Here is a 141,249-nt window from a genome sequence, read left to right as displayed (position 1 = left end):
CCAGGAGGAGACCCTGTCCCCCTCATCATGGCCCCTGTCAGACGTTTCTTGTCCCCAGGCCCTGCGCGGCTCCCATGAGTCGGTTGCCAGGCAACGGAGGCTGCATTAACATGCGCGGGAGAGAGGGAGCAGGGGATACCTCTTGCCCGTGGAGTGGTACGACAGCATCAGTGTGAGGCGACGGGTCCGCTGGCAGCGTCTCCCCCACCTTCCTCTCCGTCTGTCTCTCTCTTCCAGCCATCCAGCGCTGCCGCTCAGTTAGACGGCTCAGCCGCTGGGGCGGAGGAGCGGATATGTTGGGTCGCTGATTGCGTGGAGCATTCAGGGGCTTCCACCTCATCAGCCGAGGTAGTTCTTTTTTCTTTCTTTTTTTGAACATTGAAAAGACGGGAGAGCAGCAAAATGCGTCTCACTGCTGAGGAGTATGAAAGTTTGGCAGAGGAGATGAGCCTTTAATCGGGGTCAATAGGGTCTCGCCACAGAAGAAAAGGTCAAAATCTTGTTGAAGTCTGTTTTTTTTGGGGGGGGGGAGCAGATTTGATGAAAAGGCGAGGGAAATGCGCACATGAGACAGCTTTGTTACCATCCCGCCCCCATCTGCCCATCAACTGATTCCATTCTTCAACTTGACATCATCCCCTCCACGCAGACGAGCGGGAGAAGAAAGGAGCGAGGGGGAGAAGAAGCAGAGGTGGGGAGGCGAGCAAAACAGAGGCAGAGGTGCCAAGCGGAGGCGGCTCTCGCAAGGCTGCCGGGGAGAAAGTGAAGGCAGTCAGAACTTGGCTACGAGTGAGATGAAATTCAGGGAGGAGGCGCAGGAGCGCTGCGAGGTACCACACGCTGAACTGGAAACGCACCACCAGCAAGACGAGCCGACTGTCTCTGGATCTCGCGCGCCTCCACGGCTGAAGGATGAGAGGGGCCGACTTTTGCCTTAGTTGCCGGGGATGTGGGGGCACGAGCGACAGGCGTCCACCTCCAGCATGTCCAATGCTATATTACTCCTGATGCTCTGCAAGGTAGGTCGCAACCGCCTCCCTCACCTTCATGCTTAGCGCCAAAACAAGCGGGACCTGGTCGACCCTGGCGCCGGTGGGTGATGGTGGATGATTCCAGACCTTTTGGAGAGACACTTTTGTAGGCTTCAGTGAAAGATTTTTGCAATTGCGGTGGTTCGTTGTCCAGAAAATCCAGTCGGAGTTCCTCTGACATTGGTGACAAGTTTAAAAGCTTCTTATGTAACAGCGGGACGGTCTGAAATTAAAGGCTCGTTAAGCATTAATGGACTCATTTTCGGTGACAGAGTAAAATGACTTTAAGCTAATTGTATTTTTTGAAACGGTTTATTTATAGACAATCCTATATTTTTGTCTTCTAAATCCTCTGTAAGACCCCCCCCCCCCCTCCCTGTAATTCATCCCTCTCATTCACAGAACAATAAGATGTGGAAATGGGTCACAGCAACTATTGGCAGAGTCGCTCTTTCAGGTTCTCCGGCTTGATTTGAAAACTCCTCCTCTCCTTTTCTTCCCTTTTCTTTCTCTCCATACGTTTCGTTACGCCGCTCAAAACATGGTTGAGAGACGTCCTGATCCTGGTCACCGTGTCCACAGGCACACTCACTGTCACACACACTTGGCCCACACTGGGAAGAGGTTGGGAAGCGGCTCGCTTTAATTCCATTTTATAACAACGCCAAAAGCGACTCTGCCTGTCAGACCCTGTTAGCATCTGGACTCGTCTGACATGCTCAGGATCATTCAAGTGGCAAAAGGTTTTACTCTCTAGTGATCTGGTCCCTGGAACGTTAGCTTCCGTAAAGCATATCCGGATCCTCACGTCCCAGGTGTGGCGCTCCCCTTTCAGCACAATACAGAAAATAACTTCCTATCTGAGTCTCAGGATCAGTCGCTGAAGTTAAGACATTAAAGTGTCGGAATCGGTGAAAAGGAGTTCGTGAGTGACACCAGGAATCAATTGGGAGATAAAGGAGTCCTCAGTATCTTAGGACAGCACACAGTGGCTAATCAATAGCAGCCGGAAAGAACGAGCTGATAATCCTGCTATTTGACATAAATGAGCTCTGGTGTAAGCAGGAGTTCCTTTTAATCTGGGATTGCATGAACCTGGAAACCCGGCTCTCCATCCTGGATGTAAAGCAAACAGGGCTGTGATGATGTCAAATGGCATGGATGCCACATGACCCCCCCCCCCCCCCCCCCAACAGAAGACCGCCAAGTAAAAAAAAAACGCTCCCTCACCACTACTAGCACCAGCTCTCCTCATCAGTGTGTGTGTGTGTGTGGGGGGGGGGGGGGTCATTAAGTTAGTGAATACATGAATGTAAATGTGCTCAATTACAAGTCCTGCATTTAATATCCTGCTTAAGACGAAGATATATGTGACATTGTTAGACTGTTCATTATGATTCAAGAAGCATTTTATTGTTGCTGCTCCTCAAGGCGGAGCTGGGTTTAATTACTTTATATACATTTTATTATGTTCTTCATTTACAAGATAAATCTCACGCCGTGTGTATCTTGTGCAAAACAGTACACGAGCTGGTTTTTAAATACGCAAAAAGCATTTATGTGTTAGCCCTGCCAGACGTTAGCAGGGCGTAGAAGTTTGAATATTGGGGCACTAATAAAGGTGTCTGGGATGTCTGGTTGGGTGACGATGCGCGGAATGTCACATACGAACCTCGTTGGAACATCTTTTGAATTTAACGATATAAAAAACAAAGCAAAAAACGCCTGCGTGATTGATGGCAGATCTCCCGCAGTTGCTAAAATTTACCACAGTTCCCTCAGTCGACATTTACTGCAGCGCTGCCCTTGTGTTGAAGTCATTAAAATGACATCTCATTGTAACGTCCTCCCTCAGTTTCTCCGGATCTCCTTGAGATTCTCCCTCTCTGTCATCCGTCTGCACAGAACAACAGCTTTGGTGTAACGATTCCTGGAAACGGCTCCCAACGATTCTCCTGCTTCCGCAAAAACACAACACAAACAGAAAGAAAGCAGAGAAAACTGCCACAAATCTCCTTCAACACACGCACACATGCGTCCAGGGTTAAAGGGCCAGTTCACCCAACTACAACAACTTTATTGATATTTCTGTTGAACTCTCCACAAAATTAAACTCACACACACATTCTTGTACTAATGTATTTCTGAGGACTTTCATGGATGAGCCCCGACAGTAACTATCACAAAAATATTCCTAAATATAACCCTAATCCTAATCTCAATCTAAACCCAATTTCTAAGATTAACCTTAAAACGGAGTATGGATCTTCAAAGAGACCTAGGCAGTTGTGAGGCCAAGCAAAAATACAATACAATACATCTATAAGAACACACACAAATAAATAAAGCTGCAAAACTACTCAAGGGAGCTCACCCCAGAGCCCATAAACCTGACATCAGCAAGAACTGCATGAGAGCTGGTGCAGCTTCCCACAGATCTCGCCAAAATGCGAGCATAGCTCGAGGCTAGTAGATTAACAGTGGACATTTGGGCTGAATATAGGCTCTTTTGTTGTTTTGTGTTGAATCTGATTGTTATACTTCCCTTGATGGTTGTTTTGCCTCTGAGAAACTGCCCAGCTTTTATTCAAGTAGTGAAGTTTGGGATGTTTTTGATGCCTTGAGCGAATTCCCGTTTTTTGGATGAAAGAGTTCCTTTAGGCTCATGTCCTTTTTCTAATCATGTCCATTTCAAATCCACAAACCCAAAGTACGAAGCTCGCTCTGTTTTTGTCTGGTTAGAAGGGTTATTTTTGGTATCCATTAGCTTACAGACTTTCTGCTGCTAGTCAGTGTATAAGACCCACTGACCTGTAAAAAGGCGTGCATTTCTCCAGAGAGTTGTTTAGATGCCAAGTTGCACAAGCTGCTGCGCCTGCTGGAGGCAGGCGACTAGTTTTTAATCCCCCCCCCCCCCCCCCCCCCCCCCCCCACCCTGAGCGAAACAAATCAATAGATGCACACACTGTTGAGCAAAGTCTGGTGCCGGAGTTTCAGCTGTCTTTGCCGTGTTTTCCTCTTCTGAGCAGTGCGTCAATCAACCCATCAGAATGGGGGTTTTGAAGTGTAGCAGCAAATGTTCAGGCTTTAAATTTGACGAGTCCGCAAAAATGTCTTTTTGGCCCAAATGAACGTCGCATCAACTCAGTTTTTTCCGTAATTTAAAAGGAAAAAGCAATTAAAGCGCTTCATTTCTTCAAAGAGGGAGATGTTTTTCCTCTCCGAGTATGAGAAGGTGTTTATATTTTTGCCATGTGGAGGCGTGTAATTTAAATCAGCCGCCTGCTTTTGCTTTAATAAGAAAGACATCCACAGGTTTACGATCCAAACTCCAAGGAAGACTGGATTTAATTGGAGCTGTGGAGAAAAAGTCATTTAGATTTGATGGAAAATCAATCCCGTATGCGCAGATAAATCCTAGCCTCAAGCTAAAAGGTGTAACATGAAAGGAACAGGAGGAAGGTGGACTCGCGCTATAAAATATAGAAGGCTTTTCTTTCTATTGGAGGGACAGTTTGTCCAGAAATGGAGGGTTTGGGAGGTGGCGGCAGACGTGAAGCTCCGTCGATGCAGCGTGTTGATGTTTATGTTCAATTTGAACACCGTGGCGCCACTTTACAGCAGAGCTGTGAGGTTTGGCTGCAGCCCTCAATACGATAAAGGAATATCGACACAAACAGAAATGAAATCCATTCACATTTTGCAGCAACTGTTTAAAACACAAACGAGCAAAACAAATACCTGAAAAAAAAAGATAGAAAAAGCCAGCAAATTAACTGTGCTTCTCTCTCCCGCTCTTATCTGTTGGCTCCAGATCGGTTTGAGACGTAAAGTGCAGACTTTTCCTGGGAAAATGGTCAACACTCTCCACAGTGATGAGGAAAAGGGAAGCCAAGACAAGGAAAGCAAGGAGGAGAGCATCCTGGCCATGCTGGGCATCATTGGGACCATTCTCAACTTGCTGGTCATCATCTTTGTCTACATCTACACCACCTTGTGACTCTTATGCACCTGCAGGTTGATCGCAGCTCATTTGGACGTCTCCATGGGAACCGCGCTGGAAAAATCCAGCTTGACTGGCGGCGGACTGGAATCAAGCCTCTGGGATGGCCGCGAGGCGCCCACTCGGCATGGCTTCAGATGGCTGAGACCACCAGAAACTGGCGGGCCGCTCTCCTCTGCACAGGTGGACTCATCCAGGATACGCTTATGCTCGTAACCCCGACACGTGCACGGTGACGGACACTTGGGAAGCTGCGGCAGACCCGCGAAGGACTGCACAGAGTCGTTTTTCAGATGGAATTATCTCCTTTACAGACAGCGTACCTGCCACACGGGTATCTTATCAGCGTTTCCCGACGTTTCTTTGTCAGTGTACATATTTGTATCGGATTTAAAGGGACACATTCGAGTCGTTTTTTTTTAATATCGTATTTCTCAGTGTTTTTGGAGAAATAGCGCCAGGATGTGTTACAATTTACTAAAGTCTATACTGGGTGACATTTGTGCAGTTCACATATATTTGCTTTGGTAAATACTTTATAATTTAGTCTGACTAAAGTACTAAAATGCAGATTTTATGTTTTGGTTGTACTTTAGATTTACTGGTAAACCTCTACGGATCTTTGTTCATACTGTACATAATTAAGTCAAACCTTGTGCATAATGACAATATGCCTTAAACCTGAGCAAATGGATTGATAATGATTATTATTATTACTTTGTGAAGTATTTCAGTCGTTGTGCATAATGTTTGATGCTTTTGAGGAGAGCTCATGTGGTGGCCAGCACGCTTTTGTCTGAAACAAAGTGAAAACTCATTTGACAGCGTTTTCATTGAAACCACCCTCATCAGGTTTTTTAAATTCAGTTTTTTTAATCCCCGTCACGTTCTGTCCCTTATTTTTCTCTTTGACCGAACTGACACCGTTTCTCGCCTCGATGTCTTACATCTCATCTCTCGGGGAAAACGAGCATCTAGACAACATTTTACTTTACCCAGGACTGGAAACAGGGCATATTTTTTGTACTTGAGGGTAAGATGTATGTAAAAGAAAAGCAAGGTTAAAAAAACAAACAACAAAAAACATTCAGACTTTGAGCAGAATGTCTTCAAACTTTTGGATCAGAATCATGTGGGAGTTGAATTTATGAGTAACAATCCCATATTATCAACTCGCTAATCTTGAGCTTTTTTTTTGTAAAAACTTTAAAAACCTGATGCCGTGTCCATAATAAACTTCCGAGGTGCTTGTAGGTTGCATTTTGTATCTTTATTCAAACAAGAAGCGATATCAAATAGCATTTATCGCGCGTTGAGCTATTCCGACGGAGTTTGTGGAGCAATGACCTCATGATTTCAGAAAGTGCCTGATCAAAATGTCTCAGCCTCACCAGTTTGTGACAGCAAACCAGTTTGGGTATCTCTACAAGGCCCCACTAACACACAGCTGAACTACCCCGATCCACTCCACTGAATTCCCTCCGTCAGGTGAAGTGGGGATTAAAAACGCCTGTAAGCACACGGACAAATCTCACGAATGTATTCTTCTTACATGCTAATCCTCCCTGCTCATGTTGCTTTTGTTCCTATCTCAGCGTCTTCTCATCTTTATGTCATGCTTTGTTTTTGTGTGCTCAATCTATATTTAAAACCCTATTTTAATGGTGAAGGTGACAAGTGGAGTTTTTTTATTTTTCCGGCTTGCAGTTCACGAATAAACATATTGACAAGTTCCATGTGGGTGTGCAGGACTGCTAATCTTTATTGGCTTCGCCTGTTTTGCTCATCAAATTGTGTTTTGTGTCAGCATGGTGAATTATTGTGGGGAGAGAATAAGAGCAGGGACTGCTCTCTCCACTGTAGCGGAATCTGCAAATATCTATATTCTCCTCCTCTCGACAGCTGAGCGAGATTACACCAGAGCCCCGGAGAAGATGGATGAAGCAAGGAAACCTTTAGGAGTCCCAGCCATTGGATCCTCTGAGCCACATTTCTTAATATGACTGCAAATCAAACTGAAATATGTAGCGGACAAAGCTCAAAGCTGGCAGGACAAAGCAAACCAAATCACCCTAAACATATTTATTTCTGTATCCATCTTCCCCAGGATGGGATCTTTTGGGCCATGTGTGTGTCAAAATAATTTCCCGCTCTGTTGTGGCTGCTGTGCCACTGGTGCCGTGCTGGAATAATCCTGTTGGAGGAGGAAAAATGAGACTAAATCGAGCTTGCCTCCTTTTTTCCCTCTCGCTTAAATACAATAGATTAGGCAACGCAGCCTAAGAAACCTCAGCTGCGTGATTTCACACGCGCCCTAAAGCTTGCTGCAAGCTCCCGTTTTCACCTGGATCCAGGGCTCATCCCTCAAACCATTCCCTCTTTTGATGCTCCACAACTGAACAATGTGCAGGAGGTAGTAGATGGATGATTCAACCGTGCGGATGTTCCGTCTCGTCCTCGTCCTCCTAATGGTTTTCACAGAAAAGCTGCACGAGGCTATTAACGCCCCCCCCCCCACCACATCAACCACCGCCACTCCTGGCTGGCGATGTCAGGCCGCCGCTGTTGTTATTCAACGGCAATTCAACCTGTGGCAGCGGCGCATGTTAAAATTTAATGCTACGTTACAAAGAGCGGTTTCCAGGAGGACACAGACGAAAGTCACGGCAGCGGATCTGTTTCACGCTCGATCAAATATTAACGTAAAGACAATTCACATCCACTGGAAAATAGATCATCTGTTCCCATCTGTAGTTTTTTCCCTTTTCTTACAGAACAGTGCGTTGAGAGGAAGACTGAGAAAGTGGGCAGTAAGCTTTTATATCACCTAAACACAATACGTACAGATTAATGATCCTGGGTTGATCCAGCAATGCTTAAATTAGAAAATGAAAACCAGTTAAAATTCTTTAATCGCATGAATATTTGCTGACTTTGCTGTTTGAAAAAGAACCAACCAAAGCTGCTGCAATCTCTCAGGTAGTAAACACAGAATAGCCATTTAGCTTTTTCTCACTCATATAATCTACACTGTTTTCTCTTCCTGAGCACAAATGGGATCATCTTCAAGCAACCCTCCTCTTCATCAGGGGTCAGAAATCAGTCATTTGTCTTCAAATCCTTGAAGACAATTAAGGGGCAGGAAAACCTCTCGGTCCTGACCTGGGCAGGTTAAAGTTCTGTTGAGGTCACCGATGTCACGGCTTCAATGAGTCCCGGCTCAGTCGGAGATTTGAGAGGATTTTCCCAGGACACGTGTCCTGTATGGATTTCCTGTCACAAAGGTTGCACAGATCCAGCCTTTCTTCACGTCTATCCATGCGGAGAAATAAATCCTGTGATCAAAATCCAGGAAAAGGCGTGAAAGGCGGAACAAATCCTGATACAAATGTAAAACTTCAGTGTGAAAGCGTCAGCTTCAGCTGCGCAGATTAAACAATCTCTTTTTTCTGGCTTTTTGGGGAAATGTGTGGTTGTATTTTCTTGCATATCCTGATTTAAAGAGGATTTTGTGATTCCATCATAGTTCGTGAACATTGTTTTGTTTCCCCGAAAAACGCCCAGACGCACATATTAAAGTCGCTTCAGCTGCAGAGAGAGCGATGGATCGTCTTTGTCAAAGAAGATGGGATTAAAAGGAAAGACATTGAATCAGTAATTTCAGCCTGGAGGAGGTGGTGAGGAGCAGAAACTGGTGGTAGTTATGGACACGTCTGTCGCGGCGCTGAAAAAAAACACTTTAGAAGCTCAAGAGCAGCTTTACTGACACTCCAGCTGTTATCAAAGGACGGCATAGAAAAGCATTCAGGCTCTGAAACACAGCTCCGCTCAGCAAACCTGGCACCACCAAAACTAGCTGGAAAGCCCAGGGAATCCATCCATCCATCCATCCATCCATCATCCATCCATCCATCCATCCATCCATCATCCATCCATCCATCCATCCATCCATCCATCCATCCATCCATCCATCCATCCATCCATCATCCATCCATCCTCCATCCATCACCCATCCATCCATCCATCCATCCATCCATCCATCCATCATCCATCCATCCATCCTCCATCCATCCATCCATCATCCATCCATCCATCCATCCATCATCCATCATCCATCCATCATCCATCATGCATCCATCATCCATCCATCCATCCATCCATCATCCTCCATCCATCCATCCATCCATCCATCATCTCCATCCATCATCCTCCATCCATCCATCCATCCATCCTCATCCATCCATCCATCCATCCATCATCATCCATCCATCCATCTCCATCCATCCATCCATCCATCCATCCATCATCCATCCATCCATCCATCATCCATCCATCCATCCATCCATCCATCCATCATCCATCCATCCATCCATCATCCATCCATCCATCCATCCATCCATCCATCATCCATCCATCCATCCATCCATCAATCCATCCATCATCCATCCATCCATCCATCCATCCATCCATCCATCCATCCATCCATCCATCCATCCATCCATCCATCCATCATCCATCCATCATCCATCCATCCATCCATCCATCATCCATCCATCCATCCATCCATCCATCCATCATCCATCCATCCCATCCATCATCCATCCATCCATCCATCCATCCATCCATCCATCCATCCATCCATCATCCATCCATCCATCCATCCATCATCCATCCATCATCCATCATGCATCCATCATCCATCCACCCACCCACCCCCCATCCATCCATCTATCCATCCACCCACCCACCCACCCATCCATCCATCATCCATCCATCATCCATCCACCCACCCACCCAACCATCCATCATCCATCCATCCATCCATCCATCCACCCACCCACCCACCCACCCATCCATCCATCCATCCATCCATCCATCCATCCATCCATCCATCCATCCACCCACCCACCCATCCACCCATCCATCCACCCATCCATCCATCCATCCATCCATCCGAAGGTTCTATTGGATAACAGTTGTCTTGAGATGATGCTGGGGGACTCAGCTTCCAGTATCAGTCTGGGCTGGATGGCCAGCCGGGTGCATAAAAGGGAAAACTTCAGCCAAGGCATGACTGAAAACCTCTTTTGCCTCATTAGCATTTGCACTCCAACATTTAACAGCAAGAGCTGCTGGACAGAAACCGTAAGATGGATCTGATCTGCCGCGAAATCGATGCTCACTAACTAGCTCGGGCGTAGCTGATAAGCTCAGCAGAATGGGGTTTTCGCTCCTACTGTACTCCTCACTTTGAGCCCGATCTGTACCCGGAGGAGGGGAATGGATGGCTCCTCGGCCAAATGATTAAAGCCTGGCAGAAGTGAGGTTTAAGCAGGGGAAAAAAGAAAAAAAGTGCCGACCAGACGCAGACGTATGCAGGGAGCGTAACACCTCAGTGCACTTCAATCAGTCCGCTGCACATGCGGTGCACTGTTGGAATGCACATTCATTCATTCCCGCTGTCTGGTGCACCTAACCCGAGAATATCTGATGTTTTTATGAATTTTACATTGTCCTCACTCGTGTTAGAGTCACGACTTGTTATATCCCCAAACACAAGTTCTGAAAGTATGAGTAGTTGCTATTTCCTGATTCTGGAGAAGCTCTGGTCTGATGAGATTGAGGATGAAGAGATGTGGCTCAATTCAACTCAATTATTAGTATGATTTTAGATGAATGGTTTGGAATTTAAATAGACTAAGTGCTGCAAGAAAACACAGTTGGCATGACAAAATGATTTCAAACCACAGAAAATAAGAGCAGCACATGTTGCCAGGCCCATTTTGTTATAAGATAGCAAATTTCTTACCAGTACCCCAAGTTCTGCATATCTCATTCCTCATTTCCTTAATGCATCTGCAAAAACATGCAGGGTTTAATGACATAAAGAAGCAGAATATCGATCAGTTAGTTTTATCTTTAGGGTTTTCCAGACCTTGCAGCCCCAGAGAGGAACACCAGTCCAGTCCAGTCCAGCTCTGGCAGGCAGACACATTTTAATGGGGTCACAATCATCGCTGGCTCTGCCAGCTTGTTGGACCGGAGCACCTTCCTGTCTCAGGCTGGAATAAAAAGGTGCAGCTGCTTTGTTGAACATTAAATTGTGTTGTAAGGACAGACGTAGGATACAGAGGCAGACACAACAAGCATGCAGATGACTGCCAAGGAACAGACGAGATGTCTTCATTTAATCTGCCAGGGTCATTTAACGCCGCCAAAGATAGGTGGAGAGGGAATACTGTGCAAACACTGCCCTCTGTCGGTCAAACACGGGTGGTTCAAGGCATTTATCTGCACCGACAGATTCCAAGGACGTCTTTATTAAATATGTTTGCAATAATCCTTCAAGGTCTGTGCAGCTTAATCAATGCAGTGATAGAATCAATAGGCATAAGCAGCACAGAGTAGCTAATCAATGTGGCGGTATTGATTGTGTGCAAAGACAAACAATTTGCTGTATTGATTTGTACATTGTTTAGTATTTAAGCATGACGTGTCACTGCAGCATGATAAGCAATTAGGGTGATTCCACGCAGCAGTTGACCTCATCGAAATCAGTCAGCTGCTGACATCTGGCTGACACCGGAGTTAACAACAAACAGAAGAGAGCACAGAAGAGGAGACGCAATGCATTGTTGTTTGGTCTTCATTACATTAGGTGCCTAACCTCATTGATTCATGGCTTTACAAGTGTGACGCCGCTGCTGATCTGTATTCAGTCCGCTGCAAATGACGCTCACTCCACTTGGCGCTGACGTCGAGTCCATTGATATTCAGCTCGGTGGGTGTTGAGGTTGTACTCTCCTCAGAACATTAAAAAAATAAAAAGGAACAAAAACCCTCCCCAAGATGGGGGGGGGGGTGTTGAAAAATGATACACACGTGCTGCGCTGGCACCTGAGCATCGCTATTCATGATAGGTGGTAAACAACATTATCATTGACCCTTCCGTGAATACACAGCGCTGAAGAGAGCGCTCTTGCACGTCATTGCTGGGGATCAAGACACAACAAAAGGTAAACAAGGTTGTTTTTTATTCCACATGTGACACGACAAGAGCGAGACAGAGGAGAGTGTGATTACAGCCTGCACAAACACACTTCTGGGGAGGGGGGACTGGGCTTGGAAGTGGAGGGTTCTCGTTTCAAGCCCTGGTGCAGACAAAAGTGGATGGTGTTCTGCTAGTAGGGGAAGGTGCCAGAGCACTGCTGAAGTACCCTTGAGCAACGTACCAAACCCACAAATGTTCACATAGGGCCCTGTGATGAGCTGGCGACCCATCCAGGGCAGTGCACCCTCCCCATGAGCCCAAAAGGGAAAAAGTGGTTAAGATGAAAGATGATGTATAAGTTTTTCTGGAAATCATGACTGGCTCAAACAAAGCTAGGCTAAGCTAATGGGTTAGAACCGAGCCATCAAACATTCATTAGCCTGATTTACAGTTCAAATGGGTTGTAAATCAGCACTGTCTGTGAAACACCTGACCAGCTTCTGCCTGGACCTCAGGGCGACAGACATGCCCTTGTGGTCCTGCCATTTTCCCTTTTGAAATTTAGCTCAAACACAATTCCAGCTTGAAATAAAGAGTCAGCCCAGGAAAAATAACACTCCTGCACAACATCTACCCATTCATTCACCGGGACAAAATGTTCTTTTGATCGTGACGACGATGATCGATGGCGTTTTTGGGCCGCTGACATATGAATACATCTGTTTCGGCCATTTACCAAACCTTTGGGAGTCCATGAACATCGAGGTGTTTTGATTTTTTCTTTTGCTCTTTGACGTCTTAATCCCGAGCTCTTCACCCCACCAGTCGAGCCATTTATCGGTCTGCGATCTTTATCTCTTTCAACAGTCCTGTTTCAGCTTATTCAGCTGCTCCCCACGCCCGCTCGCAGCGTGATGTATGTTCGGCTTTACCAGCCTGGCTGGCGCCTGAGCGCGAGGAGACCCCTCTCCCTGTGGCCGTCTCCAGATGATGCTGGCTACTGCCGTGCACATAACGGCTTAACGAGGCCTCCAGCTGGTCGCCGGTCCATCTGTCCACGGCCAAAAACAACAGTAACACTGGAAGTGCTGCCTGGTGTCTGTTGTATTTATGCCTCAGCGTATGTTGTGACCTTGTTTGATGAGAAAGGGAAGTGATGATCATCATCCACTGCGTGTGAGGGTGCGAAAGGGTGCTGACCTTTTCATATCGCTCTCTTTTAATAGACACTGACAGCCTTGTAGAAATCACTTACCATTCGTCTGTGCTACTAAATTAGACCCTCCAGTAAAACTAAACAGCTATCAAATCACCCATTCACCCACCCACTCACTCACCCGTTAACGATCAGAAACGGGGCGTCCCACACAACCTTTCATGCTGACTTTGTGTGGAATTGGCTTTTCTGGGTTTTGCTTTCACACCAAAGTGTTCCAAGCATTAAAGTAGTAAAAAGTGCACCAAGCATCAAAGTCAAAGCGAACCTTATTGTTATTCAGACCTGCTTTATAAACAGTGGAATAAAAGGGCTATAACAATCATTCACCATCTGCGTTATGTGGCGGAGGCTTTTGTCCTCTGCTTGGAGGGCAAGCAAGTCCTTCTGATACGTAAACACGTTCGACGTGCTCTCAATTGTGCCAGTGAAATAATAAAGCGTTTTGGGCTTCACGCAACTGCTGTTTCTTAAAACGAGGGCTATTCAAGGCGTGAACGTTGTGCTTTTCTCTACAGGTTAGATGCTAAAGCTGAAAACAGGGTGGAGAAGAGTCAAAATCTGAAAAGGATCAACACCACAAAGTTTGTCTTTGGTCAATATTCCAGGCTCACTTGATTAGCATGCTAACCGAGTGGGCGATGAGGCCTTTAACATTTCATGAGTAACAAAACAATTTGCATGACTTTTGTGCACCAGTGAGGCGGAGTGAGGCGCACGGGCGGCGTTTCATGCACCACTGCCGCAAACATGAGAAGCGCATACTGGAAACAGGCCGACGAGGATGAAAGCGAGAAGACAAGCGGACGACACGCAGCCTCTGCCTATGTGTGCGCCTGACACGTCCCCACCCTGCCGCACGTTTTTGTTCTATTAAAGATGAAGAAAATGAGTCGGCCCCAGGAGAAGCTCAAAGCTTCCCCTCCTTCCCTGTGTTTTCACCACTGTGAGCAAAAACTGGAGTAATTGGTGGGGCTGGTGGAATCACATCTCCTCCCTCCCCCGCCACTCGCGCACGATGAGCGGCGGGTTGATGAAGATGCCCTCGGATTAATAAATTAGCCCACCAACTTGTACCAGAAAACATTTACATCTAGATGAGATTACAGCCCTGACACACAACCTCATTACCGGCCTCTGTGCCCCCCCAACCCCGTTTAGCTGTCAGCCGATCGCGTCACAGGCCCCTAACTCATTCAACCAGGCTGTGGCTGCAAGAACAATATGTGCTGGATCTGGTTGATTGATGCCATAAATCAGATGGAGGCAATGCAGAAGAGCTACCAGCAGCAGATTATGAAATCCCAGTTCAGCTGCAGCACTAAAGACACCCTGAGGTCCCAATAAAAATGATTCTTGATTAGGAGTGCACAGCCTCTGACGGCGTGTGTGAGAAGTCCCTGATCCCTCAAATCTAGCATGACATCATTTTTCAGAGAAGTTTTATGACATAGAAATAAAATACTATAAGTGCTCTAAGGGAAAGAGATGAATGGAATCTACTTACTGTCTTACTTTAGAACATATTAGCATGTTTGCTGTAGCGAAGACCAGATCTTAGGACCCAAGGAGAGACCAAAGAGGCACTTTAACTGTAGCAGAAGACAGAAAGACCAAGCAGAATCGTTAGGAATGCTGAACCAGAACCAGATTTACATCACAACTGTACCTGCTTTGAATGGGCGCAGACAGTGAGGAGAACCCAGATTTATCCAGGAGAGACAACGAGGGACAGGTGAGGCTGGACAGGTGGCAGAGATCAGGACAATCAGCAAGGAGAAAGACATGCAGAGGAAGGACAAAAGCAAAGGTGAAGGAAAGAGACATGTCACCAAACACTGCAGAGCAGGACGTATGAAGTTGGTTTTAATATATAATCCAAAAACAAAAATCCCAAGTGAAACAGGATGCAGACAGTAGGAGGGAGGTCACCGATCCAGAAGTACGGCTAGTTTGATGTGTCCTCTGTGTTTGCTACCTTCTCAGCGATTAAGTAAATCCGGCATTCCCAACAGCCGATCAATGATACAGGAATAATTTAAACATTGGGTCCCCTCCATGGGATCGTCAGAATGGACAATAACACTTGAGCTGAACTGTCGCTAAGCTTCAAATCCACTTGTAAATACACAAATGGAATACCACAAAACCTTTTGGAATCCACATGGACTTTGAAGAATCTTCCAGGCTGCAGTTGTCGGCACCGTCTCTGCTTTCCTGTTGGTGACAGATGCCGAGGAGGCCGCAGAACCGCTGGAGGTGCTGAAGCCAAGGGTCTTCTCCATTAAAAGGATGGCATTACGTTGCTGTCTTCCACTCATTAGTATTTTCCACCTTCCTCCCAACCTGCACGGGTTCAAATGCTGCAGATCCTGCCGCTCGGGGTTAAAGGGAACTGTGCAGACACACATGGAGGTGGAAACAACAGCTGGACAGGTGACTCTATGGGGAAATCTGTTAGAGAGGAAGCTTTGGAGGATAAGACCTCTGTTGATCCAGAAGCTCACATCAAACACATTTAGGTCACAGCTTGAATCCAAAGGTGTGTGTTTTGTTTTGTTTTAAAAGGAGAAGCATTAAATGCATATATTCCTGAATGACTTAATAGGAATTCCCACCCACATAAGCACATCTTGACGGGCTTTTCATATCTTTCCTTTTAAAGAATCACAACTCTAAAACGATTTCAGGTGGCAAAAATTGATGGGGATGGTTGACCCTTGTACAATTCCATGTCAAGGACACTGCACCGAGAGTGGTCATATCAGCACCTATCACATCTCACCTCTTCCAGGTGTTCAATAGACGCCTTGAGACGTAATGAAAACCCCATATATCACTCAGCACAAAGCCGTAACCTTCTGCTTCCCCCGCGCACCCTTGCAGGCAGCAATTCGGAAGTTGAAATCCAGAGAGGAGGAAGAGGAGCGGCCTTGGTAATGAGAAATCAAAGGGTAAGCAGGGGGCTGTGACAGCACAGCGGGACAGCGTGGACGCAGGTTGGCAGGTACACGTTAAAGCTGTGTGGAAACGGCCGCCCTTTACGGCGAGGGCGAGGCAGCGAGGATGGAGGAGCACTGTCCAGAACCTCATGGGTGCTTTTTGATTGACAGGCCGTGTTATAGGTCTTAAACTAGAGAGGATAAGTGTTACTCCATGGGATGAACTGGCTGTCGCTCTGGTGGACGCTGCCAGAAAAAGCCAGCATCAGGAAAAAAAAATCTATCAGTGTGTTTCTCGATAGTTAGAAACAGAACCATGAAGCTGGAACAGGCTCACTTCATTCTTTCTAGCAGAAGGTGAAGCACTTTAATGAACATGTATGCATATTTTGATCCTTTTCTTAGGTGATAACCCTGAAGAGAACAAGACAAATATACTATACTAATCCTGAGTAATATAAAAGTCTGAACTTCAGGGGATCTTCATGGAACGGCTACCTAATCGATGTGGAAGAGTTCCCTGATGACCGGGAGCCGTGTTGTCAGCTCCTGTTAGCATCCGCCAAAGCAAACAGTGCCTCGCCGAGGCATCAGGCCTGCGCCATGTACAATTTGGAGTCTTATTTAGATCTTATAAGCTCCTATGAGGTGCATTTGGGTCCTCAGCTGCAGTGATGATGACCATTCTCAGTGTTCCAGTAGGTTCCTTCTATCACAAGGAGTTCAAGGAATAGTTAAAAAACTAATCTTTGGTTACCAGTGTATATGCACATATAGAAATAGTTCAGGTGTCAGCAGGATACTGATGATAAGGACTCCTGACATCTGCAGTTTCTATGTCAGATCTTCGATAAAATGATCTTGAAGCGGTTTCATCTTCCCCACATAATCACACAAATTGATGCTAAAATGGATTTCGTGGGAAAAAAAAGAAAGGCGGACGACATTTACTGTGGGAGATTAGATCAGAGGTAGAAATGACCCATCGTCCTTGGCTGCCTGTTGATGCTCAGTGTGACCTTTAACCCGCCTCAGTAATGACACTGAATTCCACATTTCATTCCAGGCCAAGAGGGAAGCTTTTACCCATGATGTTAGCGGCCCGAGCCTTTCAGCTGTTCAGCTGGTAGAGAAAGAAGAGAGATCTAAGGTCAGTGACACCCCAAACACCTGAGCCAGCTCTGCTTCTCTGGGATGTCCAGTGTTTAATTCCTCATGCACACAAAGATCAGTCCTCCTGTCCTGCAAGCGTGTTTCAACAGTCCAGCCTGTGGACGTGAGTGCAGGTAAGGCACCTCAGCAGACGCTTGCTTCTTAAATTAATTTTGATCCACTTCCATTTGGATAGATCACCACAAAGGAACAAAGCAATCAGTGCCAAATAGTGTGCCACGAAAGACAAGAGGACACCTGAAAGTCAATTTTATTTATAGAGCTGGATGGTGCTGAGCTGAGCCTCAGGCTAAGATGAATATTCCAGGCAGAAATATCCTAAATTAATCAGGCGATCATGGAAGTCTTTTTTCTTTCTAAGCTGCAGTTGGTGAAAGCAATTGAGGAGAACCGCCAGGAAAATGACAACGTGTACCGTAAGTGAGTGTTGCTGTTCCCTCAGGGTAACGATGATCACATGCATTTAGAGTTTCACCCAATATTGATTCATGGGGAAAGAAGGTTGCGTGGAGACCTGTGTGGCGCCGGTGTGTTGTATACATTTGATGAGCCGTTCATTTATTTCCTGCCCTGGAGGAAAACTGTTCCTCGCCTTTAAGTCATTTTGAACAATTTGGTTTAGGCGGCTCGAGCAGGGAAACTTAACACCCACACAGGAATCAAGCAAAGCTATAACTCTCGTCTGTCGCTGTGTTGCTGAAGGTGGGTGGTTCCAGTTATGGGGGCAACATATATGAGTTGAAGGTAAATAATGAAGGTGTCTGTTCGCCATGAGGCAGGATGATTCTCTGTCTGCAGCTCACACGGAGAGATGTGAGGGGACGGTGCAGCATATGTCATCATGTCAACATCAAGATGTCGACAAATCTGATCCTCATTTGCACACTTTTGTTCAGGCCCTCTCTGCAAATGCTGCATGGGAAGAGGGTAAAAATGGAGACTAACACGGAACAAATGAGGTGTCTGGAACGGTAAAAGCTTTAAATTAAATGAATGAACACATTTCCATGGATGCGCTCAAAACCGCACATTAGACGGTGTAATGGAGGCAGTTTGTAGCCAGACAGTTTCTCATTGGCGTCTTTCTCTGACCTTTTTAGTTTATGTGATTTAAAGCAATTCCTGACAGCTGAAAATTCCACATTTTCAAACAAATCAAGCGTGTGTGTGGGTGAGTCTGTCACATGTTGCCCCCCCCAGCTGTCAAAGGCCATGATTATATAGCACCAGTGAGACCTTGATACTGCTGCCGCAGTAAAAGTAGCGTTTGATGCAATAAGAGCCGAAGGATGAGCAGTCAGGGGTCACATTGTGCTGCTATCTCCTCCAATCACACACACACACACACACACACACACACACACACCACACACACACACACACACACACACACACACACACACACACACACACTTGTAGAGCCACCTTTTTATGGCCCTTTCCATTCATTTTTCAGTTAACTTTAAAATCAAACCAAAACCTTACTGATTTTTACCAAATCTTAAACTTAATATTACAATGATATTAAGGAACGTAAGGATTTACTCTGCAGCTTTACTCCCCCCAACAAAGTTATCCCTTCCAAATCCCGAAGGAACCCCACATTGAAAACAAAAAGGCAAATAACAATTTTGTACCAGCACATTATCCAAAGACTACAAACATTGGACCACACTGTAAGATAAAGTTAGGTTACATAAACGCTACGGTATTCCTCTCAGGCATTGTGGATGTCGAGGATTACTTCAGGAACTCGGCGATGTAAAAGAGAGAAACTCTTTTCTTCTCATCAGTTTGAGATTGACAGTTTGGTCTTTTGATGTGACTGGTAATCTTCCCTGTGCTGGAAAGGTTGCCTCACAGCATGAAAGCGCAACAAAGCAGCCGTGGCACCCAAGGCCCTCGGCTCAAAGTGTCACCGAGCCTCATTTTCTCTCAGACAGACAGGAGCTTGCAGGATAACTGCAAGTGAATTGTTCAGCCAAATACCATAAAAATGCCGGAGCTGCATATTGAAAAGGTATTAAATGAGGCACAGACCTTTAGAGAGGGCTGAGTACTATAAAATGTTGATTTGATTCCATTCTAGTGTGGTTCAATAATTGCGCAATTTACTCTTTACCTCTTTTATTCAAACCCTGGCCTTTAAAGGGAAATTAGATTTACAGTTTCAGGAGGAAGGAGAACAGGCTGGCTATGCTGGCTAGGAAGGAGGATCATCTTTCTCTCTGGCCTCTAGTAGGATTGTTTCATTTGCTTTTATTTGTAGGAAATAAAGATTATGGCGCAGAGATTAGTTTCGATCAGAGCTCTCGTCACCAATGGGATTGCTCTAAGCCCGACTCTTCCATCATTCTCTCCTTGACCTTTTCCTGGACCTTCTTTCTGGTGCTCCTGTCAGCTGGTGTTTGCTAATTCCATCACAAGTGCCTTTTCTTGCTTCGTGTCAACCACAACGATGTCTGGTTTGCTTGAGGGCATAGCTGCCGGTCAATCTGGAGCTTCCTGTAGCCCATCTTTCCGATGTATTCACGGTCCTTTTTTTATCCTGAATTGTTGGTCTCATCTTCGTACATCACCAAGTGAGTGACTTTTCTCCAGGCAGTGCCAGTGTCTGCCTGTGTTGGTGTCTCTACATCAGTGGTGCCCATCTCCCCCTGAGGCCAGCTTGCTTTTGCAGCAGGGCTACATCTTGATGCCTCGGGTCTAATTTCCAACCACGCAGATGGCTTTTACGGATTTACCTCCTCCTCTACCGGTTTTCTTCTACTGTTGACCTCATTGCTTCAACATGATTGTTGTCACTAGTCTGTGACAGACCCAGGGCCATGCATGAGGTTTCCCTTTTCTGCCTCCTGGTTGGCCCACCACCTCAGTCTTGACCAACGTTCAGATAAACTTTACATGAGGTGACGTGACTTTACATCTGAAAATATATGCTTTTATCGCATGAGATGTTTACGAACACACCATTAAACAGCAATGGCAAAACATCAGATGAGACCAGGCATTAGGGAGATTGTTGGTATGTCAAAACTGTAAGATGAATGTGGTTTATTAGACACGGTTACAGGGATATGTATGCCATGAAGCCATTATTAGCTGTATGACTTGATTTATTCTGTGCAACGCTTCTTTCTTTATCCACTCAGTGTGTAGCTCGCTGTACCTGAGCAAACCAGGAGGTACCCAAGTTCAACCGTGTCCTTCTGTGGAAATGAAACATAATTTATGTATCTGCCCCATGACTCGGATCAACTCCAAACTTTAATGGATGCTCCCTTGGCTTATGATACCCCCCTTTCATTAATATCAGGAACATTTTTTTAAGTCCCCATACTCCAAAACAATCTGGTCTTTTAATGCATCCCACTACCCTAACCGCCACAACTAAACCCATCCCTAACCTAAAACTAATTATTGCCATTGTCCCAAAACAGTCCTATTGGAGTAGTGAGGATGAAAGATTAACATGTTGGAAGAGGTGAAAGTATTTACAATAGCAAAAATGATCCAAATGTGATGTGAATGCTGAATATCTCCCTTAATATTGCATGCACACATGTGAACAGAGAGAGAGAGAGAGAATGAGCAAAATGGTGACAGTGTGTTTAAACCACATCTGACTGGTAAATAACACTGGTTAAAATATCCAAATAGGCAATTTTGGACTGCGATATGGTTGAAATGCAGTAATTTACCTGCAGCAGATGTGCTCCAGCAGGTGCCTGAGGCAGCCTATTATGTTGCCTTTCTCCATCTGTATTGTTGGTTCATCGGAGTAAGCAGACTTGACCGAGTGGAAACCTTTAGGAAAAAAAGAAAATGGCACCTCAATGAAAGATCACCCCTGTAACACGTGAGCTGTCTGACCAGACAGAGATGGGCCGGAATACAATATGAAGTCGCAGGTGGCAAATAGGAGGAGGGAAAGCGATGTTGGGACTACATCTGTGCAGGTTACCCATGGTCAAACACACACATGAGGAATTTGAATGTATCCAGAGTATTAATTATAAATCACCTGTCTTGTTGGCTATGCATCAGTTGAGAAGAGGCAAACGAAGCAATACTGTACCTTGAGTGCACGGAAGTACGAAAGAAAAGCTTGTGCAGCACATGTGCAGTGCGAGAGCGCAGCCTTTTGTTTGTGTGTGGAAAGTGGAAGATCATGACTGCAATCATATCTCAGCCTAATAATGAACTCTTGTTTGGTTCTCTGTGTGTGTGTGTTTCTGCGGGAGGAATTGTGTGTGTGTGTGTGGTGTGTGTGTGTGTGTGGGGGGGGGGGGTGCTCTTGGGCATTTTCCCTTGTGGTGCTGTCTAAAAGAAAAAAATAAATCCCCCATTCCACGCAGGCTACGCTGCTCTTTGATTGATTATGCAGAGATTTTCCACAGCAGTAATGCAATTCATAGATTCTGACATGTGGCTGTCAGAGCCAAAACTGCACCAAAACCGAGATTAAGGGTATTTAGGATTAATAAAACATCCTGATGGATCTACAAATGCAGCCCGACATGCATTTAAGTATTCTACAGAAATTCATAAAAACCACACATGCAAAGCATGCCTATTTTGAGGAATAGGGGCCACGGTGACAGACCACATCAGTCACACCACAGGTATTCATAAACGTTGTGCAGGCTGACCCAGTAGGTGGCCTGACTTTATTCCAACTCATTACCGTCAACCTGTAATCCGGTAACCTGACAAGGCTCTCTTTGGTGCTTGTTAATGATCTGTTTCACAGGGATTAGAGCAGAGACCGGAGTCATTTTGATAACAAAGAGCCACAGGTCAGACTGCATCCTCGCATCGCTGGAATGGACGGAACGCAACAGTACACAAGCGCAGGAGTGGAAAGATGTCATGGGAGGCTATTACCCAAGAAACATGCAGACGGTAATTAGCTAACAACTTAAACAATTCGCAGATCTTCGACCGCATCATGAATCACCGAGTCTAATTTCTGGCTAATTTTGTCAAGGAAACCAGTAGAAGGTTTGCTGCCCCAATAAATCAAAGCATCAGTACAAAAATGGATTCACGCTGCTCCATTAACATAATCACAGAGTCACTAGGGGCAAATTGTTGCCCTGACTGGTTTAACAAAATATGACAGACGGAAAGGAAAGCAGAAGATTTTAGCATGAACGCCTCACAGGAGAGCCTTGTTTTTTTCCGGCTCTGACCTTAAATCGAGATTGGAGAAGTGTATCGCTTTCAGAACGCGAGAGGAAATTATTTGGATCTTTGTCATCTATTAAATATAGTGGGGGCAGCAGACAGAGAGGCTGATCTAATCTGCCCGTAAAAGCAGTCGTCATCCTCCGCCTGGCAGAGGCTCCGATTTGGTGTCAGTGTGAGGAACCTTCCCTTTATTCCGTGGTAAAACCCTGCTGACACATTTCCCTGTCTTGTGAGATTCCTGTTGACCAAAATTTGATAAATTGTACCCCTTCCGGGGTTGTCGAGGTTGCGCTTTTGTGACACAAGTACAAGAACACACGTGTGACTCAGTGACGCACTGGAACAAATGTGTGTATGGGCTCAGCCTTTCATAGCCACATTAAAGCGTATCAAGCCACTGATATTTATTACCGCGCTTCAGACGAGTTAATGAAGTCGTGGAAAGATTTCATCTCAGCGGCGGGCATGGAAAGAAATATCTGTATTATCTGTGCCAGCTCAGCAGAAAAGAAGGGGACAAGCGGAGGAAGTCGTAAACTGCTGATCGAGGAGATCTGCCTCGTCTTCTTGGGGGGGGGAAAGGTTAAATCCAACTATAAAACTACAACAGGGGGATCAAGAGCCGACGGCATGCTGGAACACATTTCTTGTGAAATGACAGAGATTGTTTTAAACGCTGTGAAATATGGGACGCGGACTAAATCGAATACAGCGCTGGAGTGGGAGCCGTCCGCAGCTACTTTATACGCATGGACACAGTTGGACTCAAGTGAGGGATGAATTTCAGCACCCCCAATAAAAGCCAGGTCGCAATAAGTGAATCACTCTTCACACTGTAAGTAGAGCTTGTTAATTGGCTCTGTGAGGAGTCTCTCCAGTGGGGAATGGCGACGCTGTTATCCTCCCAGACTGGTTATTTCAACAATGTGTCATTGGTTTTGGGTCAGGGACGCTCAGTGGCGAATCCTTGGGGTTGGGGTGGGGGACTCCGGAGCGCTTCCTGGCTTTGGTGTGCATGGATTCAATTAACCTGCCGAGATGATGCCGCCGCATTCTTTGTGTTTTATTTGCCAACGCATAAAATTCCCTTTGAAAGTGCGCTCCGCCGTTGCTCTAAAGAATCAGAGATAAGACGCAATGAATCGTATCACTTTCATACACCGCCGGCAAAATGCAAGGCTTTATAAACCTTGGAGAAAACAAAGGCAGGGCAGCTGCACCCCTATTTGTTTAGTAATAGGTGTTCAGGTCCTTGCATTACGGTGTACTTGTGTAATTAAGCCCAGTGCAATCCACTAATCCACCAGGAAAGAGGTTAATAGAGTTTATTAGGAAGTGCTCACATTATAGGAGCATTAGGATCCTTTTGTTGGTGCACATTTCAAAGAATATCAAGTTTTGACCTTGTCATTATGTGAGAGAATGCAATTATTTTTGAAAATGACATTTGCTTGGATGTGGACTGAGCACAGTCCCTGATTGATAGATTGTATTTTGCTTTTTACTGGTAGACCTTTAATATTCAGATAAAAGCAAGACTTCCATCAATGTCTATTTGTTCTGGAGATGGTAATAAATACCGCTGATGCTGATGGAACGATGTTTGCACCTTTAAAGTTGAAGAGGAGGAAGATCAAGCTGGAGCGGCACAGAGAGGGGAGAGAGGGGGGGGGAGAGAGAGGGAGAGAGAGAGGGAGAGAGAAGGGGGGGGGGTGGAGAGAATTGCACCTCCTTCGTTATATGTGACAATAATCCAGATCGGGCATCTCTCCTCTCCCTCTCTCTTCTCTCTCTCTCCGTCCTCTCACTCTCATCCCGACTCACATCACTTCATCTCTCCATCTGCCCGTGCTTCCGTTCGCTGCTCCTCTGTTACATCCATTCCTCCTCCTCGCTCTCCTCCTCCATCCTCAGCATGCTCCTTACATGAAAGACGCCAACTTGCAGGGAATTAATTAAACAGAAAAGGAGAAGAAAGCAAATGATCTGCCGAGGAATAAGAGGAGAAGCTTCACACGTTTGCATCTCCTGCTGAGTGCGTTGGCTTGACCGGAGCAGCATTATGGATCTGTCATTCATGGCTGCGCAGGTGAGACGTTTCTCCTCCTCTCTCCTTTGTCTCAACTTTAATCTGCCCGGTAAATTTATGGGCGTGGCCGAGCTACAAGTTATTTAACATGCACTGAATAATATTTGCTGCAGATTAATTTAACATGCTGCCATTGCGTTATTGTCTTTCCCAGCCTCCACTCAACTTGACAAATTAGATGTTATGTCCAAATCAACAGAGTGTTTTAAACCGCTTTAATATGAGAGTTGGATTTTGCCAACTGAGCCTCTATTTCTTCTGTTATAATAATAATAATAATAATAATAATAATAATAATAATAATAATAATAATAATAATAAAACAAGCCTCCTAATACACATTCTTGGACACTGTGAGCTGAGTGGGGGGGTGAGGGGTTGCAGTAAAAACAAAGCCAGTTATTCACTGCTGCTGTGCAAACTTTTGGGAGACTTGTAATCACTCCACTGGTGACGCTCCCCGAGGGCTTAATCTGCTGCTTCTAAAAACAGTGCGCAGCAGACGGGCTGAGCGACGCACTGAAGGAGGCTGACTGCTGGCAGCTTACTGACTGGCGGCGGAGGGCTACGTACTCTTGTGTGTGAGTGGGAGTCGTTGAATGTCACAAAGTTTTATGCTGCAGCTGCAGAGTCGGGGGCCTCACAGACAGGAAACAGCAGGTGCTTGGTCGTTCGTATAACCTGCTGCTGCTGCTGCTGCTGCTGCTGCTGCTGCTGCTGCTGCTGCTGCTGCTGCTGCTGCTGCTGCTGGGAGAGCTGAGGTGTCACTGCTGTAACTGCTATACTCTTCAAATTCTTACATCACAGAGAATTTAAACTGTTACTAGAGCTAAATAATCTTTGCAGTCCACACTGTTGTGTCTCTTAGGGGCAAACAGATGATCACACTTCAAATCCACCACTGTCTGCCCAGAGCATCCAAGTTTTTGGCATCGTCATGCCACTAACCAAAAATGTCAAAAAAAGACAGAAATAATCTTCCAGTGTGACAAAGGAGCCTTTTGATAAGAAAACAAAACCGGAAGGATCTAATAAAATCTAAAGAAACATTTGTGTGGACTGAGATACAAAGAACGTGCACCCAGCATGAGTCATACTACCCCCCCACTGATGCTGAACGGTCCACAGTAATTTAATGAGAATATGGATGAAGAAGATCCCATTGATTTAAAGATCAAAATATATAAAATAGGCCATTAAGACAAATGAGTATACCCCCCCCCCCCCCCCCCCGCAGCAGCAAACAGCTCTCTCCGACGGTTAATGGCCAATTTCTCTCATGTGCAAACGATGCCAGTGGCCCGAGTCGCTCTGCAATGATTGTTAATGGAGTCGGGTAAACATCTCTGCAGGTTCGAGAGCGGACTCCACAGTCTTCACCTGACTGCCAGCTTGGGAGAACATGCTTGCTGGTCCCTCGGCAGCAGCGGACGCTGGTCTTTATCGCTGCTCACTGAGCTCCCTCTTGCATGTGTGGCTAATTGTTGGCATTTAAATGGCTGATTTGAAACTTCGCTGGAGCGAAAGAGGCGGCACGCCGTCGTCCAGCCGGGGAGACGGAAGCAGCTGAGTGCTAATCAGAGCCCGTCCGAAAGCTCAATTCCAAAGCAAGAAATGGGATATCATTAGTTTGACGTGGGCTCAGTCCCGGCTGCACACTGCGAGGACATTTTAGCGTGCCGTGGCAGATGTGGGACCATATGAAAGGAGCCACTTCCATGTGTCGCAGACAGACTGAGACTCAGCCATTCTGGGCATTTTGCCCATCTAACGCTCGTTTCAGATGACAGATCTGCCAGAGACAGAGAGCCCCTGAAGGCTCTATCTCTCCTGTACATGGCAACCTGCTGCCCTCGCATTCTCACTTTAGCGCGTGCAAACTCCTCCAATTCCCCACGCGTGCTTCCTTTCTATTTCATTAATTGCATTTCAGAGCCATCAACCACACGAGACACACTAGGTCTTTTTCCATTCTCTCACGTCATACATTTTGTCTTCTCATGACAGGCCATCAGCTTCTCTCATCACTCAATTACTTATGCATCCAAGCCACGGCTCTGAGTCGTTTGGTCCTGACAGGGCTGTGCATCTCCTCTTCTGCCAGCAAGGACAGACGAGAGGGAACGGATGAGGATGGAGATGCGGCTGACAGCATGAACACAAACAGTTGTCTGTATTTACCCACAGCAGCAGCAGCAGCAGCTCTTGAGGGACTCGTCCGAGACAGTTGGAGGCAAATTAAAGGCAACAAGGCTACAATAATTAAAGCCGATGGCTTTAATGTGATGTTTTAAGGGAGTTAATTCATTACTGTTGGCAGCACACCCCACCCTACGCCATTTGCAAAAGGATCTTGGGGTCAAAGTTGAGGAAGGAATGAAGAGAGGCACCAGAAACTCCTGATAAGAAATGTGAGGATCCCATTTGGATTTTCCCGTTACAACCGTCTTCTGAAGCAATCCAGAGCGTCTCTGCTCTGCATACAAAAATGAAATTATGTAATCACATTATCTCATTGTGGATTCTTCATGCCAGACTTAAAACTAAAAAGCTCCTCACTCTCCATTGTGGGGGCGAATTGGAAGAATGTAATAACAGCTCCCGGGCTTGTTTATCCCCGACTTCATTTCCCCTGGTCCTTTATTTGTATTCTCAACAATCGGATTTATATTAAAGCCGATGTTTTTCAGTTGTTCACTTTTATGACCCAGTGTGTTCTAAAAAAGCCTGCGAAAGTAATCGCCTTATACCAATCAGACGACGCTGCGCGATTGAATGATCGATGACTCCAGTCGGCCTTTCCTGTCATCTATTTTCAGCGGGGAAGCAGGAAGTGAGGTCATCTCATTTTGCTGCAGTTGCACTTCGTTTAGCTTCCAGGCGAGATCTCATTGAAGATGTCACCATTGAGTTCGACCCCTTCCTGGTGACAAAAACAGACACAAAGTTTTAATTTGATAGTGATGCTTTATTATTTAGAGAGGGTTCTCACTGCGAGGGTGAAGCAGAGGTCAGGCTCTCTGTATCCCCCCGCCCCCCATCCTCCAGGTCCATCTGGGTCATGCTGGGAGATCGCAGCGAGCAGAAGTTGGAGTTAGAACAATGGAGCTCACTGCTAAGAGGTCAGTGTTGCTGAAGTTAAGACTCATTCAGAAAAAAAGTTTGCAACCTCCAATACAAATTAAGGACAGTCCCTGTCCCCACAGGTGGCTCTGCAGATCCCGGATCAGTTTCAAGCTTAAGTGAGAAAAATTATCACCCTCAGTGGGGGAAGCAGCGGCTCTGTGTTTTTGGCTTTGACATCTGTTGCTGGTGCCAAGCAGCCTTGTTGCCTAATTCAAGGTGGCCCCCCCGAGAACAGCGATTATACAAAATTAGCTGCAGCTCTACGGCACCTTAGTGAGGCGACGTGCATTGTTTATTTTAAAAGGGTGGGTGTTTTATCCGTCCTGTCTGAGGGACATCACATTTGATGGTGGTCCAAGGTGGCTCCCAGCTGAAGCCCCTCCATCACAGTCTCTAAAATCTTGCTTCCTATTAGAAGTTGATGGACACTTGCAATATTACCAGTTAGTAATCAGCACACTGTGTCAATATTGATATATAAGCTGCTTTGTTAGCTTAAAAATGACTAACAGCAGAGGCTGAATACATCTGTAATCTTACCAAGACTCCAAGTGAGGAAAACTGGTAACTGCTGACATCAGTTCCTCGGGCGCTTAGCGGGGCGTGGCGTGGCGTCCATCCCTTCGGTTCAGTCTGAGGGACAGCTGATTTTTCAAGGAGCGCCTCAGCAGTGACGGACAGCTCCGGAAAGGGCGAGGAAGCACATGACAAAAAGAATCACTCATACATGTTTAACATGAGAAGGTCAAAAGGCGCTATGACCTCACCGACATCCCGGCCGGCGTGTTTACCGAACGGTCCGGTGACACGTGGAGGAAGGATCAGCGCCTCGGTGATGGGACGAGATGTGACAGGAGCGTCTCGGTCAGGAAGTCCAGCTTTAGATTCTCTACAGCTGAAAAGACACATTAATGTGAAAGATACCAGGTTTGAACCTAAAGCAACCATCAAGCGAGTCCTGCCAGTGTGGAAATGAGAGCTCAGCAAAGGGTGCCGATCGATACCCGATAGGCTGAGACAAACACCAAACTGAGAGAAAACAACCTGCCCCCGTCGCATGCGAAACAAAACAATCACAATCAATTATTGCCAGGCAACCTGAGAATAATTAGGTTAAGTGCCGATCGATGAGAAAGGAGAGAACAACCCCCCACCCTGTCAATGTCAAATTCAGTGTTTACAACACTGTCCCAGCTTCTCGCCGTAACCACTTTTTGCATCGTCGACGGCGACGTCTGTGCACCTGAAATGATCGATTGCGTATTGAAGGAAGTCCCGGGGAGAACGAGAGGGAAACACTAATGGCCTGTGACAGAAGTATGAAGTAATAACATATTTCCCTGATAGACCTAACTGCACGATGCCAGCAGCCCCTTTGATATTCAGAAGCAATGAATTATGTATTCCCACATAAATAATCTATGTCCCCAACCCGTCCCCCCACAGTGCACGGCCCTGTTATCCCCTTGTTTCGACATGTTTCTGGATGCGGCCCTGCTATTTTGTGCCGACCGCAGACCAGGGCTCACAGACCAGCCATATTTAGCTTCAGCTCATGCGCAGAGATTTTAATATGAAAGGGGGGGACTTTTCTGGAAATTTGCGGCCGTGGACGTGGAGACGGGCAGGTGCCGATGACTCACCGTTGAAGCAGAGCTGAATTGTGGATGGAGCTTAATACCGCGGCAGCAGCACTTTATTGCCATAATTATGGAGTTTGGGTCTTGTGAGGGGGCTAGAATAACAGAATTATTTGAGTTTTTTCCTCATTTGAAGTCAATTAAAGTGGTTCCACTGGATGGTTTAGACAAGTCCTGTTAAAGAGTCCTTTTGTGGGGGTTTAGACATCATTGAAACCTATTTTTCTGTATATATTATTTATTAGCATTTAGGGAAGAGTTTATTTTCCAGCTCTGTGGTCTCAAACAATGTTCCTTGAATACCAACAACCGCTCTTCTCTTGATTTGATTTGGTTAAGTGCGCCTCGCTCCTTGAGACTGACCTTGTGTCTGTTCGTAGGAAATTGTCGGGATGCTAATGATGCTAAGCTTTTTTTTCTTTTTTAACTCGCTCTCCTTAGACAATCACGAACACAGATTCCACAGTGGGAAAATGCTGCTGCTTCCAATGTTCTAAGTGGCTCCGGCTGTATCTGTGTCTGACTGCATCCCTGCGGAACGGTGTTATCCCGGATTACGTGACTATATTCTGGTCTCATAGCCCATTGGTGTCGTCTGGCTCACTCTACAAATGCCCTTGTTCCAGTTTCCCCGTTGATGAACTCATCAAAACACAATTTACACCCCCACCCCACCCACCCTGCCCCCTGCATTAAACTGCAAAACATTCCAACCAGATGTTGATTTTTTCCCCCCGCATGATCACATTTCGAGCATCTATTTTGGTCACGCGGCGCCAAGGTCGGCTGTTCTTTTGACGCTCCGCTGAGAGCTGATTTCACTGTGACCTTTTTATTGTGGACGGATGCAGCTTTAATGACCAGATGACATATCGGGCTCTTACAGTACAGTCAGTTATATTACTTATGGAAATCATTCGGAATGCTGCTACACATGAGTGAAGTACACTAAGGTGGAGTTTTCTTAAAGCGCTGAATAATTGATGCTGCTCGCGAGCGGTCGTGGAAAAGAGAATCACAGCTACGATTCTTTTCTTTTCTCTTTGCTAGTTTGCTTTTAACCTTTGTTCACCCTGATCCTGTTGGCAGAAGAGCAACAGTTTATTTTTTATTTTATTTTTTTTTTAACCAAGCCCAGCATTTATTAATGAGTATTGAGCTTCTCTGCGTTTTGACCGGTACCAGCTGGAACTGTGGTGCAGATCACGCATCTGTTTGGGTTTACAGCTACTCTGTAGGCATCACACAGCCTCCACAGCATTGCCACTGTGTAGAATTATCCTTAACCTGCCACCACCTAAAAAATGGAAAAAAAAAACTGCTATAGCAGCGGAGGCTAACGATCTTTGCACACACCGTAATTGATTAGTTTAATTCCTGCCTCCTGACGTTGATTTATATGATATCTATTTATAGATGGCCGAGTGCAAGTGTATATTGAATCTATTCTAGGTTTGCAAATGAATAACTGGTATATATGGTGGTTCTTTTGTGGATATGAACCATAAATATAAGCGTGCTTGAAGGGAATCACAGACAGGGAGCAAACACAACCACTGCCGGGCTGTTAGTCTGACAGTGTTACAGTACTTGAAAAGGTTGTAACTAGGCCAACATGGCACTGGCGTGACAGGCTCATCACTCCCCCACCTCCACCCACGCCACCCCCACCTCCACCATCTCCTACAGGAGAATCACAAAGACAGAAAGCACTGATGCTAACCTGAAGACGAGCACCAGAAACCCGGGCAGCGGCACACAGATTTTCATTCTAGTTGATACGCTGAAGGCAGTTTTCCCACCACAGAAAAAAAAAATTACAGTTAATTACAGCCCCACTTGTTATGCAAAACCAGCTTTTGTATAAGTGAGAAACCTTTCTGGCTCCATCAGGACTGGTAGGATGGAAGCTGGAGGTGGCAGGTTGAGTTTAAAGACGTATAATCACATATAGCGAGAAAGAATCCTATTTTTTTTTTCCTAAGAAAGACTTAAGCTTTATTACCATGGCAACAACAAGGGGAAATCAACTGCACTTGCGCTTGGATGTCTTCGTGCATGCGGGGAAATCAAGTCTTCCACTCACAAAACACAGTCTAAACACAAAGTTTCCACTTTGTGTTTTAGACCCTTTTAGCCAAGAACACAACATGCTGTCAAAATGGGTTTGACAGCATGTTGTGGGGCTTGGGAACGTACGCAGGAGGGGTAATTAATCACATTTTTGTATGAGATTGACACTTTGTGGCGACGGCAAAGACATGATTACACAGGAGAGGGAAGGAGCAGGGGAAGTATAATTGAAAGGAGGCTTTTAGAAGCAAAATCCAGAAGAAAAACAGCAGCCAGGGGGACTCGGAGGAATTCAGTGGTGATTTATGTTGGACCGAAAGAGCAGTTGTTCAATAGGATCTACAACACTGGCTACAACACCCTGAAACTGGTCAAAGGAGAAACCTATTCTGTCACAACAACCTGTAACAGTTAGACACACCTCAAAAAACCTTGCATCAGGCCGCTGCGTGTGCACACGGAGGCCATCAGGACGTATGCCTGATATGCATGTTTCATGCTTGCAACACCGAGGCAAATTTGCTCCATCTGGCTCTGTCATTTTAAAATAACTTCTGCTACCATTCAGTCCAATTTCTCAGTGGAGTTATCCTACAGGATGACACAGGCTAGCCCGCCCGCGTCTGCCACGGGTTATAAATGTTAATATGAATATATCATGTGGCGTGAGATGATGCAGAAGACCTTTAGCTGTAGAATGTGCCATTACCGTGTTAATACAGAAGAAAGGTGCAGATATATGGACACACAGATTATACAAGAGGTTAAAAAGTGTTAAACACTCTGTGCAGGCTGTATAAGCTATAGAGTTTCAGCTAACATGAGGAACCCTAGTTTGGAAGCACAAATCTGGATGTGCCAACATGCAAATGTGGCAGTTGAAGCTCCTCCAAGCAGCCTGGTTTTCATTTATTTTTTTAAAATTGAGTTTATGTTTCTGGCTTGGTGGCTGAAATCATTGTATCATGATAAAATGTTTCCAGACGCGCTCTGCCCGCAGCACCATCTGACCGTTCACTCCGACCAGCTGGTCAGCTCCGGGAAAGGGTTAGCAACTTGTCCTCGGGGCCGCTCTTGGCTAATGTCAGAGGGAAAAAGAGATCCGTCAAAAGTCAAAAGCTGTTGTGCCCATGTCTTCACGGAGGCCCGTCATCAAGCTGTTGCTGTCGCCGGAGCAAAACGGGGGGAAGATGACTGTCCATTTACACGGACGCTCGGAGGTCAATGACTTACAGTTAGTTGGTCAGTGTTTCCCAATTGCTGACCTTTTAATGTCGAGGATTATTTTTTCCGCCATTCAAAAGCTAAATCCAGTGAAAGGGAACAAGTACATTTCCTCCATTCTGATCTTTTCATGCTTGCGTTTTGAGGAACTGACATTTGCCTTTGTGGGACAGAGGAGCGACTCTGCAGCTCTGAAACCGTTGCAGCCTTGGGAGCTGGAAAGAATGATGTCTGAGGCCGTTGATGACAAGGTTAGAGCAGACAGAGCTAAATTAATAAAAGCGGGGGTGCATTGAGAGCCTCATAACCGGAGGAATGACATGGTGGCTGGGCTGGGTGTGCTGACCTCCTGAGGGGGTGAGGTGATTGTCTTAATGCCCGCTCTCGACTCAGTTCATGCCCTCAGGTCTGCATCATTCAGTTCAAGTTTTCCACTGCAACTTAAATTTCTCTGCATTGGTTGTGAGTGTGCACGCTTGGACACAGCAGCACCTGGACATGGACAATGATCCACAACTTTCACAGCTTTACAGGAGGACAAATGTCCATTTTCTTATCATTAACTCACTTTGTTTTCCTAAATTGTAAGTTATGACAATACAACAAATGAAGACCAAAACTTTACAGCAATCATTTTTTTCAAAGCAAATAACCCCCTTTTATTACATTACCTTCCTTTAAACGATGGTGAATTAAAGTTGATAGTTGGACATTCGGGGATGATGTTTAATACTCACACTGAAGATTCAGGTTGGTACTGACGCTTCAGCAGCAACACTCCACAGAGAGGATTTTGTCCATGAAACATGAAGGAGGCAAAGTGTGACTTCTCTGGGCGCCCTTTAAATGAAATTGTCCGCAATGCAAAATAAATGAGCAGACAGCTTGATATATTTTGACATGTGTGCACAGAGCCCAATGTGCCCCCCCCCCCCCCCCCCTTCCAACCAGCGTCGCATATTTAGAGATTCAAATTGGTCTTTTTTGGTTTCAAGTACGTCAAACATCTGATTTCAAGACCCCGTAAATAATGTATGGAGTTAGAATTGATGATCTTGGATGATAAAATAATCTCTAAGACAGGTTATTCACATATTAATACATGTTTCTGTGTAAAACATTATTCTAAAAAGCCCGAGTAAATAATTTAAAGCACTCCGAAAAAGAAAAAAAAATATCACAGAAGTGAAATGATCTGCATCTAATTTGCAACTGAAACCATTCTTGTAGTGTTTTGGGGGCTTTTTAAATGTTTGGTATTTAAATTTAGCAGAATCTCGGGGCTGAATGCACCGGGGCAAGTTTATACCCCAAAGTCCAGCCAGATAGTTGAATTCAAAACGCCGAATGTGTCATTGATGAATAAAGCATGAGCAGAAATTCATCCCGCTGGCTTTCACCACCAGCGCCATCATGAAAGAGGAATATAGAATATTAAAAAATGGCAGGGGTCACTGTTTAATGTCTATAAAGTCTCTAGCTTAGCTCTTTTTGTGGTGCGATCACCAGGAAGATCAGTGTTTCTTTAAACTTCTTTGTTAGTTGTTAGTTTCAGGAACATTTTCATCACTTCTTCCCTGAGTGAGCATCAGTTTCTAAATGCAAACATACTTTATCTCCTTCTTTTCTCATATTTCTTCAAGAGCCTGCCATGACCCAAGTGATTTTATGTCCCAACAGCTTTATTCACCAGCAGATAATTTACACAAACATCACCGTGAGGTGCACAAAACCATAAATGAGGTGCGTTTATCGGTCACATCACACAGGGTGTTGAGCCACCATCACTTTGCTCCTTACTGTAAGCAGCTGAGTGGCAAGATTTATACAGGAGTGCTGCCGGCTGACTGAGATAAGGAAATCAATGAAGCAGCAGCTGTAAATCTGCGCAGCTTGTCGGAGGCAGACCTGAAACCGTAGGTCCTTTTGTGGGTGAACAAGCGTTTGTAAATCTCTGCTGCAGATTTATGGCATGATGGCTTGTGTATGTGCTTCAGATAAAATCTATTGTTAGCCTGGATGGAGCAGCTACTCTTATCTCCATGCTGCTCCCCTCAGATGCTGCCTGCTGTAATTTCCTGTTATTTATTTGTCTGGCCTGTGGCGCGTCGTGTCGCACAAGCAGCGGGTTATAGATAACACCCACTCCCAAAACACTGACATTTATTGCAGCTCCTCCGGGAGAGCCGAAGTGTGGCGCACAGCTGGAACAGAGGTCGGAAGAAAACCCAGGAAGTGTTGGATGTAACAGGGATCTGATCCAGAACAAGCTGGTAACGGGGCTCCTGAGGTGTGACTTCCTGTGCTAACCCCGCCCCCTTTTACTCACAAAGAGATGGACTCAATATCCTGCAGTTTGGTTGTCAAAATGTTTTAGATGAACAAACCAAACAACGATTCTTCGTTGGTGCTTTTGGGTTTCTTCAACATTGTCTCAGTTTAGTCAACAAAACTTATATTCACATTTTACAGCATTTTGCTGTTTGGTCACTTTTCAACAGTGAAAGTGAAACCAAGGGATGAATACTTGGCACCAGTATATTTGCAGTAAATTGTGGATAATCTTCCATCTGGATCGATGGTAGTGCTGCGCGTGTAAACGAGCGTTTTCATCCCGACCGCGCAGCAGCCCACACCTGTGGCGGCAGCGATTGGATTTTGAGGCAGCGAGCAGACCAACGAGCTCGTCAGCACAACAGCATCTGTGTGCAATTATGTCCGTGTGCATTAGGTAGCTGCTGGTTCAGCTTCTGTAGTGCACCTCTCAGGGCGCTCTGGGGGAGAAGCACAGGTGCGAACGGCTTCTTCCATCTCGCTCCAGGTTCTGGACCTTGGTGCTGGTCATGCAGGCGTTATGTCCTTTCCTGGAAAAAACGAGCAGCGTGTTATAAAAGAGGAATCTTACATATGTAGCGTAACACCTATCTATTCACCTTTTCTGAGTAGTTGCATAGTTTAATCATTTTGCAGCACTGATGTTGCCACACAAAAGGGTCCGATTTAGATTTGCATACACACACATAATTAAATAGTAATTACATAATGCAGTGTTCTCTGTAATGCGTGTGTGACTCAGAGCTCGTTGTTAGGGGAGGGGAGCTCACACCTGTCCAAACAGAGGCGTACCTGAAACACCAGAGACTGTTGTGACAGTTTGAAGCCAACGGCTTTGTTTTCATTGATGGGTCATGTGATATCGAGCGTAAAGCCCATTCCTCAAACAGCAGCCGTCCGCCTCCCCACTCGCCATCCTCTCGCATACGGCTGCAAAGTTCCCTCCTCCAGACGGACACGCTTATCGATCAGCTCGGTGAATGACCTTTTTATTATCCCCTGGAGAACAGAACTGACTTTTTCTTTCTGCTTTCAGGTATGCGTTGCCTTTGCTGTCGTCAGAAGAGTTTTTCGGGGTTTGGTTGTTGCTTTTCGAGGAGTCCTTTCTGGGAGTGACATCCCACGGGAAGCAATTATGGTTCACGATGGCTGTGATCACCCATGTTGGGTGGAACAGCTCTGGGAACAGCTTTGACTAATAAATCGAAGCCTTTTGGAGTGGAGCAGGTGGAGAGCATACAATGAACAGGGCTTCACTGCACCACCACACAGAGTCTTTCAGCATCTCAAATAGGTTTTTTAAGGATTTCAAACTCTACATTTCAAGTTTGTGACTTTGAACATGGAATCTGGAGCTTATTTAGTGCTGCTCAAAGAACTAACAGAAATCCACCTGAAAAATTTAGTGGTTACAGGCCTGTCGAGTAAACCAATGTCCTGTTTAGTTTGAATAATCCACAGCCTCACTCTGAACAACTTCTTTTATTCAGACCAGCCTACTTTCCACCCTGCACAACCCCTTCCTGTCCTCTCTCAAACGACTGTTTGCAACGCTGTCCTCCAAGGAAAAAGAAAATCAGAAAAAAATTGCTATAAATTATTCAATTTCCATGTAGGAACACATTACTTTTGCACAGCCTTCGCATTAAAAACCTGTCAATCAAAGCTGCTCAGGAGGAGAACGTCATCATCCTTCCTGGTCAGTGGCTACAACAGATCATTTACATTACGGAGAGCGTCACTACCTCCTCAGGGCGTGCTGGGCTGAGATGTACACAGACTGGGATAACTGTTGTGTTATTGCGAATGGCAGGAAAGGGATTGTGGGTACTTTCCTGTGCTGTAGGGTGGTATGAGGTTTTAAACGGTATTCTTTAAAGTTATGCAGAGATATATGCATTATGTTATGGCTTATATGCAGGTTGCTGCACTATGTATGTTGTTACATTTGGGGTCTTTTTTAAATTCTTGTCTTGTCAAATTACCTTTTCATGCAAATTGCTGTAAGGAAGTCCAGATGAATTATGCTCAGCTCCAAAATTTGGCCAACCTGGTTGATCGATATGTCAGAGAGATATTCTGGCTGAGGAACTAAATGATATGACTCCTGATTCAAGGACGTCTTCATGAGTAAGCTATTTTTCTTTTTCCGCCTCATCACTGCGATGCCATTGGACATGTAGGAATGCAGCGTTTGTTGACATTGTCAGTTGTGCTTCAACGTGAAATAAATTTGCTTGAATTTGTGTACATTTGGGCTAAATGAGGATTTTGGTTAGTTCAGTCAGACCAATGAGGTTCTAGCTGGTCACGATGAGGCTGAACCAGAAAAGTCAACGGTCCAGCTCAAAGCAAAGTACCTGACTCCTGAAATCCCTCACTTTGCTTTATAGCATTTGGTGCAAGTACAGGAAGGGGTGGGAGGGTGAAATGCATTAGAAAATATAAACTCTGGAGACAGCATCATAAAGTGTGAACCTCTGTACCTGTAGGTTTAATCTAAAGTTTCAGGGAACTATCTTATAAGTCTGGGTAATGCGATCACCTCCCCCTTCACCACGTTGCCAGGGGATATTTGTGTTCAGGACACTCAATTCTAACACGTTTACCAGAAAGCTTTTTGTCTGGGATGTGGTATTTATCCACTCCTCCACTTTAGTGCGGGAGAGATGAATGCGTGTGACTTCTAGGAAACTATGGAGTGGAATAGAAGTGATTAATCCACATATGTCAGCAGACATGGCTTCTGCAGAAGCATTGCTTAAGGCTGACCTTCTCTGACCACTTAAGTGCTCGCTTGTGTTCGGATGCTCCTTCCCCGCTTCTCTGTTTCACTCTGTTCCATTAGTGCCCGTCCACAGGGGAGCTGTGGGCTTGGCTGAGTGGAGCAAGTGTCTTCATGTCTGTAGTATCATCGTCCTTCCAGGCTAAAGATACTTCAGACATGCAACTGCAACACCTGCCTGCGTGCTGCAGACACGTTGGGTCATCCTCTTGGCCCAAAATAGGGAAACGGTGCAATTAAATATTTAGATTTGGGCTCAGCTTGAATATTTCCACACATGTTCCCAGCAGAGACTACTTTTTATTCAGCCAGCTTCTCCATTTATGCTAACAGCTTACTTCCGCAGACAATGAGTCACTTATACATAAAATATAATTATAAAGAATGCAGACAGAGTTGAGAGCTTCTGTTATCATCTAACCGAATGTTAGATTAAGATGGAATGCATGATAGGATTCTCAGCTTTGGGTTGTCAGCAGATCGCGGCGTTGTGGTTTAAAATTAGCATGTCAATCGAGGCCAAGATGCTACAGAGTGAAAGCCCTGCAACCTGAAGTGATAAGTCCTGGCTGCACCCTCAGCTCCTCCTCAGCTCATTCCCCAGCCTCACGCTGTCCCATCATTATCACATCAGAAACCCAGCAGGAGATAATTATTGTTGAAATATTACAAATGTTTTTATATCTGTAGGGGAAGCGAGCACAATTCTGATCAAATCATGGTTCTGTGTTTGATTCCACCCAGGGCCTTTTACCAAGTTCCCTTCATGTCCAAAACAAGCAACATGGAAAAGGCTCATATAACAAGGACCCTCATGCTGCTGATAGACCGGGTACAGGAGAAGGGAAAATGGGGGACCAGCTATAATAAGTCTTCCCTGGAACTCAAAACTGCTGTTGGGAATCGCAGATAATATCTGGAAACCAACCTTGTAACATGTTATGTAAGCGTTGTAGTTGGAATGAATGGGGGGGGGGGATACATTGAGATCCAGGTTGCTGGACTTCATGCATGCCTGTCTGCCCTCATCATGCTCATGTGAACAGCGGGCGCTCCACAGGATGTGTCATGTCATTATTCACCACCAGGGGCCAATGAATACAGAGCAGCACAATGCTTTCAAAACAGACTTTTCCCCCGTGCGAGGGAAGACCACAAGTGTTGTGTGTCCGTGTGTGTGTACGTGTGCGTGCGCCAGCGTGTCCGTGACATGTCTTTGTGCATTAGCCCATGTTTATGTGAAGCGGGGGGGGGGGGGGGGGGGTTATAAACAGGAGTGCGAGGCAGTGAAGGTGAGCAAATGAGCAAGCAAAAGCGAATTTCTGTGTATGCTTGAAACCAACAACATCCCTCCGAGGTATTTTTAGCGTTGTTTTTCGACATCTTCTGCGGGGCCTGTTTCTCATCCAGAGCAATATATGCTCCTCTCATGCACTTCCAAATTATATATACATACATCGCCATGGAGATGCACATTTGATGTACTAAAGCAAGCACGCGCACTACAGCGTTCAGTTGATTCCACCTTCACGGGACCTGGATTTCCCTAGTAATAAGTCACATGTCAAATATCCATTCTATGTTTATCAAGATGCGCCACACACACATACACACACATACATACACATATATCCCACTTGCTTTCTATGGTTTCCAGCTTCTTATTAATGATTTCATGCTGCATTTACTCTCGACTAATATGAACAAATCTTGTGCGCCACAGTCATGGCATCATTCTTCTTGAGGACTCGACTCACTGTACATGACTGTAAGGCAGCCTTGAATTAGCTTCTTTTATTACAAAAAACACTGTTAACCAGTTGGGAAAAATCTTACCCTGAGGTTTTTTTTTTGGACTATTAACAAAGTTAGACTTTGGTATTTGATGGTAGCTAGCCTTAAGACTTTCGGTCGCCTCAGCTGGTTTTGGCGGATCCAAGAGCATCAGCGTCATTAAAAGCATTGACGGCATTTTGTGGTTCACGACTTCGCACCATCCTGTCAAGAAGAGTTGTAAAAATTATGTTTATTGTTTACAAAGGGATCTGCAGTGGCCTGAAATGCTACTCTGCAGACATGGGTCTGATAACAGAATCACATGTGCTGGATGAGCATAAATCCATATTTTGTTGGAATTCTAACTAGTGAGTACTATCTAATTATCTAAATCGTTACTTCTCAGATCCCCATGATGACGGGGGCCTTCATGGACTCCTCCCCCAACGACGACTACAGCGGCGAGCATTCGCTCTTCAACTCCTCGGCCAGCGTCCACGCCGTCACCTCAGCGGCCTCCGCCCAGGGCCAGCAGGACGAGTCGCAGTCCATGTCCAGCGACGCCATCTGGCTCTGGATTGCCATCGTCGCCACTGTCGGGAACATAGTGGTCGTGGGCGTGGTCTATGCCTTCACTTTCTGATGAACCCGAGCAGCAACACACACACGTATCGACTCACACATCCTGCTTTTTCTGTGTCGTTGGACCCCCAGGTCAGGACACGATTTGTGAGACACATCGTCTCTCTGCATCTTTATCTCTTTCTCTTGGCTCTCATTTTGGGCTTGCAGACATTGTAATGCTACACACATAGACTATATTTACTGCTATATTTATACATAATAAGATATATATCTATAACAGGGGAACAGGGACTGCAGAGTTTGACAGAGTAGTTTGTGTACGACATCTCCTTAGTTTGAAACAGATACATCGAAGCGCTCACGAGTGAGAATTGAAGGAAGCTTTTTTTTCTATTTAAGTTTGTTTCCGTGTTTCCCCTCAGACAACACCTACAATTTGTAATGCGGAGATGGAAATAGAGATTCAGGTCAGGCCGTGCCGACTTCAGCATCACCCAGCTAAGCAATTTGGGATGGTGCCGTTTAATTATGTAGCTGAACAGGGACACCGAATTTTAAAACATCAAAAGTACTGGGATGCTGTTCGCATCAGGTCCTCCCAAACACCACAGCAAAGATGAATTATAATGGAATGAAAAAAGGCTGATGACTTAAATGAAGACACTTCATCTGCATATCTAATGACAATAAACTATTAGTAATTTGGATTATCCTTTACAGGTTTCTGCCCCACCCAGCGGACAAAGAGAGGAAGAAAAATGTGAAATGAGAGTCCTCTTTTCCGCTAACTCATATTTATTCAGGGATTTGAGCCCAATAATATTACAAATCTGTCTTGTTAACACGTTCAATGTTCAAATGTTCATGCACAGGGGATTACAATATTACTGTTTTACGTGTACCGTGCTCATGTAAAGAGAGATCCAGATAAATAATAGTCTAGTTGCTGTTATTCTTAATATAATGTACAGTACAGAAGGACTTTTCAAGGTCTGTTATTTTTAATAAATGGTCGATGTAGAAAATGTATACTTGTTGTAAACCACACACGATGCTCCTTTTGTAAAGACATGCTATTAAAATTTGTGTATTAATGGGTTTTGTGTCCACGTGTTGACAAATGAGCCATCTTTAGCCCCACATGCGCTGACCTAGGTACCAAATAAGGAATGATGTGCTAAGACCAACTGTAGATGTGTTTCCTCCGCCTGGCATCGAGCCGCTGACGGACGCCACCAGGTAAGATTGATGCAACGCCGGGACGGCGTCATCTGTCATTCTGACATGCTGTAGTTTAGTCGTGTTTAGGAACAGCGCCGGCACGCCCCTCCGTGGACCTCTGCACTCCCAGATCTTCAACTGTCTCTATGCTGGTTTCCACTGACAGTGCAGTTCTGCTGTTTTTGCTTATTTTGCATCCCGTTTACATCACACATACAGTAGATACGCAGACGCGCTTTATTTATATGGTGTCTCGCCCCAGTCTTCAAATTTTGCCTTTCTGGATGAGTCTAACTGGGTCCGCTGTGGCTTCTTTTGAGATGTTTGTTGCGCTTCAGCCTGAGTAGAGAGCGATCTTTAATTAATTATAAAGATCTCATCCATAATTCCACAAACAGATGCCACCACCTCACCTTAGCGACAGATTTGGTGAGAGGGAAACTGTGGGCTTTCCTTATCGCCGTTGACACAGGCACCTGGGGTGGACAAGAAGTTGAGCGGGATATGCCCTTCAAATGGCCTTCATGTTGCTCGGGTTGCCTTTCCACTTCATTCGATCGAGCAAGTCGGTTGTGAAAAACGCAGTTTCCCCAGGGACACACTGGGCTGCTGCTGACTTTTAGAGGCAAGGGAGGGTCAATGGCTCCTTCAGCCCCATCAGGATGAAACGCACAACTGCAGACACTCGGAAGGGACCTGCTTGAATGTGCAATAATTACAAAAATGCACAACGGTGGAACATGTAAAATAATGAACTACTGATCTCCACCAGGGCTTCTGCGAGTGTGATGTTGCTTAATAATGTTTAAAAAATAAAAAGCTAGACCTTTTGACTGACTTGTGTTAATAATAATGTATTATACATTATTATTATTATTACATATACGCATATATGCACCCCTATATTCCTAATTTAGCTTTGTGCAGGTACAGATACACATAAAAGCAGCACAGTCATAGATAATGAAAGAATATATAAACAAGCACATTATAAATTAATATAAATATTATGAATATTCACGTGTAATAACTATAACGGGAGGTTTTAAAAGTGTATTTAATGAAACTTACAAGTTATTTTTGCCTTCACTTTCATCAATTACGATGCCCTGAATGGATGCTAAAATGTTAGCATGATCGATGCACAGAGCTACTGACATGTGCTGAACAGCGTGAGCGAGCTCGCCCTCCTCATGGTGAAGTGGTTTCAACCCAGCATTTATCAACATGGATCAGCTGCTCGCGAAGCAGGCGGCAGACGTCAAACACCGCCTTCTCCTGGAAGAAGCGGCTCGTGGCTGCAGAAAACAATGGAAGATAATGAGATTCAAGCGGTGAATTTGGGATTCTGTTGTTATCAGCATTAACAAGGGTATCATGATGACAATGTTTGCTGCTCGGGGCCACTTTCCAAGAAAAAGCTTGCTCCCGTCGGCTCAACAGGCTCCACTCCAGCGCACGTGTGCCTGATTCGCAGAGGCACTGATATGGCGACAGCCATCAGAGCGTGGCACGAAATATGTCAAGCTTGCATCATCTGTAATCGACTCTGACAAGGAATTTGACAGGGAGCACACGATAAAAAGAGATTTTAACTCTGAGTTACCGACGGCTAAAAGTGACTAACAGATGGGAGCATGAAGAAACATGTTAGCTGGTGGCAACAACACCAGGAGAGTGATTTAAGCTTTTCATTTTCAAAATGAAAACATCCTCTAATTACTCTGCCGATAGCCTCACCTCACTTATGCCACCGCACACGAAGGCCTTTGGAGCACAATGTCATGTGATTCGACACAAAAATTCAGCCGTGTGGTTCCACTGAATTCATGCATCCTCAATGATAATCGGCATTTCTCCCTCTGAAATGAAGTGACAGCCGAAAGCTTTCCCGGTGATTTATTCCACTTTTCAATCCAACCCCATTTGTGTGAATTTGGGATGCGCTCACGTTTGAACAATGAGTGTGCGAGGGAAGGAGGAGTCCTGGGTGTAAACCTGTTGGCCCCTCTGCCCCCTGATGATGCAGCAGCCTGAAAAAGCTTCACTTCTGTCGCTCCGTGATGGAAACACAGCATCACCCATCAACCAAGGGGCAGGGGCGCCATTCTTTTGATGTAGTATCCCCGATGAGTGGAGGTGCATCTCTGTCTCTCTCGCTCTCTCTCTCTCTCTCACACACACACCTCTAAGATTCAGAACAGACAGCCCATCCGTCTCTGTCTGTCATCCTATATAGAAAACCTCCCTAGAAAGTAGGATGGTCAATCTATAAGAAAGCCGCCCCTTCTACAGGATGGATGCATCCCTGGACACCTGGAGCCACATCTCGTACACATGAACCATGTTCCCGTTTGTCTTGTTTTGTTATGTAGCCCATATTGCTACCTCACACCGGTGTAGCACAGATCTACAGCAGCATGCTGCAGTACAGAGGATCACCAGAAACACACTTTTTCCTCCAGGGGCCATAAATGTATTCTCCACAACTCTTCAGAGAGAAGAGGAGGGCTCCTGAGACCATTGCCATAGCTCTGTCAAAACACCGAACATGATTGGACATCAGCATGCGGTGCCGGTGGTCTGTCACCATGGAGACTGACACGTATCACTCTGGCCGCGTGACGCACCCACTGGCAGAGACGGAGCGCTTCCACGCTCGACAGTCCAGAATTACAGTGGAAACCACTCCTGAGGTTCATGCCGGACCCACTGAGCAGAGAGGACGTGGGACCCAGGATGGACGGATGGATGGACGGGCTGACAGGAGATGACAGACTGAGTGAAAAGAGCAAAAGTGCAGGAGAATGGAGAGGAGGGGGAGAAAGGTCGGGATCAAGGAGGAAAAATGAGGCCATTTCTCTGTGAGCTGATGAGCGTCTGACAGGTGTTCTGTCAGAGCTGAGTGTGATCGAAGTCGATCTCTCATCTACTCTGAAATATTGGCAAGTGTGTCGGGGAGACGCTGTCTCGTCCCTGCAAATCTTATATCCACGGCAACAAAACCATGTGAATCATGACCCCTGTCACTAATTTAGTTTTAGACTCAAAGTCTGGTTACCTTCCACACATGACAGATGGTGGATTTTGTTCTTTAAGATCAGTGATCTTTGATCTTTTTTTAATTTCACAGGGGACAGTACAATTTCATAAAACACATGATTTCACAGGTTAAAAAAGAAGCCAGAATAAGCCAGAAGGCTTTCATCTGCAGTCCCTGGCCATGATGCTACAAGCAATAAAGGTCACCGCTCATGTGCAAACAACGGCGCCAAGCGCTAAGCTATTCAGCGAATTACCTCTGATTTTAAGCCAGTTAGTTTATTATTATGTGTGTTTTGCAATATTGGCTCATTCGGTTATGGTACATCAACATACGTTGTACATACAAAGAATCCTCAATACATTTGAAAATAATTAGATGTTTTGCATTTTTGTGGTGGGTAGATCATTTTGACTTGGTCATTTTATAAGTAGCTCGCATGCTGAAAAAGTGTGGGCACCCCTGATCTACAGGTATCGCCGCCTTCAGAGCTGCATACTGACCTCCGACCCTGTTGAGCCACTCAACTTGACTCTACCGGCAGCTTACTTTACCTAATACAATGTATTTCTGTATGCATTTTCTATTATCTATGCCTATTCTCTCCTCTACCTGTCCTCCCCCTTCTCCTCTCTCTCTACCCAGCCAGCCATCAGCAGGAGGGCCCCCCTACATGAGCCTGGTCCTGCTCAAGGTCTCTTCCTGTCAAGGGGGAGTTTTTCCTTACCACTGTTGCTCGTTTGGAGTCAGGCCCAACCAGAGACCAACGATCACTGTCCAAGGGATGCAGCAGCTGCAACTATCACCACCCAATCTGGTGATAAATCCTACCGCCAACGAGGAGAAGGTGCAAGGAGCCCAATGAACGCACCAGGTCAATGTCCAGCGGGAACGGCAGCCACCAAGATGAGGAACCCCCGACCACCAGATGAATCCAGCTGTCACCTCCGCGCCCAAGGGCCTGGAAGCCAGCAAGCCAGCACCAAATCCTGCTGTGACACAAATCTTGAATGCTTTAACGACCCACAGGACATTGCCAGCCAGGGACCAAAACGCGATGCGGCACCCAGAAGGCCGACGGAAAGAACCACCCAGGAAAGGAGAGTCACTGCAAGAGCAAGGGAGGTCTCAGGACAAGCAACCGACACGCGAGTGGTGTGCAGGCAGGGCCTATTATAGCCTCCCCCAAAGACTTTTAGGCTAGACTGCCAACTAGAGGCACGTGTCTGGCCGAGCTGGGGGCAGGTACTGCTACACATTCTTTCATTTTGAACAACAGGACAAATGTCTGAGCAGCAACATTCCCCATAACATCCCATTACAGCTCAGCTTTTAATACCATTGTTCCCAACACAAGCTGGTTCTGTCCATAAATGCAAACTGGTCGTCCAAATCTTGCAAAAGGGCTATATTTTGTACCCAGCGAGTTCAGAACTGAAGAAGCCTTCTGGATAGAAGGCGAAACGTCTTCAAAAGAGAAGAAAAACAGTCCAGTTGACAAAGAAAACTACCTTGAATAGACAAGCAAAACACAACAATGGCTGGGATCAAAGCATATTGACTTTATTCAGAGTCAAAACATTAAAGAAATACCAAAGCCATTTCGAAAGACATACATGAAGACATCAAAGTCAAGATGGATGAAAGAATCTTGGCATGAAAGGCAAAGGTATAGTCAACAAAGTTCCCCTGCTCAATATACTAACAACTAACAACCGTGCAACATTGGCTGTTGAGCTGTCGTACAGAGCAGAAATGGGCGTCTCTTCCAATAAACGCAAACGTGAGGAATCCTTAAAATCAGGTGACTACACCATCAGAGAAGCCAAATCCATGTTTTTCATGCTGGTCTGATTCATTCATACAAAAGTTTAAAGCAGACTGGTTTTACCTCACAATCAGAGAACAGCACCAACGGTGCTGGAACGGTTTATTGCGGTTATAGAAGGGATGATTTCTTTCCAGTACACATTAAAACAGTCTCTAGAAGTGCCTTTTTTCACCTGAGGAACATTACAAGGATTAGAAAACTACTGACCCACCATGATGCTGAAAAGTTAGTCCAGCTTTTTACTTCCAGGTGGGATTTTTGTAATTCATTATTATCAGGGTGTCCAAACAACTCTTTAAGAAGCCTCCAGCTGATCAAAAATGCTGCAGCCAGAGTTCTGACAGGTATTGACAAAAGAGATCACATAACTCCTGCAATGGCGTCGCTTCATTGGCTGCCCGTTAAATTTAGAATAATTTTTAAAACCCTTCTTTTGATCTACAAGGTCCTCAGAGGCCTAGCTCCATCCTACCTGGAGGAGCTAGTGACACCTTACCAGCGCAATGGACCGCTCCGCTCTCAGAATGCTGGTCTACTGGTGGTCCCCAGAGTCTCTAGGGGTAGAATGGGGGGCCGAGCATTTAGCTACCAGGCCCCCCTGCTGTGGAACCAGCTCCCTGTCTAGGTACGGGAGGCTGACTCCATCTCTACTTTTAAATTAGGCTTAAAACCTACCTCTTTGAAAAAAGCTTATCAGTAATTATCACTAATTCAGCAGTTGTGTTGCCCTCTAAGAAATGCATGATTGAAAGAAGACACGGCCCGGTTTATCAATTATTTCTGATTAATATTCACGGTGTATGTGCAGAAACAAGCTGTAGTATATAGAAAATTCTCCTGATAGACTCAAGGACTCAGATGTTGAGGAGGGAAGATGACACAGACCACAAAGCTGCTGTTGAAGACACCATCTAAAAGTGGCCAAAATTATTTATTTTATATCTGATATCCCTCAACTATGACTGACCGAGTTTAGAGGAGAGTATCTGTCCTTAAAGGGCCATTACACCTAGAATAATTCACATTTCTCTCCTTCCAGCAGCTTTAGATAAACCCACAGCCATAAATCTCAGCAACCTTCGATTTCAGAAAGTTCTGCTTTGATCCACAACCGGCTACTGATCCGACATCGCTGAGGAATCATCTAAAGCAGAGGTGCTCATTACGTCGATCGCAATCTACCGGTCGATCGCGGCGTGACATTAAAAAAAAAGCGGCCCATCATTCATCCCGTCACTTGATTGACATACAGGGCAACCAGTCCGATGACAACTGAATTTTGACCTTTAAAATACATTTACAAGGGAAAACATGGTTACACACCTGACACAGCACCAATACAAGAAACATACTCACAACCAACTGCCAAAGGCAGCACAGAGCACACAACACCCACACAACACAATACAAGATTATAACATTGTGGCATATATATTTTTTGTTTTTACAACCATTTTGCCTATTTAATGTAAAAAAAAGTTTTAAAAAGCATTTTATATTTATCCAGCAGAGGGCGCTGTGTTTAGAGATGGAACGTTCGAGAGCAGCAGTTTGTTTTGAGTACAAATATATTAATGTGCAAATGCAATTCTGCAGGTTTTCAGCGTTTGGGGGGATAAATACAATTTACACAGGCATTGCAACTGAATAGATTATGTTTATAACAACCAGCATGATTATTATAAAGCGCACCAGAATTTCTTGTAAGGGCACCTGCAAAAAATAAAATATGGTTCAGTAACAAACTATTGAGACTATTTGGTTAAAATAAAATCTTCAATCATTCATGTGGGGTTACAGTATAGTTCAAAAGTGCTGAACTGCAGGTTGAAATGGTGAATTTTAAAACATTGCCTTGGAGAGGGAGTTGTGAGATCTGAGATAACTTGTGCTGCAGCATCGTCTCCTTCCTGCTTGTTGTACTGAATGGTTGTGACAATGTGGAAATACTCAGAGCCCTTGTTTGCATCCCCAGGGTGAACGTGGACCCCGTAGTGCGTCAGTGAATCAGACACGATATCCTGCAGAGAGACGTTGCCTTCAATCTGCTCATTTTTCACGTACTGGGCGTCACATAGAGCAAAAGCACAGAGAAATGCCAAGTTTCATAAAAAAAAAAAAACCTCCGCCAGATGATTCTGTGCATCTTGTGATTGCAGGGTCGTAGCAAAAAGGAAGCTGAGAGGACTATTTTTATTGCTTTTGTTGCATTTGAGTTGCACAATTTCTGCCTCTGCTAAAATGTGAACGGCATATTTTAGCTCCCGCTCTTGTCTTGTCCTTATAGCAGCATAAAAACCAGTGTCGAGTTTGACTTTCTGAGGGAGTGGTTGTATTTCCCACAGCCGCCGGTCTAGCTTGCATCAGTGCCATCATGCGAGCTGCAGTTAGCAGTTTAGAGAGGAGCCCGGGGGTTACAGGGTCACTGTGTGTCAGCGCCTGGAGCTGCTTTGATATAATCTTTTATGCCAGAGCTCACGCTGCCTCCGAAGGCCCTGATGGTGCAGAACAGCTGTGAAAACAATGTCTGAGTGCAGTTGTTTTGTCTCAGATCTGGGGGTTGTCGTGAAATGTGGAGACAAGGGGCAGGATCAGCCCCGCTGTCTGGGCAGAACCCTAAAGAGACGAACCCGAGAAGACAGGAAATGAGTATTTTGGAGTAAAAGCCTGGCCGCCCCCTCGTCCAGACATGTACACTACATCACACACCAGTCAGACATGGCTGACAGCAACAGACTAAGCTGTCATCTGTCCCCAACATCACTCGGAGGCCTTAAATGCTTTCAGATGTAGGGACGGGAAAACAACTATTTAACAAATAAGAGCGCTTTGAATCTCAACCTTTTCAACTCTAATGAAACAAACAGACACTCGAATTTGCAGTGATTTTTAATAGAAACCATTCAACAAAAGTTTGAAATAGCCACTCACAGACTTCTGGTGCCACCTCAAGACCGCAGGATTGTATTTGTGGCGCTCTTTCCACTGTAAAACTACATAAACGCAGCTGCTGCGTGTTCTCAAAATAAGGCCTGTTCTGTGTTTGGCCAGTATAAGACGAGACTGCTGTATTATTATTTTTGTGCTCGGTCAATAAATGAAAACTACAATACAACAGAGATAACTTAATTTTCTCTTTAAGTTCTCTTTAAGCTGCTTTTCCCTCCGCTTCTCCCGACTTCCGATGACAAAGCGTTGCAAACCTAGTGCTTTTAATGATTTCGTTGTGTGCTGGAGACGTTTCTTTTAACCACGAGTCTTCTAAAAAAAATTAAAAAAATAGGTTTTGCAGCATTTCCTTTGTCAACAAGAGGGATTACAAACCGCTTCATTACCTGCGCAACACATTTGCAACTTCAGCTATCATCAAAAGTGCAGTAAGTGCACTTTAATAGTACTTTGGAATGCCAGCATAGTCACATGTTCCCTAAAGTTGTGCTTCCTCTCTAATGACTTGTAGTGTTACCAGCTACCACTACGGTGGCTGTTTGTGAATGACTGGTAGTGATAATATGCAGTGAAATGAAAAGGACATGAGAGGTGTGCTGAGACCTGGAAGGATGGTGTCTGGATATTTGACACTCTTTTCAGGTAGTGACATTACACCAGGAAATGGAAGGGCACTATGTTGGTGAAATTCTGATCCGACCTTTAGGGGTTGCTTAGGTTCCCTTTTCAGCATTGCAGGAAACGTCTTGAGAACTGAACAGGAAGAGCAAAGACGCCCCCCCCAAAGTGAGTTACGACATTGCCCAGATGACTTTTTGTGATTTTGATCTTGTATTTCAATGGGGGGCAGATGAGGAAGCGAGCATCTATCCGTTTTGCAGCGGTAGGAAATCTGATTATACAGTATGGCATCATTCGATTAGCCGCGTGCTAACGGCTGCAGCCTGAATTCAGAACTGCTCAGGTTACATGGCTCGGGCCTCCTCTAAAACCACCATATATCGTTATATAACATTTAAGAAGAGTCAAAAAAGCAGAAATTCATCTGTGCATCATTTCATGAGCAGTCACATGAACGGTCATGCATTCGTCACATCATAATCACGCGAACATGACACCATAATGTACTTTTAGACACTAGCGACTTCTGCCTTTGGTGATTCTAACTGACTCTGGCCTCAGCCTTTGATGTATGTAAAGCCTTAATGTCTTCCAAACTGCTGTGCTGTTAACGTCGTAATTGTGTCTCCCAGATAAATGAAGCTCAGATAGGATAATAATGACCCGCCTGATGATTAAGCAGCAACATGCAGTCATTATGTCTATTAGAGCAACAGCCTAATAGACCTGCAGAATCTCTGACAGCGTTGTTTAAATGTTGGTTATTCTTTACACGTGTCGGCACTGACATCACCCAGGAAGACAAGAGTCATGCAGCAGGAAATTGGGAAATGATTCAAGAATCATGGCCGAGGCTTCCCTGAAAGGCTGACGTGTCTGGGACGATCAACTTATGAGGTTTGGGACAGAGAATGGATGTTCTCCCTGTTCCAATGTGGGTGTTCTCGAGGTACTCTGCCTTCCTCCCACAGATTCTGTCTCCAGGGAGGATTCCTGGCTCTCCCATGACTGCTGGGATAGACTCCAGCACCCCCCTCTGTGTAACTAAACAGGAATAAAAAGTGGATAACAGACAACTCATCGGTGAAATTCAGCATCTATCAACCTGAAATGTTATTCATTGGTAGATTTGGAGTAAACAGTGAAAATGTCAGCTCTCTGTTTGGTTTTCGGTGTTCTACTGTTGCTCAAAGCTAAATTACACCCTAAAGTGAATTTTGTCGGCACCAAAGTCTGGATTTGGACCTTGTAAAGGGCAGACTCCCTCATTTTGGTAGACCCACAGTCCGCCTCCTCCCATCCTCAGTGTTATCTCTGAATGATTTCCAAGTGGGATTTACATTTCGGCTGTAATTTCCAGGACTCGGGCCTCTATAGTATCATCTTTCCTACAATGACAGAAAGAGCCGCTAAAGGCAGAGATGGCTCCATCAAAAGACGCCTCTGCTTGATTGATTGACAGCTTCCACTGAATAGACGCTCAGGATTAAATGTACTAAAACATTTTTTTTTACACTTTTCAGAGCAATAAGGAAGTTGGCAGCTAACATTCATGTCAAACTGTGGTGATATTTCTAATTTACGTTGTAGCTTGAAGCTAAACTCGTTTTCATTTTATTAAATGTCTATAAGTCACAATGGACATTATTGAAGGTGTAATAAAGTGTAAATAGTGGTTATTCAAGGAATTACATTATTATTTAAAGGTCTAATTAACATCTATTGGTGAGTCTGGATACCTTTTGGAATTAAAATGATTTTAAGTGATGGATTTGTGTGTAGTGTGTTGAGTTTAATGTATTTGATCCTAAAAAAATGGACTGAAATTCCATGATTGACAGCTCAGTACCTGTTTGCCTGGTAATAATGTAGCTTTAGATTAATCAAGATCCTGCCTGATGATCCACTCAGTGTTCAATGGTCAATGTGCCGACATGTCAGTATATAATAACATGTTCCGTCATCCAGGTTTGAGCTTTTTAAAATGCTAGATTTGGCCTTTTGCCCGAGCACTGAATGAATTTTGCATTGAAATTTCATTGAAAAACGTTGCTTGAGGTGTCTGGACACGCTTGCATTCAAAGATCTCTTCTTTTCTAATGGAATACAAACCCGAGAAAAAGCCACTCCCTTGATCTTGATGAACACCCACAGAGACCATCTCAGGCAGGCAGAAGTAGGATGGAGAGAAGTGCAGACTGCAGGATGACGTTTTAGGTCACATCGCTGCCATTACTGTTTCCTTTAAGAGAGCAAGTCAGACGCGGACAGAGCGCAGTGAAGGGAGGGCACTGGAGGCGCTAAACAACCGACCGTCTCAACATTTCTCATCTGGATTTATTCAGGAGAAAATGACTCTTCAGCCCACAAGGTAAGCTGTGTTTGGTTCGGACGTCCGGGGACGGCTTTATTTTTTAAGAGGAAAATCAAAAAGGGTTGAAAAGTTATAAATTGGGATTGTTTGTTGATGTAAAACTATACACAGCACAACAAAATAGAACCAAGATAAACTCCAAAAGTTCTTTCTTCTTCTCAACTTTCCATGTCAGGTTTGGTGCTTTTGGATTTCTGCAAAATATGTTATTAATTTAGAAAATGTCAAACACATGGTCTCAGCGAGAACTCGGGTTACAGTTTTGTGGGCAGCCACTTTTCTTTTGTCGTTCCAGCAACAAAAGCAAAATGCTCTCTTACATTCAATCGAACAAATATTAAAAATCTACACTTGAACTGCCAGTTCAGGAGGTCCTTCAGAAGGTTCTTGGCCAATGTGATTATAAAGATGTTATCCAACCACCTCAGATCTGGGAAACCAGCCTGCAACTGCTATTGTTATTGCTGATGATAAACACTCCGTGACTTGGTGGTGCACAAGTGGACGGAGACGCAGAAAGATCTGCACTTTCTAAGGTTTAAAACCAAGACCCTTCCCAGGTTTGCTCTGCTTTAAGACGTTGTGGAGGTGCTCAGAGCGCTGCAGCTCAGTTAGCGCAGTAATTGCACAGTAAGTCAATAAATGTCAGCAGCTGGAAAATAATGAAATTTGCAAGTTTGACTGATGACGTGCTTTTCATGTAGAACTTGTGGCTATAATAAATAAATTGTCCTTTTAAAGTATTTTGACCAGTATATGTAAGAAAAGTTTGAAATAGACATTTACCTCATTGAGTTGCTGTTGTTTGAAGATCCCAAGGCTGTTTTTTTTTATCTATCTGCCTTGTGTCCCTCACAGCCTCCCCTACGTCAGCACCACGCCGCTGCATGGAGACCAGAACTACACCAATGGGACCGAGTGTCCAGAAACAGATGCCTGGAATTGGCTGTACACCAACCAGCCGGTGTACATCCTGATCATCACCGTCATGGGAGTCGTGCTAAACGTCTTTGTCCTGATGGTTTTCTGCCTGCACAAGAAGTCCTGCACCGTGGCCGAGATCTACCTGAGCAACCTGGCGGCCGCCGACCTGCTGCTGCTGTCTTGTCTGCCGTTCTGGGCTGTCAACATATGGAACGGCTTCGACTGGCCTTTCGGGCTCTTCCTGTGCAAAGCCGTCAACCTGGGCATCAAGATGAACGCCTACAGCAGCATCTACATCCTCACTCTGGTCAGCATAGACCGCTATGTGGCCCTGGTGCACACCATGTCCTACGGCCAGATGCGGAGGCCCAAATACGCCAAGTTGGGCTGTCTGCTGATGTGGGGGCTTGGGTTCCTCCTGTGTATCCCCACGATCATCTACAGGACGGTGGAACACTTCCCTGAGTACGGCATACACGCCTGCTTCCTGGATTACCAAAACCGCGCCTTAGAGCTGTTCTGCGACACCCTCCTGGTGGTGTTCTGCTTCTTTGTTCCTATTTCCATCATCTCGTTCTGCACCTATAAGATCATTCGTGGGCTGAAGGTGAAGACCATAGAGAGGCTCAATGCTGAGAAAACGGAGAAGAGGGCCACGACTCTGGTGCTGGCGGTCCTGCTGGCCTTCCTCATCTGCTGGGTGCCGTTCCACTTCGTTACCACGCTGGACGTGCTGATGCGAGCCGAAGTCCTGAGCGGCTGTCACCTCAACAACGTCCTCGAAATCGCCAACCAAATCTTCACCTACCTGGCCTTTTTTAACAGCGTCCTCAACCCCATCCTCTACGTCATCGTTGGGAAGAATTTCCGGAAAAAGGTCCGGGAAGTCTTCAGCCAGTGGAGCAGCAAGAAGGCTGTCAACTCCGAGTCGACGCGATCCAATCTCTCCTCCACCGTGAAGACAGTGGCCTGAAATGTGAACCGCAGTTCTTCTCAGGCCACTTCATTATCTAAGGATAATGTAATAGTAGTGTGTCTTCTAAGGGGACCAAAGATCCTGGCTTGAGTTCATCTCAGCTTGTTCTGGCCTGAAAGGGAAAAAAACAACATTTTGTTAAAGTGAACGTCATTAGCTGACGACCAAAAGGCAGGACCTTTCTGAATATTGATCTCTAGATTACATGTAAACACAGGTTTCATGCCGCTTCGCTCAGTTGTAAATAGTTGACTTGTAAATGAATGTCCAATAAAACTTGAGAGTTTTTCTGTTACATTTTTGTGATGCGTTTAAATGAGCCCAACCTTTTTTCCGGCTTGCTTGACTCAGTCTCTGAGTCAGAACCAGTAGTCTGTCAGAGATTTTCCAGCAGTGACACACAAACACACACACACATGTGCGCACACACACTTACACGCTTCTTTTTGTTGGCTGTGTGCTCTGGAGCTGTCGCAACACACCGCTGCTCTCCCCACGCTGCAGTGTTTAACGGGCCGGTGTTGATTCAGCGTGGGCTGCGGCCGCGGATACACCCTCAGTTTGTCTGCAGAATGAAGGCATGTTTGGCCAAACAGGAAACCTTCGTTGGGAGTCAGCCTTCGCCACCGTCGCTGGAGCTGGAAAATGCTGCGGAACAAAAACAGGCAGACGGAGTCGGGCTGCAGGGTAGAATTACTGCCAAAAATACACCGATTGAACAACTTTCTTTAATGTCAGTCTGGAATATGGTGACAGGAAGACGGAAGGAGTGTGTCCAGGCTTGAACCAGTAGCTTGGTCGGGTCTGGGGACCAGTAAACTACAGTGTTGGAACACTGCTGAGAGGAGAAATATGAGCCTCAGTTGCCAAGAACAACCACAAGGGCCGGGCAATGAACCATCAGAACATGTATAGAACCACATGTTTAGACCCAACTTGAAGCTCCTGCACGGTTGATCCCCAGCATCTGTGATGCTTCACGAGTGTGTCGTTTTCCACGGTGATGATTTTCTCTTTCCCACAAGGGTCTCTGCAGTGGTCTCACACCACAGCAGCATCCTTTTCCCCCCTCAGACATTGTTTGGATGGAACCAAAGCAACAAATTTCATTCTTTGGTTTTAAATGAAGATTCTGGCAAGATCCTCCTGTTTGTTTTCTTAATGAGAAGATTGCTCGTGTAGCCACAATAGAATAAATTCTCTGTATTTTTAGGGGCTTTTTTTTTTTTTTGGAGACAGACTTATTATGAAATAATAAAAACTCTACTAGGACTAACAATTCTAACCATTTATTCAGGACCAGGACCAAGGTTAAAGGGTTAAAGGTTCCCTCCCATTCTACTGGATTTTGTTAAAAATCCACACAGGAATCCCAACAGTAGTCCAAGAAACTGTTGGCAGAGACAATAACACAAGAATTTTGAACTTGTGTTTATAACTCTTATTAGAGCGAACCCTTTTAACATGGACATCTTGCACATTTCTGCATAATTTGTAACAAATTCCTCACAGCGAAACCGAGTTATTGTCTCCTCCTTGGTGACTTAAATGTTAGCGAGCAGTCAGGCAGCTGTTAGAAACACCTGAGCACATCTGGAAGTGAGAACCTTAACATAGAAGAAGGTGTGTTGAATTTCTACAGAACGGTTATTAAAAAAAATAACTCATAATGCTCATAATTAGAAAAACTCGAGTAAAGTAAATAAATAAACAGCAGTCTACCTGTGCTCCAAGACCCTCCCACAGCTCCTGGTGTATGCTCTGATTTTCACAACGTTAGCATAGCTTTGGCACCTCTATGATGTAGGGAAGGGATTTCACTGTCACGTACAAGAGGTTTGAGCCCACCTGGGTAACAGTTACCTGCTGCTACAGTCTGTATGCTAACATTAGCCTCTGGCTTTGCCTGTAGCTGATCTGCAACACCCTCTATGTATTTCAGGTCAAGTATCTGCTGAAAGCCGAATGTTTGGGTGTCTGGCAGCGGTGCAGAGTGGGATGATGTAAGAATGATGATCCCCATTCTTGAGGATCATCATCACACAGTCACTCCTCCGATGAGCTGTTGCAGACAGCTCACTGTTTACATCAGCTTTTAAATGCTGCTCAAAAAGTGGTGGTTAAAAAAAACCCACATACACCCTTGAAACTTTTAGCTTAAAGCTGTAAGCCAGCAGGGCGTGGCAAAAAAAGAGTCCTTACTGCAGAAAATTGTTTATTAACTACCATTCTATGCTTCTTTTACTGTATGATCCTCAACTTCCTGTATTCCGTCCTTTAAAATAAGCTAGGTGCTCTCAGATATAACTTACTTGACCTTTGACTCCATGTACTAGCAGGATTTTAGTTTGGTGGAGCTTTCCGATGTTCTCTTGCTTAGTTCCTACACACATAGTATGAGAATACTTCATACAGAAGTATTCTGTAGCTCCTCTAACGTTGGTTCTGACTCTGGGACTGTTCCTCAGAGAGTATTCAAGTTCGTCCCCGCTCTTACGTGGATGGATTTCCTCGCACGAAATATGATTCCTGTACGACAAGAAGCCAGAGAGCTGTAGGGAAAACGTCAATGCTTGTGTTGACCGTAAAACGGACGCGGAAACTCCGTTGTTTGCTTTTATAATAAAACTTCTCATGACATCAGATGAAAAGATATGTGGTCTGTGTGACCCTCTTTTGATGTTTACATGATTCACAACATTTACAGACAATTGCTCTGTTGAAGAATTACAGCTTATAACCCGTAGACAACCTTCTACATGAATGTGCACGATCTTTACGTAAGTCGCCGCCTCAAAAATGTTGTTTAGGTATAAAAGTTATTGGGTTGGTCTCACGTTAAGGATATTCCATCCGCTGATGAAAGTTGTTGACAGTTTTATCTGGTCAGCTCCACTTTGGTGCGTTGGCAGCTTCAGCTTATCTCTAAGACCCACACACACAACCCCCCCCCCCCCCCCCCCCCCCCCCCCCCACACACACACACACACACACACACACACACACACACATAAAATTCTGACTCTCTGATAAACAAAATGATGCATTGAAGTTCTCGGCCGGGGGTGTGGAAGAATGCAAGTCTGTATACAAGAAGGCCGGGAGTAGATCTCTCCCCTCACTCTCTGTATGTTCTTACCACAAGCTCAGTGTATACGCACACATACACACTCACACTCACACACACATGAGCTGGGTTCCAGATGCATCTTCTTGCCGCCACAGGAATCTTTCCCGGTGATCTTTGGTAAGAACTTTTTAACTTCTCTACTCAGCGGTTTGTTTCTTTTGGTTTCACCTTTATGGATCTGACGCCTAGACGGTTGTTTCTGTATTTGTTGGAATCTGTTGCTGACTGGTTCTTGGAGTTCTGGCTCCCTTTCACCCTCTGGTCTCCTCATGTGCATGCGTAAACGTGCGCATGGTTCTTCCAGGTGAATTCTTGAACGCGCCCGTCCGTTCCTTCGTTTGCTCCGGTCTTGCATGCGTGAAAGGCTGCACGTTGTCGCTCGCGACTCTTCCAGATTCACCATTACAGCTTTTCCGTCACACCCTGTGCACGTGGGCGGGCATGTGTAAACAGAATCCGGTGCCGAACTTCAAAGACAGGTAAACACAGGCTGCTGGCTTAAATTTCAGCTTCCGCATGAGTGAAACGCGCAGAAACCCGTGAGATGCAGGCATGAGGGTGAAAACGTGCACGCGGGAACTGTCTTTTTAAAACATTTTCAGTGTGCAGATGTTTAGTGATGAGTCACGTCTGGCTGTTCGCTTCTAGACATGGAGGTGGAGGAGTTTGCACCTCTGACCAGGCTGTGGCAGGAAAACATTTCCATCCCATCCAATTCCTCAGACCCTTCCCTCCATGAGGAGTGGGATCTGATCTATGCCATCATCCCCCCCTACATCTTCACCTTATGCCTGTTTGGGCTCCTCTTTAACGCCTTCGTGCTGCTGGTGTACCTGATCCACAAGGACCGACTGACCGTCGCCGAGATCTACCTGAGCAACCTGGCGCTGGCCGACTTTGTCCTGCTGTGCGGCCTTCCGTTCTGGGCCATGAATATCCTGAACCAGTACAACTGGCCTTACGGGGAAGCCCTGTGCAAACTGGTCAACTCGGCCATCGCGGTCAACTTCTACACCAGCAGCTACACGCTGGTCATGATAAGTGTGGACCGCTACCTGGCGCTGGTGAAGACCATGGAAGCCGCACGGCTGAGACGGACCCTCTACGCAAAGGTGATCTGCCTCCTGCTGTGGTTGTGGGGCCTCCTGCTGAGCACGCCCAACATGCTTCACAGAAAGGTCAAGTTCATCAAGGAGCTGAGGACGACGGCCTGCGTGCTGGACTACAGTCATGGAGACGCTTGGAAGCTGGCCCACCAGCTCCTGATGAACGTGGTGGGCTTCTTGGTGCCTTTTCTGGTCATTCTTTTCAGCAGCGTGAACATCCTCAGGTCTTTATCGGAGAGGAGAGAGAGCTCCGGCTTCCGTGACATCAACGACAGGAAGGCCACGGTGCTGGTGTATGCCGTCACGCTGGTGTTCTTGCTGTGCTGGGGTCCGTACCAGGTGGTCGTCTTCCTGGACATCCTCAGCGATGCGGAGGTGCTGGACGAGGCGAAGTGGTACCACGCTCTGAACATCGCCGCCCAGGTTTCAGTCTACCTGGCCTTCCTGAACAGCGCCCTGAACCCGCTGCTGTACGTCTTCTCCGGGCAGTACTTTCAGAGGAAAGTGCGAGACATCTGCAGGAGGACCCGGCACAGCCGCAGAGGTTCGGACATGACGACCTTTCAGCGCTCCGTCGTGTCGGCTTACATCAACAGAACGGAGCAAATAAAGACGGTGTTCATCCCCAATGAAATGGTAACCTGAGACTGTGTCATCATTGTATCCAGGAAATGAGACTCCTCACATTTAATGTGCAACAATTACGCTTTAATAAAGTTAAGCAGCACTATTGGAGGATGTCGGACATTCGATTCCTGGAGAAAATCTGATAATGGACGCAGATTTTAGGATTTCAGCTTCCATTAGGACACTCTGCTGATGTTTAATGTCCAAAAAAACACAGACGACAGCACCAAAAATCGTTCAAACTGTTTGTTTGGACTCGAGTCAGTGGAAGTTTTTATTCATAATACTAGTTTAGAACGCCAGACTACTGAGTCCATCAAAAAATGCAGTTGTGAACTCTAAGGACCAAATTTATGCATTTTGATAACTGCAGAGATGTAAAAATAAACCTTTTCTGTGACCCGTATGTTCTGAAAAATACACATTGTCTGTGAAACTGAACATCTGCTTTATTTAAGTGTATTTATTTTATTTTTTTCAGCTCTCCCCAATGCAGGAAACTAGGGTTAAATGGCTTTTACGTTATTACAAAATCAGATGGTAGCTCTTAATGCAGCTTAAAAGATTCATGGAAAACTCTGCATAAAATATTTGGCTAAATATTCTTTTTACTGCTTAAGAACGTGCAGTTTAGCTTAAATGCATTTAGTTTTCTGGTGTAAGTCACTGATGTGTCTTTATTTTGTTGTGCTTGATGCTCTAATGTGAAATCTAGCAGCATTTTTTAATCAAAGGTGATTTTTGCCACAAAAAAGAACATTTTTGCCATTTAATGTCATTAAAAATACTCTATTTTGCAGAGCTGAGACCTGTTTAATCTCAGGCTTTTGCAGAAGAGACATATATGACAAATATGCTTCAGAAGATCCATAAACAGAGTTATATCAGTGTTTATCAAAATTTAATGCACACAAAATGAGGGCATTTTCTGAATATGATACATCTAACATCTACTTTTACCGCAGAGATGTTCAAAGAAAGTGACAAATGCAAAAAAAAAAAAAAAGGGGGGGGGGAACTGTTTTGCTTGCATGCAAGGTCTTCAGCCTGTCTGAACCTGACGTCGTTTTGTGGGCAGAGCTTCGACCCTGCAGGGCCCTTAAACTTTCACGCTCATTCATCACGAAGCTGCCGCCAGCTCACTTCCATCAGCGTGATGCTTTACAGCATTTCTCACTTTTCTTTCTGATCTCGTGACTTTAATAAGCCAAGTCTCTTGTTCTGCTGTTGCACTTCTGGGCCTCTGTAAATGATGGATTGCATCCATTCACACATGCAGCCAACTGTTTCCAGGTGATCTGTGAATGACTGAACGACACTGATGCCACCTCCAGCTGTGACACGCCGCCTGTGCGTGAAGAGCCTCGACTCAGGAGTGTTCGCTAATTTAGAAATGCATCTGTGAGAGAAAAGACTGACTTTTTGCATATTTGGCCTTCCTCCACGGCGCCCTGAGCCTGCGACTTGTCTGGAAACTTCCTCAGGGACGTCATTGAGAAGAGGCATCACAAATTTTCTTATATGGTCACACCAAAGCGATGTTGCACCCTGTAACGTCAACAGACCTGAGGTCAAGCGCATGGAAGTGCTTGAGGGAGGATTCGCTGCTCTAAATTGTTGATTTTATGTTACTTGTGGTCCAACTTTCAAGGTTCTGAGACGGAAGCGATTTGTCAATAAGTTGCTGTAAAATTAGAAAATGACTTAAAATACAAAACAGTTAATTTTCTTTTTTCCTGTTTTCATCCATGTCAGTTCTTGTGTGTCATTGTTTTCTTTCTTAGTTAAGATTGTACACTGATTTAGCGAAGCTCCCCTTTTAGAACACTTCCTCTGTTAATTAGTGTTATTTATTCTCAGATGTTAATTTATTGCAGTTCATCCTCATCAGTCGTATTTGGATTGAAATATCTCTGAAAGAAATGGGGAAAAAAATGACAGTATTTATAGTGTTTGATCTTTACGAACCAGCAGAACAGCTCTGCTGTTGCTTCAGGTAACTGACGTCCGTATGTTCCCAATCATGCCGCAAGAGGGCGGTAGAATCCTTCTTATAATGTTATGGCTGATTTGTGTTTTAAATCTTGACCACATGACGCTCCCAGCGAGGCCAGTGGACCCGTTCCAGTGAAAATACCAAATGTGATGCTTTAAGTAACAATGTAAGTCTAAATTATATAGTAATGTTTTGTAAAAGACACCCTTCTCGAGGTGATAATATAGGTGACAGGCCTGACTTTGCTTTTCCCATAATTGAACGCCAATTGGACGTATGTATCTGTTTTACCTATTCTTTTATGTCATTATTAAAACATACCCATTGTCTTTCCAGTGCTACTATTTCTGCTGTTTGTTGTATGATGTTTTGACTCAAGGTCACCCTCAAGGTCACCCCCCCATCATCGGAGTCGACAGGGTTTAACCTGTGCTTCTGGATGCAGTTTGTCCCCAGTTGGCTCCCCCAGTGTCCAGAAAGTGAAGAATCCCCAGGCTGGAGACAGACCAGGAAAAGAGCCCAGCTGGCAAACATCTGGGGGCCACACATCTGTTATTGTTCCTGACCTGGCTCAGACTTCCCCATTGTGCCCACTATGTCACCGGAGGGGTGAAGGAAGCATGTTGAGGAACAGATGGTAGAAAGGCTGCTCACCAAAAGTAAATATAATAGCTACCAAAAGGCTTGGTTTACTGATAATAAAAAGAACCCCCCCCACCACCACCACCTGATTTTTATGCCCTTTGTTTACATTTACTGTAACACAGAGCTCTGACTGTGGTTCTTACAGTTTCTTCCTCCTGTGGGCAACAATAATCAGACCTTAACCTGCATCTGTATTGACAAACCAACCATAAAAACAGTCGATGGAGCATCGAAATTAAAAGCTGCTGTGTCACCAGCACCGGTAGTTTGCTCTATCACGTATTTAATGGCACTCGGTTGTCAGGGGCAACAAGGGGGTTACTGCCGCTGCCTTTTCCCTTTTCCCATAGTCGACTGAATGAGCCTGATTCTTTTTTAATGTGGCCGCCTCAGCGAAAGCACCTTTTATGGACGAGACACTGTCAACAACAGCCACAACGTGAGTACGGCTTCACATTTATTTAGAGCGGGTTTGAGCTTCTGCTTCTGTTTAGATGCAAAGTTATAAACTTTTAGAGCTTCAGCTAAGTCCGCAAACCTCCCACCAAGAGCATTTTTTTCTTAGATTCTGTCACACCTTCCCTTTGCCCCTTTTTCAAAAAGGCACGGGCACATCATCGCCACGCCAATGGAAAACTTGTCCCTGGAAGAAAGCTTTTTCGAGTGCTACGTGGATGACAACACATCCAGGAAGAGGGGATTTATGTTCTTCTACATATTCGTCATCGTCCTCACGGTCCCATCCAACGCCTTCGCCCTCCACGTGGCCTGGAAGCACATTAGGAAGAAGAACGAGCTTGGCGTGTACCTGTTCAACCTGGCGCTCAGCGACCTGAGCTTCGCCGCCGGCCTCTTGGTGTGGTTGGACTACCTGTGGAGCGGCGTGTGGGTGCACGGAGGCTTCGTCTGCATCCTCTCCATCAACATTCTCTTCACCAACTTTTACACCAGCGAGGCTCTGCTCTGCTGCATCGCCTTCGACCGCTACCTGGCAGTGGTTCATCCGTTCAAGTACATGGTCTGCAGGAAAATCACCACGGCAACAGCCGTCAGCGCTGCCATTTGGGTGGCGGTGGTCTGTTTCAACGCCACCACCATCACCTGGGACGACTCCTACCAAGAGGACGGCAGCCACTCGCTCTGCTTCGACATCGTCCTCCCCATGTCAGATCACCTGGCTCGGATCAGCTTGGCGCGCTTCTTTCTGGGCTTGATCGTCCCCGTTGTCCTGGTGATGTTTTCCACCTGGAGGATCTACAAGGCGGTGGGATCCAACCAGGCCACAGAGGAACAGGAACGCAAGCAGATCTTCAAGCTGCTGACAGTGGTCCTGCTATGCCTGTTGATCTGCTTCGGACCGACACACGTCATCATGCTCCTCCAGACACAAGTGGACGACTGCAGGAACGCAACATGGCTGCTTTATCTAAACAAGATCAGCGTCGCCATCTCCATCCTCAACCCTCTCGTGGACCCTTTCCTCTACTGCTTCATTACCAAATCGGGGAAAGCAAACATCAGTCAGCTCATTCTCTTCTGTAAAAAGAAAAGGACACGCAGAGTTAGCGTTGAGGTGTAGAACGTTAAGTTACACTGAGACACACGAGGCTCGGGTTTAGTCCAAAAGTCCATTTTTTTAGTATTACAGATGATGCCAGTACCTGGATTTTAGCTGGCTTCTGAAATGCAGTTCTAAGATAGCAAATTAGTTGGGTTTTTTGCACAAAAGGAGCCAAGCATTCAAAGATAAAACATTTCCATTCAATTTAAATACATAGAAATATGCTGACAGATCAGCATAAACATCAACTTTACAGAATTCAGAGGGAGTTGATTTGTCTCTCTGAACCACATCTCTGTTCTGCTATGCTTTTGTTTTTAAGAAATAAGTGTGTTTCCATTCAAGACAGTTTGACATCATTAAACAAATGAAACAACCCTTTATTACAATGCTCACACATGCAGTTGCTTTTATCTTCGCCTTCAATTAAAATGCAAAGCAATAAACGGTCTGTTTACTTTGTATGTATGCCTGAACCTTTATCAGCTGTGAGCCACAAGGCATCTGTAGCGCATTCTGTTGACCAAAATGGGTCAAGAAATAAGGAAATAGAAATGTGAGGACATTCATCGTAAAATGTGCTGTATATTGTAATTGGAGATTAAACTCATCTCACTGCTCACTCCTTATTTAACCTTCTCTTTCCCACTTTGACCCCAGACTAATTTTCCATGTGTGAAAATCCACCGCCGTTCATCCTTGCGACAGCCAGTTTAATCCTGATTTTCTTTTTCTAATTTGTTTGTTCAGATGTCTACATAGTAGTAATTAGGGAATGTGATGCCCAGAGTCAGCACGCTAACGTTAAATTAATGGTAGAGTTTATACCTGGAAGAAATGCAGTTAATACGGTTGTTTCTAATAGAATTGCATATTTAGTGGTGAGTGTTTGTCACAGGAAAATGTTGCAAGGAAAATGAGCGTAATCCAAGACTCCTATTGGGCAGGTGTGGATAAGAGCAACAATACACTGAGTCGGGCATGAACGAGCCCTCTGACCATCTTGAAAGCTCTAAATGAGCTTTATTGTCTTTATTTGCTTGCAGGGTAATCCTGGGGGATCCCCACCACCACCTGTAATTAATTGTATTGTTTGAGAGTCACGTTTTCAATAGCAAAGGCTGTTTATTGCACTCATCCATGTGCGTCCTTGTCCTGTTTCATTCTTCGCTCCATCCATCCATTAAAAAACATGTCTCTCATAACAATGAAAGACCTGCGTCAGCAAAACCGGGGAGGGAGCCATAAAGCGCACGTGGACAGCCATCCTTTCACTTCCCACCTCCTGCTGTCCTTGATGAGGGAACTGAAGGCCTTTTAGAATAGAGAGAGCACACTTGAACTTGTTTAATGTTGCGTCACACCGTCGGCGCTTCTACCTGCAACGTGCTTTGGCCGATTTTCAGCTGCGGCACGTGTCTGCGAGTCTGCCGCCGCTGAGGCGTGATGAACGGCCGTGGCTGTAACAGCGATCCCAGGGCAAAAAGGTAAACCTCGTAATCAAAGTCAAACCTACAGTGGAAGATCCGTCGGTATTTGTCGAACCACAGTCAACGTGCAGGGCTGTGGTCGCCATTGCTGGCTGTTGCTATGGGAATGAGTGATGTAGTATAGTATACTGTGCCCGAGCTGCCGGGTTAATTTGAACCAAATAAGACAGGTGCTAAAAATATCTGTGTGTGTAGGAACATTACATAATGTGTGACGTGGAATAAGATTATTTTAGGGGGTACTTTTAATGGAATTACATTTACATTCAATCAGCTGCTCCTCCTACACTTTCACTGTTGCCTGTATGAATGAGCCATTTTGAATAAACCAAGGAAAATAAAGCCTTTCAGGTCAGTATATTTTTGTCCAAGGGCATCAATTAGCATTCAGCTCTTTATTAATATTTTAAAAGTGCACAGTGTGTGTTGTGTTTGTACTTGTTGCCCGAAACTTTATTGATCTGCTGAAGCCTTACAGTCATCGGCTCCTACTTCTGTCTCCTCTATGATTTCCTTGTCTCCTTCTCTGGCACCTCCCCTCCTCCTCTAACTGTGCAACAGTACCGGTGTGATCTGCTCCTCTTCACTCTACAGGCTCACACACATACGTACACTGGACTGCTTTGGAATGTCGTGTTCTTTCGTCTCCTTTGCCTCGACCATCTCCGCTGCCTGGAGGATTTCTCCCTCTCCTGTGAGGGTGTTGACTGGGCTCCTCTGGGCTGTCTGACACTCCCTCCAATGTTTCCTCCTCTTCATCCTCCCTTGTCACACTTCGACCTTTCTCACTGCAACAGCATCTTAGAATCATGAAATCAGTGATGGGAGGGTGAGAACTTTGGTGTTGTGATGCAAAAATGGGTGTACAGTGTTGCTGAAGAAGTATAAAGGATGAAGGTTCTTTTGTTGGAGTTAGATTTTTGTTACTGTAGCATTTTGTTGTGTATGATAATGGTTGATGTTGTGTGTGCTGGATCGTCCTCTGCATCACAGAGAAGTCCACCAAAACAGCAAACACCCAGCATCCAATCAGACAGCATCCCCAGAGATGACAGGAAGGCTTAGCAATAGAAGCTGTTTATGGAACTTGGAGTTAAAAAACATTAAGAAATATGATAACACCATCACGAGTGAGAAACAATAAGATTCCCACCCTTTAGAATCTCCTCCTCCTTTCATTGTAACAGGTCATTACAGGTAGTTTTTGGTTTGACCTCTGACCTTTTCACAGACCTTTGACCTTTCCACAGACGGAATAACTCATCAATCAATAGTTGTGTGAAATCTCACTTTATTTTTTATTCTTTACTCATGATATAGGGAGTTGGGCTGAGCATTACTTTCCCTGCATTCACTGATGACACCGTGCCGCTTAATGAACATTCATCAGATCAGCATCCGCATTGGATGAGTAATTTCCTTTTTTTTTTGAATGAATAATGTATTTTTAAAAGCTTTCTGGCCATTTGTATGTTGATGTACTAGTAGGCCCTAAATACTCAATTCAAAATCTAAGTAGTCCTGTGGGGGACAGGGCTATCTTGTTTTAAAACGGGTCAGCAACCCCTGGCGCCCTTTCCACATTTGGAACACTTCAGCATAATTAGCAGTCTGTTGACAATAAGCACTATGCTCTATATATCTTTATCAGTGGAGTGGTCTGTTTTAGTGTTTTATGGAGGAGGCGCAACATTCGCTCTATTCCTAGCGTGACCCATAGGCTGGGGTAACTAATGGTAAAGGTCACTATCAGGCTGATCAGTGTCACACATGATAGGATGCATTTTTAATCCAGCCCAAAACCTCAAGGTAGTTTAATCTGATTTTATTTTGTATATTTGCTGGAGATGTGTTTGGTTACCTTAGTTTTAGCAAATTCCAAACTGGCCTTTCATGCTAAAATTATTGATTTATTAGAAATGCGTTTGAGATTGATTTAAAAATTAGTTATATTTTCGGTTTGTTCCTCAAGTCATATAAACTTTTCCCTTCGTGGTAGCAGTGATTAACACCCAGATAAGGATCTCACGCCAACACCTGTATGATCCAGCAGCTTCTTTATGTTTTCACTGTTGCAAGTGTGGCGTTGATTATCTTTCCGATTTTACCGGTGCTGCTCTGCTGCTTCCTGCCGAAGTGTCTAAAACATCTTGCACATGAGTCATCTTGTGAAAATAGGTGGGTTTTTTTCATTTCAGATTAAATTAATTCATGATCCATCAGAAACAGCAAGATGACGGGAAACACTCATCAGAGGGCTGTTGAGGTCACTTCCACCTTGAAACACACACACACACACACACACACACACACACACACACACTCTCTCTCTCTCTCTCTATTCGTTTTCTACATGAAATTTACAGCCCTGCCTTTACTGTCCTGCCTCACTGATTAATTTCCTTTGTGCCGTTGTCAGTTGGGCCCATTTCCTGGGATGATTTACACATTTTGACACATGGAACTCTAACCAAAGGCTTAATGAAGTAAAAGGATTTTGACATTGACTAATTATAGTTTTGAAAGTAGAGGATGAGACAGAGAGAAAGAAAGAGAAAAAACAAACAAACTCAAGTCTGTTCAGTGGATTTGTCATTTGGACTAAGGTCACTGTGGTGTGATTTTGTTATATTAACATTAAAGGACACCTTAACAGCATGCAGAGAAAGCCTGGAAAATCCTTGCAAACCATTCTCCCACCTTTGGAGAGACTCTGATGAGTGTTTTCAGTAGCAGCAGTTCTAACGCCAGATGGTCACTGCTAGAAAAACTCAAGTGGGAGAGAATTAATGATGCCAAGAACCCATTTAGTCATTTCAGGGCTTCCTGTCACAATGCCAAAATTAACCAACTACTAACACCCAACAAAGTTTTTATAGTAATTCCTTTGGTTTCCTATATGAAAATGATATTCTTGCTTTAATGATCCTCCAGTATACGCTGCAGGGCCCCCAGCAGAAGGTTAGGGTTAAGGTGAGGGTTGCCACTGAAAGAGTCACCACCTTTAAAAGTTCATATGTCATGTTTATTGTCTGGAAAAAAGGCACTCACTACATTTAAAGTGATCCAGTTAAATAAAACTGTCCTTAATAAACGATGATGATGGTTAAAGGACGAATAATAATCAGCGTGAGAGGGTTTGATGGAAGCAGATTTGGAACTGCATGCAACGCACGCAATTCACACATTTCAGACTTCTGTACAGTTCAGAGTTTGTATTGTCTGTTTGCAAAGCAAGAAGAACCTTTAAAATATTCTTTAAAAAACGAGAAAATGTATACAGTATTTAAAAAAATCATGACACAAATGTCTTTTGTTAATATTTTACAAATAAATTGAAATGTCCACTCAAGTGCTCCACCAGTGTAAAAAAGGGAATAAACACAGATGCAAACATGCTCCATGAGTACAAAAAAAAACTTAGCATCAAATGCATGATTTCAAAAGCCACTTTCAAAATCTGAAGACATTGGTGACACAGGTGGTTTCAACATTATTGACAATCTCATGGCCAAAGGTGGTCAAACGTGTGAGTCGGGTTGGTGTTGATTCACAGCAAATAAAAAAGGTACTAAAATATTTTTTTCCATGAACAAGACCGGAACCCTTTAAAAAAAAAAAAGAAATGAAAAAAAGAAGCTCATTTGAAGCCTTGATCTGGTCTGGTTGTGATTGGAATAACCATGCACGACAAGTAGTTTGTGTAGCTCTTTGTATAGTTTTTGCCTGCAGATGACATTTTCAAAGTCAGACGAAGTGGAGGAATAACTCTACATGTCAGCTGGTCAGACGCTCATACTGTCTATTAATCCAGCAGAAACACAGCCCCGCCCTCCTCTCATCAAACTTGGAAGTCCTTCTGTGACGGGTGCTAAAAATAGATGACAACGCACAGATCGATAATGTTTTAAATGATGGATGACATTAAACCACCTCTTGGAGAGTCCGGCCCATATCGCTGATGAATTAGATTCAACATCAGCGGACAGCTGTTGCCATGGCATCCTGTAGAAAGTCTGAACGTCGCTCATTCTGTAGCAACATCTGACATGAGTTATTTAGCTACAGACCCTGTATGTCTCCCCCATTCATACGTTTTTGGCAACGCATTTTCTTTTCCATGGCTTATGGCACAATGACTTGAATTTCCTCGGAGCAGATCCAACCGACGCATCGGAAACAGGAAGGCACATTTCTGGAGGGCCCCACGGCAATTCCGAGTGGGGCCGTCGCTCAGAGCAAACCCGCTCCAGTCACTTAAAGATGATCGGGTCGGCCTCAAAGTAGCAGAGGACCGGTGGAAGATGGCGGTGACGCGTCAGGACAAACTTCCAGTATTCTCATCACTCTCCCGGAGTCACATTTTTAGCAATCAAGTGTCCTGTGCAGATGGTGGAGTTGTGTTTCCACTGAACAGTTCAGGTCGGATCAGTGAGCAAGAGTATTTACGTATATATGCAGTTTCAAAGCAGGAACCGTACCAAAATAACTGATCCGTACTGTCCTTCTCTTTGGCACCATTCCACAAGGAAACCACGATGAGGAGATGGAAAAAATCAATCCGAGAGAGAAGTAATGATTCTCTGGACTCACCACAGTGAGGAGCATTAAATACTTGTTGTTTTTCAGGTTATAAAGTCGATGCGTGGCAGCATGTTTTTCGTCATTTAAGTTATTGATGAGTTACACTGCAACAAGGCTGCGACAAGGTCACTGCACTCATGAAGCCGAAGCAGATGTTACATCGAAACATTGGACGAATTTCACAAGATCTGGGCGCACAAGATCCACGGTAGCATGTTGTGCAGGTCTAAACTGGACTGCTTACTGGAAATAGGGCATACATCTGGACCAGAAACACCTGGGATGGGTTGTTTTTTTCATTTCGGGATGTCTCTCCTCTGTCTCTACCAGTTAATAGCTACTCTTTTTCAATATCTTTGGCCAGCGCTGGGGTCAGCCCATTCAGCTTGCTGCGGTCCCTCGAGTGCTGCGACAGATTCGTCAGGCTGGTGTTTCCCTCTTTCCTTTCTTCTTTCTCCTCATTTTCCTCCTCTTCCGCTCTCTGTTCCCCCAGCATGACGCTGCAGTTAATTCCTACGCTCGCCCGCCGGACGTCTTCGGGGATGTTCCTGCGCATTTCGCTGTTCTTGTTGCGTCTGGCCAGCTTGGTGAGGGAACCGAATCTCATGTTGAAGAGGTTGTCCTCTGAGGACGAGGCTGTCTGCGGGCTCTCCTCGCTCCCCGGGTGGTTGTACTGCTCGCAGGCGCCCTTCAGCTTCAGGTTGTTGAGCTTGGTGTCGATGCTCTCCTGGGAGGAGGTCTTGAAGCGGTTAGCGTCCAGGCTAGCAAACAGAGCCCGCTTCTCTGGGGAGAGCATATCCAGGGAGTGAGCTCGCTGCTCCAGGCCCAGCTGACGGCGTTCCATGCTGCGGATGGTCGCGGCTCGCTGGAGCTTGTCGAGGACTTCGACGCTCAGACGCCGCCGCGTTTCACGCAGCTCCGCCCGCACGTTGGCTTTCCATTCAGCTGCATGGGCTTTAAACTCTCCAACCTGCAATGAGAACAGCATGGGGGAATTAAAGGGAGTAAACTGGCAGGAACCTGCTTATAAACCTGGAAACATCTCCTCGTTGATAGTAACCAGGGTGAGGAGGTATAAAACCTGAAGAATACCGTCACACTTGTGTGCCCAGATTAAATGACAACAGCTCCAGCCACGTTTCTCCTCACGGGTTGTGATCTTCACCAGGCCATTCTGGCCATTGCCACCCACTCAACCATTGCTGATGGCATCATAAACCACTACATCATCAATAACCCACCCCCACCCCATCATTGTGGGGTTTTTTTTTAGATCAGACCAGCCCCCGCAGCTCTGACAGGTAATTTCAGATCTTTTCTCATGTCATGCGGCAGCGCACGCTTCCAAATGTTTGGATCTATTTCTTGAGTGGATGTGCTCTGTCTGCAGGAAGGATATTTTTCCCCCTCCACATGTCAGAAGCCAGGGTTAGAATATGAAACGCTACACTAAAGACACATTTAAATGCCTTTAACTGGGGGAAAATATGTCAAGCAACCTGCTTCAGAAGCTTACAATAAGATCAAAGCAACGGCAGAGGGACCTTTTATTGTGTGCCTCTCTGATTCAATACCGAGCGGTGTAATTAAATGAGGCCCACCTCCTCTTTGGTCTTTTTAGACAGCACTCGAAGCCAGTCTCCAATCATGCTGAGGACGGCTGCAAAGTACGCCAAACCCACCAGGATCCAGAACCACACCAGAGGCTTGTACCAGTTCATGTACTCGATCCTCCTGTTTCCCCCTGAAAGTGCAGGAGAGCCTTCATTCAGTCTGAGAAGAAGGAGGACAAAAGAATGGGATTTCGCCGGAGGAAGACTGCACCTGCCACATAGTCTCCGATGCCCACGGTGGTGAGCGTGATCACAACAAAGTAGATGGCCTCCAGGGCGGTCCAGCCCTCAATGTGTTTGAAGATGACAGCAGGAATGGTGACAAAGACGATGCAGCCGGCCAGGATGAAGAGGATGGTGGACGTGACTCTGATTTTAGTCTGGCTGATTTGCCTGTGTTTTTGCTGATTCAAGTAGAGAAACGGAATTACAGCAACAATAAAACAACGTAGTTGCGAGTTAAAGTGCACAATGCTGCTGAGTAAATGACTAAAACCAAACAAACTCACTCTGAAAATCTTCTCAACTCTCAGAATGCTCTTCACAAAGATGGTTCCCAGCTGGTCACCGATCCCCGCCAGCAGAAAGCCAAAGAGCGGGATGCCAAAAATGGCATAAAGAATGCAGAAGATCTTTCCGCCCTCCGTTCTTGGCGCTATGTTTCCATAACCTGTTGCAAGGAGATTAACAGAAAAGACTGTGAGGCTGGGGCGTGGGTGAGTGTGTGGGGGTGGGGGGGTTATTAGGTGTAAGATGAGAAGCAGAAGACAGTCAAGACTTTCTTATGCAACATAATCAATTGATTTGGTTATGTAATACTTCCTGCAGGAGTCTGCAGTACATAAGCTCAAAGAGCAACACTAATTAGGTTTCCTTCACAGCTAATTCTGTTAACTGGTGTCCTGGAGGTGTGGACAGAATGAATGAATCAGGGGACAGAGACTGATCGGGAATATAATAATCAAGGTCACAGTCAGTTACATCTGCATGTGAACTAAAAGAAAATAATAATATAATGTATTAATAACAACAGAACCCTAATAAACACACAGTAGTTAAGTAGAATAAAAGTAAACTCGTGGTGAGATAAGTGACGCAGGATTATCCGCCATCCCATCTCTAAAAATGTCACCTATGGTTGTGATGACGGTCCCGGCGAAGAAAAAGGCGCTGCCCACATCCCAGTAGCTGGAGTTGTAGTAGGAGTCTCTGCTGGGGCTAACTCCAGCGCTCATGGCGTCCATGGCGTGCTGGAAAGACCAAAACGTGTCAGTTACCGCCACGGACGGCAGCACTCAAGGTCAGCTGAGGGCACCGCAACAAACGCACGTGTCCGTGTGGATTTGGAGAGAGTGAGCGCGTCAGCCGACCCCCTGCCCCCACCTGTTTAAGGGGAGCTGTGTACGGGAGTGTGTTATGTGATTGTGCAACCCTCCTGAGACAACGCGTGAGGACGGCACAACACTCTCAGATCCACGTGAAGGGTCACGCAACCTGATAAATAGGAGGAAATTTCAGCATCGCTGTCTGTCACTATGTCTCTAGTCGGATGCATTGGGAGCTGCACGCTGGAGGCAGAGGTATGGATCACACGTGCGCAAACATCTGCCGGGACACGAGTGTAAATTATTCAGTGTTTGCGGTCTGTTTCAGAGTTCACACTGATTTACAGCTTTCTGGCCGTTTCATTTTCTCTCTTCTCTGTCCTGCAGCTTCCCTTTGTCTCAGCGTGCTGCTGTTGTGGGACGACATGAAGAAGAGCCGACCTTCCGACTCCACTGCATCGTTCCTCTCGCTGATCGGTTTCGGCGGGTAGCGGAGATTCCCCCCTATCGGCTATGAAACCTGCTGTTTGTCTTCCTCCGCGTTGCAGTAGGTTGAGTATTGGTCCCAGTGTCATTATTCTGGTGACCTTGCCTCCCGGTCATGGCCCCGTTCAAACCAAACTGTAAGTAAGTGAGCTCACGTGAGAGGTGGAACTAATGAAGTATTTACCAACTCCAGTGACACACATTCCAAAGGAGTGCAGAGCCTCCTCACGCATGGCTGCACATGCCTACTCACAAAAGAACATGTGATGACCTCAGCTCCACTGCAGCCCTGGTAATCAGTCCAGTACGGGTATCTAAAATTAGCCTTTTGTATTCATGTAATTTTATAAAGGTTTCAGCAGATGCTGAAACTTTGAAGGGGCCAGAATCAAAGTGGTAATTATAAAATAAACCCCAAATAACCCACTTTTGGAGTCTGGGGAGAGCTAAAAATAGCTCTCAAATGTTACTGAATACTTTATAAGATGGTCTATTTTTGTCTCTCCTCTTCCTCACAGCCAAGTTCACGCTGCATTATAAATGTGGAAAATCCTCCTTCCGCACATGCACAACGGAGGCACGAGGATAATGACTTTCATTTGCGCTGCGCCCCAGTAATTACAAAGTCTTCAGCGGTTTTTGTTTCTTCAGCTTTTCTCTCATTTTGACGGCCGCCGCAGCCCCGCAGGCACCGCTGCTTCTCGCTAATGGCTGTTTTCATTTTCTACACCACAGGTTCATTAGAGAATGGTGCAGATCTTCATCCACCCTGCGTGTCATTGTGACCCACAGCGGGCGACCCGGTGCTGATCCTGCCAGCGGGTGTGAGTCACACTCTCCCTTGGAGCTGAAGACGAGTGCCGAACCTTCACCGTGTATCCACCAGCATTTCAACTGTCACTGGACAAGTACTTAACTGCACTCAGATCAGGTCCAATAGGAAGCCTTGCTGTATCTTTAACTAAAGTTTTCCTTGTTGAAACTCACACAGGGAGGGCTGTATTAAAGGTGCAGTATGCTGCACTGCACCTCTGTAAGACACTTCCAAAGAATATGTAATGTCAATATATAAATAAATGATGTCAGTGATTCATCTTCACACAGCAGTAAAAATAGCCGCAGTTCATAATTATGTAACTGAGGCTCTAAAAAGTTTCTGCAACTCAACCTGAATTTAAATACAGGTAGCAAAGCTTTGTAAGCGGGTGACTCAACAATAAATTGGTCCTGACTGGTGTCGATAACGACGCAGATTCACATTGTGACAGCGTGAGTCACCCCAGTGAAGCTGAGAAAGTTCATTAGAGTCGCTGTTTTCGTGAGTGCACAGTGGGTAGATGGACAGGACACGCGAGGAGGTCACAACACACATACCTGCGTGGGCACGCCACTCCCCAAGGCTGCCATTTTTCTGTCAGTTCCTCTACCAAAGTGTGAGTCACCACTGCTCTGTTGCCAGAGAGGATCTTTGTGTGTGCGTTGGCACAGACAGACCAATAATGGAACCCATTAAAACCCATTAAAAGATCAAACAAACCTTGTAAGTCTTTCAGTCATTGTGAGGCATCAGAGCGCCATTTCTACAAATATATAAAAATGTTTGATATATATTTTAATATCAGTAATCTATCACTAAATAGGAAATCATCATCAAATCTGATTTAAAAAAATGAAATAGACTAATTCGATTCATAAATGTAAGCGTTGAAAACCAAACTTAAAAACACGGCACAGATCCGAACAACACTGTACGTCCCAATATTCAGGATTCCTTTTCATGTGCTGCGCTTGTGAATCTTGTGCAGTTGTATGGACAGATAAGCTGTCAGTGGCTGGTGCGACGCGCCGGCGTTGCCAACATCATTTCATGCTACTGAATCTGGATGTTTGTCTCAGTCGGTTTCGTCTGTGATTCAGCTGCTGCTGCAGCAGGAGGTCTGCGACTGTGCAATGAATAATTGATTCCCTCTGGACTTCAGTCACATCACATATTTTCCTTAGAAAATACTAGAAACTACTTATTGATTTCCACCCCCCCTCATTTTTTTCATTAGAAGGCTTGGGACTGAAGGGCTAAAGAGAAGACAATTCTCTTAGACAAAAGCTACAGAACAAAGGTGGGTGTGGAGAGGAACCACTGGACAGATACGCCTCCCATGTCAGATGGAACCGTTCTAGCAGAAAGTGGAGCACGGCAAATTGCTTGCCTTATGGGTTACTTGAAGTTGAGAGAAGCAGGGGGATTCTAGGGATGATGTGAATCATTTACTCGTCTCGTGCGACAGGACAGCGTAAGAAAAAGAGTGCATTTTTACAAATGGATGTTATTTTTGAACATGGGGTGTTGTCGTGCGCTGAAATCCTGCTGAAATCCTGTTGAGATACTGCTGAAATACTGCTTCAGTAGGGCTCAAAACGATGATGACGCTGATAATCTCTTAATAGAAAACAAATACGTGATTCCTCTATTCCTGCCTCTGCTTTCAAGAGCACTTCAACTTTGCTGGTAAAACATAGAAAAATCTGTAAATGGGACGCTCTTCATTGTATTTTAATGCCCACAGTTTGATTAAAACAGTTCTTTTCAAAGTCATTTGCAGCTGCCGCCAACATCTCTTCAGTTTTGACAGACAATCTTGACTCCAAATGTTTCGTGCTGGTGTAGCTGCAGGCTAGTTTCCTTATTTAAAATGTGTGGGAGTTGGTAAAGCTTCACTGTGGAATTTGATACAGCAGCACTGAATGTATTATTGAGAGTACTCCGATACGCATTTGTTATCAGATATTTGTTTATTTCACCCATTGAGCTGTTACATGTTGGGGAATCAGTTTGCTGAATGTCTCTTTTAATAAGCGAGCATAGCCAGTAAAGGTCAACCATTATTCTACATAAGGAGAAAAATGTTTATCACAAAGACAGTTATCTGCCCTTTTCTCCCAGATTTATGAATCACGTTATGTAACTTGGAAATCTGCGCTATAAGGTTTGCCAATGCGTTAGTGTCACTGGGAATTATGGGTATGTCTGCGGTGACCCTGAAGGTACCCTTCCTGCTAAAGGATGGAGCTCTTCCTGAGTCTGCTGCTGACATTTATTCATCAAGTGTCAACGACCAGGGGGGGAGAGAGCAGGGGGCGTATCATCCGATGGAGCTCTACTCATTATAAACCACGTTTTAATGATTAATCATCGCAGGAATCAGCGATGGCTTATGGATTATAATACTATAATTGCGCCCATTTCACCTGCTCATCAAGCAGTAATACAAGAGCATTTTATTAGGTAATAGTAATAAGTGAGAAGAGATTATAAGTTGTTTTTCTAACCTTTTGTTGCCAATCAGTTAAATAACGGTTAATACAACACCTGTCAGGCGGAGTGATACGGTCTGTAAAACGTCCCTCTCGTCTAATCAACATACTTGGCTGGAACTAACACACATTTGTGCAGAGGACATAAATAAAAAGTAGGGTTCGACTATGATGGTGCAGGATGAGCAGAGCAAAGGGAACCGAAGTGTAAGTTGCAGGAACTGTAGTGCATTACAGTGACCCCGACCAGTGAATAGAAACTGATGAGGAGAAAACACACAACCAGTATGAGAAAATGCGTATGAATATCCAGTTAGGGTCAGGGTTGGGGTTTTCCATGTGGCCTGAATTCAAAGTTCTGACCTGTTTAGACTGCTCCATGTGTGGGAACTACTGTAACTTTCTTAATGAGGTGACATTTAAAACCTGCTGTCATGTGAGAATCCTGGTTCCATTCAGTGATGAGGCTCATTTACTATTGGGGGACCTCTAAACTTCAGTCATTATTTTGAGGGAAATCAACAAAAAGTCTTGTAACACATCTAGTTTGACACTAAAAATCAATATATATCAAATGTATTCCTGTTATTTACTTTGCTGGACCGATCCAATCACGCGACCTTGTAACATATAGCTTTTCACATGTTAAGCTGAATGTGTGTCAGCAATGCGTGTTTAGAAATGTAAGACATGACGCTCACGTGACTTCCATTGTAACTTTTCAGACTGTTAACCCTGACATCACCTTCCCTTTTTTCCGTCTACTGCAGTTCTTTTCAAAATATGCAAATGTTTGTGTCAATGAATGTTTTCTGTCACGGAGGTCGAAGAGAACACTCGGCTTAAGAAATTTTATAGAACCGCGGCTATTATGCTAATGAATACAGAGGGTAAAGATTCCATTTGCTTAAAGGCTCTCTGTTCATGAAAGGACGCAGCGTTCACCTTTGCTGGAGATTATCTGTCGAGCAAATGAAACCAGGAACAAATTAGCCTGAGAGACACTAACGATCCCTGATAGCAATCATCATCTACTGCTGTTTTAAAGGTCAATGATCTGCCTCTCCTTTATCGGATCTCAATAAACCCTTAACATTTACATTTAATTTTCTCATCGCCAGATTACAAATTAATTTCTTGCCCAACAAACTCTGTGTTTATGCCGCTCACCTTGATTAGCACCTCCAGCTCATCGGGAGTGACGCAGGGGTGTTTCTTCAGGAACAGAGCCTTCTCGTGGGTGATCGTGGTCTTCTGGCTGCTCTCAAATTGCTGCTCCAGCGCGCTGAAGGCCAGACCTCCGCAAACCAGGTAGAGTAGGACCACGATGAACACGGCCAGCACCGTCTTCCACTTCATCACCGAGTGGAGCGCCGTGGCTGAGCCGTCGCAGTTGGTGTCCATGCTGGCCACCACGCTGGCAGAGCGGGAGGAGATGGACAACCGTGGCAGCGGGCAGTGACCGTTGGCCTTCAGGTCGCAGCCCATGGGGTTCTGCATGGTCACCAAGCTGGCCTGGACCAGGCTGGATTTTACCATGCCGGGCTGGGCCTTTTTGGGAGGTACCAAGTTGGTCTGGACTGCCACTGTAGGGGGGGAGAGGGAGAGGAAGTTCAGTGGACAAACATTGAGGTCACTGGTCTAATTTACACAACATGAAGTAACAGTACACAGAAGTGTCCTCGGTGGGTCTGACAACCTTTAATGATCCGCACGATGCATTAAAGGTGAATCAGAGAGGAGAGCATCGACTAATGTCTGTTGTTTAACCAGTGGAAGCAGAGCAGTGGCGAGGAGCAAATGTTAGCCAACTGACTCAATGACTAATGCGCAAAAGCCAGGAGGAATGAAAAATCTGGAGAAACATCCTGAATGAGAGGAAATAATCAGTCGGTTGCTTGAAATCTGTTCTGTCTAGAAAACACAAGATGTAATACTAGCTAGAGCTTCAATGTGTTGCTCTAAGTGACGGTGAAGAAAGATTCCATTTTTTCTACTGGAGATTTAACAACAGGTAAGTGGCTCTTTGGTTGGGGGCTTTATATAAATGCATGTGTGCAGCAGCAGGTCAACGAAGTGGTAGGAGAAAGCTGTCATTTTTAAATTCCCTTAATGTGTAAAAACATCATATGAGCTATTTTGAGCCGAGGGTTTCACCCCTGATGCCCCGGCCTCTCTCTGAGATTGGATGCTGTGCCTCGGAGCCATGGGTGGAGCCTGTTATCTGCAATGATGCAACCCAGGAAGGTAGGAATAAGAAATTGATTCACTTTAAGGGAAGCACTCTGTTGTCTAATGGGATACTTATGGGATATGCTAGGTAAAACGCGCACACTCAAACACACTCACGCCCAGCCCTGATGAGTCAAGGACATCCAGGAAGTGTCTCATCCTCTGGTGCAGAAATTACGAATCTTGTTATCCTTAATCCACGCGTGGCGAATCAATAACAGCAAAGTGGTGTCACCAGTTTTGGAAGGTTCAAAACTGCCACTGCAAATTTACAGGACATGCCTTCCAGGTCAATGTCTGTGGTTATTTTTAGATCATCAGAGGAAGTGTTGGAAAATTAGGACCGAGAGGTGAAGCGGGAGAAAGGCGACCCACCCTGGATCTCCATCCCATTAGATGGATTCCTGCACACATTAATGGTCTTACACCTCAACATGTGAGCAGTCACTTACATAAGATGTAGCTCTGATGCAGCGTCTCTTCTACATGTTGGAGAGTCAAAAACGACATGCAAAAGCGTCAGATTTCAGGCGCCGCTGAAGCTCTTTTTCAAGCCGTTGAAGTTGGTTCATATTGATTTTTGCAAATTAGATAAGGAAGAGCGATGGTTTTTATTTGATACTATCTGACACTCTGTTTCATGGGCCTCACTTTCTGTCGAGAGCAAGTCAGAAAGAAGAAGAGGACATGTTTACTGGCAGTCCATCAGAGGATGTTCCATCATTTAGCCTCACAGAACATGATGATAGTTCTGATTTGGAGCACTGCAGATTGTAAATTACTACAGTATCTCAGGATTTCTCTGTGCTTATCATGTGAACAGGATTATTTCCCCGTGAATAATTCCCCCACTGATGAACAAAATAAAAAAAAAAAAAAGAATCCTCACATAGTAAACAACAGTGTGGATTTTGAGTTGGCTCGGGTCAGCCTTCTGGCTCAGTTAGTCCCTGTGGTACGAGACAGGTTGTAGGCGTTTATATCACCAGCTGAGCCTCAAAATAGACTGAACATTGCAAAGCATCCGCTGACAACAGATTTCAAAATTAAACGTCATTTGAGAATGTTAAGATGTACCAGTAGATTTACTATTAACCGGAAACGACAGAATAAAGACTTAAAGACATTCCGACGTTTGGATGATGGTGCTTGTCTCTCCTTAGAAAGTTTATTTCCAAATCCAAAAAAACTAACTGATGAAATCGGACATCTTTCGAAACAGTTCTGGTGCTTTTATTTTATTGATCGTTTTCCGGTTCTATGCGGCTCATTTGCGTAACTTTTACTGGTGCAGCACTCCCGTACAGAGCTGGCAATTGGAAGATGAAGAATAAAAGAAATAACCTCAACCGCTTTCAACAAGCTCGGGCTCATTTTAACAGACCAGAAAATGCGAATAAAAACGATAAAAGGTGACCTGACTAAAACTGTACAAAAACACATCATAAAAACCCGAGTAACAACACAACATCGTAATTTTCCCCCAGTATTTTAAATGAGTTTGTTGGTCTTCATTGAAAATAAACACAAACGCATGTAACAAAAATGAAGTATTATCTACTAACCTTGATCCGGGTCCCAGTTAACTTGTTTCCGCGGGTTTTCTATTGGAAATTTCATTATTATTTTATGTTATTTTATTTTTTTGTTCAATCAAATCCTGGAGGAATCAGTTATGAGCGGTGGCAAAATTTTGCAATATCACGGTGATCTTTTCTCCCACATCTTCGGAGCATCATGAGTTCGTGAATGTGGGTGTAAACTGAGGAATAAACGCGTCCAAAAACCGCATTGTCTGTCCCCGCCGTGCCCCCTCCTTTTTTCCTCTCTCCTCGCTTGGACGTGCGGTGTTTCCCCTCACACACGGAGACTTATGAGCCCGTCAGCGAGCTGCGCCACAGCACACCTCATCTCTCACACAAACGCACGCACACACCCAAGTGTTGCGGTTCCGAAACGCAGCCAGAGTACGACCGAACTTTGCTGCGTTATGCATCCAGAAAATCCGGGGAAGGACGCGCTCCTCCCATAAATTCCCAAAACGCACCGCTGCACCTGCGATTCCTTCTAACTCCCCGAAATGAATCACGTCTTTGCAGCAGCTCCTCTGGTTCCCACGTAAAAATTAAATCAAATCATACTTACTGGTGGTTTTTCCCCCAAATACAGGTGTTATCCTATTCCCTCATCGTTTGGTAACCGGCGAGCAGGCACATGGCGCAGGGCGGTATAATCAGGGATGTACACCAAATCAGCAGCAGACTTGAGGCATTACATCATTCACATGTATGAGGAAGAGTGCATTATTTATGAAGAAGTTGTTGCCGGTACCAGCAGCTTTATCACCGGCGATAAAGCTCAGCTGAAGATGACCGTCACAGGCTGTCGCCGCAGCCACGATTTGGCTCCAATTTGTCTATTTTATTATTCTGCAGAGCAGATGGCTGCAGGCTGCTCGGTGCCTTTTGCTTTTCTGCTCCTGCAGCCATACGACATGGTTGCAAGTTTCAGGGGTTCAGGGGCTGTATGTTGGTTCAAAGTATGATATCATACTTTCCAGCATTTATTCATTCTCTTTAATGTTAATAAAAGGACCAGGATATATGTCAGCCAATACCTGCAACAATGGTTACGAACCATTTTAGTTTATTATACTGACTCTACTCAGAAATGGCTGTGCTTTATAGTCCAATGCAAAGGTGGAAACACTAAAAAAAAACAGGTTACTTATTAATTGCATTAGACGAGGTTTGAATGCATAAGCAAAAGTCCAAGAAACTCAAAGAAATATGGATGATTCAGCAGAAGGACAACCCCCCCCCCCCCCAAAAAAAAAACCCACTTTATTGACCTCACTGGACAGTAAAATTATACATATAAACATATTATATTATCGAAAATGTGAAGGTGTCAGCCAGTCAAAGAGAGAATATCAGGGCAATAAGGAAAACAATAACCTGTTACTACTCTAACAGGATAGATTAAATTTGTAGAAACTATTTCAACTAACTTATTACGGCCAAACTAGCAAATGATGTGGGGATCAAAAGGTCCAACAACTAAAGCAAGAACATTATGGGATCCATTTTGTGATGAGAGAAATGTTTACATTTGATTTAAAAATCAAATGTGCTGCGTGCTCTGTGCTCTTTCTGGATTCGTTTCCCATACATGTCAGTTTTCCCACATAATAATCGACCGAATCAGTGATATTTAGCTTAGTAAGTGGTGGACATGTTTCCAAATGTGAGCATGAAGTTTCCAATGTATGCAAGCTCTGATAAACAACGACATCATGTTTATATGTTGTATGTTTATGTTTAAGATGCTTGCTTTGTTCGGTGCTGCTGTTTCTTACACGATCTGCGAGAACATAATAAATTAAAAACAAGTGTGCTGGAAGGTTGGGGCGTGTTCTTCCTTACGCAAGTGCGTGATGACGTAGGCCAGCATAGCAACCAGCATGGCGACAGAGAAGCTTTGACTTCATATACCCATTTGCTTACAGCTTAGCATTAGTTTGGCGTTTCGTATGGTAAAATGTTTTCAGTCGAGTTTGATGCCGTGGCTGAATGCATCCGGGTTTCACCGACCCTTCTCTTGATTATAGTTGATTGAGAAATGGGATACGATAACATGGAGTCAAGACCAGGTGAGCTAATGCACTTAACGACGTAGCTGTTAGCATTAGCCAATACCACGGCGCTGGCTACTGCTAACAGCTACATCGCCAACAGCCCTTCGTTAGAAATCAAATAGTGCTTAAACCAAGCCCTATTTCTGGTAAATCCATCCTGATTGCTGCATCCGACTGGAGGGAACAGCAGGTCATTGAACGTATTGATGGATCAGATTAGCAGGATCCAGGATGGACTACCCTTTGCGATACTATAAAGAAGCGTTCATTTGTCTTTAAAATGGTCAAGAGCCGTATTTATTTATTCATAACACTCCGATCATGACCAATAGGCTTACTCGAGACCATTTGTGTTACCAATAGTTCTATTTTATATTTCGACAGCTGCTGACTGGTTGTAGATGATCGATACAAGTGACATAGAAGCCAGTCGCAATATTGTGTATATACTGTATATATATACATATTTAAATCAAAGCTCCTTTAATTGTTGAAAGGTCAAGTGACCATTTGCTCTTCAGACTTCTTTGATCTTATTTCTGCTCTGCGCTCCTATTTTAAATTATGAACCTCCGCTAGCTTAATATGGGTAATTTGGGTTTTACCAAATGTACAACTGTCAATCTACAACAATACAACTGGTCATAACTTTGAAATTTGTAAATATCCTTGATAATTATTGTGTTAATGATAAGCGGTCAATTGCATTAATTTAAAGGAGTGGTATTTCCTGGTTGATGCTCTTTCATTTATTGCAGGGAGTGTATCATCTGGACAGAGGTCCAGTTCTGCCGCGAGAGGACGGAACCTCAAAAGTAGCCGTAAGTATGAGAGATGCTCTTCTTGCAGCTGAAGAAGTAGTTTATTAGAAGAAACGTCTCTTCCATGGTGGTACGTTCACGTGGTAAAGTCTCCATGCATCGTTGTTATTTTAGCCTTTTGCCCTGGCTCGTCCAGCAAGATGGCGCAGTCCCTCCTGAAAGACCACATGGTGTCTCATTACAAAAAGATTTATTCAGCAAAAGGTAAGATATTTGCACTCAAAAGATATATTCTGTACAGCATTTACTGTATTTTATCTTAGTACATGTATGAAAGCATATTTTTTTCATAAGAATTACGTGCGATCATTTTTCTTGCCAGCTGCTGTTGATACCTCACTTCCCAAGAGCTTAATACACAGTGTGAAGTGTAAGTAACTCAGATCTGACTTTAAAAGTGCAGTTTTCAACCAGCAACAGTGGCAGTTTGTGTTGATGCAAATATTGGGGCATTCTTTCTTATGATTAAATGTACAATGCAGAGAAATAATGTGTGTAACTTCAATTACTGCCTGGTTTTACCATTTTTTCCTGAATCAGTATGGAACAAAATTTCTACTGTTTAAACAGCTCTTGTCCTTATGTTTTTGTTGTGGTTTCAGACAACGACCAAATTCGACGAAAGCAGTTAAATAAAGACGGTCGTCCGCAGTCGGCCCCCTCTGTCTCACCGAGGAGCAGCAGGGCATCCCTCTACACACCCCCAGTAAGGACAAGGCAGACGGAGTCATTGTTTGATGACGTCAGTAACGTATATTCATGTTGCGTGTTTTCAGAGTCCATTATATGTCCAGTCTGAAGACCGCCCCTACCTTTCCTCAAGGAACTCCCTCTATAGCTCAAACTTTGGCACCTCCTTTCATGCTAATGACATAGTTTACACGCATCATAAAGCTGGTTCGCAGAACTTGTTACATACTGGGGCATCGGACGCCAAGTACCAGAGATCAGGGCCCTACAAGGCCTCCCAGAACACTGATCGGAAGACCTACGGTGGAGACCTGCTCAAGAAACATTCTCAGCACTTTACTCAGGACAAACCTTTCACCCCGAAGACCCTGAAGTCAGATAAGAGTTCCTACTTGTCCAAGTATCGCTATTACAGAGCCCCTCTAAAGAAGCAATCTCTGGCAAAAGTGATGCATCAGGAGAAAGATAACGGAAGGTACGGACGAAATACCTCACTGGCAGTGACTGGTGTAACAGGCAGCAGCCGTAAATAATATAGAATTTAAACTTGTTCTGTCTGTACGCAGCACAAAAAGCAGGAAAGTATCAGATGCCCCATCTCAGGTGATTCTGATTTGTGCTCAAATGTGTCTCACTGGCTTTGGTCAGCAGCTTTAGTGATGATGAATATCTGTTTTTAAATGTGTTCTGCTTCTTAGGGATTGAGTCCAGAGCCGGAGTGGTGTGAGGATGAGTTCAGCAGCTCGTACTCCCCCGAAACCAGCCACCAGAGTCCAGCAAACAAGGGCGGGGGCCGTCTTTTATTTAACTCCCCGCCCAGGTAAAATACGCAAAATCAATTCATCTGTTACATTTAGTAGGTTTTTTTTATGAAGGATTTGTGGGTTTTCTTTAGGTCTTATCCCATTAACAAGGAATCTTCCATCCTTTCACGTATATTTGCAGAGTAAGTTCTTGTAGATTCAGCTGTTGTAGCGTGAAGTTATTGTGAGACATTTCTGCTCGTCTCATTTACAGGGAAGAAGAGATAATGTACCTCAAGTTAATTTCTGCTGTAACAGAAGATATCTTATCCAGGGGTCACATCTCTGACAGGTTTGGCTTTTGTTTTTTTCCCCTCTTGCTTCGATAAAAACGAGTCATTTTGGCTTTTTCTTTTCTAGGATCCTGACCCTGGTGATGCAGCGACATATCGACATGAATCGGCATCACCTTGAGGAAGTTAGTCTTTAACTTTGTGCAGAATTTTAACGTTGTTGTCCAGACCCGGTCAGCTCCTCCTCTGACGTCATGTTTCATTTTAGGATAAAATGCGCCACCTAATGGAGCTTCTGCGCAAAGAATTTCAAAGCCCAACAGACGTGTCCAGCTGCAGTGCAGGCCCCGAAAAAACGAAAACGGACTCTTTGAAGCATTCCATTCACATCTGGAATTGAGGGGGGAAGAACTTAAAGAAAAGGATGACCTGCTCTCTTATGTGTCCTTCAAAGACTCCTCTGATTCACCCAATCACACACCAGGAGGTCCTCTTGTGTCCACGCCAGCGTGCTCTCCCAAGGGAAATACCTCCCCATTTGTAATTAATGAAGATAAGCAAGAAAAAGACACTCTGGATTCTCAGTGCGGTGATAGTGTTGCCATTAACACAGAAAGTGACGAGGTGGACGCCCATCAGAGCGAAATGGTCTCAAAGGCAACAGACGAAATCAGCAGTGAAATCCCAGAATATAGTTCCAAAGTGTTGAACCAGGACGAAAGCATGGGCTGCTGTGATGAACAGACTGATGATTTGAGAGGTCTGGAGGGACAGTTCTCTGAATCCCTTCACGTGTCCAGTAACACGGCCGTTACTGAGCAACACTCAGAGGGTTCTTCCTCTGACGGTGAGTTCTGACTCAGGGTTTAGCTTTTCATTTACACCGAAAGGGTAAATAAGGAGTTGAATTTTCCAAAAGTATGATTTTATAATGTTTGCTTTATTCATTGTTTTTACTTTTCTGTAAATGCACAATAAAGGTTGTTTTTTTTTTTAATGATCACAATCATCTGTATTACCTAGTGTAAGCCCCCCAAATGCTATATGCAGTCAGCGTGATGAGTGATTTAGTTTCAGGTTGGATTTAACATGCCTTTAGCATGTAGCTTTTAGCGGTTGACCATCACCAGTGTCTCTGCAGCTGCAATAAAGTCTCTAACTTCGCTTGGGTTTCCTGTAGCTCTTTTGTATTTATTTATTTTTAAATCCAATCTTAAATCTTGACAGCTGTTGTAATGAGCTGCATTATTGCACAACATCGTGTGCTGTTTCCAGCTGTCGGCCCTTGAACAAGCTAACCAGATGAGCAGCAGGCAGCTGTCCAGTTTCTGGCATTTTCACCATTCGGCATTCCAGGTATGTGACGTCATGGGGGCCATAACATCCGCGTATCCTTCCGCCATAGTGGCCCTACAATATGTCGCGAAACATCTTTCTATTTACACTTAAAACCCCACCAACGTCGTGTAGAGTTAGCAAACGCTCACATACTGTTCTTGTTTGATTTATTTAGCCATCATTGAGGAGTATGTGCTGCAGCCGTAGGGCCGCGGATGTAGACTGAATCCACTTGTTGCTCTTCCAATCCCAGGAAGCGAAACACGTTTGGAACTTGAGTGAACTGTTGGAGCAGGAGGCGTGGAGTGCTGCCTCCCTTCCGACGCATAAACAAACTACAAAATCAGCTGATTCCTAGGGGGAAAGTGGCATACTTCCACCTCAGAGACGGATTCTCCCTGGGCCCAAACCATCTCGGACCGTTCGCCAAATTCATCTGGAGAGTTTGGGCCAAAACTGTTGACCGGCGACGTCAGCTCACCCCAGGGTGTCGTCTATTGCCTGGAGCGCAGCGAGCTAGCGGTAAAGCTACTTCAGTGCCTGCTGATTTCCCAGTTTGTTCCGTCAGGACCGTCCTAACAATTCACTTTTGAATTGCTGAGAAACTGCTCGGAACAAGTTCGTCTCACAGCGAAGTTAGCTGAGCCGCTAATTCGTCCGAACCTCAGCAGCGATTTATCCATGTTGTGATCGACTGCGTATGAAATCAAGTTGCTTATTTCAAGTATTTGGGGGGGGGGGGGGTTAGGCTATTCCCTGGAACTTAAGATATCCTACATATTATTTCTAATTATAATTTACTTTAGTCTTCATGGCTTTTTTTTTTTGGTAGTTCAACCGACTTTGGTGGGTTTTGCCAGTATGTGATTGTTGCCACTGGAAGAGAAAATATGTTAGCGAATTAGATGATTCTACAAGGCTAATTTAAGATCTTCACGTTTGAACAATCTTGCACCTGTTTTCGTTGTTGCACTTTTGTGGAGATCTGCCCCACATGTTTGCAGGGTTTACCCCCACCCACTGTTGAGCAGAGAGGTGGCACATTTTGACAGTTTGGACTGGTATCTTGACAACCTTGTCCTTTTGTCCTGTTTTGCAGAGCTCAGCGCCTGATGATGAGCCTCACCACTCAGAACAGAAGCTCGATCTTTAAGAGGCCATCCAGGAGAATCATTTCTCATGCATAAGTGACGACCTCCCCCTTGGAGACGTGAGAAATATGCCCCTGCCGTTTGGCTTAAAACTCAAAAGGACTCGGAGGTATACTGTTTCAAGCAAGAGCTGTCTTGTCACCCGGATTCAGCTGCTCAATGGGGAGTTTGTTGAGTTCACGCTGTCGGTGGAGAGCACCGGCCAGGAATGTTTGGAGGCGGTTGCACAGAGACTTGAATTAAGAGAGGTATGTATGTGTTTTCTGCCACAAGCTCCGATTGTGCACGCTCTGTTTATTTCTTTAACTCGCCACCTTGCACTTCCAATGGCCTTGGTCAGGTCATCCAATTCTCAACAATGATTTAGGTGTCTGTCAATAACTATTTTATCATATGGTTTAGTGGCATCCTCGTGCTGCTTGTGGCATGGCGTGAATATCTGACCTCTCATAGAGAGGCTCTGTTTATTTTCCAGATTTTTATTTATATTCAGGCGCCAGCTCTTGTATAGCGTGGCCAGTTTCGTCCAAGAAAAGTAGTTCTGAGTCAGAACTGAGCAATGTCCTGAGCATTAGGTCATAGCAACATAATATGTTAACCTCCAACTAAATAAAATGTAAGGCAGAGAACGGTTTTAAGGTTGTCTTTGTTGATGGTCAAGAAAAAAATGATTAATATTGATATTTGTTTTCAGAGCTATCACAGTCACAGTTGACCACAGTGCTTGTGATTGAACCACAACCACATGTAGGTGAATAGGTCAACTCAAAATCAATTGCTTATAATGTCATCATTTATGGAACCGCTAAAATGGCAAATTCTTTTAGATTGTGGTGTGCTAGTGGTCAATAAGTCCCTTTCAGCTCTAGCGATCCTCTATGGCAAGCCCAGAGGGATACGTTTTCTCACCAGATTTTAGTCTGTGATGATAACAGTCACAAGACTGCACAGAGAGAAGGAGCGAGATTTAGACGGAGTTGTAAAGGTTAAGTTAGTTCACAGAAAGCGAGACCAAGATCCATATGATTAACATGATTACGGAGATTCTGGTCTGAGGGTTGTTCACGCCGTCTGCACTTGTCTTTCAGATAACCTACTTCAGCCTTTGGTACTTCAATAAGCAGAACCAGCAGAGATGGATAGACCTGGAGAAGCCGCTGAAAAAGCAGCTGGACAAGTATGGACTGGAACCCACCGTGTATTTCGGAGTCGTGTTTTACGTTCCCAGCGTCGTCCAACTGCAGCAAGAGATCACAAGGTGATGTTCGATGGGCGACCTAAGCCTGAGCTGCAGACCTGTCTTGAGGAAACCTTTAACACTCTCAGTTGAAATTATTTTTTGGTGTGAATAATCTTAATCAAGTCCGAGTTTAGAGTAAAACTAAGGTGATGATGTATAAAGTATACAATCGCAGTGATGCACGTTGTCAGTGTTGTCTTCTGGTTTTATCCTTGGCAACATCTCTGTACTAGAAAAGAAATGTAACCCCGTTGTCTCTCTCTGCTCCTCGCCTCTCTGTCCTGCAGATATCAGTATTATCTCCAGCTGAAAAAGGATGTTCTGGAGGGGAGGATCTCATGCTCCCTCGAACAAGCTATTCGCTTAGCTAGCCTGGCAGTGCAAGGTACACTGAATTAGTTGTTTGGTTTGGTGTTTATGGTAGCGGTTGTGCAGTTATACATGGGTGTGTATATGGGTGTGCTCGAGACAAAGCAGGTGGAAACACAGTTTATTTGAATTTAAACTAAAATTACAATCCCAATAAAACCAACCTGGCCTTTTTGAGCTGGACAGGGTGTTTGTGTTCTCGTGTATGCATGTAATTCCCCCTGCATGCGCTTCAGCCCTGTCCTTTAACTCCTACCCAGGCAGAAGAATCTGAAACACTGCTGGCAAAGTTATATCAGGCGCTGCGATTTATTGGCCTGGGTTTCAGCATAGCAGAGCTGCTGAGATCATTTACTGTGGCAGCCATGTCCAGACAGCTGCCCGCCCTGCTGCATGCACCCCAAGACACTTTGCAAAACGTTTTCGTTTCCTTTTGCCGTTGATCGCACAGTTCCCCTGCAGATTTGTAACATTGATACAGTTGTTTTGTTCCCAGTTTGTCTCTTTGTTGAGATTATTTTGGAATAAAGAGCAGTTGCAGCTTCTAAGTGGCGCTGATGTCTGGGATGCCCGACATTGTTGCGAGTGTTGCCAGCAGGCGGGGTGAAGCTGGGACCAGTTTTGGAGCTCTAAATTGCCAGACACTGAAACAATTCCCTGTCAAAACAAAAAAGCCCTCTACTCTGCTAAAATTAGCCTTTTGCTATCACCAGAAGCTTATAGCTAAATGTCTGAAGCCACCCTTTAACTCCTGTGCCTACAACACAGACCATTTACCTTTTAAACCTCTTTTCATACATAGCTGACTTTGGAGACTTCAATCGGTACGATTCCCAGGACTTCCTTCAGAAATTTGTCCTCTTCCCTATAGTAAGTCTTTCATACTCAAACTTTAATCTCACTTTTGCTTTTTTGAGTTCATCCTGAGCATTGGTATCATTCTTTTCAGGACTGGATCCAGGATGAGCGAACCCGGGAAGAGGCCACTCAGAAAGTGGCACTTGTTTATCAGTCCTTCAGGTGAGCGGGTGCTCTCGGCGTCATCCTGTCATGAACGGCACATATGATGACTGCGTATCGACTGCATGTCAGTATACCTGCGGGGGACTGTTTTTTTAATGTATTTTTCTGCCTTTGTTCAGGGGTCTGCCAGCTCCAGAGGCAGAGATGCTCTACATGCAGGAGGTGGAAAAGATGGAAGGTTATGGACAGGAAAGCTTCCAAGCCAAGGTAAATTTGTGAAGGTCCAACCTGTCATCCTCAACAATCCAGACTGAGAACAATCAAAATGTGCACATAAACTGTACTGAAACATTGGCGCTACTGCATAGTTTTGTGCTGGGAATAGTTTTACCCACAAGAGTGTTGTCTTCATCCTCTAAACAGGACAGCACGGGCACAGACGTAACTCTGGGATCCTGCCTTGATGGCATCATCATCAAGCATAAAAATGGCAGACCGCTTGTTTTATTCAGGTACGACAGGAAAAATCTTTAGAGATTATCTCCTCGTAGTACCAGTTTATGCTCTCTGATAGTGTAGATTAGGTTTGTTGTAAAACCACCATGACTGAATTATCAGGTAGACAAATTAAGATTATGAGATGATTACGAGCTCTGTTTGTATGTGCTTGTGTTTTGTTTTTTTGTTTTTTAAATCCTGACCTATAAAAATATTTCCATAATCACTCTGAACACAGCTTCTTTGTGACCACACTGATATATCTTTTTCTTGATTGTGTGTAGGTGGAATGAAATTAACAACATGAGTCACAACAGGTCCTTCTTTGCTGTGGAGCTGACCAACAGGGAGGAGAGTGTTCAGTTCCAGACCGTAAGTCTCCGCTGCCAGGGCACTTTCTCTTTCAGTCCAACTTTAGCCATTATCGAATTGTGCTAAATTAAAACTGTGCCGTGGGACGTGTAAGTTATCCCGTCTCGACAACTCACCTCTGTTTGCGTGGGTGTGGCGCGACTGGGACAATCTGGGTATGCTGCATATATGTGTGGCTCATGGACTCGCATACCACTCACACAGGAATGCTTTAAGATGTCTGAGCCAGCTTCACCCCTTTTCTGATGATTTAACCACTTGTGATATTGTTTTCTTCTCTGTTTTGTCCAGGAAGACATGGAAACCTCCAAATATGTGTGTCGGATGTGTCTGGCTAGACTAAAGTTTTATAGGATTAACAAGAGTAGCCTGTAAGTGCCCGTGATTTTAACTTGTCTGGCCTGATTCCCTTCGCTCTTCTTCATCATCTCCTGTGAGTGTCTCCTCTTCAGCCTCACTTCTGCACTCCCGTCCTCATCTCTCTTCAGAGAGGACTGTGACCCCCTGCCTTCTGTGGTCTCCCAGAAGTCCCTTCTTACTCTATCTTTTCCTCGCTTTCCAATGCTCTCTCGTCCCTCTCTGCCTTCTAATAAGGGGTGAGCAACACTGTCAGCCACCACCTGAATACCAACACCGGTCCCTTTCTGAATGCCTGGCCCAGCAGCACATGGGTTATTTATGTCTGAAATGGGTTATAGGTCTAAGGGAATTATGTATGTTGTTAGTTTCTCTACTTGTTGGGGTGTGTCTGGAGCTTTGACATTGTGTATGCATTTAAACTTACTCCAAATAAGGCCTACCGTATATATAAATTTTAAAACAATCTGTGCTGAAATGGGGGGAAAGTGAGATTCTAATTTTGAAACGCTGAGCATGATCTGCACCTTTAGGGTGTGCTTTCATAACTTTTAAATGTCTCGCACAGAAAAACATGGTTGAGGTAAGGTAACTAATAAGCCTATGTCAATGTTTTATTGAGCTGAATTTCTTGTCATTAGCCAAACCCAGCCTGCAGTCATCAATCCGGTCAGGCGCAGATCCTCGACAAGAATATCTCTGGTACTGTTAAAGTTGCAACACATCTTATATTTAGCAGCCTGATCGGCAAATTTATATCTGGTTTCTTCATCCTTGTTGTTTAACAGCCAAAGCCTCAAGCCTACATGATGCCCCCTCCACAGCTGCACTACAACGGCCATTTCACAGAGCCGTACACGTCATCACAAGGTAACTCGCTGAGAGTGGATTTGTTTCTAATTAAGAATTTAAAATAGGATGTAATGTATTGTTTTGTTCCGTCAGACAACCTGTACATGAACAACCAGAATGGTTATTACTACCACTCCCAGACCAGCCTGGACTGCACTCCGCTCGAATACGGAACTGGGGGGCGTTTACGAAATGGCAGCGTGTACAGCGCTCACAGTACCAGCTCTCTAACCAACCCCCAGCACTACCTGCAGCCCTCCCCAATGTCCTCCAACCCCTCCATCACCAGCGATATCACCAGACCAGATTACGTCCCCTCACACCGCCACAGCGCGCTCATACCACCTTCCTATCGCGCCACCCCCGATTACGAGACAGTGATGCGGCAGAAAGCCCGGGGTCCAGGAGGGGGGATGGTTTTGTCTCAAGACCACCGGCAGAGCCATTCCATGAGGAACCTGAACATTGGAAACTCGTACGCTTACAGCAGACCAGACCCTCTGGTTTACAGCCAGCCTGAGATCAGAGGGGAGCACGGTGGGACGACCCAACGCCACCACTATCCTTTCCATCTGGGCTCTAGCTTCCACAGTCCCTCTCCATACCCCTACCCCACCGAGAGAAGGCCTGTAGTGGGCGCCGTCAGTGTCCCAGAGCTCACTAATGTCCAGTTGCAGCAGGCCCAGGAGTATCCAGCCCCCAACATCATGAGAACACAAGTGTACAGGCCTCCCCCCCCGTATCCATACGCCCACCCCCGACCTGCCAACAGCACCCCAGACCTGTCCCGTCACCTGTATGTCAGCAGCAGCAACCCAGACCTGGTCATCACCAGACGCGTGCACCACTCGGTCCAAACGTTCCAGGAGGACAGCCTGCCCGTCGCTCACTCCTTACAGGAGGTCTCCGAGCCTCTTTTCAGCGGGGCCCCTCAGAGACACCTCTACAACGCTCAGAAGCGTAACTCCATTGAGATCGCTGGGCTGGAATATAGCCTGGAGGGGATCAGGCTCAAAGAGAGGACTGTGTCTTCTTCTGCCGCCGAGTCGGCCACGCCCCCTCCCGTCCTGCACGGCGGTCGCTCCCAGGGCTCTCAGTTAAATGTGTTCCTGGAACATCCAAAGAAGGAGGAGATCAAGGAGAGCGTACAGTACGGCCACAAAAAATCTCTGTCTGATGCCACCATGCTAGTTCACAGCAGTGGCGAAGAGGAGGAGCTTGAAGACGAGGGCGGACGCCACACTCCACTGACCCAGGAAGCGGCGGCAGCATTGGGTCCGAACCAGCCGTCACAGCCGCATCGCAGCTTGACGCCTCTGACCGCTCTGGCGCCGCAGCAGCAGAATCAAATGGAACCGCCCCCTGCGTATCCCATAGGGTCGTCCCTCGACCCCTCCATAACCAGCTCCATCACCTACAAAGTTCACCCCATGATCCAAGGGGAGCCGCTGTACCTGCTGCCCGATTTACGCCAACCGAGGATCATACCGTCGGTTTCGGACGGAGACCTGAGCGGCCAGGCGAAGCAGAAGACTAAGAAAGACGTGAAGAAGCGGCCCGTGTCTGAGCTGCCTCCGGGGAAGAAAACCGTGGAAGGACTACCCCCTCCAGTGAGTTCTGATCTTTCTCCTTCATTTGTTACTCATCTGTTCCAGCTTCATGCTCTGTGGCTGCAGCAGTGCTCAGTAGGCAGAGGTTTGTTTTCCAGGCATTTGCACCTGTATGTCTTGTGGAGGTCATGTGACTCCACAAGGGTAGTTTCAGTGCTCAGTGACGGCCTCAGTGTAGGAATGTGGCAGGACTGCTTCGCGAGCCGGGTCGACGACATTGTAGATGACGTAGAGGCCACATAGTCCCTCCTCTGCTGTACACCAGCTCCACCACACTAGGAAACTACACACGGTCAACTTCTCTCCGTCTTTATTCTGCTGTCACACCAGGGCATGAAGAAAGGGCCGAGATCAGAGGCGAAGAAAATGGGCCCGCTGAAGATGGCCCATCTCAACGGCCTGTCGGTATCCAGGCAGCCGATGTACAGCGACACCAAGGACGAGCCGGAGAGAGCGTCTAACGACGAGCGGGTAGGACGCCAGCAACCCTCCTGTACTGGGAATAACTCCGTCCAACAACTTTTACAGCTGTTGGGTTTATGTAAAGTGCGATCGTTTCTTTAAATGGAGCTGCTTGTTGCGTTCAGGATTCATACCCTTGTGAGGACTTTAGCATTGTTGTCATTAATGCCTCACACCAACGATTTTTGTTAACGGGTTTATGCGATAATTGTGGAGATTAAAATGATAAATGGGGTAATCTCAGCATGTAGCAAAAATGTAGAAGATTTAAATGAATTGAACCTACCCTGAGCATGTCTAACTTTACAGTGGAGGGATATTTTAAATGTGTGCGTGGGTAGAAAATTGTGCAATAGATGATGGGATTTGGTAAACGCCTGCATGTGTGGTTACTCTTCAGTCCTGTCCTCCCCTGGTTTCATCAAAAATGTGGTACATCCTGCTGCAACACCTCGAAGTACAGTTACAGGAAACCACATCCCCTTAGGACAGAAATGAAAGCAAGAGCACAAGTACAAATAAACAGTTCTGAAGGCATTAGTCCTCATAACAAAGCACTTTCTGATGCTCTTGGTTGCCAAGTTATGCAATTTCTCTAATAGAAAAATGACTTCCGCTTGTTGCTCCATTGGTTTGTTGATTGCAGTGTAAGCTGCTGGAGCAGCACATGGAGCGGGGAGAGCTTCTGAAGGAATACGAGAGCATTCCCAGGAGGCATCCTGCAGGGGAATGCTACATCGCCCAGCAGCCGGAGAGCTCGGACAAAAACCGCTTCCACGACGTCCTTCCTTACGACAGCAGCCGCGTGGAGCTGGTTCCCACCAAAGAGAACAACACAGGTTACATCAACGCGTCCCACGTTAAAGTAAGGAGCAGCATTCCAGGGACGAGGTTGGGGGTTACACTCAAAAAAAAGCTCAACGGAAGCTGACGGCTTGTGTTCTGGCGTTAGCTAACGGCAGGTGGGCAGGAGTGGAACTACATCGCCTCGCAGGGGCCCTTGTCAAACACATGTCAGGACTTCTGGCAGATGGTGTGGGAACAGGGCGTCTCCATCATCGCCATGGTCACTGCTGAAGAGGTGTTTTGAGCGGGATATTCCTTTAGAGGATTCCTCATCCCAGGCGGGACCTTACCTTCTGAGTTCTCCTTTTCAGGAGCGTGGCCGGGAGAAGAGCTTCCGGTACTGGCCCAGACTGGGCTCGCGGCACAACACCGTGACCTACGGTCGATTCAAGATCACGACGCGCTTCCGCACAGAGTCGGGCTGCTACGCCACCACGGGGCTGAAGATCAAACACCTCCTGACGGGCCAGGAGAGGACAATCTGGCACCTGCAGTACACAGACTGGCCCGATCACGGCTGCCCAGACGATATCAAGGGCTTCCTCAGTGAGCTATTAGTCTCTAGTCACGATCAGATATTCACTCAAAGTTCTAATCATTCACCAAAGCTTTGGGCCCGTTTGTTTAATGACTTTGTTGTTGTCGTTGTCAGCCTATCTGGAGGAGATCCAGTCTGTGAGGAGACACACAAACAGCATCAGTGACCCAAAGAACACCAACCTGCCTGTGCTGGTCCACTGCAGCGCAGGAGTGGGCCGCACCGGCGTGGTCATCCTGTCCGAGATCCTCATCGCCTGCCTGGAGCACAATGAGGTGGGTTGCTCTCCGAATAAATAAGTGCCCCCACCACCCTGAGGGTGTAGACTCACTGGCGATGCCCTGTTGCAGACGCTGGACATCCCCAACGTCCTGTTGAAGCTCCGCGCTCAGAGGATGATGGTGGTCCAGACCTTCGCTCAGTACAGCTTCATCTACCATGTCCTCATCCACTATCTGCGCAACTCCAGACTCATTTGAGCCCGACAGAGCAGGAACAGAGACCGGAGGGTGAAGATTCTCGCCATCTTTGCCAGGTTCCATCTGCACTGTGGCCATAACGCCTGCCTGGAGTCAGTCCAGGATAAACCAGGCAAGGATGAAGCAGCTTTGCATGCCTTTACATGAAATTGGCCACACAAAATGGAGGATAAAGACTTGTGACCTGCCTCTAAACAGTATTATATATTTTTGTATGTGCATTGTTGCTCAACAAAGCCCAGCACTTTCACAGTACTTTAACGTACATCATGAACCGACACAACGCTGCATTTAAAAAAAATCTTTATATAGGATGTGTAAAAAAAAAAAAAAGCTTATTTTTTTTCTCCAGGTCAGTTTTAGAAACTGGGGTTGAATCATGAAGGAATGATCTCTAATCAAGAAATCAAACGCAAAGCTTTGATTCCAGAGTCCAACTGCAGTGTAAACTTTTATTTCATTGACTTGTTAAGGGAGTCAAAGCACCAGAGCATGTTTATATTTTCTCAAATAAATCACTGGATGGATGAAGTACAACCATTGCACAGGATGTAGGAATACACGAGAGGTTGACTCAAACTGGATCTTTTTTGTAGTCTTGATTGCTGTATTTCGTGCTATAAGATCATTTTGAGAAGTGCTTAAACAACTTGGCTTCTTTTGGATAATGAAGGTTGATAATGAAGGTTCTGACTTAAGTGTCATTTGTTGCTGGCATAATTGCAGTGACGTGTTCTTGCCATTCACTCGGGCGTAAAACCCGCATGAAGTAGAAACTGTAGTATTCAACTCTTGAAATTAGAGTCTGGACGTTGGGACATTTTTAGTGGTTGGGGGTGAGTAAGCTGCCTGCGGTGCAAAGATTGAGGAGCGACTCTGGTTACAGTCCTCCAACGCCAACACTTCCTGCTGTTACAGACCATCTGGTGCATTTACAGGAGCGTTTCCTGCTGCAGACAGGCAACGTTTAAATCCCTGGACAGAGGACGTTTACATGAATTGCCATTTTAATTGTGACCGGTTTTGCCGCATTCGTTGGCAAACTTGAGTTAAGATGCAGCTGAAGTCTTAACTTTATTGATTTTTAACTGGAGAGAAAAAAACGGCCGATGTATTATGTTTTTATGGTCTGGATGAAACGGCTGGATGGTTTTGGTTGTAGGATACCGTTTTGTGGCCGTCACCTCATCCATGTACAGGTTTGTTCAGTATGTACACAATGTAAAATTCAGCTTTTATGAATATTGGATATTGTACAAATGTATAAATTATCTATTGAATGGACAAATGATATTGGAAAAAATGTAGAAACTTCAAATAAAGAAATCTTTGGAAAGCGTCTCTTTTACGCCCCCTTGCGGTAGAATGTAAACCTACATATTAGTAGAAACAAAGGGTAGTTCAGTGAAATCTAAATTTATTAAATATCATTAAAAAGTGTCGGATATTCTAGCTGGCATTTCACCCTAAAAAATCCAGAACATTTCAGAGGTTCAGTTGAAATGAACATTTACACATCATTCCAGGAAACTAAAGTTCACATATTAAAACATATAGACATCAATGTGCTACTCACAGCATCTTAATGAAAGTAAAAATACAAACTGGTGCTAAATGAGGGTTGTTGTTTTTAAAAAGTTAGAGGAAGAAGGTTGTATTTAATATAAAACCTGGACACAGCAGGTAAGATCAGTCACACTCAATACTTGTACCGGCCTCTCTTCCCTCCATGTCTACCATGTCCTCCATAATTTCCATGTCCACCTTGGTTCCATCCACCTCCTCTCCATCTTCCTCCTCCTCCTCCTCTACCACGACCTTGACCTCCATGGCCTCCCCAGCCGCCTCCACCTCCCCCATCTTGTCTTTTTTGCCAGGGCGGCATCTCAGGAGGCGGCGCTGCTATCTCAGAGGGACGTCCTCCTCTGTCCGGAACAACTCCCATCAACACCTGTTGGTGCAACAGCAAAACCAGGTTGTAAAATTGAAAAACAAACCGACTGCAGCAGCTGAGTGGTACGCAGGGCAGCTCTCCCGTACCTTGTTCACAGCACAGACCGTCTTCTCCCTGCTGGAGCCGCTGCTGGTCTTCACTACGTTGCAGAGGTCTTCTCTGGCAGCCAGCAGCTTGGACATGTCCACAGCGGACTGCGGCCTCAGAGCGTGTCTCCTGGGCTGGTAAACCCTCGCCATGCTGTCCACCTTCACCTGCAAACGTTAGAAAAAAGCCCTTCCACAGTCTTGAGAGTGAACAAATGCTGAGCTACCTGCACGTTTATACGAAGTACCTTTGCTCTGTCAGACCAGCCAAAAGACTGAACTGTGACGTCCAGACGTTTGATCAGCATCCTGCGCCGACACTCGTACTCGGACGACAGAGCTGCGTTTATGCTGTCCAGTTTCTCCTGTAGGCGTCGATTATCTGTATTAAATCCTAAGATGTGTCTGTGAGCTAAAACAGGAGTTTCCCGTTCTTACCCACTGGTCACTGTCTGGTGATTTCTTTAGCACCGGCTTTCCGACAGAGCCGTCTGGAAGATCTTCAAGTATTTTCTCGACCTGCAACAAATGATCAGGATTCAGAACATCAGTGACATGAGGATGTAGACCACATGGTTTCAATGAAAGGTTAATATCTAGTATTTACTGACAGGTACTCTTCAAAGGGCACAATCACTACAGCCTGTCTTTTAGACCAGGTGAGTATTTCCACACTCTCACCCTGTCTTGGACTTGAGAGAACACTCCTGCTGTGTCCAGTCCTCTGGGCTCTGGGATATTCAGCATGGCACAGATTGACAGGAGCTCCTGACACATCGGACTTTCTTCCTGTCGGCTCTCTGCAATGTGTCTGCTCCTCACCATCCGTGCCGCCTGGAGCTCTGAGCTCAAAAACACTTAAGAAAAGAGTGGCTGTTGTAAATTCACGTCTTTCTGAGGGGAGTGGTTAAAAAGAGAAGGTCGACTGGAAACGTACAAATGAATTTGAGGTGGTCTTTTGTTTTTAACTCGCTGCCATTCAGAATCCCAGAAATGTCATTAGGACAGTGCAACTCCTTCAGGAAGCCACTCAACTCCGTCCGCAGCCCGTCCATGTCATCTTCACGGAGAAGAGAGACAAAATACATGTTGTGTTTCTTTAGTAAGTGCTTCATAAACACTTTAAACTTCTTTGCAAAAACAACTTTGGATCATCAAAGAAAATACATAAACGTTAAAAACTATGGAGATAGATTTCCGGTACACTATTTTTTTCTAAAGAAAAATATTTTCCTTGGAGTACGCGGGTAAACTTAGTTTTAAAAAGTAAAAACTGTACGTAACTGTCTTTTCTTCCCCTCTAACTTCCAACATGCGCTACTTTTTAAGAGTCAAGCGTGGCTGAATTAGTCTCACCTGGCCCAGAAGTAAGGTTCTCCTTCAGATCACACAGCGGCTTTAAGCTGGATGTGAGCCACCGGCAGAGATCCACATACTCGGGACAAGACAAACCTTCTGCCGCGGCTGCGAGCAGCGCCTTTTCGTCCAACAGGGGGCCATCATAGCTACGGACGACAGAAGAAAATTAATTCCAATATTTTGAAAGAAAGTCTTTATAAGCTATGCTGTGATGCCTGCAAATTAATCATGACAAAATTGGACTTGGGATTTAGCGTGAATGTACTTGCAAAACAATATTGCGGCACGCTAGGCATAAATTAGCTTACCCAAGCTGTTCCAGGGAGTCCAAAATATCACATTCCATGTCTGAATTAGCACAAAAGGTACGTGTATTTGTGTCCTTGGCACATCCCGAAGTTACGGGGACGAAAACCTAGAGAGGGAATGTCCATCCATTAGTGTTCTATGTTCAGTCAATGCGGCAGCACCACTGCGTCTCATGCGTTTATTGCTTTTCCGGTCCTCTCACGAATGTGCTCCGAAGAGAAACCTGACAGTTGCTAATGTTCCGCTGCAATGGTTCCGCCACACGGTGGAAAATCGATATATAAACGATGTTAAAAATCATCATTTTAATATTGTAGTGCTCAAGTATTGCTTATAAATCAATGAATGCATAGACACCAATTATTATCTTCTTTGCTAGTTTATGCTGGCTGAAAAAAAATATATACTGTATGTGTGTGTCTGTCTGTGTGTACACACACCTTTGTACAGCTCTTTTGTACAGAATTTTTCTAATGTTCAACAAATCAACTAAAAGAGGCAATAAAACCCACACAGCAAAAGATTAAAACTCACCATTTTATTATGATAATGTTATCTGATATGTCAAATTACAAGTGTATGATGTAACATAAAAACAGTTACAAACATATGTATGCATATTTACATTATATATTTATGAAAGTAACGAGCTACATCTGTATAAAGAAAATACAACTATGACATGAGTTATTGGGACTATAAATTTTACATCATATACTTGGTATTCTCGAAACTAAATGTGGAAAAAAAACAACAGAACTGTAAAGATGTTAAATTATAAAATGGAAACTAGGATGGACGTGAGGCACTTTTCTGAGGTTGTCGTGAAAGCCGATGGCACTACAAAAGTTCAAAACAAAAAAAGGATGCACGGGGAACAAAGTTATGCACAGAGTAGTGAAAGAAAGAAAACAGGCAGTGTTTACAGAATAGTTAAGAGTAGTACCATTTATACTGCAAGTTTCAAAACACAAATGTTTTCCACTATTCCGAACTAATCACGTAAATGTTACATCAAGCGCTGTAAGGTGGAGGAAAAAAATATATAAGCATACATACAGTATATCGTCAGTGCACCAAAGCGTCAGAGAATTGAAACAGAACCACTCAACTGCTGTGAAAAGTAATCTTTTTAAAACAATACACTGAAGAGAAATTGGCTTATATAGATTTCTCTTTTTAAATCTACACAATGTCAAGAATTTACACTTGTTTGCATTCCCAAAGATATGCACAAATTTCCAAGATTCAAAGAGGATAAAAGACTAGCAGCAAAGTGGTTAAAACTGAAGTCTTATATAATTGCAGGTCAAAAAGTGTGTGTGTGCGTATACGTATATATACACACACACGTATACCTGTGTGTGTATATATGTATATATATGTGTGTATATATGTGTATACATACACACATATATATATATTTATACATATACTTTCTTTTAAAGCAGACAGACACATGTTGCATATATAAAACAGTACATGACAGGAAGTTGCACTGTGCTGGTTAATGTAGAATGAGTTATTTAAGCATTTTCTACCCTTTTGTATAAATGCTCGTCCCACATTTTGCTTCTCAGCCAGCAAGTTTTAATCAGGTTCATCAACCCTCGGTTCAGCCTGCAAGAACGCAGGACAATCCAATTCCAAGAGGAGAAAATGACAACCAACCAAACATTTGGTTACACACCAACCCCACAAACACACACGCATGCGCAGGAAACTTAACGCACACACGGCACGCGCGCTACACACGTGGGCACACGAGAATGCTTGTGTAGTAACACTCGTGCACCCACACACGCATGCACAAGCGTCCACTTCAACCGCTCAGAGCAATCAGACGTTAAAAAAAAGACCTCACTCTCATGGTTCGATGCTGTTGGTGAATTAGGCTTTAACAGTCGTTCATAGCTAATTTTCTTTGACAATAGTAAAATTAGTGATTGTATCTAGCAGCTATATATTTATACATATGCGTGTATGAGCTTATATATGTATACATACACACACACTTGTGTATGTGTATATACGCACATATACGTGTGTGTATATATATAGATATGCAGACACATATATATGTACATACATGTATATATACACACATATATATTTAAAACTTTTAATGAGTGGACTGCCACTACTGTACCGTGTTAACACTACCGTCCTTCTACCGTACAAAACTAGAGAGAACTCTATTAGAAGCTGGATTCATGTCCATCACAAACGCCCTCTACTTTTCAATGTGAAATAATACTAAAGGATGACCTATGTACATAATGCTGTCAGTCCAAGCTACGGTATACACTGACAGCAATGATAAATACACCTCTATCTTTAACGGTTCAAAGATGGGGCTATCATCACAATTTAAATATAGCGTTCAGTATTTACAAGTGTCTGGAGTTTGGTACCAGGGCGTGTCGTGGACCTATAATAGCATTGAAGTCTTCTGCAGATGGTCTGCAGATTTCGACGGGTTCCTCCTGTTAGGAAGTTTGCATAGAGGGCAAAGAGAAGGTTGGCCGGGAAGGGGAATGGTTCTTCCAGTAACAATGTGGTTGAGCCTGGTTCTGGTCAGGAGCGACAGCAAGTGAGGGGAGACTCTTTCTGCTGTTAAAGATCGACATTTTAAAGTCTTGCAGCATTAAGTACAGTAATCATGGAGTTTGTTTGGTGTGTTAGTTCAGCGGGGGAGGGGGAGGGGGGGTCCCTGGATCTTACCTTTCCTCACTGACTAAACTAGAGGGAACAGTGTGTGCACTTAGCTTACACTCAGAGCTTCAACAGTGCATAGGAAGACCTATGCACACACACTTACACACGCGTAGCATCTGTGTTAGTTTAATTGCTAAGATACTCGGCGTCCCGCGAAGAATGCAGCCGATCCTTCGCCGCCTGGAAAATGGAAACACGGAGGGGTGGAATTGTGAGGAATAATGCAGTAGGACATTTACACAGGAGGGGAGAAAAGAAAAGACTAATGTGTGAGACAAACACGGACATTTGCAGAGGGTGCTGCAACCAAAGCTCGGAGAGTAGTGCTTCCAGGTGGGTTCTCCCCATCCCAAATAAGATGTTCAATTATGTTTAGAAAGGAATTTTAAGGTCTGAGGGCTTCTCTGTAGAAATCACCCAGTTTAAGTGCCTTGTTGTTTAACCGCTACCCCTTTACTCACCACAAAAAAACTTGCTGGTTGAGCAACATTTCAGAAATAATGACCCAAAAAAATGAGCAGAAGTAGAACAATGAAGAACCAAAGATACCAACATCTCTACTACAGCAGTAAAAACGGGACCAGGAATCGAATCCACTGAAGGGAATCAAACTATCATGCATTGGTTTCAATTGGCAATTTTTTTTTTTATGATCTGGAAAACTATTCTGGGGAACTGGTGGCGCGGTAAAGTCAGATTTACCATATTTTCCCTACAAATGAAATCAATCCCTTAACTTTGGAATGCAATCAAATGGTCTGAATCACCTCCTGAACGTGCTCATTTATCCAAGAAAAGTTCTACCAAGTACCTTCAGAGTGGAGCTGCAGCCTTATGGAGTATTTTTAACATCTGATGGGAAGGAATACAGAAAATCGGGCACCGTTTCTCAAATGTTCACATTAAACTATATACGGTGGTTAATGTACCGCAAAATGAGTGTTGCCTTTTCTTGAGGGGTGGGAGCATTTCTAGTGCAGCTTTCTCTGTCTAGTAATTATACTCTCAGCAAATATTTAAGCTATGAAGGAAAACCACTGTTACCCAACTGCAAATTTACAAGAAAAACAGAACAGATCCCTTTTAGCATACTCAAATAAGTATGGTTGTCTGAATACAGAATATTTGTGTCGTCTTTTCGGAGTTAAGTTGTCGCTTTGTACAAAAGAATTTTCCTTCATTGAGTCACACGTTAGTTCTGACGAGTGTGACCCGGCTGTGTCGGCAGATGAGCTTGAATGTGTGAGGTGTGTGTGTGTGTGTGTCTGTGTACAAGTGTGTAAAGTAACATCTCCAAGTCTGTTAATCTTGATGCCGCCTCCTCGTTTTGGATCGAGCTCCTGAACTTAGCTTGATGCTCAGAGCCCCCACAAATAAAGGTGTGTCCTCTATTTCCTGCTTGTCCACGACAAACACAAACTGAAATCTCCAAAAGCCCTCAGAGCTGGGGGTCAACAACACCTCGCCCCGTCTGAGAGGGAATGAAAAAAGGATGTCGGCTTTTAATTTTCCGCTTTTATCCACTTCCTGTGTTAGCTAGAGGGTGTCCAAGAGTCTGCGGCGGGGGGTCACCCCGCGGCCTTGTGCTTGCCCCCGCAGCATGGCAGGCCTCGCCGCAGTGGTGGCAGGCGCGCAGGGGCAGGTAGCAGCACATACAGGGCGCGATGAAGGACAGCGCCACCAGTGCAAGCCAGCGCAGGCAGAACTGCTCGTCGGATGTGTCACACGAGCAGGGGTCTGAGAAGTCCCCCTCGGAGTCAGACATGCAGTGGTACAGCATGCTCTCCGCGCACAGCATGCAGCTGACTTTGTAAATGCACTGCTTGATGGGGTCCGGGGCGTCCTGACACTGCCCTCGCCAGTTGTCTTCGTGGTTGAACATCTCCCGGCAGTAGATGCAACGCGATCGCTCGCCGTCCTCTCGCCGCCGCCGCCCTTCTTAGATTTCAGCAGAGGTGAGGGCTGAGTCTTGATAGCCGTGTCCTTGCCCAGACCCAGTCCCATACCTGGTCCAATACCCATTCCAGGGCCAGAGTGAGAGTCTCCGCCGGGACCGTCGGGGAAAAGGTATTCACACTTCTTACTGTCCAGCTTGGTGAAGGCGGTGGGGAAGTCGAGGTCGTCGCGGTCGGCCTCCTTCTTTAGCATGAGAGGGTGGCGGTAGTCTTCATAGCCCCGGATGAGCACGTCTTTGCGTGGATTGATGCGGACAATCTCCTCCTCGTCCATATGAAAACTGACGTGTCGGGTTGGTTTAAACGCCCCCTTTGAAATAAAAACAAATGGAGAGAAGGTCACTACTTGCGCAGCCAAACCCAATCTTTATTTCTGGTATTTTCAGAAGCTTTGAGACTGGCTAAATGCAGGCGCGACAGACCTGGGGAGGCAGGTAACGGCGGTTGCTGGAGGGGAAATCCTCAAAAGGTTGTGCACGGACGTAGCAGCCCCCAAATGGTTCAGTGGAGACAACATGGTTCAGGGGAGAGAAGGGCTCTTTCATGGGTGTACAGATGGTGGAGGGATCATCACACAGCTAAAGGGGTGGAAAAAAAACACACCATAAAACACTGCAGTCAACACAAAGCTAAACTGACACAACTTAAAAAATCCTTTCCATAAATTGTATAAAACGCCAGCTGAAAACTTCAGCAGCCCTCTTTTTTTACGTTTTTAAACTAGAGATCATTCATGTTTATGACCGTATGACTCAGGTTGTGTAGGCTGCGGTCAGGTCCACTTGTGACCACCAGGGGGCACATCACACCCACATTTGGCCGAACGGCTGCTGTGTGCTGATGACTCAAGGCCCCTTCTGTTCAAAACTCCAAGTTCCCAACAGCCTTGCATGTGTTTCCACAAACATCATAACTATAACATTGGCCTAAAAAGAGGTTTTATGTGAAAAGTAAAAAAAAGAAAAACCCTGAAAACTGTGAGCATTCCTTCAACTGCCCTTCAAACACAATAATTAGAAAGAAACTTCCTCTTCACACCAGCAAGATGGAGACCTCATTAAATAAAACTGTGGCATTCACTCGGAATTGTATTTCTATTTTAAATGCGAACGCACAAACAAATAAAAGTAATTCCTCAGCACTTGTCACAACAGCAGTGAAAGTGGTGTGTGTTCGTGATTCATGCGTGCAGAGGAGGCGATGAGAGATGGGGGAGGATAGTTAGTCCATCAAGAGCTGGTTCAGCACAACCTTCTGTACAACTTTAATGTTCTCTGCAGTGCAAAACACGCGCTCCTAACCAGAACCCAGAATCCTTATCCTGCTCAAACCGATCCATGAATGTGGAGTTGTTCCTGCACTCTGAAGCTCAGAACGGTGCCTTCAGGGGGTTTTTGCACACTTAATACTGCACAAGACACAAGAATATGGTCGTGCAGCTTTTTACCCACAAAACTGGCAACACATCCTGGCACAGATGAGAAATCCTGTCAATAAATCTACAAAGCAGCTCAACGCCCGTTTTATGCTCCTGCTTTGACTTTATAAATTTAAACTCTACTGAGTAGTTTTAAGACAGCATCTCTGATTTAATCACAGTTAGACAGTGACAGCTTTTAATTATTTGCCTCAAAACAATCTTATTGTTTTTAATACGCTTCCAAAGTTTTTTTGAGAGCATTTTGGTCAAAGTCCACTTTAACCACCAAGGATTCTCAGTCTGATGTTCTGAATGTACCAAACTGCTGAATTGTCCCACGCTGGGAGCTTTATGTTTTATTACTCCTCCTTCATTTGCATCGATATCTCCTTGGACTTCATACTCGAGCAGCCAAATGCCAAGTCAACACCAACCAATGCCAGACGTTTTCAGACCTTTCTGAGGCAGCAAAACTTGGCAATTAAAAAAAGGGGTCACAAGGATTAAAAATTAGTTTATATTCAACTGTAAAAGGCGTAACTTGACAACACTCAACAAAACTGCTCCAGTTCCTTATCGGATGCCTTCACAAATACGGTTCCAGCGCCTTCAGACCTCGTACATGCTGGCTCACCGTCCCTTCTTTTCCCACCAGCCCCCCTACCTGAGTGAAGCAGGGTAATTTCTCCTCTCCCCCTGCATGTGGAGGAGGCTGCTGGCTCTGGTTAGTCAGAGCTGTGTGTAAAGTAGCCCACGCCAGTGCTTTAACACACAGCGGAAATCTGTTTGCTCCCAGCTGCTGCTACAGTAATTACTGTCCTGTGGTTGCTAAGAGATGCTTCCTTTGACTTTGTTTTCCCCCCCTTGCTTTTTCTTCATCCCCACTTCTCCCCCTCATAATGCTGAAACGTGGTGCGCGTGTGTGACTTTGTTTTTTCTTTACCGCCAAACATACCGAGCGGCGTAACGCACATTCAGAGCAGCTGTGGGGGGAAAGAGAGAAGTTAAGGATGGTGGGAGAGAAAGAACAGGATAGGGAAAAATGACAGAGAGAGAGAGAGAGAAGAGAGGAGAGAGGAGAGAGAGAGAGAGAGAGAGAGAGAGAGAGAGAGAGCGAGAGAGAGGCCAAACAGTCTGCCAAGGGAATGTCATAAACCAGCTCCAGCTGGAGAAATGCAGCACAGAACTTAAAAAGCCAGATGACAGCTGTGTGTATGCGAGAGAACCAAAGAAAGGAGTGAGGGGTAGGGAGGGGGGGTGGGAGGTGAAATGGGAAACAGACTTGCCTTCCTTTTAAAGCACTTGCCTAAGCCCCACTATTCAAAGGCATGCGTGGGGGCCAATCTGGAGCTTAGCTGACCCCAGAGATGTGGATGTGTGAGAGGAGAGGAGAGGAGAGGAGAGGAGGGGAGGAGAGATGGAGACGGAGATGAGACCGGGGGAAACCTGGAACTTCGCCACTGATGGATGGATGTTCACCATAAAGACTGGCACACACATTGAAAACATACACAATGTGCAAGTTCCCAAAAAAAAACCCCAACTGTCAACAAAGCATCTGCCACAGTTTTAATTCCTCTTTCTTTTCATTTGAGAACATCAACGCCACCGAGGTTAACAACATCAGCTGCCTGCCACTGGTGCACTTCCTGATTTACACTTAAATGTATTTATATGTCTCAAAATAACAGTATTAATCATTCATATTGTTGCCACATGTGTAATGCTGTTGTGTTTGTGTGTTGTAAGACATTTAAAACAAAGATGGCAGAAAAGCAAAGCGGTTTTAACTTTAACAAAAGCCACTGTTTCAGGGAAGCCCTGATGACTAAACAAACTAGCTTTATGAGAAGTCAACAGCGAGATTCCAAGGTTATTACAGGCTTTTATTGATTGTTTCACTGCAGGGATTGTCATATTTAAATTCCATAGATTCTGCCCTGCCCACTTGTGTTTTTGTTTCACAACTTCCTTGTGTGATTTGAGTGTTAAAGACTTTAGAACTTTCAGACAAACCTAGCCAAGAAGGAGAGGCTAAGCTAAATGTCTGGTTAGCCATTTTGTCCCGGTTCTACTTTCTGTTGCAGTTTCAACTACTCTGTCATTCCCGTCATGCTTTCTGCACACAAGAACAGATACCAATCCATCATCGACGAGACCTTTAAACCAATTTCCTCAAAAAGGCCAATCCAGTCTGAAAGTCTCTTGTAAATGAGGGACATTATTAAAAGTCAGCTGCAAACAAAACCTCTGTGGATAAACTGATAAGAGAAAACTTCCTGCCAGACCTAAATTAGACACTCTGGCTTTTTTGTTTTGCTCCTGTGGCATCAAAATGATACACTTTGAGGAGTTGTATCTCGCTATGCTCCTGTAACTACTTTTTATAGATATTAATGTTACTAATGTTGCACATTTATGTTACTGACTGTTTCTGTGTGGGTGGATAGGTCATAAATGCTAGTAGACACACACACAGACACACACACACACAGGGGGGAGGGGGGGTTAAGAAGCAGAACCCAGGCTAACCTCAGAACTTGTGCTGGTATGTGCTAGCTTCTTTAGCTGCAGCACCCGCAACTGGTTCACTTGTCTTTGTCTGTAGCCCAGGTCTCCAACCGCAACATTGGGATGCCAAATCACCATGGTGACACCCACGGTGGCTCACTCACTGAACCTTGCGAACACCCCACTTCTACCCCCCCAGACCCTGTTGCCTAGCAACTGTAGTCCCATTGGATTTCCTGTATGTTCAGACTGATTCCTTAAAGAGGAACTTTTGCAACAGAAACAGGAAAGCAGCACTCCCATCTTCACCGCCCACGATCACGAATGAGTGTCATACATGTAAATCTCATTTATCTCAACCTGTCAACAAAGACGACCAGCAGATAAGAGGGGCAGAGTAGCCAAAACTCTCGATTTCACTTACTGCTTGTCCGTCTTCAGGAGTGTCGCCATCTCCAAATGATCGACAACCTAAAAGAGAAAGCAAACAACCCACAGATGAATAAATATACGGTGCCATTTGTTTTAAATAAAGGAAATGATCATCGTTTGAGCGATGATATTGTGACATGCATAATCACATAGTTTATTAAAACGGAATACCATAAAGGCTGGATTTCAGATTGTGATCAAGCGTCCCACAAATAAAAAGCCAGCAAGTCAGATAAGAGGCTGAGCCGTGTCAGACACAGGCTCTGTAACCTTCTACACAAGCAACACTTTGTTAACAATTGACTAAAGTGATAAGAAGAGCGAGGACCTCAATCTTAGCTGGTAAATGAGCTCATCATCTGCTCATACAGTCAGCATCTCCTTCAACTCACCTTGTCTCTACAGTAAGGAAATCTTACTGGCTGGTATGATTCGAATCAGACGGCAACTGCTGCCAGCTAATAAAAAAGCTCAATGTTTTGCCATGTTATTGCTCATCGCAAGATTCAAACATTAAACGTTCTTAATTAATAAATTAATAAAAGGTAAACTAGACTGCTGCATTTACAGGCAATCGTGAAAGAAGAGGAAATACAAATAACACAACAATCAAATGGACACAGACGTGCATTTTCGCTAACATAAAACTGGCTGTATTGTAAAGATGGAACGTTGTAACCTCGATTCCAAAGTCCACAATTAAGCACGGAAGCTCGAGTTAATGACTGAACACAACAAATCCTTAAGAGAGGGATAGTGATTCCATCAGTGCTTTCTTAGTCAGTTAAAAGCTTTGTTATCACTTGCTGGATGGTTCTATGATTAGCAGACAGTCAAAGATCTCCTTCCACTTTGTTGGACAGTAAAACGTAATAAAGTGACATTTTGCCCCAATCCCTTTTACTACTGTTAGAAAGGAGATAACAAAGCCACGTCTGATACCTGCTGTTGGAATAAAAGTACTAAAATGACACAAAACAAGCAGTCTTTTTTGCATGTGAATGCTCATATCTGGAATATTCCGGCACAAATCCCATTGTGTCGACCCCAGTCAGACATTCCTCTAGACTCCACCACTTCTACGAATGAAGCCCTCAAGAAGTGCAGGAAAAGAATGGTTCCGAGACAAAAAATATGATTACATTTTAAGAAGAGCAGAAACCTTTATGGTGGAAGAGGTCAGTGCTTCTCTCTTTTTAACTGGAACCTATTGGAGCACTGAAAGCTGCTTTGTGTCAGCTGGCCAGAGAAGTTTGTGAAATAAGCAGGCCAGAAAATTGTACCCTACACATGACTAAAGCATCACGTGCCATTTCCACGCCCAAAATATGCGTTTGAAACATTAGTCTACTTTTGGAGCATCAAAGATTTGTGTTTGTAATATTTTTTCCCCCCATTCTACAGAAACACAAGGTCTGAGGCTGATTAAAGGGCACATGTACTGTGCATATACATCCCAGAACCAAAAACTGTGAAAAAACTGATGTGATGGTGTGTATTTCTACTATCAAGTATCACCAAGGCCCTGTCTGAAGTGCCAAGCCATCAGATGGACAGACTCTTTGCAGTTATGTGTGCATATGACGTGCATAATGTTGCACGCTCTTCTAAAGAAAGGACTAGAAGTACTCAATGAGCCCGACTTAAACCCAGTGAGTCTTTCAGACTGTTCATCTATCTGATTCACATGCTTCTTCTGTGTGTGTACAGTTCTCCTCTGCAGAGACAAAGAGGCTTCCTGCAGCACGACTCTGGCAGTGCTGGGCTGTGAAGCTGCCTGAGCCATGTGCACAGCATTGCCATGGCAACAGAGAACTGCAAGACTGGCTGACACACACACACACACACACACACACACACACACACGGGCAAAACATATTCTCTCACTCCATCCGTCTCTTCTCTCGCCACACACATTCACACAGACATCCAGCAGAAGGATGCAACAGGAATACAGAAGAACCTGCCTGAGCTGAAGAGAAATTACACAACACTGAGAGAACACATGACAGAGAGAGAGAGACACACACAGAGAGAGAGAGAGAGAGAGGCAGGCAGGTAGGCATGGTGGAGACACACTTTGCCATCACCTGCTGTTGTACATTCACAGGAATGAGCTGCAGTATTTAGTAGTAGAGAGGAAATCTAGAGTACCTGGGTGTGCAGGGAGATCAGACTAAAGAACATTCAACCTCCATTCTTTAAATATGTTTTGCTTTAATCAATCAAGCGATGAAGAAATGAACAAAGCTGAACATTTAAAAAGGTAGAGATTAAATTGAAAACATGATTCCCGTCTCTGTCCTTAAATAAAAAGTAAAAAGCACTGCTGCACTTCAGGTCGTGAAACACATTCACTCGGTATGTTCAACAGTACTTTACAAACCAGACTTAAAGTCTCATCTTGCCATTAAGACACTTACTTGCAGTCCTCCTGCTCCATTCATAAGAGGATAAAACACTGGTGCTTTTCAGACTTAACTGTGTGACGATGTTAGGAGACGATCACCATTACCTCGACCCCAACGTAAACGTACGTAAAAACCTACCTTGGACAATGTCCTCGATGGCCCGACGCACCCCCCGATCAAAGGCACGAGCATCGGCGGGGCTCTGGAAGGTCAGCCCAAACTTCTTATCGTTGATCCTCCAGTGGTGAAAAATGGGGGTGACCTTGTTGTACACCACATCTTTTTGTAGGACGCACTCTAGCACCACCTTACAACACAGAGTTTTAATTACCACACAATTCATTCAAAAATTATGGTTCATTTCACATAACTGAGGAACGTTTTTAAATGACCTTTCTCTCAGAATGTTTTAAAATATGTCCTTTATTTAAACGACACCATGAAAAAAGGCAATGGTTGATGAATTTGCTTTACACACTTTGTTGCCAACGTAGAGCACCATCGTTTTGCTACATGTGAAAGAGCTCGGTATCCGTTCTCGTGTCACTGCCTCCCCGAGATCAAAAGGGGCAAAGGTTAAACGTGTGTGCTCACGCACAGCGTGAGGATGACAGAGCTGGTGTGAACAGGACTGGCTGGTACGGGGCTGATTGCGGAGGTGAGACTCCATGGAGCCAGGGCAGGTAAGGTGAGTGCAGAGCCATCCCAAAAGAAGAGGAAGTATCAACGTTACACAGCAGAGTAACACATACCCTTAGAAACCAACCTGTACTTGGCAGGATCTGCTCGTGACCTGAACATTTGGTTACATTTATTGCAGGACAGGCTAAAATCATTGACAATAAAGTCAGGAGGCTAGACCACTATTTAAATAGAGACGTGGTCTGCGAGCCAGTCATCAGCCAAGAACAGTGTCACATAACAGTGAGGAAGAAAGACAGAGACAGAAAAAGCAGGATGGGGGGGTGCAAGATGAGGAGTGACTAGTAGCTATATGGAGAGGCAGCTGAGTCATCACCGGGACACTTTGTGCTGCATCGCTGCACTTACACACAGATAAACCATACTTCTGTATTCAAATACACTTAAGGCTCAAAAAAAGGTTGGGATTCACAAAATACATTCACAGACACGACCAAATAGACTCCAGTGCCTTTTCTTGTTTTCAACATCTTATTTACACAATAGTCAATCATTTACTGGTGAAATTAAAGTCACCATTCTTCGAAGATTTGCATGTGTTTGTATGGTCATGAACAGATGCTTCCATGTTCTCCACACTGTTATTTTTCTCTCTACTTTCAGACACCTGTGTCATTGAGAAAAGCCAAACAGCCACTTCCTGCATGTGCAACCGTTTGAGCGAAGCAGAGAGACGAAATTTGAGAGGAAAACCTGAGGATGACGTCATCCAAGAGAAGGCACCACCTCTTGCTTCCGCATTAAAACCTCAAAGTCACGCATATTAATGAGCTTGGGTTCCTTACCAACTTATCTTTGAGCCTCTCGCCCTTGATGTGAAACTCAACAGTGGATGGGCTTGGACTGGGACTGGGGCTGGGGCTTGGACTGGGACTGTGGCTGCAGGGGCTGAGGTTGTTGCTGCTGCCTCCACTGTGGGTGCTGCTGCTGTCATCCACCCGACTGACCTTATAGATGGTGACACAGCTAAGGCCTCCGCCCCCCAGGGGCAGCCACCCACCGCTGGAGTCATCCCGAGTCATGACCACTGCTCTCACACGTGCATAACTGTCACTGTGGAACAGGAAGGAAGGAGAAAATTAGGACTAGGAAGGAAGCTGTGAGAGAAAGCTGCTTTTAGCAACCACGATCAGTCCTTAACTCGAATATTACTGACATCATAAGCTAAACAAGGATACATAAAATATCACCAAACATAATTAAGCTTTGCCACAGATTAAACTGGTATTACAGAAATAATAATGGATAAGGGAATAAATGGTGCTGTGACTGTATGCAAGCGTATTAACCAAATGCCCTTGAATCGAGGAATATCTTGTTGCAGGAGTGTGTAGAGAACAAATGAGACCATGCAGCCAACCTCAACACTATGAGCAGAGGTATAAAGGTAACAGTAGATTGTGTACATTACAGATAAGATAAAACATAATGTAGGTTAGGCATTAGAACTAAAAACGGCAGGATCTCAGGACTAATCACAACGGGCTGTGCTGGAAAGGGGGAAATCAAATGTTATTCTTAATAATGTTTTAATTCTCAACCACAAAGTAGCTATCACAACTGGACGTCTGGTCAGAATTAAATGTACGTGAATACATTTGTAGACTCAAGATATCACAAAAGCTCAGATTATACTTAGCAAGGTATTGGATTTACTGTATACTAACATTTGTCTGCTATAACAAACTGCTGGCCTAAATTTGAAAAGTCGAAGCCGGCTGATATGTGTTTACCCTCAGTCTGAGGTGACTGACCAAGGGGCCAAATTCAGGCTTCAGTTACTGCTGCTCCTCTGACACGTTCTAGTCAGTCCTGAAAATGCTGACCCAATATAAGGTCAAATAATGTTGCCGTTTTATTTGTACAACTTGAAAATACATAAACCTGATTTCCAGACATGAAACATAAACAAGGATCACTGTGTAAACATGGTAAAACCTAAATTGCCACCCAGTAAAATTTGTTGAAATGAAGGTATCACAATATTGGTTCCAGTAAATCAGTACAAAGTGTGGGCCACATTTTAATTTCTCCCTCCCTCCCTCCCTCCCTCCTCCTGCTGTGCTTTTCAGATGCTTCCCGATTAGATAGCAGAGGCTGAATCAAGCCACCGGAAATGACAAAGGTCAGTGTGTGCTGATGGCTACAATTTGCAGAACCTCCTGGTAACTTATTAAAGCCGAGCAAGGGTATTCTGAAAACAGAAAAAGAGTAAAACTTCCTGTGACACACGGCGGTAGACATCACAGTTCACATGATTGTGAACCTGTGATTGAGGAGAACCAGGCGATGACTACACCAGCAAAAGAACAAATACACCCTTTCCTTGGCAGAAACATCATCCAAAGGTTTGGTTTGTTTTCTGCACAATTGGAAAAGCTTGCAGCCTGCTCTATATATATTTATATATATAGCTGGATTATTACTATTAGGTTGTTTCTAAAGAAAATAAAATCACAAAACACATTAACACAACTTTTTTGTACAGATGACAACATACTCCCCTTCCCCTCTCGGCCGTGCATAACCACAGAAAAAATATGACGGTCTGCAAAGGAGTCTTGCTCGTGTACATGTCATTCTCACAACCCAGTCTGTACAGAAGCCCAAGTTTGTGAAAACTCCCACCATCCATTGACACTGTGGTGATACTGTGTCCTCCCATCAAAGGGCCAAAATGACAAACCATTGTCATTATCTGGCTGAGAAAAGTGATTCCAGAGGCTTAACCAACATGTGTGGCATCCAGTAACATTTGTTTTAGGTGATCCAACAGGACAGCATTAAGTATCTCGAGGGGCACATGACAAAGGGTGTCAAGAATCATCATCAAGCATCATTATTATAGGAGTATACTGTAAATAAAAGCCCAAACCCTTGAGCAACATCCAGGAGAGTGCATGAAAAACAAAATCGCGCTCGACCTTTCAACACCGTGGACAAGTACCCCCGCCACAGCAGGAAAACGTTCCTAACAGTGGAGCAGCACTGGACCCCTTGATGGCCCCAATAAAGGATGCGGGTGATGAGAGCAGGAGGGGCTGTCAATCAAGCAAGGGTCCCTCGGGTGAACAGAAGGCAGGCGGTGGTGTCACTCAGCCATGACCAGGGCACAATGACCAGGGTCTGACCCTTAACACCTACCATTGCACACATGCCAGCAGCCACGACACTCGGAGATGGGGGCCGGTCCCAGAGAGGAAGTTGAGGGGGCTTTATACCCACGGTACCAAAGCTAGCTTAAAACAATAGAGTCGGGAAACGCGCGACGATCAAATACTCACTTTTGAAACCAACTCAATTATAACCAAAACCATTTCAACCAAACAGATTTAAATGCTATGATCTTTTAATTGTGTATTTGGTATACAAACACATTTTCTGTGGTCGTGATGGTGAATCTTTAATATCTTAAAGGATATTTGAGCTTCACTTGTTTGAACAAATACACACAAATGGGTTAGCAGAGACAAAAGACCGGCCTCTACACCCCATGCTGGGAGCACACAGTTGACTGGGCACACAACTGGGAGCGGAAGCAGATCAGCTGGCCTGGGCCTGTGTGCGGGGGGGGGGGGGGGGGGCAGAGGGAGGGAGCGACTCCAGAAAGAAAGAAACCCCCATTTCAAATTATGTCAAGTTATTTTGCTGGATGACTGACTTTATTTCCGACCAAAAGGAGGGGTGGAAAAAAATCTGAGGGGGGGTTAAAATGAGGACAATGGGGGTACAAGTTGGAAACTATGGATGGGGAAACTAGGGTGCCATCAACCGCCCCTGCTCACATTTAAAGGTGGCTTTTTAGCTCCAAACAGGACATCCACTGGCTTGTGTTGCATTTATGAAGGGCTGAGGAACCCACTAAGGTGGTACAATCCTGAATTCACATGAGTTCCATAACTATTTAGATATTTCAGGATCTTTTCTTAAATTGGAGACCTGTGCTATGCCAAGAGGAGGTCCTCGTGTATTCATTCTCTTTAAATGATGCATTATATTAATGTGGTCCGAACAAACATCTGATAATTGAATTAAGAGAAGTGAACAGAAGAGAAGAGGAGAAAAGGAGAAGAGAAGCATGTGAAAACAGACGAGCATGGTTCTTGTGGCCGGCTGCTCCAGTGTGTGGTGGAGAAGGGGGATCCTGGGACAACCATTCCAAGCTGACAAAGTAGCCATTTGTTTACTGCTCCGGCTCATGGCTTACTGAGCTCCAGCATGCCATCATGCTTTGCCCCTTTCAGCCTTAGGCACACCACCCCAGAGAGGTGGAGCGAAGGCAAAGACACTGGTGTTGTCGGGTGGGTAATGAGGGAAGGACTAGAGGAAGGAGAGGAATGAGGAGAGGAATAAGGAGAGGAGAGGAGAAAGGATGTGGCCTGAGCCCTGGGGGCTCGCCAAGTCACCCTCCCTTTCAGCCAGTCCAGCTCCCCCTTCTACCCAACCTCTCACCGGCTGCCCGTCTCCACACAATGGCTGCCTCTCTGCTGAAATTTCACGTTATTGGATCCCAGGCCTGAAGTTTTGTCCTGTCACAATGTCTAGGCAGCGGAGCATGCTGCAGGGGAGACACACTCTGCAAGTTAAAAGCTGGAAAACCATTCCTCCTTTCATTAGCATCAAAAAGGGGAGAACTCCCCCTCCACACACACACACACACACACACACACACACACACACACACACACACACACACACACACACACACACACACACACACACACACACACACACACACACACACACACACACACCACACACACACACACACTTCTTTTTTCCAATCATTTGTTTTCTTCAGCATTTCTCCCGTGTATCAAACCAGAGGAAAGCTGTTTTTAATTTACTATCAAATGGAGAGAGTTTTATATTCATTTATTTGAGTTTTTAGAAATAGTTGAAGCATCACTGGAGGGGGAAAAAAGAACTAAAGCTGCACAGAAAACACCAAAGAGTACACTACTCACACCTCATTGAAGAAATTAACAGCTCACATTCTGGGATATAACATCTGATTCTGGAATGCAAACTAGCAGGCCAGTTTGCCACGATTCCAATCTGCATTTCAAAAATGAGACCAGCTACGCGGACACCACATTTAATGGGAACTGATAATAAAAATAACTGGAATGATGTGGAAAGAGTGCAGCGACCAGCATCACAAGCCTTGTGCATTATCTCCTGTAAAAACTGATGTGCTATAGAAAGAGAAGTGAAAGAGAAATTCGCCCCGTCTCCTTTCTGCACCTCGGGCTGGTGAGTCATCTTCCTCACAAGAACATTCAGCTTAGCTACAAACTGAGTCAGTAAAAAAAAAAAAAAAGAGAGAGAGAACAGAGAAAAAAAGCCAATCTTCTCTGCTTCTCGTCTTTTTCACAAAGACCACTTAATGACACAAATTAGCTCATCCCAGTCACTCCTGCATGCATGTGTCACAGGCAGGAATTACTGGATCATATTAGTCCAAATCAGACAGACCTAAACCAGCAAAGACATGCCAAACCGGTACTTTAACATGGATCTCAGAACCAATCCCTATATTACTGGATTAGGCCTGAAACCCAAAGGCTAACATTTGAGGTGCCACCGTTCCGGGACACAACAAATCAAAGGAACGCCACATGTGTATCGATGCCACAAAACGAGCCTCAAATGTCAATCAAATCCACATTTAGCAATTATCCTTGCTCAAACCACAAGCTTTGAGAATATTAAAACCTTGTGTTCACCATCATGAGAGCAGAAAGATAAAAAGGCAGACCGTAAATTTCAACCCTGGCTACGTCTCTGATGTTCTCTGGTGCAAGGGTAGTCCCCCGGGGACCCCAGTGCCTACTTTTTGGAAGCAATTTGGAAAGGATAAACTGCCAAACCATGATGACAGTCTGTGCATGTGAAGAGAAACAGTTATGACAAGTTTGAAACCATCACGACATTCCCTGTTCACAGGAATAACATCAGAAACCGACCTATTTGTCCATCTTAGAAGGAATCACAGTCAAAGAGCTTCCAGTTTTTCCTCAAAACGCCCTTCTTCAGATGCGGTGCAAGCACAAAGTCAGCTTTATTAAGAACCGTGGCTTCATGTCGTGCGGTGAGGAGGTCACGTTGATGCTACAGCAATAGAATACAGATACACGACAATATTCGTACCCAGATCTTTTCCAGATGAAGAGATCCAAGAGCTGCAGTCATTCAGTCAGAAAATGTTATTAGACTGCAAACACAAGACAACCAGTCACCACTCCAGGTTTCATTCTGTGGTTTAAGCTGGAGTGCGAGACGGCCAAATGGACCTAGGACGGCCCAGGCAAGTGAGCTGATGCTGTAACTAGCTTAGCAGTGTAAGTAGCTTAGCACTTGTCCCAGGACGTTAGCAGTTGGCTAAATCAACGTGAGATTATTTACTCTTAAACAGCGAAAGGTGAAGCCAACACTTTCAGGACGAGCTGTATGAATGTGTTCTACATGTTTGATTGAGCGTCTGACTTTACATTACATCACTGTCTCTGCAGTCGTGCAGGAAAGGAACATGGCAGCGCTCTGAAGTCCCATCCTCGATTCCTTTTTTTCCTGTGCGCACCACAACCGAAAACAACATCTACGATTCAGACGCTAATAGCTAGAAGCGCTTCTCAAAGGCACTGAGATAGCGTCTGGGAACATCAGAGGTCCGTTCTGACAAAGGAGTGCACACAAGGCCTGGTATGCGGATGTGCTGATGAAGACATAAAAACCAACAAGCATTTGTGACAATAACCACATGACTACAATACCACATTCATGTGATGCATAGCACGGGCTGGAGCGCTTTACATTGATCCTGTTTTTTTGAATTAGGTACAGTCTTACGGCACTGTTGGGTGGGTCCAAGATTCATAGTGTAGAACCCATTAAGATGGCTGTGATATAAACGCACAGTACAGAAGAGAAAAACCCACCGGAGCGATCCAGGGCACACCATTTTAGAGGGCTGGTGGTTCGCCGGATAACTTTTCCGCTAACTTTAGATCCAAACGAGGGAAGGGGAGCAACATCCATTGCTCGTATTTACAGCCAGTCATTTTGGAGTTACTTGGGAAGTGTGTGGTTAGCAAACAACACACCGTACACTGCTCATAGAAAAAAAACAGTCAGAAAACAGGCTTTGTCTGAGCACAAACAAACAGGACATTCCATTTGTCATTTAGCTGAAATGTGTCTAAATGAGCCAATATGACGAGCTTCTATGATGATAAAATGATAGTGAACGAAGTTAGCTCCCCTTGGCCAAAAATGATACAAGTTACGATACGATGCGAAGAAAAGTCGGAAAAGCGGCAAGCAGAAATTATGTCGTTTGGTGAACCGATCACCCCTGTCGGTGCATGGGACATGACAGCCCGCTGATGATGCACTACCCCCCCCCCCCCCAACTCCGTAGATGCAGAAGCATAAACTGGGATTAACAGGAGAAGAACTGTAGGGGAAACACTCACAAGGCAATAACAGCAGAGTGCTCGTGCGTCCCAAACACCCCAGGACACCCCCATCGCAAACTTCACTTCAGTTTTTGCATTTTGGTAGTGAAACACAAATGGGGTCTGGATCACATTTCAGCCTGATGACTTTACCCCCCCCACTCCATTTCTTCACTGATGCTAACACCTTTTTATCCACTGAAAACCAAAAAGGAATCACTGACTACTTTTAGACTTCAAAAAAAACCCAATCCCTGATGTTGTGATATGCAGTGGAAAGTGAAATCAGCATTAACCTTTGATACATTAATTTGGGATGAATTTACACATCAACATTAAATCACAGGGCCAGACGCGCATTTAGGCATAAACAAACTTAAGTGGCCTCATGCTATGGCTTCAAGAGACCTTTGACCAACGGACATTTAAAATAATAAAACAGCGGAGCTCTTAAACCCGAGCGACCGGCCTTCAACATCCACACCCTTATAGGAAGGATTGTGCAAGATTTTCCAAGTCTGGTTGTTTTAGAAACAGTTTCTCTTTTGAAATATAGTTGAATTGTAAGTCAGATATGTGTGCAATCATGCTTGCTCTTAAAATACACAAAGAGGAAATGAAAATAATAAAAAAGGGGAACTGACTCTATACAGAATTGAGGCCTTAAATCCAACCATGGGAATTGAATATGCAGTCCCTGTAAAAAGCCAGGTCAACAGTTGGAGGGATCCAAATGGGTCAAAAAGACAGATATTGTTCCTTTAATTGTGACAAATGTTGTTGTCCAGCAAACATATCCGCTCCTCATTTAACAACATTCTTAAAGTTCTTGGAAAATGAGGAGATGCAGTTGTCAAGTTGCATTTTCACCCATCCGAACTACTCACCAATTGTAGACTAGTTCCTGATGCTGATTCAGTAACACAGCTGCATTCACAAATGTCAAATACAAACCTTAACCCCTGAATAAGTGCTGAATGCGGTGTGTGAACGAACCCCCGTATCTCTGCAGGCCGGGGTCACAAGCCAACACTTCCCCATCAGAAAACAGAAGCAAAAGCTGAGCGCACTTTCAAAAGAGAACATTTGCAGTTCAGATGAGCTCGCTGCAGCATTCAGGGAGTTGATACTCAAGAGACAATAACTTCAAATAAAACTGTTGTTTAAAAAAAAGAAGAAAAAAGTACAGAAAATGATGCAGCTTAGAATAAGGGCCAACAGGATATAGCCAATTACCCAGGCCATAAAGAACAAGCCCCAACAGCTGAAGGAGCTGGCTGCCCTTTGTTGTTTTAGTACATGATGGGGGTTTTCGGGAGGGTGGGGGGGCGTCTGGAAAGCTCTGCAACACCAGTCCAAGCACAAACCAGCCTCAGGTGATAAGATCACAACACCCACATTGATAGATAAAAAGATGAGTTGTCAGGTTAACCATAGAAACAGGAATACGGGAGTTGAATAAGGGGAAACTTAAAGAAATTAGACCCTGACAACAAAGTTCTTGAAGGAAAACCTTACTGCTATAAACTTTACTGCAAGCAAAATGCATTGATGGATGGATGTTATAATAGATTAAAAGAACCCAACACTAATAAGTATTGTATTATATCATAAACACTTCTGGGAATGAATTGATTCCCCTTCTGTGACCGTAGATCAGGAAATGGGTAGTAGTCAGGGTAAAGTGATTATCCAAAATGGAGTTAACCCTTCAGAATTCACATTAGAATAAAGACACACACACAGAGAGTGAGAAAGTGCCTTTAAATAAACCCCTCAACAGAATAAAACAAGCACTGAAGTGAACCTCAGACAAAAGCTTCCCTTTGTTTTTAAAGGCTGAGGTTATTTTACATTTCAGGAAGTCAGTCCAGAGATCTGGGGCTTCCTTGACAATACAGCAGAACACTATGTCGCTCCTTTATCATGAACCGCATGAGAACCAAATAGGTGGCGGGATCATATCAATACTTCAAACACGTCATCCGTCACGGCCGAGCCACGTTGATCACGACTGGAGCCTGCGCAACACCGCCGATCGTTAAAGAGGATCTGAAAAGGTCCTTTAGATTATCCCAAAAAAGTCCCGGGGGAATTCAGAAATGGTTTCATTTCACCGTGTAGCGAAAGACGTGCTGTAGACACCAGAGCTCGGATATCAAACATGCTAGGTTAACCCACACATTACCAGGAAACCAGCTCCCTGCACCATTACAAACACCATTTCTCAGTAGAATTTGCTATCCATTTCCTTGTTGAGGATTAAAAAAAAAGAATGCTACATTAAAAGCAAGCACAGCACACCTGGGGGGGGACAACATCTCGGTATTAAAGCCATAATGTCGCGTGTCAATGACAATGTTAGTGGGTGAAAAGGGGCATATGAATTCCTCTGTGACAAATATGTTTTTCACAGGAGTTGTGGGGGGGTGTGGGGGGGAGTGGCTAAAACAGAACACGGCTAAATGATCTGGAATAAAAGAGAAATGGACACAAAAACGGGCGTTAATGCGGCGCATTGTACGGCAAATGCAGGAAATGTGATCATCGGTGCAATGCGAAACAGTGTGCAGCCCTGTGAATGGGCAGGCAGGTACTTTATGAATGGAGGGGGTCATGTGATCGCAGCACCTCCCAAAGCAGATATTTCTCACTGACTGTCAACACGCACACAAGAGATCAGCCCATTAAAACAATACCGCTTCCAAAGCCCCGAAATGGGCGCGACGCGCACAGAAACGGCTCATATCCGCGCAACACCAGCTCGATCTGCGGGTTTGCGTGATGCCGTCCGGTGTGCGTGATGCCCCTTTTTAAACGGTTTTTTTTTTATGAATGAAGGCTGTGATATGTAAATGAGAGTGATTGAGAAAAAAAAAAAGGCATGTTGAGGTTTTTCGATATCCACGTCGCCGCGATCGATCCCAAGCAGCTCGCGGCTGGAGAGAATCGGAGCTAATGCGAACACGGTCGGCGTTTTAATCGACGATTATGTTCTGAAATCATGGCGGACGACGCCAAGATTGAAGACACAAAGCTTTCGGATCATGTTTAGAGCAAACACGCATTTCAGAGCAGACTATGGAATTAGAAAAGTCCCGACCACAATTAAACTGCTTCGCTAATGTGTATTTCTTTTTTACCCGCAAGGGAACCCGCAATATCTCCTCAATAACCCATTTGTAACGTAGCATTTCTATAAAGTGGCCGTACGATTGTCCTGTTACACATTATAACCCTAAATGTCTATTGTGCACCCGCACAATAGACAATTTCAAATGCATTCTCGTTCATTTGTTTCATCAGAAAAGGAGAATATAGTAATAAACAGATTACCAAATGACTTCCGATGGTGTCCCTGAACAGACAAAGCTGTCCGTGAACTATTTTATTGTAGTAAAAGTAACACAGTGTGCGTCTACCTGGACTAAAAGCTTAGAATGTGTTACTAAATATTAATAAAGTATGGTGATGAAATACAACACTGCTCGGTTATAAATGTCAATGAGAGCTCGATGAGCACGAACTCGCATAACGTGTTGTGGGGGGGAAGTCGTGGATATATTAGCAGCAACCTTAATAAACATGGAAGAAATAAACATGGAACATTAAAATGCACTCACTCGTTGTTTGGATTTGTTGAATCTTCACTCATTTTTTTCCTCACGGAGATCCGAATCCTAGCAATAGCATCGACGACGCAGTGACGGCGGGATAAAATACCACATATATCACCATTTTCCTCAACATATAGAAAGCAGCCCCGTTTTGAATGGTGATTAAACGACGTCGGGTCGGCTCTGCCGAAATAAGCGTCCCTGGGCGACCCAAGAGCGGCGTTAGCTTAACGTTAGCTTCGCTGGCTGGAACTAACGTGAAACGAGGAGCGATGACAATCGTTGATTCATTTTATCCTCCCTGGAAGTAAAATCCCACCACAACAAATAGGCCGTCGGCATCATCGTCTTCGACAAACGCGGGTCCCCTCACGGCAAAAACGTTACAAGATCCCCCAAAGAGACGCAGGAATAGTTACACACGGCGGCGTTCGGTGGGTTATTTATGGTTGGCAGCCGAGCATCCATTCGCCAACTTTAGGTCCTGGACAACACTTGAAAAAGCGCCGTGGAGCGCCGCTCCGTCAACGTGTCCGAGGGCTCCGCAGTAAAGGCATCCAAAGCCGCGGAAACGGCGGAGCTGCTCTCGGCGTTAACACCCGCCGGTGGAACAAAACGATCTAGACGTGAAATTTCCTGGTGAAGTTATCAGACATCTGCTTTCTTCGAACTCCATTTTCAAGTCGGGAGGGGGGGGGATGAAACGTCGGAAAACTGGGCGGATGTGTCGACCCTCGCTTTGAGAAAATTAGATCCTTCCGCGAAGTAGTAAAAACACAACATTCTTGCTATAAAAGGGGATTGAATTGCGCTCGGCGTGGATCATATTGTGAACCGGTGGCGGACATTCTCTCAAACCTGTCACTTTGCGTCCTTGCAAACCAGAACTGAGCGCGATTCATTGCACGGTCGACCCAAACTAGTCCCTGCACTTCCCAAAAGAAGTTTCCCTTCAATCACGCAAGGATACGTGCGGGAAGCGTCCGTGTGATAGCACGCAAAGTCCTTAATAATGGGAAGGAGCTGGCACCAACCCGGCCAGAAACGATCTCTTTTCCTCATTAAGCGCCGTGCGTCGCGTTTTAAGCGTCTTTATATGAAACAGTTGCCTTTAATGTGTGCGTTAAATTAGACCTCATGATTTGTGGCTGAATCACGACAGTGTGCAAGTTCAGAGATTAATGAAAACGGACTGAGACTAAAACCCCTGCTGCTTATTTTGGTTTGCATGGTAGACTGATATGGTTTCATTAGCCGCCTGTGTGAGCCACGCTTCATCACCATTCAGCTGCCAGCAGGGGTCTTGAACTTGCCCACTTTATCTGGTTGAAGGGAACTAAACTAGTTTTTACTTAAACTCCCCCGGCAGCTGCAAAATGATTCCAAACCCACAGATCATTACTAATTTGTTCTTCTATGAATTTTATTTTCAGATGTGATAAAAGCCCTGCAAAGTGAATCAGCAGACGGTTGCGTAAGACTTAAACGCTATTGGATTTCTGCGCTGTGTGGAATAGCAAGAGATCAGGCTAAATGATTCTGCCTGGTTGTCATAGTGACAGCATGTTGTGTGAGAAGTTTCTTTGTATTTCTCTGGCTTTCATACAGCCTGTGCCACAGCTTTACATTGCACAGCGTATAAAACACCCTCTGTGTCGCCTATACTGTATAGCCTGAGTAGAGGACACTTGCATGTGTAGCATTTAGAAATTCTGTATATTTGATTTGATTAAACCCTCTGTCCAAGGTGTTTACTGTTTACTGTACTGACTAACTAGTCACTGGAGAGCAAAGGTTAATTGCCTCTCAGGTGTGCTGTCTTAGGCTCAATCCTGGATCTTAGCCTGATAGTTTATGTATATGTGCAGTACATGAGATTAAAAGAACACAAAAGCCTGGCTTCTTGATTGGAAACCGAGCACAATAAAGTGGAATTTCCCACTTGCATGCCTGTATTCTTCAGAGGATTTCAAGTTCAGGAAGTCAACATTCTTTCTCATCTCTCAAATGTGGACGCTCTAGAGCATTTCCTGTACTTTTTCACACGCAGTGATCACAACAAACTGTACTTAAACAAGGCAACAGGATGTTTGGCTGACAGAGGCATCCCTCGGCTTCTGTGCGCTCAGTGTCACCACACTTCTCCTTCAGACTGTAAACAGCATTCCTATAGCTCCACACGCAAAACCACATTTAGCGAAAGAATGCAGGAATAATATACAATTCATTCAAGGGTTTCTGTAACTGTCAGCAACTGCCCAATAAGGTGTTGCTTCCATTAAATAGCATTAACCAGCAACGTGAGCTGAGGTGCTTCCGCTGTGAAAAATGAAAATTCTGGATAATTCCGCAGGACATTGGACACATGTTTCCTATTGCACAAAACCCAACCTGAAAATATCGAATGAAGTTTTCATTCCCGGCCGTGGATGACGTGTGCAAACGTGAGAACACAGGTGATGTGGTCACCATCAGATAAGCTGCTGTCACAAAGAGAAGGCCTTTCTTTCTACAGCAACTTTGAAAAGGAATCTCCCCCTCTGTAGTTGCCGCCAGACAGCGAGCGGAGACCTCAGGGCTTCCAGCGAGGAAGGCCGGAGATGGCTGACAACAGCTCTCAGTAAATAACCTAATCCCAGGATCCTGTGTCCCATATTAACGCCCCCGGTTTTCCCCCAAATAAGCGAAACATGTTTAGATTTTGGCAGATATGTGACCTTGCAGATTCCCGGGTCGTCCCCTCCTTTCTTCGGTCAGAAAACAACGTCGGACATGGCAGCAAACAGGCCAGAGGGCGGGGCTTTGACAAGATGTGCTGATTTTTAAAGGCCTGGCAGCTGAACACACCTATGTTTAGTGTGGGCCTGGCCTCGGAAGCCTGCAACTCTTAACCACACTAATTGCAGGGTGCTGAGAAGAAAAGGTGTAGTGGCCAGAGGGGAAGGAAGTGTGTGGGCCTAAAGGCATGTTTGCCTCTTTGGTGTGTGCTGGCTCGCTCTCCCTAAGTGTGTGTGGATGAATATAACCAGTGTGCAACCGAAGACGCCAACATTTTACACTGCCCATCAAACTGCTCCTGAAAGATCTGATGTTTTTCAGTGAAGTCCAAGATCTTTCTCTTTGTTTTTAAGGTTGCGTTGTCCGAATGTGTAACTATATATACAGTCTATATATGGTATTAGACTTCTGGTCATGTGACCACGCACACAGACATTCAAAAACAGACAGGAAGGAAACTGTTAGAATTTTAACTGGATGTAAGAATCCAAAAATCATGCTTGTTTAGGATGTAAACGAGCCAAACAGTGTGGCGATTTCTATTTTATATCACATTATATCACTTTTTCTGCTGCATCTTGCAGCTTTTGAAAACAAATGCAAGTCTACCCATCAAGTTTATTAGCATCTATCTGTCTGTCTCTAGCTGTGCAGTCGAAAAAAATGGTTTCAACAAGTTAAATTCTCAGTGCTCGAGACTCTGTTACTTCCTATTGTTTGCATGTTGAGCGTGGGCTTGATTGAAACCTGATCTAGCCTGGAGAAGCTGTGTTTAGGGTTAGGTGGACAGGCCTTTGTTGTTGCCTGAGGGGTGTTTTTTTGGGCGGCTTCAGTCGACTTCCCTGTAATCATCATGCAGTCTCACAGGATAGAGGAGATTAATGAATATGTTGGGGGAGAGGAAGTCGCAGATGGCTATTTACCATTCTGCGAAAATACGGCACGAGAAGCACGTGACAAGGCGCAGGGTGTGTGCATGGGTGAAGGCAGGTGTCTGTTTTTGTGAAACATGCACTATAAGATGTGTAACCAGAGCAGTCAGCGCGTGCTGAACTTTGAGGGGTAGCCTAAATCATATGTTTTACACATTGTAAAGACAAAATTCTCCTCATTAGTGTTGCCTTTAAATCCTGTTTACCTATGCCAGACATGCTAAATTGCGAATAAGCCCACAGCAATAACTTTTTAGCTTAGCTTTGCCGTACTAGGAAAATCAAGAATACCTAAGCAACTGTATCATATGTGAATCTTTTTTTAACAGTTCACTTTTAATGCCCATTATGTGACTACATGAGCTGCTAGTCCTCTTCCCCCTAAAGCTATTCAGCTATTTGTTCTTGAGGACCATATATACCTTGTACCTGGTCCATAAAGAAACACAAGACCTTGTTAAATACAGTACCCCACAAAACACAGAACCATCAACTGCACAGCCCCATCCCTCCTTTTCCCCAATCTTGGCCTCCTTCACTTAATCCTCATGCTCATCTGGGAACCACCAGCTCCCTTCCACGAAGACACATTATGCCCAGATTATTTGATTGTTGTCAGATGTCAGAGCTTTCCTCTGCAAAAAGGGAAGAACCAGGTTGTGGGGTGCTTTGCCAACTGCTGGACACCTAGAAATAAAAAAAGGATGGGGGGGGGGGGGGGGGGGGGGGGGAGCAGGGAGCAGACACACACAAGTCAGGAAGTGACCCTGGCAATGCTAGATTACAAACAATGTGCTCTCTCTACTTCTGCAGTCCTTGCTGTGGAACATACCACTGCTGCCACAGCCACAGGGGTGGCGCGTGTGCAGGGAGGGAGGGTTTCAGCTCTCCCACTCTCCTTTATCCTGCATCCATTCAGCAAGCGGCGTAGGGAGTGGGTGGGACGGGTGGGTAGCCGGGCCAGAAAGGCACTTCACTGATGAAAAGTCACCACATGGAAATGGATGAGAAGTGGGCTGAGAAGGGGGGGGGGGGGGAGTGAGAGAAGGGTGGGAATTGGCATGCACTACCAGCAGACATGAACAGGGGGGACAGAGAGGAGAAGGGAGGGAGGAGGTGAAGGATGAAAGATGAGGAATAGGGGAGCGAGGGATAAGGAGAGCAACCTAGGAATACAAGAATGGGAGAAGGGAGCGTAACGGTGAGGGAGGAATGCCAGAGATTAATGGTCTGATTCAGGACTTCCCAAGCATGGAGTCCCGTGCCTGTCAGATAGCATGTAACCAACAGTCTTCTCCTCTGTCTGATGGAGGAATAGCGCATGTGGACGGGAAGCAGCACATTAACGCTGAATGAAGCTTTTGTTCTGCGGATGTTGCGCCTTTACATTTGACCAGGCTGGATGAAACCGTCTTCACTCCCACTCCTTGACTCACCAGTTCAGCCCTCCATCCCAACCTTCTGCAGCCTCAGTTTTACTCTCTCCACAACACACGGAACATTTTGTCATCTACAAGAACACAAATATGTATTTTCTTCATTCATGTGACACTTTAGTTATTGAGAAAATAACCAAAATCAGACCTGGGAGATGAAAAAAGAGACCTGGACCAACACACACATGCACACGCCAACACACACACTCATATTCCACCCCCATCTGCACTGTCACCGTGACTCACGGAGTGTTGCAGTACCGTATGAACTTCAAAAGGAGGCTGGCTGTACATTCACAGTGTATTCAGCCCTTGTGCTTTAAATAGCTCAACCTCCTCCAAAGAAGAGAGAGAGAAAAAATCAGGCATTAAAAATGTCTGAATCATACAAGAATTAAAAGCGGCAGAGAACTTCTTTGAAAAGAATGTAATGCTCAGCGGCAGCAGCATCGAGCAGACAATGCGAGTTTGTCTTGATTTATGCCTGTATGTGTGTTTGTGAGAGGGAGGTAGCACGGATTTATGTGGGTGAGCGCAGAATGTCAATGCGGTGATATAAGTTTACATAATTGGGGCTTGATTAAAAACACAGACCACTGAAAAATGCTGCATAATCTGTACAGGCACATGTGTGGCACGCACATGTCAGTCTTTGGTGTTGAGACCAAACCTGTTCCTGAGCTCTGTGTGAGTGTGTGTGTGTGTGTGTGTGCATTTGTGTGTGTTCTGGAATGTACCTGGCCTGATAGGCAGGCCGAGGAATGCTGAACACTATCTCTCACCCGGGGAGGCAGGGCTGGAATGCGGCCCTGTTCTTCTCTCTGCTGTGACCTGCAGGTTCACACTTCACACATCTCCAGGTTGGTTGCATTTCCAGTTTAGGGCTCGGTTCCACTCTTTCACACGCACCTGTGTGATGGCTGCAGGTGTGGAAGTGTCTTCCCGCGCGCCCACGTGTGCGCACGCACGCGCTGAATGCTTCAAAGTGCAAAAAATCTTTAGTTTCTACACTTTTCATTACTTCTTGCATTGTTATTGATTTGTCCACGTGTTCCAACCCAAGAGGAACCTGCCAGAGGTCCCCTGTCTTTCCACTCCAGCCCCTTAAAAATCTAAAGTCAGACTCTCTTGTAATTTGATTTTTTTTTTTTTTTTGCCACAGAAACCTTTAAATTAGGAGCAACCACAGTGCAGATTTGGCAGAACCAAACCGTTCCATGCATATTGCACCCATGTGCACTTTAATTTGGACTTTGTTGTTTTATGATGCAGCAACAACATGCCGCACCCCTCAGATTCAAGCAAACGCAGACGCAGACACATGCCTACATCTGACCAGGTCCTCCGTCAGCATTTTCTTCACTTCAGGCACATCTGAGCTGCCTCTGGAATGAGCTCACTACCTTACAGTCAGATCAGAGAGTTAATTAAAGAGCCACAGGAAGTTTGGGAGAAGTTGGTCTCAATGGTTTTCCTGTCTGCAGCCTCCCAGCGGCACTCACGCATGCTAGAAAACTGGGTCTCCTAATTGATCTTACGGCCCAGTTCCTGCATTAAGGGTGGACCTTTCACAGCTTGGACATTTCTGACTCTTATTCTGAAGTTCTGCTCTCTGAAGGGTCAAACACATGAAAACAGATTTGGATGGATTTGTCCATGAAACTGATCACATGCTCCCACTCCCTTTGACAAGAATTTACAGAAAAGACAACAATGGTGGCATTTTCAGGATTCCATTTTTTTTAAAATTCATTTTTCTTGAGAGGAACTCTAAAAAAAGAAAGAAATATTCCGCACAGTGCTGTCATTCAGTCCCAATTTACTGCATGGCAGTCTTAAGACTTGCACAGCCAACTGATTTTTCCATTGATTTCATTTGATCCCTTACACAGAGCCAGGATCTCTAAACTGCTCCCCAGATGGGATCTATCTATCTATCTATCTATCTATCTATCTATCTATCTATCTATCTATCTATCTATCTATCTATCTATCTATCTATCTATCTATCTATCTATCTATCTATCTATCTATCTATCTATCTATCTATCTGTCTATCTGTCTGTCTGTCTGTCTGTCTGTCTGTCTGTCTGTCTGTCTGTCTGTCTGTCTGTCTGTCTGTCTGTCTGTCTGTCTGTCCTGATTGTACACGTGTGTTACATGTATGTGAGCTGGTGTCTTGGTACATGTCACGGATTGTTTGTACATGTGAAACTGGAAGGACATCACGTGTGATGTGTAGGTGTGTGAATGAAGAATGAAGCTGCCGCGTTGCTAAGTGACCCCCGGGCACGTTCACTGGTCGCGTTTATACAGGCAAATGCTGCCACCTTGTGGCCAAAAGAAAGTATTGATCGTTGCTTTAAATGTGGCGTCTCGGAGCTCTCTCTCTCCCTCTCCCACCCTCTCTCCCTCCCTCTCTCTCCTTCTCTCTATCTTTCCATCTTTCCCACAGCTCGAACAGTGATTCAAGGATTCGAAAATATTCATTTGAATGAAATTATATAGAAAAATATAAATAAACAAATAACAATAAACTTAAAACCAAAATGATCATCGAGAACAGAGAACAAAAGGATCGCCCCAAGAAAATCAAACTGCAGTATAGCCCCACCTTGTGGTTGAAGTTAATAAAAATAAAATGGGAGTGACCAGATAAATGGATTTTATTATAAAAAGTAAATGTTATCAATTTACTCCAAGTACACAGATACAATTCTGCTGTGATCCTAATAATTGTTATTAAAAATTTTATTCCAACACATATTTACAACTTTCTCACAGGTAAAAGACATAATGTCATAATAAATACCCAAAGAGAAAGGCCACAGATTATGCATGGTGTAAAGTGCCTCCAAAAAAAGTAATTCAAATTAATTAAAAGCAATAATTAACAGTGATTAAAAATCATCCAAAATAGAAATCATTAATTCCTCTCAGTGAAATGAGATTAAGCACACTTCAATGATTTTAAACAATAACCTTTGTGAACGCACGTGTCACGCTCGTGCGTGAAGAATGTTGCCAGGGCAGATTTGTGCTGAGCGGCACCAAAGGTGCGGCTCTCCTTCTGTGCAGGTGTGCCGTGTTTTATCAGCAGGTTTACTCTGCAAATGCCTGTAAATGTTGTTCCTTTCACACAGATCATACAACTACACTGCATTCTCTCAGCGAAACAGAAACTTCAGAGCCATTTGTATATTATTAACAATACAAATAAGGTGTTTTTGACTTGAACATTAATGTTTGAAGGCTGCTGTGGGGATTTTATTCATGTGAGTTTGATGTACCTGACAGGTTTACTCAGGCTGGGTCACATGACCAGGAAGTAGCCCCTTTACCGTTCCAAAGGAGGCCATCTTCGTCTTACCTGGGCCTTGTTTATAGTCTGAACACAGCAGAAATGGATCCAGATGCACCACATCTCTCTCTTTTGATGTTCTGCGTTTAAGATGATGGACTGGAACGGTCTGGCAGTTCCAACCATCGCTGCAGAATCGGGGCTGGGAAGCAGACTTTGACTTGTTTTGCTGCCTTGATGAAAGAAGAGATTTACGTTGTAAACAAGACCGAAGGGAGAGGAACATGGACGGATGGCTTTATCAGAGGCAAACACGCGTTCTCCGACGGCGAGGAAAACTTTGGGATTGTCTTAGCCACGGCTGCACCCTCGTCCTCAGACATCAACCACACGTGTGTCTCCTCGAGGCGTCGCACGAGCTTTGATCACCGAGATGTGCTGGTGGCGTCAGCATGAAGGGATGAGTGTCATCGTCATTTAACACACCCTCTCTGAGAGATAAACAGCACACACACACACACACACAACACACACACACACACACACACACACACACACACACACACACACACACACACACACACACCACACACACACACACTTTATGACATGACATCTTGGCAATACATTTGCCCATTACTTTAATGCCTTTTATCAAAACTTTGCCCAATAACTGAAGCAACGCCCAACTTTTCCAACAGGTTCATGCAAGTTTGTTTGAGGAAGGCTGCCACTGGCTTTTCAGCCAAACTCCAAACTCTAGATTGGATCATTTTAACTTCCTTTTAATTAAGTTTTGGAGGAAAATATTGCATATGTTTCTGCCACTATACACTTAATTATCAGAGTTGTCAGTAATAAAAATTTAAAGCGCACGTGTACTTTAATTATTTAAGTGAATGTGTGATTAACAAAAATCATAATTTCATTGACACTCTATATATCATTCATGGTTGCAACGTTTATAGGAGGCATTCAGTACTTAATGTTTAAAAATAATTTCAAGGTCACCTGTATTTATCTAGTGGAGATGATGTACCACAGTAGTTAAGTATTGCCCTTTGATTCTTCTTAAGTTAAAAGTATACTATTAACAATAAAGTATTAATGATATTTGTACCAGCGATATAGTGACTCAGTTGCTCCACAAGAGGGCGCCACAGAGATTAGATTAAAGAGGCTGATCAGTATTGCATTCTGAAATTGCAAATTGTGAAAATTTCACATTTTTTAAAAGTGTAAATTAAGATTTCATATGGTTTTGTGATCAAAGAATTTTGCTTGCTGATGCATGTCTCATGAAATGGGGGGGCTCAGATTCAACTAAAACAGATCGAATTAAAACCTCCGAGCCACTGATCGACAGTCTGTTACAGTGTTAGATTGTTTTAACTATGTATTTCAGTGTATTTTAATATTATTAATTAGATTGTGACTAAAATGAAACTTTTCAGATTATTCCCCTTGGGGACTTACATCAAAGGTAATATATAAGTTACTGATATGATTATGGCGATAAGATGCTGAGACTATGTAGGCCACAGTCATATAAAGCACATGATCTCGGATTCTCTGCACTGGAAGTGTGCCGCTGCCTGCACAACAGGGACAAACCCAGCAGCTCCTGAAGAGCAGAGCTCCGAGTCGCTCGCCTCGCTCTCTGAAATTGGCATTTCACCTTCAGCTAGAGTCTGAGAGGGGAGGGGGGGGATTAGAGAGGGGGGCGGGTTCCATGCTATCAGAGGAAGTTCATCCTCTGATAAATACATAGCTACACATCCCACTGGACCCGCTGTCTGAGACGGCAGCCTAATGTGAGCAATCTGAGCTGCACCACTACAAGAGGGGGAGCCACGTGGAGCCCCCTGTTTTGTCCCCAGGTTGTGCGTTTGAGAGCTTTAGAGGATTTTAATGTGTCTCTCTGTACCTCACACTTTTCATTCGATGGGGCTCTCCAGACGCAACTTGGCGCTTCACAGAAGACATGCATAATCACGGCGGAGGGGAGGGGATGAAACAAAGAGGAGATGTGTAAAGCATCATATACATATGCTACTTTCTGCTGTGCCCCTTTCAGGTATTCTTATGGGTGTTTTGGTTTTAGGTTTGATTCTTTTTTTTCCTTCCTTCCTGTGTTGTTACACACAAAGGAAACAGACACAGCTCAGTACTTCAATGAGGCCCCAGCAATCCCAGACAGACCACGTTTCCACTGGAGCATGCTGTGCTGCTCTGCCCCGCGCTGCAGACAGACAGGAGCTGTCATGATGAAGAGGAGACCAAGGCTTCTCATTAAAAAAAACACCGCCGTTTCCTCTGCAGATTACAGTGCTCCGGGAAAACTACACAGGGAAGAAGGCACCGTCGCTGCAGCCGCGGCTGCAAGACGCGCTGCTACCTTATTGGAAGTGTCAAATAAAGCATACAGTCGGAGGAGCCTTAATGCAGAGGGCTCAGAAAAATGATTACAAAACATGTTTAATGGAAATGATTGGCAGCTTGTTGACAGATAACGCTCAGCGTTCTATTTATTCAGGGATGTTGAGGTCTTTGGGGACAGCTGTTTACTTACAGATGTGTTCCTGCACCTTAAACCTGGTCAAGGCCTTGAGACCAAATCCTTATGATGCATGCACAGGGCTTCCGTGCATGTGTCATGTTCATGCCTTCCTCTTCTTTCTGCCTCATCTCCTCTTCTCCACCTACTTTACTCAGCCGGGCATCAGCAGGGGGGTTCCCCCCATGTGAGCCTGGTCCTGCTCAAGGTTTCTTTCCGCCACTGTTGCTTGTAGGGGGGTCAGACTCTGGGTTTCTGGAAAGCTCCCAGTGACTACTCTGACTTTAACAGACAATAAAGATGATTTGACTTGAATTGAATGACACAAAGTGCTTCTCTCTGCAGCGTGGCCAACGTTTTGTTTAACAAATCACAAGGACAGTGCAACCAGATTGGCTTTGGGATTTCACTCCCATCTGGATTTTATTGCAGTGGTAATGCAGCACAATATGCAGCTAGTTCCCTTCCCTCCCGATAGGATCGGAAGTTATTTAAAAGGGTGTGAAAGTTGACAGTGTTAAAGAGTTTCTTTGTTCACGGGTTGGTCTTTTACAAACATGAACAGGTCAGAGGCGATGATAAATGAATGAGTGTGGGTTGGGATTGTACACATAAAAAATAAGCTGTATGTGATTATGCGGGGGCAGCCCTTGTGCGGTGGTGTCTGTGACACACTGATCTGAAATGGAGGGCGGTGCTTGACAGTAAAGGTGACACAATGGCTCACTGTTACAGCACAAATCACACATGGATGGCCACAAATAACAGGACGATGACGTATAGAAGGCATCAGAAGTTGTTTAATTACTTTTCCTTTTTCTAGATGAGATACAGCCTCTCTGATATTGTCTGTGATATTCTCAGCACACCTGTCAAAGGCTCGCGGAAGTGGAACAAGTGTAAACATGGTAATTACCGCAGCTCACGGCTGCAGTAACAGGAGCGGCCTCTGGATGGCAGTGTCAGGCTGCGCTAGCCGCCGCCGGCTTCAGCCCGCTCTCATTAGTGAGGTCTAGCAGGCCCCTCTGACATGTCTCATAAATGTCAACACCAATACAGCAGGGGACAGTGGGCCTGGATGTAAGCAACACAGACGCTCGCAAAGTCCACCCTGTCTGTCAAATCAATCACGGAGTTAAGCCACAAGCTGCGTGTTCACGCCTCACATGGAAACTACCTGCAAGTTTGCATTGGCCGCATTGGGGAAGCGGAAGGTGGATCCCTGTAGGCTCGTGAGGGATTATTTTAATCTCAAATGTAACATGCTCTTTTGGCGTGCAGGGGTGCGTCACTGTTCTTTAGAAACCTATTTATGGGTGTGTGTTTTTAAGTCACATGCTTGCCTTTCGTCGTTGAGGTCAGTAGCTCTTCCCCTTGATCCCCCACCCTCTCTTTCTTCTCCTCTTTCCCTTCCCATCCTCCTGCTCTTTTCCATTATCAAGCCGTGTGCGCCTCGTGCACCCTCTTCCATTCTCCTCCAATCTGGCCACAGGAGCAGGTGGACTGGAGATAAGTTGCGTCGTGCTTTGTTTTCGCTCTGACACTGTCATTAATCATTGCCCAAGCCACACTTCAACATATAATAATAAGGACTGGCTGCTGTGTGGGGGCTGCCGCCCAATTGCCTTTCATTGCATGAATGCCAAATTGGAGGTGAACGGCCATAGCCAGTCACTACTTCCCTGTCCCCAGACTGTCTCATCATTTAGGTATTTATCCATCTCAGCCTTGTTGGTGGAGCTTCTCCCTGCCCTCCCAGGAGGCCCAAGGTTGTTAGGGGGGAGGAACAGAATTGTTGCTTGGGCTTTTTTTTTTGGCTTTGATTCTGTGCCTATAAGTTAGGGATTAGAAGCAAATTTCCCACAGGGCAGCGGTGGATTTGCTGGTGTTTAACTGTTTAACCTTTCTCAGTCTTGTGTGGCTGAGGGGTGTGGGCGTCGGAGGGAGGGAGAGGAAGCAGGGTTTTGGAGGATGACTGGTCAACAGGCCCGGAGAGACCCACATGGGCTGAGACAGATCCAGGCCAGCATCGATAAGAGGGGCTCCAATTCATCATAGCTTGTCTGTGTGTGTGTGGGAGGATGGAGAGAGTCCATACAAAACATCATATCCTGCATGTGTGACACGCATCACTTGTGAATAAGCAGCTATGGTGAATACAGCAAACAGGCCATTGAGTTACTAATGAGATAAGAGCAGCAGCCACAGTCACAGAAACATATTAGGATCAAGTACAGATTCCGATTTAAATTAAACACAAGCACAACAAACCTATTAAATTTACCTTATTTACATGCTGTGTTGTAGGAACTCATGCCTCTGAACCATAACGACTTCCTCAACTGACTACATATGTATTTTTCAGAAGGTGAAAATAGGTATAAAGCAAAATTTTATGCAAATACAAACTTAATGAGTGCACGGCCAGACGGACCCCTCACCTTTACTCCTCCTCGGCCTTCTCAGAACGACCGCAGCTAACATCTGTTCACCTCACTGTCTTCTTCAACAGACTGCAAACTAAAAGCACGGATGCTGACAGGGTGACCCTTTTTGTTAAATTAGCCCGGTCAAATACACAGGAGGCTGATTACAGCAATGCTCCTCAGACCAGAGCACAACAACACCTCCTCTGGCCTTGAATAGAGATGGATGCAGACCCAGAGGAGCAGCATTATCTTGCCAGACACTAACCACAGACAACTGGTGGAAACTTTGGAATCTTAGCACATGTCTTCACCCCCCCCCCCCCCCCCTTCCTTGTTGCACGTCTTTTAGTAGAATGAGAAGATGTCAGCCTGGGCTATTTACCCACCAAGTAACTCACATGTAAATGGCATAATTGCATTTTTCTATTCATCAGTCCAGACCAGGTCTTCTCTGGTGCTGTAGAAATATACTGCACTATCATATTGATCTTTAATTAAAGAAGTTCTTAACCTTGGCTGGTCAGAGGACCCCCCCCCCCCCCACCCCCAGGGCAGTGAGTTAATTAATGTACTAATAGTCATAATATTTGTACTGTGCACGGGAGGTACATAAAAGATTATCTATTGTGTGGGCAGTTTATCAGGGCTATGATGCTGCTGCCCCGTGCTGTGCATATATCAATATTATGGGCAAAAAAAAAAAAAAATCTGCAATCTGGGAGAAGAGGAGCAAGAGTCGGTCTTTTTAATAACTCCCTCGGTTCCACAGCACTTTAGCAAGGCCCCGTTTCACCTCCTGGATTTCTGCTCTGATCGTAACAGTGGGCATCGATGGGATTTTACGGGCGCTAATGCTTTGCTGCCTTGACAACGCAGACCGGCCGTAAGCCTCCTAAAAGATCCACTTCTACCCCGGATGAGTCAGGGGTCCCCACTCCACCGTTCACCCCACGACGACTGACCCCTCCAGCAGAAAACCCCCTCCATAAAAAGATCCCGCCGAGGGAGAGGAGGACGGAAGGTGATGGCGGCGGTGGTGTGGCAGACACACGGTGATATCACTCTTTACGGCTTTATTGATTTCTTCTCAGGAGGCAACTATTAACATTGAGCTGCTGCTGCCGTGTTGTTCTCTGCAGGTAGGAACACACCCCTCACACCCCTGGCCCCGGTGGGGGGAGCACAGGGAAAGCGCATGCTTTTATAATTAAGGTCAGCTGGGATGCATTACAGCATTTGGAGGTGTTAAAACGGGCCTTCCTAAGAGAGTATGTTGGCATTGCCCGGCTCGTAAATTAGCCCCGCTCCCTGCAGATGATCTCGGGAATGGGGTGGGTACAGGGGTGGGAAGGAGCGGGATTAGTTAGGTGGGGTGGATGTAGACACAACGCTGGGATTTAATTGTGTGATGTTGTTATTGGTGCCCCCACCTGCCCCCAACATCGATTTTCCGTATGAGAAAAAGTAACCTGAAGTGACAGAGTAACATGTTGCAATTAAGCAAAAGAGGCAGACTGTACATAATAATGAATCTGGGAGGAATTGCTCCACATACAAGAGTGGGATTGGATCGTTGCAATCAGGAGATGGAAATGAAATCAAATGAGAACTGGACATTGAAGCCTCGGCCCTCCCACAAAAGTTAATGAACAGCCAAGAAAAAAAAAAAAGCTCTGCAGCGGGCAGGTACAGTCAACAGATGCCCTCAGAATAAGCAGAGGTGTGTGCGAGCTCTCCTTGGACCAACACTGGCTCCAACGAGGTGGGTAAAACAAAGCAGGGCCGTTCACATTCACAATGGAGACACTGTCGGAGAGAGCAGGGGAGGAGAGCCCAGAACAAACAGCACACAAGAGTTTCACAAACAACCTGTCATAAGGCATTCAGCAGGACAGGTTTGACTGGGACACCCGGCCCACACCCTGGGCCAAGGGTGAGGGATAGGTCATCCCACCTCAGCAGAATGACACGTGGAGAGGGGGGGGGGGGGGGGGGGGGTTAAAGGTGTGTCCAGGGGTTTCGCTTGGATTAATTATCATGTTACATTGCATTGTTTTCTTTTATAAACAACTTCCACTGTTAACCTCTCAGTTCATTTCTTGCCCGAGTGGTCAGTTCTTTATCTGGTGGATGAAACATCATGTGACAGACAGAGTCCACTTAGTCCAGAGTATAATCAATTGCCAAAATCACCAATTCCTATCGTCCGCTGGAAAATCAACTTTCAGAGAAGTGATAAACACCAGTGAGTGAGATATAATTGCTTCCTTACAGGAGGAGCAAATTTTTTGAAAAAGCTCATCTCATCAATAATTTTATCGACACATCCATTATTGTTATTTGGATTCTGTCATTGATTTCAACTTTGAGCTGATGAACCTGTGTGCTTTGACAGATTGTGGATTCCTGTATTCACTTTGGTCCTCCTGAGGCTAAGATAAGCCCTAAACATTGCAATAGAAAACCAGTAATTGGTCCCTGGACCAATGACCACTGAGTAGGGAGTCACCTTTGATTATTGCTTATTTTTTTTAGGATTTGTCCTAGAGAACTTGGCTGTCCTTAAAGCTAAGAGGAAGTGTTAGCTCAGCGGCATGATGTAGCACTTTTCCTCTCCCAGTTTTTTTTTAAAGAACACAATTAGCTTGGCGTGTTTCTAAAATGGAGTCCTCCAAGAAATCATCAAGCGTTAATTCTTCTTGAGAGTAATGGCTATGAGGATGATTACGCTGTATAATGAGGAACTAAGATTAGAGTTTCTAATTATTTTCCCTGATTATTGCATTTCTTGTTGCCTCCTTACCCCGTTGCCTATACCCTTTTGCTGGCTGCGTTTCTCCAGGAGAAGATCAACATACGCAGAACTCTGTTGTTGCCAGATCAAATCCGTTGTGCCTGTCATGCTAAAAGTCTGAAGTTTGGTCTCAAACTACTGCCGCTATTCACAGGTGATTTTTCCAATATTCATTTGACAGTCATGTTAAATTGTTCTCATAAAGCCTCACTTATCAACATCACCGGGAATACCACCGGGGCTTTTGTGGAATAAGGATAACCAGCTGTTAGACTGTAAAAAGATCATTTTTTTGCATACGTGTGGGATTTTACAGATGGCGTAAGTGTTGCTTTCTACTTTACAAGTGTACTCTTTGGTGTTCTCTCTTTTGTGACACTTTATTTCAAAGTATCTGTGGCTATATTCACCTGACTGCTCGAGGCTGCAGCAACAGCTCTGACTAAACATCAGTACACGTATAGTATATTGAATATTTCATCAAATTCATCAGAGCTCAGCGTCATCTCTCATAATGATGTCACGATTCTGACGCAGGGCAACATGAGTCCAACGGGAGTCAAATCTGGATCAAGCCCATCATTTTAGAAGGGCGGGACGGTCCTGGAAACAACCGTACAGTAGAGGACAAATGATAGCAAAGTCAGAATGAGACATAAAGGATTGACGGAAGCATAAAGGCTTAAAATCAGTGGGGAATTGCTGAGGATCAGTGTTTATAATATAAATATAATATAATAATATTGTATATACAACTGTAAAATACTCAGAAAAAGAACAGATTAAGGGAAGCGTCACTCATTAGAGTAGTGCTAGAGTCACTCGTACCAAACCAGTTTCATTAAGAAAATCACGCCTACTAAGTTTGTCCAGTCCTACTTTTCCCTCTCACACAAAGGGACACTTGGTCCTTCATTACACCCTGAACCGAGTCACCATGTGTTTTTGCTGAATTTCTGAGACAGGCCATTTTTCTACAGCAATTTACACTCCTACAACTATAGTGTTCTGGTGCAGATATGGTGTCAGCCCCTCCTCAGTGACCTCTGCCCTTTGTGAAGCGAGCAAAAGTGTGTTTCCTGATTAACGACTGGCTGAGGTACACGGCTCCACCGCCGGCACCTTGTCCTCTCAAACCGAGGTGACAGTCTCCTCGGCTCTTTATGGAAATTAACTGCAAAACAGAGCCAATTAGACCTGCGTTATTTAGAGCGACTCAGCTTTTCACCCTGAATTAAAGGAGGCCTGCATAAAACCTGTACGCGCTTGCAGCAAATTAATGTGAGTTTGGTGGCCTGCCAGCACGCCAGTCCATCTAAAATTAGGACAATAAAGCACATAGCCTGCGAATTATGGAGGTGATTAAAGCTCTACATCTGTGAGCACATTTAGACACTTTTAATTATAAGTTTGGAATTACGGGAAAGGGGGGAAGTGACGGCAATGCTTTGTTTTTGTAAAGTTTGCAAAAAGTTGAACAGAATTCAGTCATTTACTCTGGGCTTCTGCTTTTTTTTTTTTTTTTTTTTTTCAGGTTACAACTTAGTTCGAAGACAAAAATTTTCCCAGGTCCTGCAGCTTTTATTCCAAATGTGTAACAGGGAATTAAGAATTTGTATAATTTCTTTTCACTCCGCCGGCTAAAGATAGGGTGCTTAGCCTTATACACTGTCTTAATTTTCCCTTTCTTAGGTCACTGCAGAGAGCGAAGCATTAGAGTGAGGAGGAGGGTCCATACTCTATGTGCAAGAATACACTGTGGAAGTTGCAAAGGGCAGAGTCTCTAGGAAATCCACTCTTTCTTTGAAAAAAATGTCATGGGAGAGATAGGAGATTGGCACCACAAAGACCCCAAAATAGCATGGGCTGCTACGCGTTGTCAGACAAGATTTGGGCTGAGACATTGACTTTTGTTCTGCAAAGTATTGGCCCCTGAATGGGAGATGGGAGGTGTAAAAATTGTGATTTTTCCTTTTCCCTGCATGCCCAATGCAATGCATTACCCTTCCCTTAATGCACGTTGCAAGGATGGTGGCTTGTAATGTCACAATTATTTAAACTTTATAAAGGATACTTTGGATTGGCACAGATTTGAGTAAAATGGATGAAAAAAAAAATCATTAGCTTATGGTGGGTAGATCTAAAAACCTGCTCTCCCATAAACCCACCATTACCAATGTCTTCCTCTGACCTTCCCCATGACAACAAAGGCTTAGTATGTTTTTGCCCCTTTGGCTCATATAATAGGATTATGAATAATTTCTACAAATTTACAAAAACAAATCACATGGCATGGCTTAAAGTTTGCTAATAATTTCTCCCCAGTTGATAGATCAAAGCGGAGCATGAGGACTGCAGAGCCAGGCAGTAGATTGACCCTGGTCAGGCATTTTTAATGAAAGGGTTAATCTCCTCAGAGGTGACTATTCAGGAGCAAGCAGTGTGACCAAATGAAGAATTCAGGTCTGGGGTAAGATGGAGAATAGTAGTCTTGAGGGTGCTGTTGGGTGACAGCCTTGAGGTAGAACTGCGCGATGCTGCGTTTGAACCCACCAGCCCCATCGGTCCAAAATCCACCGCAAAAAGAAGAAAAAAGGTTAAG

General features: G+C 44.8%; 9 protein-coding genes and 4 long non-coding RNA genes across 20 annotated transcripts; 7 read left to right on the top strand and 6 right to left on the bottom strand.

Annotated features, from left to right (window-relative positions):
* Positions 1 to 148: 148 nt before the first annotated feature.
* Positions 149 to 6,770, top strand: LOC130540325 (protein TUNAR-like). Its single transcript, XM_057059389.1, has 2 exons — positions 149 to 1,019; positions 4,846 to 6,770. The coding sequence occupies exons 1-2, from the start codon at positions 948 to 950 to the stop codon at positions 5,029 to 5,031; spliced, it is 258 nt and encodes an 85-aa protein (XP_056915369.1). The 5' UTR covers positions 149 to 947; the 3' UTR covers positions 5,032 to 6,770.
* A 5,848-nt stretch (positions 6,771 to 12,618) lies between these two features.
* LOC130540326 (uncharacterized) lies at positions 12,619 to 14,995 on the bottom strand. The gene is made up of 3 exons (XR_008954416.1): positions 14,911 to 14,995; positions 14,749 to 14,833; positions 12,619 to 13,157 (listed from the first exon to the last, which is right to left on the bottom strand). It is a non-coding gene; the product is annotated as an uncharacterized LOC130540326 (long non-coding RNA).
* A 9,287-nt stretch (positions 14,996 to 24,282) lies between these two features.
* LOC130540000 (uncharacterized protein C14orf132) lies at positions 24,283 to 41,279 on the top strand. 2 transcript variants are annotated; one of them, XR_008954278.1, is made up of 3 exons: positions 24,283 to 24,638; positions 40,003 to 40,310; positions 40,902 to 41,279. XR_008954278.1 is itself a non-coding variant. In XM_057058819.1 (2 exons), exons 1-2 carry the CDS (start codon positions 24,612 to 24,614, stop codon positions 40,237 to 40,239), a joined length of 264 nt encoding a protein of 87 aa, XP_056914799.1. In that variant the 5' UTR covers positions 24,283 to 24,611; the 3' UTR covers positions 40,240 to 41,279. The 2 variants fall into 2 exon arrangements, 1 of the variants encoding a protein (XP_056914799.1); XM_057058819.1 differs by having other exon boundaries at positions 40,003 to 41,279.
* Positions 26,893 to 29,498, bottom strand: LOC130540003 (uncharacterized). The gene is made up of 2 exons (XR_008954281.1): positions 28,305 to 29,498; positions 26,893 to 27,561 (listed from the first exon to the last, which is right to left on the bottom strand). It is a non-coding gene; the product is annotated as an uncharacterized LOC130540003 (long non-coding RNA).
* Positions 41,280 to 49,152: 7,873 nt separating the features above from the next.
* LOC130540002 (uncharacterized) lies at positions 49,153 to 57,074 on the bottom strand. Of its 2 annotated transcripts, none has more exons than XR_008954279.1 (3): positions 54,557 to 57,058; positions 51,959 to 54,232; positions 49,153 to 50,890 (listed from the first exon to the last, which is right to left on the bottom strand). It is a non-coding gene; the product is annotated as an uncharacterized LOC130540002 (long non-coding RNA). The 2 variants fall into 2 exon arrangements; XR_008954280.1 differs by lacking the exon at positions 49,153 to 50,890 and having other exon boundaries at positions 52,224 to 54,232; positions 54,557 to 54,768; positions 55,843 to 57,074.
* A 67-nt stretch (positions 57,075 to 57,141) lies between these two features.
* Positions 57,142 to 59,424, top strand: LOC130539998 (B1 bradykinin receptor-like). Of its 3 annotated transcripts, XM_057058816.1 has the most exons (3): positions 57,142 to 57,367; positions 57,555 to 57,729; positions 57,899 to 59,424. In XM_057058816.1, exon 3 carries the CDS (start codon positions 57,901 to 57,903, stop codon positions 58,999 to 59,001), a length of 1,101 nt encoding a protein of 366 aa, XP_056914796.1. In that variant the 5' UTR covers positions 57,142 to 57,367; positions 57,555 to 57,729; positions 57,899 to 57,900; the 3' UTR covers positions 59,002 to 59,424. The 3 variants fall into 3 exon arrangements, with proteins under 3 accessions (XP_056914796.1, XP_056914795.1, XP_056914794.1); XM_057058815.1 differs by having other exon boundaries at positions 57,555 to 59,424; XM_057058814.1 differs by lacking the exon at positions 57,555 to 57,729 and having other exon boundaries at positions 57,144 to 57,367.
* A 236-nt stretch (positions 59,425 to 59,660) lies between these two features.
* Positions 59,661 to 63,807, top strand: LOC130539999 (psychosine receptor-like). 2 transcript variants are annotated; one of them, XM_057058817.1, is made up of 4 exons: positions 59,661 to 61,145; positions 61,359 to 61,638; positions 62,018 to 62,063; positions 62,228 to 63,807. In XM_057058817.1, the coding sequence occupies exons 2-4, from the start codon at positions 61,614 to 61,616 to the stop codon at positions 63,201 to 63,203; spliced, it is 1,047 nt and encodes a 348-aa protein (XP_056914797.1). In that variant the 5' UTR covers positions 59,661 to 61,145; positions 61,359 to 61,613; the 3' UTR covers positions 63,204 to 63,807. The 2 variants fall into 2 exon arrangements, with proteins under 2 accessions (XP_056914797.1, XP_056914798.1); XM_057058818.1 differs by having other exon boundaries at positions 61,770 to 62,063.
* Positions 63,808 to 67,678: 3,871 nt separating this feature from the next.
* kcnk10b (potassium channel, subfamily K, member 10b) lies at positions 67,679 to 80,645 on the bottom strand. Of its 2 annotated transcripts, none has more exons than XM_057059337.1 (7): positions 80,373 to 80,645; positions 77,166 to 77,581; positions 72,005 to 72,122; positions 71,382 to 71,542; positions 71,084 to 71,276; positions 70,861 to 71,003; positions 67,679 to 70,229 (listed from the first exon to the last, which is right to left on the bottom strand). In XM_057059337.1, coding segments are annotated over exons 1-7 (1,665 nt in total). In that variant the 5' UTR covers positions 80,374 to 80,645; the 3' UTR covers positions 67,679 to 69,596. The 2 variants fall into 2 exon arrangements, with proteins under 2 accessions (XP_056915317.1, XP_056915316.1); XM_057059336.1 differs by lacking the exon at positions 80,373 to 80,645 and adding an exon at positions 79,793 to 80,301.
* On the top strand, positions 72,313 to 72,623 carry LOC130540287 (uncharacterized). Its single transcript, XR_008954349.1, has 2 exons — positions 72,313 to 72,452; positions 72,585 to 72,623. It is a non-coding gene; the product is annotated as an uncharacterized LOC130540287 (long non-coding RNA).
* Positions 80,646 to 81,660: 1,015 nt separating the features above from the next.
* spata7 (spermatogenesis associated 7) lies at positions 81,661 to 85,590 on the top strand. The gene is given in 13 exon segments (XM_057059391.1): positions 81,661 to 81,879; positions 82,623 to 82,685; positions 82,800 to 82,889; positions 83,008 to 83,055; positions 83,288 to 83,391; positions 83,462 to 83,850; positions 83,942 to 83,978; positions 84,074 to 84,195; positions 84,271 to 84,321; positions 84,393 to 84,470; positions 84,539 to 84,596; positions 84,680 to 84,764; positions 84,767 to 85,590. Coding segments are annotated over 13 exon segments (1,659 nt in total). The 5' UTR covers positions 81,661 to 81,848; the 3' UTR covers positions 85,270 to 85,590.
* A 414-nt stretch (positions 85,591 to 86,004) lies between these two features.
* Positions 86,005 to 96,825, top strand: ptpn21 (protein tyrosine phosphatase non-receptor type 21). Of its 2 annotated transcripts, XM_057058181.1 has the most exons (20): positions 86,005 to 86,271; positions 86,849 to 87,148; positions 87,989 to 88,158; positions 88,428 to 88,525; positions 89,312 to 89,379; positions 89,459 to 89,529; positions 89,652 to 89,739; positions 89,896 to 89,984; positions 90,255 to 90,342; positions 90,634 to 90,713; positions 90,831 to 90,938; positions 91,341 to 91,401; positions 91,488 to 91,569; positions 91,645 to 93,161; positions 93,492 to 93,632; positions 94,270 to 94,488; positions 94,576 to 94,704; positions 94,781 to 95,015; positions 95,122 to 95,282; positions 95,358 to 96,825. In XM_057058181.1, exons 2-20 carry the CDS (start codon positions 86,969 to 86,971, stop codon positions 95,484 to 95,486), a joined length of 3,714 nt encoding a protein of 1,237 aa, XP_056914161.1. In that variant the 5' UTR covers positions 86,005 to 86,271; positions 86,849 to 86,968; the 3' UTR covers positions 95,487 to 96,825. The 2 variants fall into 2 exon arrangements, with proteins under 2 accessions (XP_056914161.1, XP_056914162.1); XM_057058182.1 differs by lacking the exon at positions 90,831 to 90,938 and having other exon boundaries at positions 86,006 to 86,271.
* Positions 96,826 to 96,886: 61 nt separating this feature from the next.
* On the bottom strand, positions 96,887 to 99,409 carry fam98b (family with sequence similarity 98 member B). Its single transcript, XM_057058184.1, has 8 exons — positions 99,194 to 99,409; positions 98,883 to 99,031; positions 98,464 to 98,586; positions 98,208 to 98,383; positions 97,965 to 98,045; positions 97,775 to 97,891; positions 97,527 to 97,694; positions 96,887 to 97,437 (listed from the first exon to the last, which is right to left on the bottom strand). The coding sequence occupies exons 1-8, from the start codon at positions 99,229 to 99,231 to the stop codon at positions 97,186 to 97,188; spliced, it is 1,104 nt and encodes a 367-aa protein (XP_056914164.1). The 5' UTR covers positions 99,232 to 99,409; the 3' UTR covers positions 96,887 to 97,185.
* A 308-nt stretch (positions 99,410 to 99,717) lies between these two features.
* Positions 99,718 to 123,342, bottom strand: spred1 (sprouty related EVH1 domain containing 1). The gene is given in 8 exon segments (XM_057058183.1): positions 99,718 to 103,515; positions 103,518 to 103,847; positions 103,850 to 104,177; positions 104,290 to 104,445; positions 108,223 to 108,269; positions 110,780 to 110,948; positions 112,129 to 112,396; positions 122,427 to 123,342. Coding segments are annotated over 8 exon segments (1,365 nt in total). The 5' UTR covers positions 122,459 to 123,342; the 3' UTR covers positions 99,718 to 103,480.
* Positions 123,343 to 141,249: the final 17,907 nt, after the last annotated feature.

The sequence above is a fragment of the Takifugu flavidus genome, chromosome 16 (assembly GCF_003711565.1).
Source record: "Takifugu flavidus isolate HTHZ2018 chromosome 16, ASM371156v2, whole genome shotgun sequence".
Lineage (NCBI taxonomy): Eukaryota > Metazoa > Chordata > Actinopteri > Tetraodontiformes > Tetraodontidae > Takifugu > Takifugu flavidus.
Note: the sequence above shows the minus strand (reverse complement) of the source record. Positions and strands in the feature narration are given on the sequence as shown.

Coding starts and splice junctions, on each gene's coding strand:
- LOC130540325 (XM_057059389.1), top strand. CDS start 948: ATGTGGGGGCACGAGCGACAGGCGTCCACCTCCAGCATGTCCAATGCT. Junction 1,020..4,845: donor TACTCCTGATGCTCTGCAAG/GTAGGTCGCAAC, acceptor TGTTGGCTCCAG/ATCGGTTTGAGACGTAAAGT.
- LOC130539999 (XM_057058817.1), top strand. CDS start 61,614: ATGGTAGAAAGGCTGCTCACCAAAA. Junction 61,639..62,017: donor AGAAAGGCTGCTCACCAAAA/GTAAATATAATA, acceptor TGGCCGCCTCAG/CGAAAGCACCTTTTATGGAC. Junction 62,064..62,227: donor CTGTCAACAACAGCCACAAC/GTGAGTACGGCT, acceptor TTTTTCAAAAAG/GCACGGGCACATCATCGCCA.
- fam98b (XM_057058184.1), bottom strand. CDS start 99,231: ATGGAATGTGATATTTTGGACTCCCTGGAACAGCTTGG. Junction 98,046..98,207: donor TCTCTCAAGTCCAAGACAGG/GTGAGAGTGTGG, acceptor CATTTGTTGCAG/GTCGAGAAAATACTTGAAGA. Junction 97,892..97,964: donor CACCAGACAGTGACCAGTGG/GTAAGAACGGGA, acceptor CGACGCCTACAG/GAGAAACTGGACAGCATAAA.
- kcnk10b (XM_057059336.1), bottom strand. CDS start 79,847: ATGAAATTTCCAATAGAAAACCCGCGGAAACAAGTTAACTGGGACCCG. Junction 77,582..79,792: donor TAACTGGGACCCGGATCAAG/GTTAGTAGATAA, acceptor CCCCCCCTACAG/TGGCAGTCCAGACCAACTTG. Junction 71,277..71,381: donor GAGTTGAGAAGATTTTCAGA/GTGAGTTTGTTT, acceptor TACTTGAATCAG/CAAAAACACAGGCAAATCAG.
- ptpn21 (XM_057058181.1), top strand. CDS start 86,969: ATGCCCCTGCCGTTTGGCTTAAAACTCAAAAGGACTCGGAGGTATACT. Junction 89,380..89,458: donor AATTTGTCCTCTTCCCTATA/GTAAGTCTTTCA, acceptor CATTCTTTTCAG/GACTGGATCCAGGATGAGCG. Junction 90,714..90,830: donor AGGATTAACAAGAGTAGCCT/GTAAGTGCCCGT, acceptor ATCTCTCTTCAG/AGAGGACTGTGACCCCCTGC.
- LOC130540000 (XM_057058819.1), top strand. CDS start 24,612: ATGGATCTGTCATTCATGGCTGCGCAG. Junction 24,639..40,002: donor TGTCATTCATGGCTGCGCAG/GTGAGACGTTTC, acceptor GTTACTTCTCAG/ATCCCCATGATGACGGGGGC.
- LOC130539998 (XM_057058814.1), top strand. CDS start 57,250: ATGTTCTTACCACAAGCTCAGTGTATACGCACACATACACACTCACAC. Junction 57,368..57,898: donor ATCTTTCCCGGTGATCTTTG/GTAAGAACTTTT, acceptor GTTCGCTTCTAG/ACATGGAGGTGGAGGAGTTT.